The sequence below is a fragment of the Blennius ocellaris genome (genome assembly GCF_963422515.1).
Source record: "Blennius ocellaris genome assembly, chromosome: 5".
In the NCBI taxonomy this organism is placed as follows: domain Eukaryota; kingdom Metazoa; phylum Chordata; class Actinopteri; order Blenniiformes; family Blenniidae; genus Blennius; species Blennius ocellaris.
In genome coordinates, this window is record NC_137654.1 from 14225524 (window position 1) to 14368877 (window position 143354).

General features: G+C 41.5%; 9 protein-coding genes and 1 long non-coding RNA gene across 11 annotated transcripts; 7 read left to right on the top strand and 3 right to left on the bottom strand.

The window, feature by feature from the left end:
• Positions 1-200: 200 nt before the first annotated feature.
• Positions 201-24923, bottom strand: clcnk (chloride channel K; the record flags this gene model as incomplete). The annotated part of the gene is made up of 20 exons (XM_080496861.1): positions 201-239; positions 506-592; positions 955-1035; positions 1379-1449; positions 1749-1882; positions 2509-2725; positions 3714-3827; positions 3934-4003; positions 4551-4703; positions 5332-5416; positions 5950-6051; positions 6355-6439; positions 7538-7663; positions 18109-18184; positions 21209-21286; positions 21404-21543; positions 23102-23230; positions 23305-23436; positions 24568-24732; positions 24824-24923. 20 exons carry the CDS (start codon positions 24921-24923, stop codon positions 201-203), a joined length of 2184 nt encoding a protein of 727 aa, XP_080352987.1.
• Positions 24924-32149: 7226 nt separating this feature from the next.
• hspb7 (heat shock protein family, member 7 (cardiovascular)) lies at positions 32150-35712 on the top strand. Its single transcript, XM_080497025.1, has 3 exons — positions 32150-32683; positions 34654-34778; positions 35186-35712. The coding sequence occupies exons 1-3, from the start codon at positions 32512-32514 to the stop codon at positions 35363-35365; spliced, it is 477 nt and encodes a 158-aa protein (XP_080353151.1). The 5' UTR covers positions 32150-32511; the 3' UTR covers positions 35366-35712.
• Positions 35713-40776: 5064 nt separating this feature from the next.
• On the top strand, positions 40777-42426 carry LOC308130418. The gene is made up of 3 exons (XR_013936631.1): positions 40777-40894; positions 41774-41839; positions 42110-42426. It is a non-coding gene; the product is annotated as an uncharacterized lncRNA (long non-coding RNA).
• Positions 42427-43638: 1212 nt separating this feature from the next.
• On the top strand, positions 43639-51496 carry zbtb17 (zinc finger and BTB domain containing 17). Its single transcript, XM_080496862.1, has 15 exons — positions 43639-43770; positions 44651-44892; positions 44971-45150; positions 45401-45694; positions 45829-45918; positions 46316-46620; positions 46845-46987; positions 47075-47375; positions 47478-47565; positions 48080-48196; positions 48303-48423; positions 48692-48822; positions 48934-49197; positions 49366-49455; positions 50081-51496. Exons 2-15 carry the CDS (start codon positions 44688-44690, stop codon positions 50488-50490), a joined length of 2739 nt encoding a protein of 912 aa, XP_080352988.1. The 5' UTR covers positions 43639-43770; positions 44651-44687; the 3' UTR covers positions 50491-51496.
• A 402-nt stretch (positions 51497-51898) lies between these two features.
• ddost (dolichyl-diphosphooligosaccharide--protein glycosyltransferase subunit (non-catalytic)) lies at positions 51899-56576 on the top strand. The gene is made up of 11 exons (XM_080496253.1): positions 51899-52146; positions 52821-52931; positions 53054-53140; positions 53227-53330; positions 53431-53525; positions 53740-53833; positions 54012-54160; positions 55204-55351; positions 55443-55563; positions 55677-55783; positions 55943-56576. Exons 1-11 carry the CDS (start codon positions 51912-51914, stop codon positions 56090-56092), a joined length of 1401 nt encoding a protein of 466 aa, XP_080352379.1. The 5' UTR covers positions 51899-51911; the 3' UTR covers positions 56093-56576.
• Positions 56577-57962: 1386 nt separating this feature from the next.
• On the top strand, positions 57963-73258 carry plekhm2 (pleckstrin homology domain containing, family M (with RUN domain) member 2). Of its 2 annotated transcripts, none has more exons than XM_080497193.1 (20): positions 57963-58258; positions 59824-59930; positions 60187-60296; positions 60423-60522; positions 60655-60742; positions 60844-61018; positions 61473-61532; positions 63488-63785; positions 63882-64658; positions 64738-64807; positions 65563-65653; positions 65899-65963; positions 66238-66326; positions 66582-66714; positions 67447-67634; positions 67835-67900; positions 68001-68160; positions 68472-68651; positions 69461-69577; positions 69750-73258. In XM_080497193.1, exons 1-20 carry the CDS (start codon positions 58199-58201, stop codon positions 69885-69887), a joined length of 3072 nt encoding a protein of 1023 aa, XP_080353319.1. In that variant the 5' UTR covers positions 57963-58198; the 3' UTR covers positions 69888-73258. The 2 variants fall into 2 exon arrangements, with proteins under 2 accessions (XP_080353319.1, XP_080353320.1); XM_080497194.1 differs by having other exon boundaries at positions 65905-65963.
• A 2462-nt stretch (positions 73259-75720) lies between these two features.
• On the top strand, positions 75721-89546 carry ano11 (anoctamin 11; the record flags this gene model as incomplete). The annotated part of the gene is made up of 23 exons (XM_080497402.1): positions 75721-75852; positions 76145-76265; positions 76345-76538; positions 76660-76767; positions 77575-77711; positions 77817-77874; positions 77970-78080; positions 78178-78343; positions 79044-79134; positions 80756-80852; positions 80951-81094; positions 81362-81499; positions 82446-82544; positions 82670-82772; positions 83323-83434; positions 83520-83574; positions 83676-83773; positions 84607-84743; positions 84836-85041; positions 85134-85270; positions 85538-85628; positions 86216-86403; positions 89519-89546. 23 exons carry the CDS (start codon positions 75721-75723, stop codon positions 89544-89546), a joined length of 2751 nt encoding a protein of 916 aa, XP_080353528.1.
• A 16923-nt stretch (positions 89547-106469) lies between these two features.
• arhgef19 (Rho guanine nucleotide exchange factor (GEF) 19) lies at positions 106470-113173 on the top strand (the record flags this gene model as incomplete). The annotated part of the gene is made up of 15 exons (XM_080496026.1): positions 106470-107148; positions 107241-107732; positions 108894-109026; positions 109119-109204; positions 109304-109560; positions 110067-110227; positions 110319-110471; positions 110803-110932; positions 111156-111230; positions 111326-111415; positions 111519-111682; positions 112394-112552; positions 112635-112714; positions 112805-112909; positions 113025-113173. 15 exons carry the CDS (start codon positions 106470-106472, stop codon positions 113171-113173), a joined length of 2913 nt encoding a protein of 970 aa, XP_080352152.1.
• Positions 113174-116046: 2873 nt separating this feature from the next.
• LOC308130462 (putative pleckstrin homology domain-containing family N member 1) lies at positions 116047-123707 on the bottom strand (the record flags this gene model as incomplete). The annotated part of the gene is made up of 11 exons (XM_080496863.1): positions 123604-123707; positions 121388-121526; positions 120285-120431; positions 119889-119975; positions 118710-118797; positions 118492-118628; positions 118254-118400; positions 117607-117693; positions 117350-117425; positions 117174-117250; positions 116047-116178 (listed from the first exon to the last, which is right to left on the bottom strand). Exons 1-11 carry the CDS (start codon positions 123696-123698, stop codon positions 116047-116049), a joined length of 1212 nt encoding a protein of 403 aa, XP_080352989.1. The 5' UTR covers positions 123699-123707.
• A 1766-nt stretch (positions 123708-125473) lies between these two features.
• On the bottom strand, positions 125474-134115 carry ttll10 (tubulin tyrosine ligase-like family, member 10; the record flags this gene model as incomplete). Its single annotated transcript, XM_080496864.1, has 11 exons — positions 125474-125976; positions 126983-127076; positions 127153-127269; positions 127741-127881; positions 129294-129465; positions 129646-129823; positions 131301-131386; positions 132812-132932; positions 133175-133293; positions 133507-133651; positions 133893-134115. 11 exons carry the CDS (start codon positions 134113-134115, stop codon positions 125474-125476), a joined length of 1899 nt encoding a protein of 632 aa, XP_080352990.1.
• Positions 134116-143354: the final 9239 nt, after the last annotated feature.

Sequence of the window (143354 nt, forward strand, 5' to 3'; positions counted from 1 at the left end):
AAAGCAGAATAATAAGCTTTTCATAAATATTATTGGAGCCTACGGTTAATGACAGTTTGGCATTTTGCCAATAAAGCACTGTTAACAACAATAGAACAGAATAGAACTGTACACACAATATCGCAATACACACTGTTATACAAGCTGATTCCACAATTATTCCTTACAAAATAATCACATGATGTTTTTCTTCATGCTGTTCAAATTTCTATGGCCAAGTCCTCTAATATCCTCTTCATCTAGAGGAGATAATGGAGGGAGAGAGTGTGGGGAGGGAAGGAGAGAGAAAAGGACTGCTTTGAATCCGTAAGTAGCCATTTAGCCTCCTGGAGCCTGCATAATTTTAACAAATCCACACTGGAACATTTCTTGCTTGCAAAAAAAAAAAAAAAAATAGTAGATCAAGCGCCTTCAGTTCGGACCAACACCCACAGAGATGATACAATAGCAAAGCCATTTCCAATGAAATGTTTGTGTGTTGTCAATGCATTAATTCAAACATTACCTCTGGCCATGTGATGAGCCCAACTAGCCTTCCCCCGTCGACGACAAACAGCATCTGAGCTTCGGTCAGACTCAGGATAGTGTAGGCCTGGAAAAACACACAGCAAAAGCTATAGAGTCATCAGGAATAAAACACTTGATGAAATGCCAGACATTAATATTGTTCCTGAGGAAGCGATACTGTTCTGAATTAGGAGGCACCAAAACCTCATAACATTATTGTCACGAGGTTCAAACACTGTTGAGGTCACATAATTTCTGACCCGATCACATTTTCACATTGTTTAGTATATAATGTATGTTAATGAGCTTTATTTGTGTAGTTGGTAATATTTTATGAGAGCAGCCAGTTTAGCTGTACAAATCCTTGCATTTTGTGTCTCGTGAGGCTTAAAAGAAAATGAATGCCAGTATTTACCAGATGACCAACCACTGTCTTTAAAGTCCTACCTGCTGAACAGTGCTGTGAGGTGATAAGAGGACAGAGGCTGGATGAATGCAGCAGATTTGGTCCAGGTGCTTCTCTTCACTCTGCACAAAACAAGATTTTTCCTTTCATTTACCCACATGCATGTCATGCAGTAATGTTAAGCATTCATCATTTAATTTCTTCAAGTCTTTTTTTAATAAGTACCTTCCTTACCATCGAGTATTTATCTGATATGCTATTCTTTTTTTCAATTTTTTTTTATTTTGAGCACTCGCATATTGAGTTTTATGTCAGCCAGCAGACTTGTCTGGACATCCTGCTCCTATTTTCTCTTTTCTGCAGCTGTTTTACATTCAGTGAGGGTTGTGGGAAATTCATCCTGCTTTTTCATCTTCTGTCCTTTCAGCTCTGAAGGTACCTGTCTCTTTCCCTTCAGCCTCTTACCTCAGCACTCCAGTGACGCAGGAGCCTCAGCAGGTCTGTTCGCAGCACGAATCCCAGTAAAACCTGTGATTCTTCAACGGGAGAAAAAATAAGAGAAGAAATCAGTCTCATCTTGTGGAGGTGGTGCTACACTTACAAGTGCCTATGGTTTTCTGATGGCCGAGTCCTCTGCTACAATCAGAAGATCTCGTCTGTTTCTCACCTGCAGTCAGGTACTTTCACCTCAGCAAAGACTAAGGGTGTTATCTTTTTTTTTTTTTTTTTTTTAGTGTGTCTCCATCTTCCCATGATCTTCTTTTTTCATGATAAAATATGACCGAATTACTGATGACATCCAAGCACAAGTTGATGATCGACTTTGTTTGCATACCGTGTGAGTCCACAACAGGGATTTGTATTTCAGTGCTGCAGTTGACAGCCTGCTGAACCTCTGCTGGCCCATCTGCTTTCTGAAGCTGCACTGATTTCACTCCCAAAACATGTCCAACTGGTGTGGAGGGCAGCCTGCAGAACAGCCAATTATTGTGTCACATCCATAGACCGTGCTGAAATTATAAATTATGAAATGATACGGTGGCGTGAGGCCAAAGGGAGAATTTTTAATTTCACCACAATTCATCGCTAAAAGGCTGAGTTTAACGGTGATTAATTTACAAACGTGTTCCCAGGTTGAGGGGATTTGCAAAATGACAGGTCTGATTGGATTTGATGGCGCTACCACCTGCTGTGCCTGCCCATTGAAAAACAGAAAGCCCACAATGTAATCGTGTTCGCCTGAGGCTGTGTGAGCTCAGACAGAGGAGTTTAAAAATGAAAACAAATATGTCCTTGTCGAGGTGTCTACACTTGTACACTTTAATTTGGAAATTAGATTTCTTACTAAACCTGTCATGAATGTGTAATCTCTCGTCTTTGAAATGTTGAACCAGAAATTTTTTTTATTTCTTGTCACAGTTGTGTCAGACTCAATGAAAAACAGAACTTTTCAACATTAAAAAAAAAAAAAAACAAAGAATTTTTAATACTAATTGAATTATACTGTGTCTTGTCAACACTGATTTGATTAAGTCCTTTCAGGTTTAGAAAAATACTTGACAAATTTTTCTCTTGACAGTCATGTGTTTACTCACAGAGGACTCGCCTTCACGAGTGACGGCAGGTGTGGAAGCCTCTTGCTGATGGAGAGGGCGTCATAGAACGACGGGCGGTTTCCAGAGCGTGCCAGGCCGTTGGCCAGCAGGGTGGCGATGAGGATTGGCACCGCGTAGGTGAATTGTCCTGTCAGCTCGATGGCCAGGATCGCCGGGGATATTGTGTGTGTCACAGCACCTGAGAAGGCTGCGGCACCTGCAGAGTAAGATTTATAGTTCCATGGGGAAGTGGCTGGCTTTCTTGACTCACAGCAAGAATATATTCGGTTTGAGTTTGACTTGGGGATGTTGTCCCTGTGTATGTGTGGATTTAACATTTGTTCAGCTGTCATTGGGTCGGATCGACTCCAGCTCCCCTGTAACGTTAAGTTGATGAAAGCAGTACAGAAGATAAATAGTCGGATTCATGTAATGCCACTTCAGTGCATTTGGTGGTGACAATAGCTCACTGTATCTTCTGGTCTCGCATAAGAGGAGTTTTCCAGGCCTTCAGGCATATTTACTCTTCTATCTAAATGTGTTACTGAGTTTTAATGTAATAAAAACACTGGTCTTCAAATAGTACTGATTACTTGTTGAATGGTTGAGATTTGCTGGACTCTCTTTCAAGTAAATGGGTAAAATCAGCAAGTGAAACAGACAAACCATCACAACACAGGTGTGCCCTCCTTCAAAAGACTAAAGCCAAAAGGATGTTCAGAGGATAAAATGTAGACTAAAGTAAAATACGCAGCACAAATATTTCTCTAATAATACGTCATGATTGCGAATTCTTTCAATAGTTTCAACGATTTTAAGTAATTTTTAAAAATGTTTTTAGACAAAAAAATTGTTCCTTTGAATTTGTGAAATTGTAATTTACAGTATCACATTTTCATAAGTTTTCTGAAGATAACACTTTGACATAGTGTGGTTTAATCCACCATGCTTGGAGGCCTGACTGTTGCACATCAGTGGCACAAAAACCTAAATGTTTCCAATTGAAACTATCATCAGGTCTTCCACATAGAGTATCGCTCTTGTAGATTGCATGTGAATTCTGGATTTCTGATCTAATCTAAACCCTTCGCCAATTTTTTGTACTTGAGTATAAAAAAATAAATGCAACACCAATCTGGAAAATACATAAATGTAGAATAAATATTTAGCAAAACTGCAATAGTTCAATGCTACAGTTTTTCTACCTGCAAGAGCGTAGCCCCCAGGATTTATAGAAGTCCATTGCTGGCCTGAAGTCCCTCCAGCAAACTTTAACACATAAGCAGCTCCTTCTCCAAGCAATCGGCCCAGAGCTGCGCCTACAAAATAAAAGCCAAAGCTGCTCTAACAAAGACTCAGATTTGAACTTGGGCCATTTTGGTGTTGTGCAGAAGAAGCTTGTTGGAGTCATCTCCCCTCACTCACCCCAGACAAACACTGGCATGAAGTATCCGGCTGGCAGAGGCAGCGTGCAGGCGAGAACCAACATCCACATCTCAGGATCAACAACAGAGACACAGACGGTCAATTCTCCACGGCTCTGCTGGCACCGGAAGCTCAGCAGCCGAGTCTGTCAGTCTTAGTGTTTACAGTGCTTTCAATTATGCACAAATAAATATTGAACCATGGCCATTTACATTTTGCATTTACATGCGATAATGGCAAACAAGCTTGGTTTAAATAAAATACCGCCCTGCTGAGTTGTGTGTGTGTGTGTGTGTGTGTGTGTGTGTGTGTGTGTGTGTGTGTGTGTGTGTGTGTGTGTGTGTGTGTGTGTGTGTGTGTGTGTGTGTGACTCAATCAATATGAGAAAAACAGCCTCCAGTCACTGCTTGGACTTAAATCGGCTCATGATTGACATCAGAAGACATTTCAGCCTGAAAGGGAAGACTGCCTTTAGTTTGTTTACTCTATTGTTAAAATGTCAATTGTTGTGTGTCAATTATGGGTCGTTGTGACCTGACCCATGAGCCATCTTATGATTCCTGTCGCAGGCTGGCAGAAACAAAACATCTGCTGATCGACCTTTCCATTGTTTGTACCTTCATGAGCAGGAAGAAAGCCAGAGAAGACCAGACAGAAATCCCTGATGGGCTCCACTCTGACAAAGGGTCGATGGGCACAGAGGCATTGTGGGATTGAACGCACCACAATCTGCTGTTCAGTAGAGAATTGAGGAGTTGCTTCATGGTGTACTGAAAATGACAATAAGATTCACTTTCCAGAACAATTAATCACTGAAGTATTGGACGCTAATATGAAAATACCCGAGTCGAGATGACATTACACCTGAGCATGTTGACAAACAGCCACAGACGTAGGTTTAGTCTACAAAAGAACACGGTTAGTTTCAGGGAATGATTCAGATTGGTCTTAAACCTTTGGCTGGCCTGTTCTTTGCAGAAGGGAAATCCCATCTTGAACTGATTTATTTCTATTCCTGGTGGGTGGAAGTAAAATTGATATCATCGTCATGGTGATCAAAAGCCACTTCACAAGCAGAAATTAAATATAATTATATGTAATTTAAAAGCTAAGGAGAACATGCCCACTCCACACATTTAGCCCCAGGACAAGTTGTAAATTTTATTTGAATGCTTCACTTACAGTATTTTGATCTGAAACGAGATCTGTAGGCATCGGGTGGTTTAAGCCAGTATCTTGATTTTCATCTTGGTTATCATTACGATCACTGGAGGTCATGACGGGTGATCACTGCAGCTCATATACACAGTGTGTAGCGGTATTGAGAAATGTATTAAAAATGTATAAATCCCCCCCCAAAGAATCAAAAGCTGAGACTTCAAATGTTGTCATTCTCACCCTAGAAGCCATGTATTGGCCAGCCGAGTGTGGAAACGTCAGCGATGCAAAGAAAAACACCACTATTCCGGAGTACAGGCCTTTCCTGCAAGGGGGTTCATAAACACAGACATGTTGAGCTTATTGCAAGTAAAATTTGAAGGCTTTGTCTCAACTTATGAACATTTGTACATAAGTACAATAGAATGAAATTCAATCAAATGCATCAGTCCAGTTTGACTTTGGAAAAGTCATTCAAACCATAATCTAGAACACTTTTTCCTTTTTGGAAGTTTTTGCAAGAGCTTTAATTCAATATTTCAATATTTCTTGAAATGATGAGCCTAGATCTGATCAGTTTTCACCAGCATCATACAAAATTTGCATTGTCCTTATAGAGAACAATAAAATGTTAGATCATTTCAGTAGAAACTGTTTAACTTCTGGATCTGACTGCAGTTTGATTTCAGGGGTTTACAGAGTGCTTCAGCCTCCTATCAGAAAAAAAAAAACATGGCTGTGAACAGAAGATTAGACATCCCAGTATATATAAATATATTCAGAATCATGTTTTATAGGTAGAATGAAAAAGTCCCTGCAGATGACTCATCCCTGCCTGTCGTCGTAGGGAGCTCTCACTGTGTCGTCAGCATTTTGATGAACACCGGACATGTTTTGGTGAATCTGAGGACCCAGCGGTGACAGAGGAGGTAGCAGCAGCTCGCAGCCCCACACAGCAGCCTGGTTCCAGACAGTGACACAGTCCACAGAAAGAGACAAAAGGCTCATTTGAATCCAGGCTGCAGCAGACTATCGGAAGTCATTAGCCTGGGGGAAGTGATTGGAAGGAGCAAGGAGGAGGCCAGGAAATGATTGGTATGGAAAAAAATAAACAACAACCCTCGATGCTAATTAGTTCAGGAGGAAGACACAGCAAAGCTCACTTTGATAAAGGCCGACGCAAGATAACAAATGCCAAATGTCATTTATATTTGTAAAGCGGAGATAAATAGAGCACTATGCAGATCTTGTAAGTAAACTCACCCCAGTAAAGCAAACAGCAGAATTTCCAGTGGGTAGAAAGGGAGTGCAGCAGGGAAATTAGTTTTGAACAACGCCTGAAGAGTCTCTGTGGATGCAAAACAAATTGGAGTCACCGGTCCGGCTTCTCCCCCAGCCTTTCAAGATCTAATATTCTCATTATTGCATTCAGACATGATTGAAATGTACAGTCTGCCAGCTTAAATGCCGCCAATAATTCAGTCTTTGATTTGATCTTGGTGCTTTGAGCTGTAGCGGGTAATTATATTACTCAGTTAACATGAAAAACAAGATACGTTTTTAGGTGAATTGAAATATTTGCTCCAAAATGTGAGAGAATTTTTTAGGATGATCATGCCTTATTCGAGGACAAATAAGATTAAACATGATAACCCTTCTACAGGGTGTGATGCCTAATGAAAATATAATAGATAGTATAATTTATGTTGGTTTTCAAAGTTTGACATTTTAAAAACCTAATTTAATGGACTTGAAGCAAAGTATAATGAAAGCTTTGCTGCAACACTTACAGACTATATGTGAAAGCGTGTCTTTTAGTATTTATACAACTGACAAGTTTAAATAATAACAATATGATAATTTATAGAGCTATTTATATATTTAAAAAAAAGTTGTGTCACTCCTAAGATTATGTGTCTTTTAAACTGTTCATTGAATATAAACTTGAAGCTGATCTGGAGAAACAGTTAAAGGAGTTTAACAACTTTAGAATGGAGCAGACATGGAGCAGCAATATGGAAAATGCTGAGGCTTTTTATTTCGATATTTGATTACATTTTGTTGCGCCAATGTAAAGGTATGAACAAAATATAATTCTATACTGTTGGAAATGGGTACACAAGTATGAAATCCCTACAGCATGAAAGTTTCACATTCACTCACACAAACCCGTTTTCCAAAATAATAAGTTATCAATAAAGGCAATCGAAATGGAGTGGAAACTTGTCCATTCATGTCCTTTGGATCAGTGGCCTCGAGCCGAGGCTGTAAAATCTGAGTTCTTTGATGAGCTCAAACTTGTGATGGACACTCAAAAGAATCAGGAGCATTTTTTCTTTGTTGTTGTTTTTTTGGTTTGTTTATTTGTTTGTTTTTCAGGTGTCTTGACGTGAAAACTTTCTGTGTTGTCTGTGAGGAGGCGAGCGCTGATCAGGGCGCCTGTCACCTTCATCTCCACTCCAGGCTGAAAACAGGCGGAAGGCCACTGCGCCACAGGCCGCTGAGAAGAAACATGGGCAGTAATGTTTCAAGGCGAAGTGAGAACACATGACCTCCACACTGAACAGCACACCTATGAAGGAAGGGCGATAAAGAAATAAGAGGAAGGAAGTTAGAAACCATAGGAAATATTAACACTATTTGAAATATGCATTTTGTGCATGCCCCATTTTCCCTACAGCATGAGCATAAATGAATCTGATGTTTGTGGTGCTGCTGAATCCCGCATAAGGATGCAGAGGGGAAGAATTAGCTCAGGTGAGAAAATCCCATTATTAGTTGGCGAGGCCGATCAAAGCAGGAAGGGTGTGTAAACACGATGACAGATGAAAGTGTTGGGATTTATGGTTGGTAATTAGCATAAATAATTACTGTAAGTAATGGATTACTGAAAGTAATGGATTACTAAAAGTAATTTAGGAAAAATTGGAATTACTAATGAAGTAAACGGTTAGTTACTCATCAGCAACTCCTAGAGTAATTGAGTAATTACTCAAAAGTTAATAAATTATCAAAAATAATTTATTAATAAAAATTATTAATTTGCATAAATTGGTTATTTATCAAATAATAATTAAATCGGGGCACCACCAGCTAAGCTGGAAATAGCTAATACCAAATTTCAGTCTCGTTTGTCAAAAAGGGTTATTTAAGTAAAGTTAATATTTCTGTGTAAATATAACAATATTAAATAACAAGGAAGGTGTGAGCTTCGAGCACAGACTGTTACAAACCAGTGAATTGTCAACAATAAATACACAATGATAACCAAGAATCGATCAATTCAGTTAAAATGCGTTTATTAACAAAAAGTATTTATTCAAAAATAATTCATAAATTATTTATTAAAACAACACAATTAAGTAATAAACAATCAAACACGAAGATCTAATCTATTAAACAGCAAACACTATGTACAACGAAAGAGGGTGTGTGTGTGTGTGAGTGTGTGAGAGTGTGTATGAGTGAGTGTGTGTGAGTGAATGTGTGGAAGCCTGAGTGGGATGTAATGACCACGAACGTCCACCAGGTGGCGGCAGGCGTTGGAGGGTCAGTGTGTGTGGGTGTAATGACCTCGAACGGACACTAGATGGCGGCAGGCGTCTAGTTCGAGGCAGTAACCGGAACGACCACTAGGGGCGCGGCGGCGCACGGAGGGAGAATGCAATGACTCGACTTGTCCACCGAGTGGCGGTCTTTCAAGAGATTGCAATCACCAACGCGGCCACCAGAGGCGCTTAGTGCACTCTTTCTGGACAGCGTGACGTCACTGTGCTCGTGCACGGCTCGTGAGCCTGCTCGGAGCGCGCCTGGGGGCTCGTGGCTGAGAAATCCCAGGGACAGTGAACTACACACGGTCACAGAAGCGGGTGCAGCAGCGCGCGGCTGCTTTTACGCGATCGTTTATGAGGAGGAGAGGAAAAATGAAAAGGAGGGAGGGAGAAGGGCAGTGGACAGAATATGTTCAGCTCTGCACACTGTCTTGGACTCCACAGTCTGGGAATGGTCTGTGCAAGTTGAGAGAGCGAGCGAGCGAGCGAGAGAGAGAGAGAGAGGAGGTTCGCGTGGATGTAAATCCAACGCGCAGACACAGATTGGTTGAAACAGGGATCGGCGTCCCTGACTTCAACACAATAATAAACACACAGCAATATTACAGTCACGTTATTCTCATTGCCTGCCCAGACTCTAAGCCTTACTCAGTTTGATGAGGGTGAACGTGCTGCCGGCGGCCGGGGAAAGTGCGTTGATTTCCCGGCTGGAGATTGTTTTTCTCTCTGGCGTCCCAGGGAAAACAAGCTCAAATGGTCTGTGGACAGGAAAAGTCCACAGGACGATCCGAGGAGGATCAAGCGCTTATTTTGAGGAGGGGGGGAAGAAGCGGCTTCAGGTCTGCAGGCGGGAGGACGGTGCGCTGGCAGCTGCACACTCGGACTCCGGTGAAGAAGAAAAAAAAGGAAAAAGGGAAAAGTAGAAGTAGTTCCACGGTGGTTGTCGGCTCGTCTGGCCGGGTGTGGAACTCCGGCCCGGTCAGCGGGCACACGTGGCACTTCGTCTCCGTGCGAAACGGATGCGTCCGTCTTTACGCAGGTTTCAACATTGGAGAGGCAGAAATCACCCCGGCGGGGGTGTTTTATACCTCTTGTTGTGGTTTCGTGTTACCGGTCGGCTCTGGGTCATGTGGACCAATCCTGACGGAGGGCCCGCCCTGGACCTTCCAGCTGGTGAGGGGGAGCTCTCGTGCGCCCCCTGCCGTTGGCCTCTAGTATTGCACCTTGGAAGGGGGGGTCCAGGGGGTGATCACGTGACCAATGGCAGACTTTTTCAGTTGTAGGCATGTGGTCCTTTGTTCTCAAAACGTGGTCTCCCCTCCCCCTTCCATGAGGTTGAGCGGCCCCCAACATCCCCCCTTTGGTCCGAAGAGTGGGATGCGGATCTCAGGCTTTGGAGCAAACCTGGGCCGAAACGTCGATGAGTCTGTGAATGTCCCAATGTCCTGTGGAACACAAGGTCATTTTCTGTCCAACAGTTCATACAGGAGGTTATTGTCCGAGCAGGGCAAGGCTAGTCTGGGCAGGGTAAGGCTAGTCTGGGCAGACCTACTATTCCTGTTCTAACTATCTAAGCCTTCATACATTTCATTTCTTACAAGTGCATCACCAGTGAAAATGAAAGAGGTAGGAAAGGGCAGGAAAGTTGAAGAACAGGAGGGAAATGGGTTAGTAGGCAGCTCGAGGACAAGTTTACAAAAGCGGAGGTACCGGATACAAGGAGTAGAGTCTGATCTGTAAACTGTGGATGTGGTTGCACCAGTGAGCAAGTGTCCAAAAGCCACCAGCCGTCTGGGGCTTTTGGTGCACCTGCTCCGGTGAGGAGTGAGAGTGAAGTGTGGTGTGTGGAGGTGCACGTGTGTGTTCCCTTCCAAAACCCAACTTTCACTACAGAGGCTTAAAACTGTACACATTATTTCTGTTAAAAATGGCTAAGTTTTGAAGAAATCACAACTCTTGGCTCTGTGGTTTCACAGAGGTTAAAATAGCACTGCCGGGACTGTCAGATGTATCTGTGAAGGTGGTATAACCGTGGTGGTGTTAGTCTTGAGAAATTGCTCAACCCGGGTTAGTGGAGCTAAGTAAGGTGGTTCTACCTGTACTGAAGCTGCTAACGGAGGAGCTAATCTCCCTTCGATCTCGTGTGAGATTTCTGACTATACACAGGGGTTATTTCTCCTAAACAATACTTGACTGGTCTAAGGCATGCTAAGTGGTGTTAACAGAGCTGGATATGAGTTTACAGTGACTATATTTCCCTGAATGGTTCAACTCGAGCTTTGTAACTGCTCACGTTGTCTAAGGAGGCAGGGTTAGATTTCTGATGGTGGCAGGGGTTAGTACATGCATCTGATGGGAATTGAGCATGCTGGCACTAAACCCTACTGATTAAAATCTGTTATGCTCCTGGAATGGATGTTCTCCCCCCTCGCTAGGGGAGGAGTTGACCTTACTCCGAGGGAGTAAATTGATTGAGTGGCTCTGCAATGCAGGCCGTGACAACACTGACCTCTTCTGGCTGGTCCAGAAGGTGCAGTGTAAGGTCATTTCTCTACCAGTCATTCTTTGGAGGGAGTGGAACCTGTGGAGTGGTGTATGGTGGACCGATTGGTCACCAACACCCGTTGGAGGCTCACGTCTCCATCTGCACCACCGCTGTTGCCATACCGGAGTATGTGTGTGGTGCTGTGGTTGACTCGGTCAACCTGGGAGAATGACTAGGAGTGGTTTGGTGAATGGAGGTTGGCCTCCATTACCAAAATGTCGTACAGGGCAGCCATGACACTGGGTGTGGCATGTGTGCCTGTCTGAGTCGACCAAAGATGGGAAGCTCCAGTGGCTGAACGCTTGGTTCAGAAGGAGGGCAGCAGCTGGAATGGTTGTGTCAAGATGGAGGCTCCCAAGTTATGACACGTTAGTCAGGCTCTGAGGTTTTGGCTGGCATGAACTCTCCCTGCTGGGGTTCAGTCCCATCAGCGCCACCTATGAGCCCAATGAATTCAGCTTTGGTGCGGCCTCCCAAACTATGCTGAGAGCAAGTTTGGTTCACGCTACCAAAAGTTGATAAAGGACGTGTCGTGTCTCGGCTAAATGTTTCTCACAGGTGCAGTGACGCATGAGGAAGTCATCCACATAGATGAGGGTTGCCGTGAGCAGCAATGTTACTCATCATGGTGTGGAGAAGGATGGTAGACACCGATGGTGGGTCTAAGTAGCCGAAGTGGCACCGGTTCCAGGCGGACTGGTGGTTGCCAAAGGAAGAAACTAGCTGCTACTGGTTAGCGGGGACCACCTTCGTGGTCCAGCACCGCTTTACCGCGTATACAGCTAGAAAGAGTATGTACTGGTGTACACAAGATGGCGGTGCCTCGAGGTCAGTGGGGACGCACGCCGGAGGGAGGTCTGTGACCCCCCTTTCGTGCGAGACCCGCGCGAAGATCGTGTGATAATCGCGGAAGACCTCAATGAATGCATCTCCTCGTTTCTGCTGTGTAAAGCGCTAGCTTTAGCAGAGTGTGGCTCGGTCTTTGACTCGAAACCTGAATAAGGTTCTCCTGGTTCAGACGCGGTCTGTTTACCTGAAGTGTCTGTATTCTCTGGTTGAGTCATCGGAGCGTGCACAACCAGGTCACCTTCAGTGCTCGGTTTTGTTCCATGGAGAACCTGTTCAAGGTTAACATGGTGAGCGCTGGTGATGGTTTTGGTTGTGGGAATGAGGAGAGCGGTGTCATGCGTGTCGTCACTGGTGAGGGACGACAGCAGGTTGTCAGTGAGAGGCACCATCAGTTCAAGATTGTGAAATGAACTGTCAGTTGACATCTCTAACGGTGGAAATGCGGTCACTTTAATCTGACCGTGTGCCAGATTGTGGACCCGCGGGTTGGCTGAACGATTGTTCAGCTCCGGAAGAGATGGGTCACAGATCACCGGGTCGGGATCTGGACAGCGAGTCGAGGAGGCACATGAACCAGGGACCTTGGTTAAGGTCTGAAGTGACCATGCTGAAAGTGAGCGGTGGCTCGGAACTTTGAGCAGGCCGGCGTCGGTGGCCGATCTCTCGGACCAACCTTCAGTGACAAGAGTAAAGAGTGGTGTGCTTGAACTGGGTCTCGGCTCGTCACCTGCGGCAGATGCTGACTGTCAGGGAGCCTTGAAGTGGATTGGCTGGGGTCAAACTCTGGGAGAGACCCAAGTATTGGTAGGGGACCTCTAGACTGGATGGCATCGACTCTGCTGTTGAAAGCTTGGTGGCCTGGTTCAGGGCCAAGGGGAGTCGGGCTGGTGACTTGGGACCAAAGGCGCCATTGGTTGCAGTCCATCAGCACAGCCAGTCGGTTTAAGAGGTCCTGACCAATAAGCAGTTCCTCTGTGTTCAGGTCAGTGACATAGATGGGATGTTGTCACCGACATGTCCTGGAAAGTTATGTCGACCCAGACACGTTTAGTGATGGGAGACACGTCCTGAGTGAAGCTTCTGATGTTTATGCTACACTCTTCCACCTGAAGTGGCTTTCCTAGGGCACGCATGGTTCTAGCAACCTGCGTGAAGGTGGCTGAACACATGAGGGTGATTTCTGACCCAGAATCAAGCAGGGCGAGGGTGTCTACACCCCCTGCCATCACTGAAGTGTATACGCAGTTGGCATTGCCATTGCGTACAAGATCACCCAAGAATGTCAAAGGGGGCTCCTCTGTTGGTTCTGAGGGCCTCTTTGACCTCCTGGATCTCCTCCTCCTCCTCCTGACAAAGCAAACTTTGTGTGCGGAGGGGAGAGGCGACCGGCCTAGTCATGTGGTCAGGGGCCGGGAGTCCGGTTCCTCAGGGGAGCCGGGTCCCTTCTGACCAGGCGGGTCCAGGTCCCGCATCACCTCCTTGAGGCAGGATTTAACCCACTGTGGGACGTCTGCGTCCCAGTGGTTTTGGGTCTGACCTCGGCCTCGGTTGTGAGACTTACCTCTCCGCTGGGAGTGGTGAGGTCTCGGTCTGCCTGATCTCTTACCTCTGGGCCGTTGTCCACCTCGTGGTCGAGGTTGTGGACATCTAACGGGTCCCCCATCCACAGCAAGTGCGGGGGAGGGGACCTCGTGACCTACAGGTGCCAGGTTCGTGTTTCCAGTCGCCTGCGTTCTCAGGACGCCTGCGTCACCATCATGGTTTTCACCTGAACTGTGACGCAGCTCCCACACCATCTGCGCGTGTTTGCGGAGGTCTTTCATGGTGGGGTTTTTGGTCCTGCAGAAAAGAGCGACATCGAACCGCACACTGTTGTGGAGGTTGTTAATGAAGAGCGATTTTAAAGTCTGGTCTTCATCCAACCCCGGTGCACTGCGGCCTTGGAAGTAGGCGGCCCTAAGGCGCCTATAGTACTCTCTGGGAGGCTCCGCCTCCTTCTGAGTAATGGCAAGTGCACCAAGGGTTGAAGAGGCAGGATCATTGTACAGAGAATACTCTTCCCTAAGTGCATGACAGAGGGATGAGTAATGGTCTCTGACGGCAGGTGGGAGGGATTCCATGTAAACATGGACGCTCCTGGACGTCGTCTTCCAGAGAAGCTTCAGCTTCTCACGTGACGAAGGATGAGGCAGGTCGAGGAGGCAGCGTTCAACCTCCCGGAGGTAGTCCTCTATACTAACCTCCCGGTTGTTTGGGTTGAACTGCTCTATGTCCTCTGCAAGGGACTCAAGCTGGCGGGTCCGAAGACCACGTTCCCTTGGGGGACCGGAATGGTCCAAGTCATCTGAGCTGGACCCCCCTGGTTCTCTCCGGTGGAGAGAGTGAGGGTCATGATGACCAAGAGGGTCTCCAGTGAGTGGAGGACCAAAGCTGACAGCACGGTGAGGTGCTGCAGAATAACTCTTTTCATTCTCCTGAAAAGGAGTGAAAGAGCTGTGAGAGCGCATTGAGGTGCGGCTAATCACCGATGGATGTGTGTCGTAACACACCGGGACCCTGCGGTCCTTAAAGTGAAAAGCTGGGGGGACTGGGTGTCGGTTCAGTGGGATGCAGTCAACTCCCACAACACTGGGCAGGTGTCTTATGCCACGCCCCCCTGGCTGTGTGTCAAGCCCCCCCCTCGCCATGGCTGCGGGGAAGCTTGATGCAGTCTGTCCCCCTGACGGGACAGCTCCAAGTCTATGCTCACCTGTGGTGGGCGGTCCACCTGACTGGACCACCTCAGGATTGTAGAGACCTGGAGGAGGCTGTCCACCTGACTGGACAGCTTCAAGAATGCGCATAACTGGGGTAATTTGTCCATCTGACTGGACATTTTCCAGACTGCGGAGATGTGCTGCGTCTCTGCTGAGAGCTGCACCAGGTTTTACCCCAGTGTGGTTTGGCTCATTGTGCTGAGAGCCATAACCTGACTCATCGTCTGATGAATCATCAGATGATGTGTTTGTTTTGACTTCTTTCACAGAAGTTCGGGTTAGTAACCCAATAGGTTCCGTATAAGGAGCCTGATCGTCCCTGGCCTGGATCTCCTGTCGCAGGCGGGAGTTCTCCAGCTTCAGCTGGGCATGGTTAATCCTCAGCTGCGAACTGTAAAATTGCAGCTGGGAGAGCTGCTCTTGAGCTTCCAGAGCTTGCAGCTCGGCCTTGCGCTGGTAGAGCAGTGCAATGTGGCCTAACACATCCGGAATGGTGAGCTCTACCTGACCAACCGGGTTCCTCACAGAGCTTAACAGCTGCCTGATCTCTGCTTCACAGGTCTCTAAGCTGTAGCTGTTGAGGTTTCTTCTCTCCTGTGTGGAGAGGCATAGGAGCCCAGCGACCACAGTCTGCAGGGCTGGGTCATGTGGCTCCCGAGGAGTCTCTGCTCCGAGCACGCAGTGTCTCTGACTACTCATGGTAGGAGTCACGCGAAAGCTGTGTTTTGAAAAGTGCCAAAATGTTGTTAATGCACAGGTGATGGTTACACCTGTAGCCTACAACTCTAAAGGTTGCTAATTGCTCTAACTGTAACCTCTCTCAAGTTAACAGGGTGGAGTTAGCACCTTGGGTGAGCAATAGCGGGTAAGTGTACATCTATCTCTCTGCTAGAAATAAAAGAATGCATGAAAATGCAAGAAAAAGAAGGCTTTACCACTTCACAAACACAATTGACTTTGCTTAGCAGTGCTGTAACGTGTTCTTCGAAAACTAAGTTCTGAGAGAAACAAAGTTATCGGTTGTAAAACTAAACAGACAATTCTGGATAAATTATGCAGATATTGTGACAATACTGGTTTTAAAACATCCTCACACGGGGCACCATTATGTTGGGATTTATGGTTGGTAATTAGCATAAATAATTACTGTAAGTAATGGATTACTGAAAGTAATGGATTACTAAAAGTAATTTAGGAAAAATTGGAATTACTAATGAAGTAAACGGTTAGTTACTCATCAGCAACTCCTAGAGTAATTGAGTAATTACTCAAAAGTTAATAAATTATCAAAAATAATTTATTAATAAAAATTATTAATTTGCATAAATTGGTTATTTATCAAATAATAATTAAATCGGGGCACCACCAGCTAAGCTGGAAATAGCTAATACCAAATTTCAGTCTCGTTTGTCAAAAAGGGTTATTTAAGTAAAGTTAATATTTCTGTGTAAATATAACAATATTAAATAACAAGGAAGGTGTGAGCTTCGAGCACAGACTGTTACAAACCAGTGAATTGTCAACAATAAATACACAATGATAACCAAGAATCGATCAATTCAGTTAAAATGCGTTTATTAACAAAAAGTATTTATTCAAAAATAATTCATAAATTATTTATTAAAACAACACAATTAAGTAATAAACAATCAAACACGAAGATCTAATCTATTAAACAGCAAACACTATGTACAACGAAAGAGGGTGTGTGTGTGTGTGAGTGTGTGAGAGTGTGTATGAGTGAGTGTGTGTGAGTGAATGTGTGGAAGCCTGAGTGGGATGTAATGACCACGAACGTCCACCAGGTGGCGGCAGGCGTTGGAGGGTCAGTGTGTGTGGGTGTAATGACCTCGAACGGACACTAGATGGCGGCAGGCGTCTAGTTCGAGGCAGTAACCGGAACGACCACTAGGGGCGCGGCGGCGCACGGAGGGAGAATGCAATGACTCGACTTGTCCACCGAGTGGCGGTCTTTCAAGAGATTGCAATCACCAACGCGGCCACCAGAGGCGCTTAGTGCACTCTTTCTGGACAGCGTGACGTCACTGTGCTCGTGCACGGCTCGTGAGCCTGCTCGGAGCGCGCCTGGGGGCTCGTGGCTGAGAAATCCCAGGGACAGTGAACTACACACGGTCACAGAAGCGGGTGCAGCAGCGCGCGGCTGCTTTTACGCGATCGTTTATGAGGAGGAGAGGAAAAATGAAAAGGAGGGAGGGAGAAGGGCAGTGGACAGAATATGTTCAGCTCTGCACACTGTCTTGGACTCCACAGTCTGGGAATGGTCTGTGCAAGTTGAGAGAGCGAGCGAGCGAGCGAGAGAGAGAGAGAGAGGAGGTTCGCGTGGATGTAAATCCAACGCGCAGACACAGATTGGTTGAAACAGGGATCGGCGTCCCTGACTTCAACACAATAATAAACACACAGCAATATTACAGTCACGTTATTCTCATTGCCTGCCCAGACTCTAAGCCTTACTCAGTTTGATGAGGGTGAACGTGCTGCCGGCGGCCGGGGAAAGTGCGTTGATTTCCCGGCTGGAGATTGTTTTTCTCTCTGGCGTCCCAGGGAAAACAAGCTCAAATGGTCTGTGGACAGGAAAAGTCCACAGGACGATCCGAGGAGGATCAAGCGCTTATTTTGAGGAGGGGGGGAAGAAGCGGCTTCAGGTCTGCAGGCGGGAGGACGGTGCGCTGGCAGCTGCACACTCGGACTCCGGTGAAGAAGAAAAAAAAGGAAAAAGGGAAAAGTAGAAGTAGTTCCACGGTGGTTGTCGGCTCGTCTGGCCGGGTGTGGAACTCCGGCCCGGTCAGCGGGCACACGTGGCACTTCGTCTCCGTGCGAAACGGATGCGTCCGTCTTTACGCAGGTTTCAACATTGGAGAGGCAGAAATCACCCCGGCGGGGGTGTTTTATACCTCTTGTTGTGGTTTCGTGTTACCGGTCGGCTCTGGGTCATGTGGACCAATCCTGACGGAGGGCCCGCCCTGGACCTTCCAGCTGGTGAGGGGGAGCTCTCGTGCGCCCCCTGCCGTTGGCCTCTAGTATTGCACCTTGGAAGGGGGGGTCCAGGGGGTGATCACGTGACCAATGGCAGACTTTTTCAGTTGTAGGCATGTGGTCCTTTGTTCTCAAAACGTGGTCTCCCCTCCCCCTTCCATGAGGTTGAGCGGCCCCCAACAAAAGGGAAGAGCAACTTAGCTAAGCTTACAAAGAAGGGAATGAAAGATAGGAACCCATTTGCTAGTGCACAAAACAAGCCCAGATGCATTAAGATAATCAACCAGGCTGGATGCTGAGCCTCTCGTGGCTCTCTCACCGCTAATGGGGGCTCCAAAGCAGCTGGCGACCCCGACTGCAGCCGCCACAACCAACATCTCTCCAGCTGCTTTATCCTGAAAGGAACATAATCCATTTTCAGACCTGAGATCATACAAAAGGCAACAATGACACTACATTAGGTTTTTCATTTCTTCCATCCTTGAAACCCATTTTCATTTGTCCAGTTCACTTAAAGCAAGGCCTTGATGTTTTGAGTTTGTTTATTCTCTTAGTGTGCTCGCATGGATTTTTATCCACATTGCAGCCTTTCTTCTAACAATGCAAAAACATACATTAAATGATTAACTAAACTGGTGTGAAAGTGGGAGTGCTTGGCCCTCTCTGTGTGTTTGCCCCTGTGATGCACCGGTGACCTATCTGGGGTGTATCATACCCATTCAGCCTTGTCCAACCCTACAATTGGAGAAAAATATCCCTCTTCTGTATGGAAGAGGGATATTTATCAAACAAGATAATGCCTATTGCCATGTCCAAATCTGCGTCAGATACTACTACTACTAGTACTACTAGTAGTAGTAGACAGGGGCATTTCTAGACACCCTGGGGGCCCTAGGCAAGAAGGACTATGAGTTGTCCCAGCCCGAGAATAATGATGAATGAAGTCCAGGACAACAGAGCAGTAAAGAAATGCTTTATTAAATGTGTAATAACTGTTCATCTTCCAATGTGAAATCCTACAGCAAACACGTGGTGGAGTGCAACAGCTGCAGCTCTGATGAAGAGGAGTATATTCAACCACTTCTTGCCAGCCTCACCAGGTCCAACAGAAACCATTTGGCCAATGAAAGTTGTCTGTCTGACCTGAGCAATAAGGATCAGGCCCTGGCGCAAGATGTCTTTCAACAACCTTCAGAGTCTGTCAACAGGTATTTGTCAAAACTTTCTCTCTCTGATTTTGAGTCTTTTAAACAAACAGACCAATACAATAGCTGCTAAGTGTGTACAAAAGTTCAACACCATTGTGCTTTTGCAAACTGTTGAGTGTAATGATTGTTAACCTCCCAATGTGAAATGTTACAGCAAACCCATGGTGGAGTGCGACAGTTGCAGCTCTTATGAACATGAATATATTGAGCCACTACCTGCCAGCATCACCTGGTCCGGCTGCAAATATTGGTCCAAATATAGTCCGTCTGACCTGAACAAAAAGGACCAGGCCGCGGGACAAGATGTCTTACAACAACTTCCAGGCTCTGTCAACAGGTATTTGTCCAAATTTTATCGCTCTGAGTTTTAGTATTTTAAGAAAAAAGACTTACTAAACTGAAACTAACAAATTTCTTTCTTTCTATTTAGATTATTTGTTTTAATTATAATATAATTATGATTTATTTTTCAATTTCCGGTAGCTCAAAGTACCTATAGGTTTGAAAGTATCAGCATTTTGTGCTTGTCATTGCCCAAATGACTCGACACCGCTATTTACTGGTATGACAGAGAGTCCCTCACTCCTGCGCTGTCTTACCGTGAAGGACACATCCTCTCCTGAAGGAGTGGATGTCTGAGTGAGTAAATCTTGGTTACCACGGCTGAGGTGCTGTGAGTATATTTGATTAGTGTCGAACAATCCTTTTCCTTTATGGGTGCCAATGATTTGATATGATTCTCCTGCTTTTATTGGAGTCAACTTAATTTACCCATATTGTTTGATTTACTTTTCTTTTTCCACTTATTGGCTCTTTCTCATTTTGGAAAAAATAATATTTGGTTAAAAGAAGGTGTTACTGATTGAATTCGGGCCCCGCCCCAGCGTACTACTACACCGCCTCTATTTATTAGCTACCTGGAGCTGGAGTTACAAACCTGAAAATCATATCATTTCAAAATGTCCTTTATTTTGACTCTGCGCCTAGACATTACCGTAAAATTCACAATACGAGCGACCATAAAAATCTCGGAGCAGCTCGCTTTACCAAACAAAAACGACCGCAGTAGAAGCAGAAGAAGTAGAAGTAGTAGTAGTAGTGGTGGTGAGCCACCACTGACTACTACTTCAACTACTACTACTACTACTACTAACAATAATAATAATAATAATATTGATAAAAATAATAATTCCCACCACTGGTATTTGCGTGGTGGAATAATTAATAATAATTCACCATATTATCCAGACAAAAATCTCCCATCATCTTTGAACCCAACAGAATGATTCTTGATAATTTGTTTTGTTTTTATTTCTCAGCCCCACTGATAGAGGGAAGGCAAAAGTAAGAGTGTAACCAACCATGTTGCTTGTCCACAGAGAGACAGCAAATCACACACACAAACATGCACTTGCAGAGAGTGGAGTCATTATTTAACCTGACATCCATGTCTCTGGATTGTTGGAAAAAGCTGGAGAATTTCTATTAAAATCATGCAAATAAAGGAAAAACAGGCCATCTGTATACAGAAAATCTCAATTGAAGAAAAATAATTTCTTGTGGGTGGCAACAGTGCTGACCATGACCCCACCATGCCATAGCTGAACTTTGTCATGATGGCAATAATAACATGTTCACATGAACACAGACGTACTAACACTACATTTGTATTCAATTCACTTTTTTTTTTAAAGTTCACTTTCAGTTCTACATGAGACTCAAACAGAGACCTGCTGAATAGACGCATCAGTCTAGTTTATTCCTCTTTACTCTTTGTCAGCTTCTTCACGTTCATGTACTTTCATATTCTGGAAAACATCACAGATCCTACTTTCCCTACAGAGTAGGCACAATTTGACAAAAACTCGCTATCGTGCTGCAATTTTAAAATCTGATGTGTTCACACTCTGTTTAGTGTTTACCAACTCCATCATGATACAGTCTAATATTTATAAGATTCAAACTGATATAAATAAGCAAAGAAAAGAACGGCAAAATGTCAAAAAAGATATTGCATTGACTCATTACTGTTATCCAATGGACAATAGTGGTACTTTCAGTATTTAACAATGTTTACCTGCTAATGGAAAAATGTATTTTCCTTGTTCTTTGGCCCGTGAATGGAAACCCCAAATATTGACAACAAAGAGTGTTTTCTTCACATTTTCACAGATTGATTTAAAATATTTAGATCTGCGATTATGTACATACCTCTTCCGGAGGTTGTATAAGCGTGCAGAGTTGGCTCAGGTAGGCACCCGTCATTGTAGAGAGATGCACAAAGGGACCCTGATTTTGGAAGATACATTTACAAAAACAGAAAAAAAAATCCAAACAGTCGTGTAAACAAAGTGGAGAGCTGTGTATTTTTTTAATGCAACATTGGTATGCTGGGTGGTTTCTTACCACTTTGCCTAAGAAAACAGTGCTGCCAGCTGCCAGTGTGCAGATAAGCCCCACAAACTTGGTAAACATATTGGTGAGAGACAAGTAATGAGGCATTTCAATGCCGGCCAGCATGGCTCTCACCTCTGGTATCCCTGAGCCTGGGAGGATATAAAAAGACACTGTGAGATTCAGTTGAAAACTCAGGAGCGCTAAAGCCATCTAAAAAAAAGTTTGAAAGCATTTCTAAGTCATTATGGATTGATGATTACAGAACAATGAAGCAGCGGGTGCAGGAAAAACTCTGAACGTTTGCGACATTTCAATGACTGTCAGCACAATATAGACCCGCTGGAGGAGAAGCATGACTCAGTTTGTGATTTATGAAGGCTCTGGCATCTACACTCATTGTTTCTGGCTTGAGGGTGTTTCACTCACCAACTTAACTTTAATTTTTTTTTTTTTGTGGACCTGAAAAATTCTTTAGTTGTGAGAGACAACTAAAGAATGTCATCATGAGTCATCATGAGACGACAAAGCAGTGACATGCAGAGACAAATGGATGCTGTGAATGTCCTGTGACAGACCTGAAAGTGGAAACAGGAATGTGCTTTCCTGCACATATTACAACATTGTCATTCATCAACATCTGAGCAGCAGCAGAGATTCCTTTTTAATGGAAATATATTACGCTTTAAAGGATTTATGTGAGACATGATAACATCATGGCTGACTTTTTCACCATGCCCGCCAGCCAGAACCACTCACTGGATTTCACAGATAATATCACACTTGACTTTTACTCACTGTCATATATTTTACATCAAAAGGGATAGACTTATTTTTCAAAGAAAGAAGGAAAATATATGCTGTGTATTACTTCTATCTAAAGTGTGGCCTGACAAAGTCATGCTGGACATTCAACCGGTTCATCTTTGTTCAGATAGGAGCAAACAGCCGTATATCATCTATAATAAGGAGTTTCATGTGACTGCATGATGAAGGAAAGCTTATATAATGGGCTCACAATTTGTAATAAATTGTTTCTGATAAGTATTTAAAATCCGTTGGGTTTTTCTCTTTTCTTTGTAAAAAGGACAGAGGAATGGCTGTGTTGTATTTGGTGCTATATAAGTAAAGTTGAATTGAATTGAATTGAATTAAAATCTCAATATTTGATTCATTTCAAGTGATACAGACAAAATCCCTAGACATTTCTATCTTGTAATCGAAAAATATTTCTAAATTAAATTGGATAAAACTCATTGAAATAGGATAGCTAATCCAAAATGTGGGATAAAAAAAGAGCTCTTTAATCATGTCCTGGTGTCATATTTTTGTGGCCTTAACAAGGTATTATTGTTATTGAATGGTTGGGATCCCATAGTTAGATGTAAAACCACTACAACCACCAACATTTCATGGTCTTTACTGAGATTACTACAGATTGGCATGAATCGTAGCTTCTGGCCACTATAGATACAAAACTTTATCAGTGGCTATAACAAAAACTGACTGCTGCATTTCAGCTGTGCAGACTAACTTTAACTTAGTACTGACTGCCTTACTTCATTTTAATTTGTGGAACATTTTGTGCAAACTATACAAATGATTCAGTAACAGTGTCGTGATCCGAACTGACGTTTCCAGATTCATCTCAGTTTCTCAAACATTTTTGAAAAATCAGATCATTTCTTGCGTAACCGTCTTTGAACTGACCTGTGGAGAAGGGGCAGACGCTGTGGGAGAAAGATGAGGCAAACGCACACAGGCATGCTGGGTAAAGAGTCCAGCAGAGGAACTGCAGCAGAATGTTGCCCTCCAGCTTCATGTAAAGCCACTGGTGAGCTGCATGAGAGGGACGTTTTCATCATCATTTGTACCTGCAACCAGACTGTATTGTGTGCACGTGTCTGTCTAACCTCTCAGCAGCTTTGAAACGCCAAAGTCCATGAGGAAGCTGAGGACGGCAGTTAAAATGCCCAGGGCAGCATAACCATACCACTCCATGCTGCACACCGTTCCCAAACAAAACCTCAGTCTCAACAGACACTCTGAGAACAGAAGTTCAATTTGTGTCTCAGACATCATAATACAAGAAATGTGAGTTTCGGCATCAGTAGAATTATTGCAGAGAGATTTCCTTCTACAGAGTTTTATTCAAAGTTCTCTTATATTATCCCACTGTGACAATAGCCATGAAGATTTTTCAAGTCAGCCCATGTTTATTTGCAGAGCCCGGTATCAGATACAATCTCAAGGTCTCAATGGGGTTTACAGTGACAGGGCAGCTGCCTCGAGAAGGCCAGGCTCACTAATAAAACCTTTCACCTGCAGAAGCATAACACACTGCTCCTTTCTTGAGTATAGTCTTTGCATCTATTCCCATATTTGGTGGTCTCTGCTCCTGGGGAGCCATTAACCCTTTACCATGCTGTTCAAAGCAGAAAACAAACACACACAAAAACAACTTATTTGTTTAAAGAATTCAATTTATCAGGGAGTCTGGGTTCAGCTTGAGGAGTGTTTAAATAATTCAAGATTATTCTCAAGAGTTATGCTTGGTTTAAATATTTGAGTCTGGATTAGAAATCTGGGAAAGAAATGTTTTCAAGTAATTTTTCTTCAAGAAGATGATAAAGAGTTAAAAGCAAGTGCAAATTGCATGCAAGGGGGAGGTGTACTACATGTTTTCTGGGTTGTCAAATACCAGATGAAGATAACAGATATGAAAATTTGACTTGGGTGTTGCACCAACTTGTTGAATTCCTTCAGTGAATTAAGACCCTAATGTTTAAAATGCTTAATGTGACACTTAAATGACCTCATAAAGAAAAAAAACAAAAAAACAAAACACAATCAGGTTGTTCTCTCAGGGTGTAACTATTAATAAAATACATAATATGTTGTTCGTATTCAGTTCTAATAAATATAGTTATATTTTGTCATCTAGTAGAAAAATATTTGGATTAAATGTTCAAAGGCATGATCTACAGTCTTGCAATACTTGTTCTCAGTTTATTGATTGCGCTGATCTAGAAACTGCCCACATTCAGGTCAAACAACACTCCAGTTCTTGGATGGTGTCACACACATAATGAAGATTATCTCCCAAAAAGCTGCTCCCAGATGGATTGAGTGGGTCGGCATTGATCACTTCTAATGATTTTTCATGTCACTCCGACCTTTTACGAAGGCACGTGGCCGTCTGCAGGGCTTCCATGGATCCGAGAGGAGCGGACTCTTATTATGGGATGTCTCAGATGGACCTGCTGTCTCATGGCTGTTTTTCTCGACATATGTTCGGCCCCCTGGCAACTCATCTGATCTCCTCATTTTGTTCTGAAATGCTTAAGGTCAAGTGTTACGAATACACTTCTAATTGATTAAAGATAATATTTTGACAAATGCAACATGTGGCTGTACGAAAGTTGGACTTACCTCCAGGTCTGTTGGCCCAGGATGTGCAGAAGAACTGGTCCCTGGTTGGGACCAGGGTGACCTCTATTGAAGTATGAGCACGGGGCAATGAAGCAGTCATGGTTGAAGGGCTTGCTCTTGTTAACTCTTTGAAGGAAATGTGAAAAGTTTATTGAAATATTGTCAAGACTAGGAAACACAGAGATGAAGGTATGAGATGTGATATGTTATTAGCACAATATCTCAACTATTTGTTTGCAATTACAGTCGTAGGTCTTTATCTGCAGTTAATTTTCAATTTTTTCATTTCACATCATTCTCTTTAAAACTGCCACAACCTGCTCACTTTGTTAACCATTTCTTCAACAGGTTAGGGGTAATACCTTTTCCTGTTTGGAAGATCAAGTACTGGGAATGGTTCAAATGTTGCACATCTGTGTGAAAGAGGAAACCAGCAAATTTCCACCTGCATAACAATAATAGATCTTCATTGTTTCTGTTAATACCAGAGGCAGTTTAATGACCTTACTGACATTTTACCAAATTATAAGAGATGCATTACACATAATATCGCCTCTTAATTGTCATACTTGCCCTGTCTGTATTTATGAACATTTTTCAACCTATTCTCTTTCATATTAAAGCCATTGTTCATCCATTAAAATATATGTTGTGCTTGGCTTATTTTTTTAAATCCCTGTTGTTATATTTGGACTGTAACAACAACAAACCATCCCCCGCTCACCCTACAAAACACAGCATGGCCAAAATGACAATCCTCCCACCCTATTGTATAGTAATAATGATAATAATAATAATAAGACATTTGATTTTTGACACACAAGTGCTACATAAATAATTAAACAATTAAAAAGGTAGGCCGGGGAGAAAGTTTAAAAGTGACACATAAAACACAATTAAGAAAAGACTGTGATAAAATATTGACAATAAACTAGATGTCATGCATCATACTGAACACTCATCATTGTTATTTATACTCGGGTGTCACATTTACAAACCTCTCATTGCTAAAGCTTCCGTAAAACTTAATTCATTGGCCAACAACATTTCCAACATTTCCAACAGCAACTTTAATCCTGGGATCATTTTCAAAACCTGCATTTCCTTTGGTCAATTCTTATTTCAGTTTGCTGCTCTTAACAACTGAAATCAATGAAAACAATATTATCTGATCAGTACATCTGCTTCTGACTTGTAGCTTTTAAATCTTGTATGAGTTTGGTCTTGATCATTTTCATTGTTATGCGTACGCATTTCTTGTATTGTAGTTGCTGTTTTATGGTATTTAGCTTCTTGGTGCCGTCTCTTGGTCACATCGTCTACATGTGAAGTGGTTCTATACTATCCTCCATCCAGCCATTTTATTTCCTGTTTGGTCCACAGAGACTTCTGAGGTTGTTCCCACCCTGACTTTGTCAGTTAAATAAAGATTAAACAACTCAATACACATGCAGCATCAAAGGCTTGTAGTTTCACACCAACCTCACAGTATTAAAATCTTCTGGAGAGAGTGTTGACTGAAGCAGATCATCAGATATACATGAATCGTCTGGGTTTCTTTCTCAAAGGCGATAAAGTAAAATGTGTGTTTACACAGTTATTCGGCCACATTCATAATGAACACTGAACACTGTTATTGAAACACTGAGGAAACTATACTGAGTCCTCTTCAAACCTGGTCATGTAGCACAAATGGTCTCGACAAACAAAAAGTAATTACATTCTTGCAGAACGATTACACAAGCTTCAGAAACAAAACTTTTATCCTCATTATAAACTCTGCATTATGCTATGAGAGTGGTACTGGCTGTTATTAATATTTTACAGCTTGTGTGGACTCGGAGCGATTGCTATGACCTTCACAATGTCAGTGATTCGCTTCAAAAGACCCTTGTCTGAAATCCCCTGAGAGCCAGGACAAGCCATTTCACATGAAACAATCATCACGAGTCCTGGAAACATCTAACACCTCGGAGGAAATTAAGGTTTGGTTTCAGCAGCCGGCTGAAGGTCAAGGTAATCATTTCTCAGACGGTGACTAAACGCACACACACAGATTGAACAATCAGGGGCACACTCAGACAAACAAATGTTCAACTTCTCCTGAGGATATTACACTGTGTCGGATTGAGCTCCAGTGGAAAATACTCAGCTTTAACTCCAACCCTTAACCCTGAAACATGCCACCTAAAAGAATTATTGATTTTCCTTATGGAAATAATATTACTGTTGGGACCTGAGTTTTAATTCTCTTTAACTCAATTCCCTAATGTCAACTGTGCTTCTAGTTCTATGGACCCACATAGAGAGAAATACAGGACCACATGCTCTCGCACATCAATATGCACTTTGCGCTTTTTCACAGTATGAAACTTGTTTCCATGGGAATGGGACAATGAAGCAAATGCAAAGCCAGCCAGGAGATTATTTTACACAACTCTCATCAACAGCTTGAGAAGTTTCACCTTCTTGCAAGGAGTGAAATATTCACATCGAATTACATTAACAAAACTTTCAAAGACACGGCTTCTTACTCATACGATTGCAAATACATATTAAGAGGTTTATTTCGAATGGAAAAATCCTAAGATTTGGTACATATTTATAGCTTACGTTAGGAAGAAGTGAGTAATTCATGTGATGTATAAATGTTATATGTAGTAGAATAATTCCTACACAACCAAAAGGAAGGAAACAGGAGCTTCCATAATGAATGCACCATTTTTCTCATTACAGTGTTGTTTTGGTATTTAACCAGATTGCTCCCTCAGCCAAACCAAAAAGCTTTATTATGTGGCCTGTAAACAACACAACAGAAAATTTAACCAAATAAGTTAATATAAAATGTGAGATAGTGTCATTACAGGTCTAAAAAGAACAAGTTAGACAGGCTATCATCATTTTTTTCAAACTTAAATATAGACACAAATTACAGAATTGGTTCGTTGCAGTTCCTCTTGGCACATTTTATCTTTTTGTATAATTTGTGTTTTATGATATATATTACGACTACTACTACTGATATCTGCAGCAACCAATATTGCAAATGCTACCAACTAAGACAAACTGACCAAAGAGAAATGAGTAACCTAGTAACTCTTTAATCTTTGTTAGAGGATGGTGGATGCTCTAAAGAAAGCTCAATATAAAGCAACAATGGACTTAAAGAATAGTGACATGGATACGAGTGTGATTCTTTATAAATGCATTGGATCATCATACAAACAAAAGCCCAATAATGGTGAAAGTTACACTTCTTCGCTTTGTCCTGCTGCCATTACTGCTACAATCACTAGAGGTCACAATACAGTATGAACATGAATGTCACTTGAACAGCCTTTACAGTTAACTGCTGTTGTAGTTTTCTCTGTGATGAATGATGGACTGTATTACTGGATATTTAAGTAGGCAGCTGTGCTTTCTATCTTGTTTTTATTTGTGAATGTCAGCTGTTGTTTGTTTTTCAGCAGCCACATAAATGAAAAAAACAACTATGTAGATTCAAATTCATTACATCTTCTAATTTTTTTTCCTGCCCAACTCATTACACCATTACTGTAAACAGAAGCATGTATAGCATCAATTTTGCTAAGACTTCTTTATTATGGCATAACAAATGCATTTTTGTATTTTGTTCACGGCAACACAAGTACATGACCACAATCAGAAATATTGCGTATTTATTTCAACCCGATTTAATCCTTCATGTAAGTTTAATCAAGTCTGAAAGTTGTAAGTGGCTATTTAGATCAAACAGAAATACTGTATCTGTGCTACTTTTCATTGAGGCAACTGAATAAAGGTTAGTGGAGTCTGTGAGCTCTCAGTCTAGAGTTTTTCTACCTCTGTAGCTACTTTTGAACACAAAGTTAACAATCATCTGAAAATAAATCAGTATTTGTGAGACGACATTGCAGTTCAGTCACAGTCTATCATGGTGGGATTTGTCCCTCTGCATTATTATGTAACACTCAGCAGCTGTAGGCCAAACAACAAGAGGTGTATGCGTGGGTGTGTGCATATGCACACTTGTGTCTGTACACACACACACACACACACACACACACACACACACACACACACACACACACACACACATGCACATACACACACACACACACACACACACACACACACACACACACACACACACACACACACACACACACACACACGCACACACACACACACACACACACACACACACACACACACACACACACACACACACACACGGGGGTGACTCAATGTCACTGGTGGGACAACATGGACTCCTGATGGATCTGATTCGCTCCCTCCTTTGTTTTTTCTTCCCAGGTCATTTTGACATTCATGCTTGTCACTCTGGTCAGCTCTCAGAAATAATTACAGAATCTGACTCCATATTTGGTGTAAAACTTGATATGATTTGTGACCACATGAGCTGGAGATTTCATTTGTTTATTCCCACTGACTCCGACCTATAAACCCTGTAATAGCACTCACAGAGGTTTCCTCAATAGGATTATTCATGTGATTGAAGTTTCAAGGTGGTGTGATGTGTTGTGCTTTCTTTCACACCTAAATCCTATGATCATGAACCTCCTTGAATTATATACTCTGTTATGGCACAAGCGGTATCTTGCCTTTATTCTTTCATGTTATTTGAGCTTTTTGCCAAAAAAATATTCACACCTACTTTCTTTTTTCCCCCAAGCAAAAACATCGGCTGTGACTGCTGTCATGACAAATTATTGGCAGCAAACATTTTCATCAATCCAATACAAAATTATTAAAGCCAGGGAGTATAATTTCTACTGACCTCTCGTGGTCATTTTAATTAACACAGCAACAATGTAGAGAGGCGATGGAGCAGAACTTACGACTGGTGCCTCGATGATTCTTAGACAGTAAACTGGTGTTTGAACCACATGTGAAACACACACACACACACACACACACACACACACACACACACACACACACACACACACACACACACACACACACACACACACACACACACACACACACACACACACACACACACACACACACATATATAACTCGTGAGATTTACGAGTCAAAAGTTATTATTGTTTTCTCACATCGAGTTCTTTAGCTCAATTGGAAGCAAAACTTTAAAACTTCAAACTTTAGTTCATTCAGTTCTTCAGTTCAATTTAACACATTTTTACAGAGAGTGCTTATAAATCAGCAGTAAAAAAAAAAAATGGTTATGTGTAAAAGTTGCCGAGGCTGACGTTGACAACCTGACATTAAACTGAAACTGAATACAGATAATTAAAAAACTGGCTTTATTTGGAATGATGCCTTGGAAACTAAATACACACTTACCAAATACCACATGAAAAAAAAGTCCTGACGAGAAAAATAGCAACATGAGTAAGATCATAAATTTTGAATTCATAACTGTCTTTGAGTTGGCCGCACTGTGGTTTAGTGGTTATCCCTCATAATTCCCAGTGAGAATATCCCCGGTTTGAATCTGAGCCTTCATGTGTGTGTGTGTGTGTGTGTGTGTGTGTGTGTGTGTGTGTGTGTGTGTGTGTGTGTGTTCATCAGTGTAGGAGATTGTTTATTTGAAATGCGTTCTATTAATATAACCCCACCCCCCCCCAAAAAAAAAACCCATAAAGATGTAATCTGGAAAAATATAGCTAATGTTTAAAACACATTTAAGTGTTTCCCCTCTTTGTCTCATATTGCAAATCTTCATTTCTTTGTTTCAAATGATATAGACGCAGATCCATGTGGCTTCTCTCTTTCCATCTTTTTCTGTTTTTATACTCATCATTGCTTCGTGTCACACCTTCTCTTCTTTGTCCACTTCTCATCTTCTCACCATCCAGCCTTCACCAGGGGAGTCTCCATGCACACTCACATTTTCTATTTGGCGTTTGTGATTTGCCTGACAGAGCAGCCTGATTACCAATGATATAATTTAATAACTGCAAGAAGCCGGTGGGCTTTTGAGGATTGATGGGCTGCTAATGTTCCTCTCTCACATTGTGGTGAGTAAACAGCTGACAAGCCAGAGAAGACAAAGTATTTGATATTTTATACAAATGAGGCATGAGTCAGAGAAATAAGAAGACAATGTAGATGCTCGTGGCAAAGCAGTTACTACAGCAGGATGAAAAAGTGAGAACAACTTAATTTATTGACATTTAATCTGTCGTCTTTGTTTTGGTAGCGACCAGCTGCTTGGGTTTAGATGGAAGCGCCACAAAAGCTGCAAAACACTGTGAGCACTCTGAAAAAATGTTAGCGCTGTTACTGGGGAAGGGAGGAGGGTCTGTGCCTCCCTGGTAGGGAGGTGATGAGTTGCTGGGCTGATTTTAGACCTCCAGCAGGAGGCTTGGAGCTTCATACTGATAAGACTGGAAGCAAATAACAGTGTGGTGTGCAATAGTGGCTAACCTTTTAAACTTCAAAATCCAAGATGACCTTCTTCTGCTTCTGTTCTGCAGACTTCTTCACGTTTCAATTTTTAGGGTGATGTTAGATGTTTAGTACTCAGATAGTGACATGAACTAGTGATGTATTGTTGTGTGTTTGAGATTTGACACCCATAAATCACAGGGAACCCTCTGTTTATTGGAATGACAAAGCAATATGCAACGTCAGAGATGCTAAAAATGGATTTTGATGGATTAGCTTTCAGCAGCACTAACTACAGGAAAAAGGAGTTGCTGCTGTCTAATCATGATGGGCTGCAGTCTCCGTGTAGATATTAATAGCCACAAAGCAATGTCACAACTAAGTCCCCTGCCCCCTGCCGATGGCTTTGTTTTCAAACGCATTCTTTCCATCGTTGTTTTCTGCTTAACTTATCCTCTGAGATAAGAGGTAAGGGCTCCATTTTCACTTTTTTCCTCACTTGATCCAGCACAGCGGGGTCAAGAAAGCAGCATTCTCCAGCAGTTCGCTCATTGTTATGTAACTTATTCGAGTTAAATTGAGAAACAGATGACATGAAGTGAGACTTTATTTGAAACCAAGGGCCTGAAAAAGGAAAGAAATTCCATCGTGCTGTGAAAACTCATCATTTAATAGCAGAACCATGACAGATTCGATTTTAATGAGAAAATAAATACATCTTGGACTTTTAAGAAAGCAGAGGAAAAACACTGAATGGATGACGATGCAGAGGGGAAATTAAGGAGCGGTTAGGATAGGACAGCTATTTCAGGGCTGGTGTGTCAGGAATGACAACTGTTGTCCCTCTCAACACTTGCTCTTTCCCTTGCTCTCTCTATCAAATCCCACTCTCTCTCTCCCTCCCTCTCTTAACCTCGAGCCCTCAGATGCCCAGACCTTTTCCAACCACAGACCCCCTCTCTCCATCACTCTGTGACTAATGATAAATATAGAACATTATTACCCTTTCCCAATGAGCTGGAACACACGTGCCACCTCGGACTGTGCACGGGGTCAAACGGTATATAAAAGCTGAGGGTGAGCGACTGCTAGGAAAGGAAAAAAACGTGAATGAGCCACTCACAAACAAGAAACAAATACAGAAGGTGATCAAATAAAGGCGAGCGGTGAAGGAGCTGTGCTTCATATTTCTCATCTCCAAACCTCCAAACGAGAGGGACCACAAGAAGAATCAACTTTCTCCGCCTCCTTTTTTGCTTCCCTTGACTCTCCTCCTCTGCTTCACCCGACACTCACAGCCATCCATGAGTGTGACCAACTCCTCTGCCTATCGATCGGAGCGTAGTTTCCACCAGACTTCATCAACTTCGTCTACTTCCTCCACTGTGAACCCATACATGGAGAAGAGCCGGGGACTGTTTGCTGAGGACTTTGGCTCCTTCATGAGGCCCGGGACCGACGCTTTGGGGTTTTCCAGTAAGTTACAACAACATTTACACACTCTGAAATGTATTTTATAAACAAATCAGCACGGGGATACCAAAAAATGCAGGTTAACTTGACAATAATGACTGTAAAGTGCATCCTACAGGACTGACACAGGACGCAAAAGGGGTTTGTTGTGGGTGAAGTGTAGTCCTGTGCTCGTCTAAATTTATTTGTAATAGAAACAAAACTTTACATTGGGCCCATTTTCTTATAGAAAACTTTCCATTACAGGAATTTCTTAACCGTTTCTGTGTTCATGGGATGGTACACTTGTCGGTTCATCCTCTGGCTCAGTTATGTGTGCACTCTGTGTGAACTCCTCCGAATCAGTTCATTACTGATGCACACAGACGTGTGAATGAATGAGTGGCATTTGATCTTTAAATGGACTCACAGACCACGAGCTGTGTGAGTCATGGGCGACGCATAATTGCGTTGGGGCAACAGTCGGTGTCCAGTAGGAGCTGCTACCAGGACAGCGAGACACACACTGCACATACAGTCCGTGCACATAAGCCAGGGAATGCAGGATTGATTGCCAGCAGTGTGACTTCACACACAGAGTATCTGGGATGACGCCTGCGTGAGGAACGGACTGTTGGTTGCCCGGTGACGACTGTGCACACATACACACATAAACAGTTGGAGTGACGTCACACAATCAAGCGAAGCTGAACATTTGAAGTCGGTGCTAATATCTCTCAAACAGACACACAATTTCCAGCGTGATGGCGTGTGTGTGAGGTCAGAGTCAGAGGAAAGTCACCGCTTTACATATTTTACTTGGCATTGTTTGCCTTCACTGATTCTCTTGACACTCTTGTATACTACTCTTAAAAGAGTAGTATACAAATTTGATTATGTAATTAACTCCTAATGCACATGTTGACTTTGTAATGTGTCCTACTGAGCTCCTGTATTTGTTTCAAGTTAAAAGCCATGTTTTATAGTAAAAAATATTGTCCTTGACCTTGCAGCCTTAAACATCAGAATTCTGATAAACCTCATATACGTTTCCTGTGATAATCAGTAGGGTGAAATAGTAAAAGAGACAACGCTTACATATGTTATCATATCTCATGTTGAATTGTGATTTGTCTTCCTTCCAGTCACGTGTGAGGACACATGCATGTGTGTATGTGTGACACACACACATATACACATGCATGGGTGACACCTTTCTGTTCCTGCCACCTGCTGGGCCCCTGATTGTGTTAGACCACGCAGGCACAGGACTGATCAGCCGTCCCCTTAAATTGCTTCTTCAGCTGCTGGAAGCAATGATGCACCAACAGTGGTCCTTAAAACTTATGAGTAAAAGGATGAAAAGATTACTCTAAGAATTGGTAGTTTGCATTATAATACATCAAATGCTGGTTTGATTTTAGATATAACTTGTCAAACTGCATCTTACAATGAAGGTTTATATTGTTGTGGGCCATCAGCTTTGGTCCTGACTCCCTGAGTTGTATAATTGTTTTAAGTAGAGATCGTATCCCACTACTAACAAACAAACAATAGAACCCCCCATATTTTTCAATAATTTTAAAACCACAAGTACTTTTTATACGAATAGTGGAATTCCTACTATTTATTTTCAACATTGTAGGATATTATTGTCAAGAGGCTGTTTAGCTTCAGAGGCATTAAAAAATATTACTGTTGTTGTACTAGTTAGATGATAATAATTATGAATATTTGCTAAGACATTATAGCCTGCAACAGCTGCAGCTGATTAAACTCATGGTTTTGCACGAAACATTATTTAATATTAAATACTAAATATTAAATTTGGTCCCATTTTAAATGCACTTTTTCATTTTTTGAAAATTAGCAGTGTAAAACAAAATTCATTTATAACTAGTTGGCAGAGAAATGTGCAGATAAGTATTTATCTGTGCTCCCGGTTTCCTCCTGAGATATTTTTATATCACTTTGTTGTTTTGTGGCGGTTTCAGGTGGAGGCGGAAATATCAAGACTGTAGATGACTCGTACCAGTTCACAGTTGATGTACAAGACTTCTCCCCCGAGGACGTCATCGTCACCACATCCAACAACCAAATAGAAGTCCGGGCAGAAAAGGTGGGCGTTATGCTTCTTTTGGATTTGACTCAGTCACACCAGTCTTTACGACATTGCTAGTCTTTCCATGACTGGATCCTTTGGCCAAAGTTGGACACCCTCTACAAATTAAATCTATCCATGTACAGAAATATATACAAATGAGTGACATTAGTAACAGATCTACGGAAGAGGTCTCATAATGACTGTAAATACTTCTGTAGTGAGCCGGGTCTTCTTGTGGTTTACCACACTGTCGATCCAGCTCCTTCTGTTAGGCCAGACTGATGGTCAAACATGAAAAAGCACAATTTAAAGCAGCTCCCTTCTCTTTTTCATAAGTTAGGCATGTTTCTAAATAACTCCATGTTAATGTGACTTGGTAAATACATGTCTCCAACAAATCACTTGTTTTCTCTCTGTTGCAGTTGGCCCAGGACGGCTCAGTGATGAACACTTTCACCCACAAGTGCCAGCTGCCTGAGGATGTGGATCCCACCTCGGTGACATCATCACTGGGGCCTGACGGGACCCTAACGGTTCGGGCACGGAGACACCCGGCCAAACACGAGCTCGTACAGACCTTCCGCACCGAGATAAAGATCTGAAGAAAGATTTATTTTTTTTCATCAAAAGCCTCCTTCTCAAGTATTTCCTTTCCAAACTTCCATCGGTGTGCTTCAAGCACTCAGAGAGTCGTGCTCTATAAAACATATCGCGTTCACTTCTCACAGCTGACAAAGTGCCTGTTGCTGCTCTTTTATATTCTGAGTTCTTTCACTCCACACAGAACACATATGCAGCTGTAGTACACATAATGAGACATTGATCCATTTGGAGCATCATATGATAAATTCACCACTTTTGTTCTCTGACAATTTCGACATGCCGGTTTCTCCTTGATCATAGGTTATTGTATATTGTGTGAATAAAACAATCCTGTTTTAACAGTAAACATGTTTCTCTGTCAGTCATTCCCTATATTAATATACAGTTATTGTGTCTGATAAAAGGATGTCTGGGGATAAAAAGGACACTTTTTAAAATATATTGCTTAATAAGAATATTGATCTATACAGACATTAATAATCAACACAATTTCCTTTAATCCACTGTCTTATTTATCTAACTTTAGCTCTACCAGTACGATTTCTCAGCACTGTAAGCTGTAAAATCTAAAAATGAGCTGGACTGGGTCATGTTCATACTAACAATGATCAAATGTTTACTTCCAACTCATTTTAAGAATTTCAGTTACAGGGCAAAGACACACAGCTTACAACACATTTTTTGCTTTTTACAACAGATTTTTTGCCACTGGAGTTTCCTTTGTAAACTTTCAATCCAGTTGTTTTTTGGGATAATCTTTTAAAATGTGCTTTTCTCCTCAGGAAGTTGATTCACAGGAGCAGCACTTTTATTTTGGACATTTATAGACATTGGTCTACAATCCTATAATCTAGCTACCTTCAAATCAACTACAGAGTCAAATGGGGGCAAAACCTCTTTACAAAAAAAAGAAGAAAGAAAACAACTTGAATTTAAAAAAAAATCTGTATGTATATTATATTGCCTCATCATTCAATCATTTTCAACAGTCATCTGCATCATTGTCATCATTGTTGACATGCTGAATTAAATGCAGTTTCTTTTTCTGGTTTAAGAAGGAACGTCATGAACCAGATCACTCTCTAATTCAATAGAAATCAGAGTTTGCATTCAAACTGATTTCTTTATCCAGTCTTTGAAGCATTTTTGTAGAGTTCTGTCCCCTTACCATGGAGAGACACATTTCAAAAGAGCCATTCAAGCAAAACTAATTCAGATTTTATGTGGCTATAATTTGCTTCACTGCACCTGAGACATCGGGTTGCCTGGAGCCTCGAGGACTTGGGATTGGGAGTTTACAGGTTTGAATCCCACAACATACAGATCACAACTCTCTGTGGCTCCCTGAGCAAGACCCTTGACCCCAATCAGCCCTAATAGGGCTGCCCATTGCATACTTGAAAATGAACATTTTCAAGGGGGATTAATAAAGTATTATTAGTTATTAATGCAATGCATTGTACCACAAATTTCCTTCCGTTTAAGTCTGTCATTTTCCTCAGCAGGAGATTATAATTCATTTGTTTAGTGGGCCATTCTTAAAATCCAAATAAAACCACGTCACAGTACTCTAAGTTTTCAAAGGATAAATGAATCGCATGAAATGCATTGCTTGTGGTGGAGTTACTTCAGGGAATTACTTCAGTAACGTCAGATAATGCAGAGTTATAGCGCCATCGTCTGTTAATCATCTGCTTGAGCAGCAGTTCGAGGCGACACAGCAGAGGCGCGTCTGTCGTTAAGTTCCGCCTCTCCCTACCTATGATTGGCTCGTCGCAGCGTCTATTGGTTGAGGACAGCAAGGTAACGCCCTGGACTATTGTGATTGGTTCCTGCTCCTTCCTGCTCCTTCCTGCTCTTCCTCCTGTGGTGTTTACATGAAGCTAAAGTGTTTTTTCATTTTATACTTTTTCTAAACATGACGCCGTGCGTGCACTGCCTGAAGTCGGTAAAAGGAGACCGAGGAGTAGCTACAGAAGGATGCCCACTTTTGGAGGTTTGTATATGAATCAGTTTGACAAATAAATGTTTATCAGACTAATTTATGAAGCATGGCAAACTGGCGACTTGCTAACTTGGGGTCAAATATTATTCAAAAAAGTTCGTGATCAGCTTCTGGTTTCCTCATGAAATGTCATAGGTTTAATCACTGCTTTTGGGTCACCTTCTCGTACACGAGGTTGTTAAATATTTCTCTTTACAAACAGTTCCCGATGAAAAGCTGAGGCAGGGATGAGCTCACTGAAAACCAAACATTGCAGAAAGATACTAAATACCTCTGATCTTTTTAAAATGGGAATGTCTGTTTCTTGTTATGCAGCACTTTGGATTAATCATACTAAGCAGAACGAATTATTTAACGGTTATGCCAATTGTTCCCAATGTAAACTGCATGGCAGGTGGATTATTTTGCTTTCATTCATTTGGGGGGGAAAAAAGTAACACGTCAATCAATGTACACCAAATTATTATTTTAAATATATCAATTTCTAAAATATTGCTTTTTTTGCAGAAACTCCTCCCGGAGGGATATGCTCATCTGGTGTGCCTCTACCAGGAGACTGCCCAGACTCATTTCAGGGCTCACATGAAGCTGAGAATCACCTCAGAAGATGAGGCGCGTAAATGGCTGGAGGATTTCCAAACCTCTTCAGGAGTCACATGGAGGAAGTCGAGAACATATCCAAACACTGGACGATACAACTCCTACAGGGTAAGTTTCATGATGCAGACAGTACTCTTCAAAAAAATATAATTAGAGCTAATCTAACCACATTTGTAGAGACATAAGACGAAGGATGTTGAGGTGACGTTACTCGAAATGCTGAGAGATTACTTGGTTCAGAATATAATATAGATAACCTAACACACGTTTTTAAAAAGAAATGGGATTTTAACTAAATATGGTTCTTTCTTGTTTATTTTTCTTTGTTTTTGAAAAGTACTAAAATAGTCTCATTGATTGTCATTTCTTGTGTCTTACTCTGCTTCAGTTCTTGCGTCATTACAATTCATTAAAATGTGTCTGTGTATTAGGTAGACCTAAGATGTCAGCACAACACGTGTCCAAAAACTGTTGCTAAAAAGACCAAAAACACCTCATGTGGCGCCACCATGTTCTTGGTCCTGAAAAGGCACATGGAAAGTGAGGAGAGGAAATCAAGGTGAGTAAATTGCTACTTTATGGAATTAAACTTTATTGATCCCAGAAGGTTAATGGAGCACTACACCTCGAAGAATATCTGACATCTGCAAAAACTAAAACTAATTGCATTTAATGGTTCATTATGGGATTATGTTAAGTACTATTGCTAATATGCAAAATGCGTATGTAGACTTGGTGTCAAAGAAAGTTGAATAGGCTGAACATGTAAATAAGGTGTGGCACATTTATTCAACAGTTCTCAGTTTAGGGGAATCTCGGTCGTCTTTGTTAGTTTATCCAGATTTACCCAGTCTTTGATGGATTGAGTCCTATTCATTTGATTCAATACATACAGAACATATAAGCCAGTCATTGGTTGAACACTTTTTGTGTACGGCTGTGAAGGGAGCAGCTAAAAGACGAAGATCATCATATAGATGCATACATATCAAGGAGTGAGAAGAAGTTTGAAAATGTGTTTGATCCCATTCTCCTCACAACCATGACATCCTCTTGGTGTTCTGTCCAGCTTTGCTGCTTTTTTTTTTTAATTGTCTCGCCACACCAGATTACCAGTGCAGTTATTTATAAAACCTTTTATATCCTAACGTGTGAGCTGTTGTGATATTACTGTCATGTTTCTTTTAGGTCAAAGGATCCTCATATAAAGGATGGTTACTTACTGAACATAAACCTAAGACATGAGCATAACCACTGGCTGTCACGGGATGAAGCTGCACGTTACCGGGACGTCTCCAGTGACACCGTTGCCAAACTGAAGATGCTTTTTGAGAGTGGTCATTCCCCCTCCACTGCGCTGCATATGATCAAGTTTGATCTGCAGGAGCAGGAAGGAGAAAATTACGTCTACGCTGCTGCAGACCGCTCTGTTTGTCCTGACATCCAGTTTTGTTACAGGTTGGATTACAATCTTGCCACAAAAAAAAAAAATTAATAAATGCAGAATTTTGACCATTGACCAGTGATGATGTGTTTGATTTTCTCAGGCTTTACCAGAAGCTTTTTCAAAGACCTTACCGCCCGCCGTCAGGAGAAGAAATGCTGGTGGATCTCAGCGATAGGTTGAACCAACACAACGTGCTCCAAGGTGACACCAGTGCAAAAATGGAAAAGACTGAAGACGGCCATGTTGCCATTGCCATATGTACTGCTTTCATGAGAAGAGCTCACACAAAACTGAAAGAGAGTGGAGAATTGATCTTTGTGGGCTCATTTGGAAGCAGCGAGCGCCAGAACCAGTGCATGTTTCTCCTTCTCACCTACTCTCCTGCTGGACCGCTGCCCCTCGGGGTGTTTATTACGACCTCAAAGACCCAGTCGTCCGTAACATTTGGCCTTCGGCTCCTGCTCACCCTGCTTCCTAGCAATAGCTTCTATGGACGAGGGCAACCTCAGGCGGTGGTGACCGATGACTGCAGGGTCCTGCGGCAGTCGCTCCGGGCAGTTTTCCCCGACGCCAAGCTGCTCCTGTCGATGTTTCACCAACTGCAGGGCATGTGGAGGTGGCTGTGGAGCTCCCATAACGGTGTGCCCAAGGAAGACCGGGGTCATCTCCTGGATTCATTTAAGAGTCTCATCTATGTTACCTCAGTGTCATCACTGATGCCGAAGTTAAACGAATGTCTTGCTGATCCTCTTGCTGTCAAGTATCCCAGATTCCTCCATCACCTCTCAAAGGTGTGTTTTAAGCCGGATCCTCACAGATCAGTGTAAAGTGTGATAATCAGATATCTGCATGCTGTTGTTACTATGTCCACATGTGTTTCACCTTCTGTTGTGTGACTGCAGGCGTACGGGAGACATGGAGAATGGGCCATTTGTCTTCCCAGTGATCTTCCAGCAAGAGGATATGATCTCAACCGTTTTGTTGAAAGTGCCGTTCGATTGGCTAAAGAACTGCTGCTGTACCGGTTGAGGACATACAATGCCACTCAGTTGGTGGATTTTGTTACCACCAGAATGGAGGCTTCCTATGTCGATCGTCTCACTGACGTAGCAGTCGGTGAAACAGCTCAACTGTTCAGGTCAAAGCTTTGCCTTCATGGGAATGATGTGGACTGTGAAAAGATTGAACAGGTATGGAGCACTTTTATTTTTTTCTTTTAAATATATATATTTTCATTTCGAAATTAAATGTGCCTGCATGTTTTTTAACAGGTAGATGAGCACCACTATGTGGTTAGAAGCACGACATCCGAGTACGACGTCAACGTGACGGTCGGATGCTGCACATGTGCAGTCGGAGTCGCCGGTGCACTTTGCAAACATCAGAGCGCAGTTTTAAATAAGTTTGGTCATCCTGAGGTCGTCCCCAACATCATCACACCGCAGATGAGAAAGCTCTACTATGAGATTGCAACTGGTGAGTTGTTTAGCCTCTTTAATTCATTCTCTTTGTTGCTACTGAATGTCAGTAGTTTTTGTAATCGAGTAATTAATCCTATCATTTAAGATGTACAGTTGGAAGTTCATTTTAATTTTTACCATCGTGGGTACAAAGCAATCAGGTTAACGTCAACTCTCTATTAGAAACTCACTGAAATACTTGGAAATAGAAAATGTGTTCTGTGGAATGTTGTTTTAGGATAATTAAAGATCTAAAATAACATATTTTTCACAAACATTCGATATTTTGAGTAATGCTGTCCAACAATATGATTTACTTTAAAGGTGACCGACTAGATGCCTTAGATGTCTATTTGAAATGGACATTGTCAGGTTTTTTTTTTTGGTTTATTGCCAAATACATGAGTATGTGTTTAAGCATTTTCAATTTAAAGCATCAATTGTTTGAACTGATTTAAATCAAGAAACATTTTTCCAAATCACGAATGTTTTCATGCTTTTATGAGACCTATAAGCAGTCATACCTTATAAGTTTATAATTTTCAGAAATCCTTCACGTGCTACACATGTAACTGTTACTTACAACTATTTAGTTGTTTCATGTGTGACTATGTTTATTGTTGTAGAGTGTAAGTAGCTTGCTGTCTGCTCCATAAAGGGTTAAAACCATTTGTAGGTACCACAGCATACAAAAGAAATGTTTATTTTTATTCTGTAAAACATGCTTTATGAGAACTGATAAAGAAATGTAATGTTTACTCCACTGAGAAATGAGCTCACTTTGTATTCAGCAACTCTTAAATTAGATGTTTGAATCTTCTATAGTTTCTAAACTGTTTTTCTGTCATCTTTCAGTAGAATGATCCATGTGATGATTACCTTTTTTGGTGTATAGGTTTGGACAGTTCTCAGGAGGAGAGCATAAACAAGAGCCATTCAGCCTCTAAGTCCATTACAACCAGTAAGTGCATTCGCATGAGAAAATTTTATTCATTACAATAATATTAATGAAGTAAAGCAGCATCACTGTAATACTGTTTGATTGTGGAATCCGCATGTTCGATTTAGCATGAGATTTGATCCCAGATGACCTTCCTAAATGACCCAACAAACAATAGTTGGGTTCAAGTGATTTTCAGACAGCAACACACACACACACTTGGGCTTGCCGGTGTTACATTGCTGTCATCAAGGTTTGATACAGTTTTGTGTTTTTTTTTTCCCTATGAAGGGACATCTGGAGAGAACCTTGAGCAGAAGATCCAGCAGTTCTGCCAAAGCCTCACAGATAAACTCAGAGGTGACCCACAGACATTCACATCACCAATTTGCACCTTTTTGGAAACTTCCCAAAAACTGTCCGACAGCTCGCTCACCTCAGCTCTACGTTGCTTTGGTAAGGTGACGCAGGAGAACCCCAGAAATCCTCAGCCTTTACAAATGATTTCCTTACAACCAGCAGCTGCTGTTAAGAGAAAGGCAGAGCTCGAAAGATTCCAAAACATTCTCATTGTGCAACCTCTGAAGTGTCCGAGGAGGGAGCAGCCATCCTGAGGACATCGGCTGAGTGGAGACAAGTGCTTCTCATTCTACTGCAGTTCGTCAACGTATGTCGAGCAGTAGTACCATAAGTGACTGTCGTGCACCACAGCATCGGGTTTTTCACCATGACAGACTCGCAAATGCGAAATACCCCATTGCTGCCCTCCCATGGAGCTATTTTTGTACAAATCTAATGTCTAAAATTATTTTTTACAAACTTCAGAGTTGAGTTCTCTCTGTCTCTTAGCATAAAGACATTGTTGTGAGATCATGTGACTGTTTTTGAAAGAGTACCATTTACTAAGTTTTATGTACTGTCATTAAACTCTGTATCCCATTAGCACGCTGTCCTACTGCAGTAAATGTTTCAGTCAAATTTATGTATAATGCAAGATGTGGTTTTCAGTTTGTCACACCACTGAAAATGTGTCATTCACCACTCGGCTAAATTTAAATGATTATGAAACTTGCCCATTTTGCAAACCACAAAATCTGAATCACATGCAAGTGGAGGTAAAAATACAGCTCCTTGTAAATGTTACGTGAACAGCATGTGTATTAAAGCAGCTTACAGTAATCAGAGGGTTTGTGCTACTGATGATGGCAGACGTTCAGGGACAATACTCTGAAAAAAATGAAGGTGTGTCAGGGTATCCTGAGCCATTGTCACTTGATCTTGGCTCAATTAATCCACTTCTTCATCTCACCACTTTGAATTTTATAGAAGGCGGCTGGTCGGTTGGCATTTACTGAATCTGGTTTTATTGAAAGAGAAGAGGCAAATGCAATTATAATAGGTTTTATGAGATCGTTTTAATCTCATACACAAGTTAATTCTGACAAATGTTCTCATGCAAAAGCCTTATAGTGCTCACTGCTTGGCCAGGCAAGCTAATATTAATTTGTCTATATCATTACGAGTGACGTTTCTTCTGCTGCTAGAATAAGTTTGGTTTTAAATAGATTAAACACTTTCAGATGTTATGTCGGGGTTAAGCGACACAATTAGGTTTATTTCATTAAAATGACCAATCAAAATGTTCATCCCTGTTACTAAAAAGCATAAAACAACTATTTTAAAGTGGATCGATGTGTCGTCCAGTTAGCGAGCAGGATCGTGTGGCAGCCAATCAGAGACGGGCGAAGGCGGGACTTGTGACAATAGGCGTGTAGTAAAACAGCTCTGCCGGTCCTATCAATCGATCAGAGATATGAAGATGGCGACGGGTGGATGGAGCTAGTGGAGTAGGATCGATCACCGAAACACTCGATTGGGTTTGTTTTTCTTCACTCAACAACACTGCTCGATCCAGGGCCTTGAAACCGGAGCGAAGGAGCGGCAAACAGGGGGTAAATCTTTCGATTAGTTCGTACAAACAATCGTGCGTGGAAGCAACGAGGTGACGGTGAAAACAACAGCAGAGGAAGACGAGCCGCCATCTTGTGTCTACAGTGCTGCGTGTAGGCACGCTAAATTAATCCCTGATAGCTAAACTGCGAGGATGGAGGAATTGTAATCGATGCACGGTGAAGCCGAGCTGTCAGAAGTTAAAGATAATCTTTGTTTACTAGTCTTTTACTAGGAATGGCGTTATTCGGGCATGTTCTGCTTCCGTTGGCCAGTCCTGCGTTCGTAGCGTATTTCGGCCTACATTTAAAGAAACAAGCATGGCATAAAACTAAATGGACCTGCTGAGGACTCCTCCATTCACCTGAAATACAAACCCTCACTTCTTCTATGTACACAAATACACATATTGAGACAAACCTCAATACATATAACTCAGTGAACGCATTGTTGAATCCAATGAACAATAATTGTAGAAGAATTCATGGACCCTTGAGTTCATATTTATTCAAACGCTGGCTGTCATTGCAGTGCATTGGTAATGACTGGCTGTATTGTTATTTAGAATTGAGGTGTATTAAGATCTTAATTGAGATTGTCAGCCCACAACTAAAACTATTTAAGGGAAAGCAATTTTATTGATATTCAGACATATGGCAAGTGACAATGTTTTATAGGAATATACATTAAAACAAAGTGCTTTAAAGGGTTGTAAGTTGGATGGATGGTTGAGGTCATTTGATTTGATCTCTAGAAAGTATGTATTCAGTGCGAATTCGTGAATTGCATTGCCTGGGTGTTGAACAGTCCCAACTGTTCTATAATATTAGCTCTCAGTGAAATCGTTGGGATTTCTACATGTGTCCGATATTTTGTCCTCAGAGTGTGAGCCAACCGAGATTCTTGCATCATCGGAACTATGGAGTTCCCGTGGCACAGCGGGAAAGTTCTGGAGCAGCTTGACAGGCAACGCAAGCAGGGCCTGCTGTGTGACTGCACCTTTGTCGTAGATGGGGTGGACTTCAAGGCTCATAAAGCTGTGCTAGCAGCCTGCAGTGTTTACTTCCGCACCCTCTTCTTAGACCAGAAGGATGTGGTGCACCTCGACATCAGCAATGCTGCAGGTGAGCCACAGCCAGACTGTGGGTTCTAAACACAGGTGCATGTTTGCATGATATTAAGCTGCTGTCACATTCACACAGGTTTGGGTCAAGTCCTGGAGTTTATGTACACCGCCAAGCTGACCTTAGGCCCGCAGAATGTAGAGGACGTGCTGTCTGTTGCTCACTTTCTACAGATGCAAGAAATTGTAAATGCATGTTCTGCATACCAGTCCATGTCAAATACAGCTCCTTCCCTCATAACATTGGATTTTTCGACTGGTAAGTTTGATTCCTCTTTGCTTTGGGGGCTATTTCAGTGTAGAACTGTGGCTGAACAACACAGGTTGATTAGCTGTTGAAATTAATTGGCTTTATATTTTTGGATCGCTCTTTAAAGTTATTAGGTATTGTCCCTAGGTTAAAGTCTGCTTATATATCAAATCATTCACAACATAAAAGTTCCATTTGTAAACAGTCTGTAAACATTTGCAGCCTCATAATAACGTTTTATCTTTACCAAACCAAACAGGTGAAAAAACAGGTGAAATTGAACTCAAAGAGGATCTTGAAAGTCAGCTTTCTGAAGTGGCATCGCATGTAGAGAAGGATGGAGAAGCCCCGGAAAGTGGAGATGGATTAAATGAGGAGGTTCCTGCTGAACCAGAGCAGATCGTTTCCCAGCCTGCCCCCACCAGACTTCCCCCAGCCCGCAAACGACCCCCCAAAACCCTCACTGTTTCTGCTCAAAAGAAGATCCATGTTAAGAAGGAGGAGCAGACGCGGGGTTTTCAGGACGACCCCTCGGATGCTGACTACACACCCAGTAATTACATATTTCTGACATGCTATTTCTTTACCTTGTGTGTGGAACTTTTGAAAGGCAACATGCTGCAGCACTGAATGAAAGACATGTTTATTGAGCGATTGGGTTTAGAGATTGTTTCACTATATCTACAGAGTCACAGCTGAAATCTGCTGACAGCTCCTCCTACATGAGCTCTCGGGGAAGAAGAATCAGAAAACGTCCTCGGCGGAACTTCCCACCTGGTGAGCAGGTTCCTCTTATACTCTATATTAAGAGTAGAAACTGTTCTGTTTTGCTCGTAGCCTCTTTGCTTGCAAATTGACTTGTGGAGACACAAACTCAGGAATCATCTAATCACATGACCATTTCCATTTGTTAGATGCTTTCGCTGCAATAAGTACCAAAACAATAACAATCTATTCGTTCCAGTTGAAGCTTTTCTTAAGTTACATGTTTTAAATGTCTTCAGACTCAAAAAATAAAGTCTAAAAAAACTGAGCCTGATTGGAGTTTGTTTTTTTCAATCCATGCCAGATATCACTTCCTTAAACCTCTTTCTGAAACCTGTGGTCTCTTTGTACTTGTTCGTGATTTCAGTCTGGGGTGGTTATCAATTTCAACAACTTACTCCTCTCGCAGACAATGACTCAGAAGAAGAAGGCCCGTCAAAAAAGGATGCAGAAAAGAAGTTGTCGGAGCCGACAGAGGTGATTGAAGAGCTCGAGGATGACTCTGTGGAGACGGACGATGGCGAAGTGGATGACGATGAAGAAGACGTTGGAGTGGACAATGACGAGTTCAGCCAACAGGAGGAGGAGGATGAGGAGGAGGAGGAGGAGGCGGCTGACTCCAGCAGCGAGAGAGACGAGAGGCAATCTCAATCAGCGTCCATGAGCAACCGGTCTGAATCAAAACCTTACAGCTCCGTGACACACAAATGTGAGGTGAGAACTGTCAGGATGGAAAGGATGAACCACATTCAAGGATTTTTATTGTCATACCGCGGAACTGCAGGGCACTACCAGGGTTCAACAGTCTCACAGCTTCTGGAAAGCTTGACACTTTCATGAATATTTCGAAGATCCAGAGTTGAATGCACTTTCTCTTTACATTTGCATATGAATCTTTGCATTACATATTTCTTCTTTTTTTTTTTTTTACCTTGTAGGATTGTGGGAAGAAGTTCACTCACACAGGCAACTTCAAGAGGCACATGCGCATTCACACAGGAGAGAAACCGTTCAGTTGCCGGGACTGCAGCAAGGCTTTCTCCGACCCCGCAGCTTGTAAAGCACACGAGAAAACACACAGGTAAGTTACTTAGGTTTTATTCAGACTTTGAGATTCAGCCCACCCCAACCAACAGCTAAGCTCTCGTTTTGTTTTGTTTTTTCCCAGTCCCCTGAAGCCGTACTGCTGCTCCACGTGTGGGAAGAGCTACCGACAGATCAGCCTGCTGAACCTGCACCGGAAGCGCCACACGGGCGAGGCGCGCTACAGCTGCGAAGTGTGCGGCAAGCTGTTCACCACCTCAGGCAACCTGAAGCGCCACCAGCTGGTGCACAGCGGGGAGAAACCGTACCACTGCGACTTCTGCGAGAAGGCCTTCTCCGACCCCACCGCCAAGATGCGACACCTGGAGACGCATGACACGGAGAAGGGCAACAAGTGTCCGCACTGCGATAAACGCTTCAACCAGGTAACAACACGCGCGGAGGAATTTCACTTGTGTAGGCTCAAATTGAAGACAAATATTGAACTGGTGAACTTTGTTGTGTTTTGTTTAATTTTTTCTCACAAGATTGGAAATCTAAAGGCTCACTTAAAAATCCATATTACTGACGGGCCTCTTAAGTGCAAGGAGTGTGGCAAACAGTTTACCACTTCAGGTAAAAAGAAAACTCTTCTTCTTTCTTACACTCGTCTGTATTCTGGAGGAAATGTGCGTGTTTTTATGTTATTCCATTATAAAGAGACAGTAACAACTAAAATTGTTATAGAAAAATGCACAATTAATGCATTTTTATTTGCATCCTTAAAAACACACAGAGTGCTTTGGATGTTAAAAACTAGTAAAATGAACTGAAAATATAAAAATGATAACATTAACAGATTATCATGAGTGCAGTAGTAAAAAATGATGGATGTAAGGATGGAATAACACAAGAAACGAGATACAACATGATAAATGTGCAGGTGAAGTGAAATCTGGATATCTGCCTTTGGAATAAACAGCTGTGGGTGGGTCAAAAACTAGATCATACATTGAAATACCCCCCAAAGCAGATAAGATGAAGTACAATCTGACTTCATGTTTGACTGTTTAAGTTTTCCAATAGAAGTCGACATGGTTGCTTTATTGGCTTTCAATCTCATCTTTGTGCATTGTGGCCTTCACTTTAGGAAATCTAAAAAGACACCTGCGGGTACACAGTGGGGAGAAACCCTACGTCTGCGTGCACTGCCAGAGAGCTTTCAGTGACCCCGGAGCTCTGCAGCGGCATGAACGCATCCACACAGGTACTATCACGATATTCCGGGACTTGATAAAAGGATGTTAATATGAATGTTCACACGAGCGTCGTCCACTTCCCGCCTCAGTGACGCTGTAATGCACTTGTTACAGGAGAGAAGCCCTGCGTTTGTCTGATATGCGGCAAGGCTTTCACCCAGGCGAGCTCCCTCATCGCTCATGTCCGTCAGCACACAGGAGAGAAGCCCTACGTTTGCGACCGCTGTGGCAAAAGGTCAGCACAGACGTTGCTCACGTCAGGCTGATTTCACTGAACTCGAAGCTCGCCGATGACTTTAAGCATTCAGATCTTCAGGCTCACCAACTACAACTGTCTGCATGTGGAAATTTGATAAAAAAAAAAATGTTTACACAAAATACAAAATTAATACAGATTTTTGTTTTTCTTATGAGATTCGTTGTTAGGGTTTAGTTGCTTTAACAATGAAAATTCTTTTCTCGCATCTTTCTTGAATTTTCTGTCTCGTTATCCTTTTTTCCAGGTTTGTGCAGTCAAGCCAGTTGGCCAATCACATTCGCCATCATGACAATGTCCGCCCACACAAATGTCAGATGTGCAACAAAGCATTCGTCAACGTGGGAGACTTGTCGAAGCACATCATCATTCACACAGGTAAAGACAGAAATTGTCTTGAAGAAAACGAGCAGTAAAGTCTCTGTTAACGGGACATTTAAATCCCGCTTAACTGGTGTTCTGCTCCTTCCCTCCGTCTGGTCCCCGCAGGAGAGAAACCTTTCCTCTGTGACAAATGTGGCCGAGGTTTCAACCGTGTGGACAACCTGCGCTCCCACGTCAAGACCGTCCACCATGGCAAGGCGGGTATGAAGCGGCTGGTCGTCGCCGGGGGGAACTCGGACGAGGGGGTAGACGCATGCGCAGTGCCGTGTACTTCTGAGAGTGAGATCAACATCGTCACCGTCACCACAGAGGACATCGTCACCTTGACAACGGAGGCCCTGGCAGCCTCTGCTGTGGCTCAGCTGACAGGTCAGACAACCTTCAGTACCAATTTCAGTCTTTTGGGGTGGATTGGCAGGAAATAGTCAACATCGGGGGATCGGAGCACCAGCAATACTTCTGCATACTTTGAAGACTATGAAACTAATAAATATGAAGAGGATGGTGGTGTAATTGCTTTCTATTTTCTGTTACCAGTGGTTCCAGTGACTACTGCAGTGTCTGCAGATGACACCGAGGCTTTGAAAGCTGAAATCACCAAGGCAGTCGAGAAAGTGCAAGAAGCAGGTAACTTCGTAAATAATACAGACTCACACAGAGAGTCGGCTTTTAAAAATATTTTTTTTTCGAGTAAACATTTTTCAGAACTGGATGTAATGTATTGGCAAGGGCCGACTGTCAAAGTGAGAGTCCTTTGTCTGGTCTGCTGCTACGGTAACTTTAATTACTGTGAGGAAGATGGACGTTATTCTCCACTGCTGAAAAGAAGTAAAATGGATGGAAAATCACACTTTTGTATACTAAAACAACGAATGGACAAACGTGTTTAAAAGTCTTGTCATTTTCCTTCTGACATTAGTTTGCTGATTTAATCAATTTTACACATAGTATACACTCAGTCAGGAGCTTAATGTTATAAACAGAACTCCTCCAAATATTTGAACTGAATCTTCACAGAACTGATTGTCAGATAATGTCAGTGGGATTTTGTGTCAATTTTTTTTAGCTTTTTTTTTTTTTTTTAGTTTTTCATATCAGAACAGAGCATTATCCACCCATCCATCTTTAACACCAGCTTTAAACGTTGATTGACGGGGCCGAGAGAGACTCTTTTATACCCTTTAGTAAAATAAAATGGAAAATATACAAGTTTGAAAGACTTATTTTGTTTCTGTTTAATTTTTTTTCCTAGACCCCAACACCCAGATCTTGTACGCTTGTGACTCGTGTGGAGACAAATTTTTAGATGCCAGCTCCCTGGCCCAGCACGTACGCATTCACACGGCTCAGGCCCTGGTCATGTTTCAGGCGGACTCCGACTTCTACCAGTACACCGCAACCACTGCAGCAGAAGGAGATGCTGCCACAACATGGCAGCCAACGCCGGAGCAGGTCATCCAGGAAGGCGAGCTAATCTTCCGCACGCAGGAGGGAGCGGAGGAAACAGGAGAAGGAATCATAGAAGAGAGCCAAGTACAAGAGGAATCAGGAGTCATTGAAAAGGAGGAGGTGACAGTGGAGAATGGACAGGCGGAGCCAGAGCTCCAGACAGGAAAAGATCTAAAGAAGAAAAAAGAAGTGGAGATGGATTGTGAGGCATAGTAGAGCAAATTTGTGAAGAATGAATGAAAGATTGGTTGAAATTGCCATACACTACCAGTGAAACGTTTGGACATAACTTCTCATTCACTGTTTTTCCTTTATTTTCTTGACTATTTACATTCTCACTAAGGGCATCAAAACTATCTATGAACACATCGAATTATTTAGTAAACAAAGAAGCTTTGAGTAACATGTTTTATATTTTAAATTCTTCAAAATAGCCACCCTTTGCTTTGATTCATGCTTTGCACTCACTTGACATTTTTGATGGCTTCAGAGAGAATCTACTCTGTAATTAGCCAAGAAAATAAAGAAGAAACAATGAATGAATGAGAAGGTGTGTCCTAACATTTGACTGGAAGTGTACATAATATGTGTGATTTTGTCTCCATTTATAAATATGAATTTGTGCAGAATTCCAGCAAAAATGTCCACTGATTTTCAGTAAATTGCTGAACAAAGTATTTTACAACTTTGTATAGATTGTTTATTTTTAGACTGCAAGGTAGGACTGCACCTTATCTGTTGTATATAAAACATTTAACTCACAGGTCTGTCTTATCTAATGTAACTAAAGAAAACCCTGTTTGTTTTTATTTCCCTGATGAAATATGTACATTCTGCTTAGTCAAAATATTAACAATATTTTATTGTACTTGGTTGAAATATTTTCATGCAAAGCACATACAGAAATTATTTACGTGAAGTCATGCAGGTACTCAAGATTTAGGTAAAACACTGAACATTTTCTCCCTGTACAATATTTGTGTATGTCTTCTAAACAAGTCTTAATACCTCAGATAGAAGAATAAGACCAACAGATGATGTAGTGATGACAAGCTGGTTTCTATTAATACTAAAGCTGTTTTTCTTTTTTGGTTTTCTGATATGACAGTTTTCTTCCATCAGTTGTTTTCTGTCCATCATTCACTTCTACAGATGCTTTATTATATATCTGCAACCTTCGATTAACTGGGTGTCCACTCAATAAAGAGTCATCACAATCTGACAACCTTTGTTCTATATTATTTCAATAGAAGCACTTTGGAATTCATTAATTTGTAGAAGTTTCATTTATTGAATAGAGAATATATACAGTGGATACTTGGTCTTTGCCATGTCTTGGGTTAGGTGGTTTTTACTATAACTCTACTTCTCATAACTACGGAACCAGCACTTGGACAAATTATATTTGCGATGTATGTGTAGACACGATAGGGGGAAAAAACAGTTTGAATTGAATTATATATAAGACCTTTCCAATATGAACAAACTTTCTTTTTCCGGTCTTATAATAAAGCTCACATCCCATTGGTGGAGTGGCAGTTGAGGGTGACGCGTTCCTCTTTTTGATTGGCTGCTTTCCGGGGTCAAGGTTCAGCCTGCTGCTGCTAACGCTGACGTCGCTCTTCTGCAGGATAATGGCGGCGCTGACAGCAGACGTGCAGGCAAACCGGTCCGGTTCTGTATCAGTGTCCAAGAAACGGACCGGGAAGATGTCTTCCAACAGGTTGGGGCTTTTGGACAGCAGTGTCCTGGTGCTGCTCGCGTTATCCTCTCTGCTGCATTGCGCTGTGGCCGACGGGAAGACGCTCGTGCTGCTGGACAACCTGAACATCAGAGACACCCATTCAATCTTCTTCCGCAGTCTGGCAGGTTGGTGCAAATATCAGGCGTTTTGTTCTTTTTACGCACTAAGTGTCTTTTCATAAACCATTTGCAATAGCTATCAGTCGTTAAGATAGACTACTGATAGACTTAGAGGCCTTTAGATGTAGCGTTCAAGTTGAGCAGCTAGCATTAGCTTAGCTATAGCGTTCCCTCTTACAGTTGTATCTGTCATGACTGTATACTGTACATTTGTTTTGGATTTTTAATGTTAATTACTCAATTAAACTTCCCAATCAAAATTTTATTATGGTCACACCATCTAGGACTTTGTTGAAACCTATAAGAACTGTATGTGTTCAATTCAGAAAAAACCCCCAAGATATTTATGGTCAAACAGTGTGTCACACAATGAATGTTTGTGAAAAAAAATCAGAAATAAGTTATAATTGTATAATCCTTATGATTATATCTTCTCTCAAAATGCAACATTATTCTTAAACAGGCATTTTCTGCCCATGTCTCTTGACTTGATGTCAAATCAGAGGTAATGCATTTTAGATTATTTAAGACATCAATGCTTATAAACACTCAGCACTGCTCAGTCATAGTGATGGCCCAGTCCTTTATAGATGCATTGTAATTCCTTCTAAACTGTACTCTATATTAGCACGTTTAAATCATGCTAGTATAGATGATGACGACTCTTATTTCATTTACAGATCGCGGTTTCGACCTCTCATTCAAGACTGCTGATGATTCCTCACTGTCACTTATCAAATATGGCCAATTCCTGTATGACCATTTGATCCTTTTTTCGCCATCAGTTGAAGGTAAACGAGACATTCTTGGTTCAAATTGTATAGCATGCATATATATATAAATATATATGCGTGTGTTTAGAGAGAGAGACACACAAGTTTCAACATTGTAATTTTTTTCACATCATCTGCAGACTTTGGAGGAAACATAAATGTGGAGACCATTACATCCTTCATTGATGGTGGAGGCAACGTCCTGATTGCTGCCAGCTCAGACATTGGTCAGTTGATCTCTTACAGTGTTTTGTATGGTTAATGCATTCTGGCTTTCTCGTAACGTAATTTATTTTCTCATCTTGATACACAGGTGACCCACTGAGGGAGCTGGGCAGCGAGTGTGGTATTGAGTTTGATGAGGAGAAGACTGCCGTCATCGACCATCACAACTATGATGTGTCCGATCCCGGAGAGGTAAACAGTGGTATTCAGCTAAAAGGCACACGCGTTGTATTCAGTCTTACAAAATGTCATTCCATGCTGTCACTTACTACTGGTCTCTTTTTGTCGGTAGCACACCATGATTGTCGCTGACCCAGAGAACCTCCTGAAAGCTCCAACTATTGTCGGCAAACCTACTAATAAACCCGTTTTATTTAAGGGTGTTGGGTAAGCACCACCAACATGTTTCAAACAGCAATAGCCGCATTCTGCTACTCTTGCATACCACTGAATGACTTGTGAATATGAGCTCCACTATGCATGTGTGGTAGATTTGTTGAGCAAAGGTTGAGGTCTTCCATCATGTTGAAGAATAGATGCATCACTCATACAAGTAAATCTTAATGTCCCTATAAGCCACTGCCACCTTCTTCTCTTCTAGGATGGTTGCAGACCCAGACAACCCACTTGTACTTGACATCCTTACCGGCTCCTCGACTTCGTACTCCTTCTTTCCTGACCGGCCTATTTCTCAGGTAACATCACTGACTTCAAATCCGGAAATTGTGCTCGATAATACTTGTATTTCCATGTATTAACAAGATGATGATAGTAGAACTGTAGACCTCAATGGTTTTTCTGTTTCACTTTTCCAGTCCATTTCTTTATTGGATATTCACGGTAATGCAGTAATGTGCATTTACATTTTTCCAGTACCCGCATGCCGTGGGCAAGAACACCCTGCTGATTGCCGGCCTGCAGGCCAGAAACAACGCCAGAGTGGTTTTCAGCGGCTCTCTTGACTTCTTCAGTGATGCCTTCTTCAACTCTGCCGTGCAGAAGGCCACTCCAGGCTCACAGAGGTAAACCTAACCATTCAGCCCCTCCAGAGCGCCCCTGCACGAACAAGACACTTTTGTGGTCAGTGTGTTATATTTAAGAATGCACATTTTTGCAGTACTAAAATGGTTTGCATGCTCAACTCGGAGTGAGGTTTGGCAGCATTGTCTCCTCCCACTGTCCAAAAACATGAATTTTGGGTTAATTGGTGACTCTAAATTGCCTGTCGGTCTTTAATGGGTCTTTCTGAGGTTTCCTTGTCATGGACTGACCCGAAGGCCCATACGTGTTGTTGCACCTGTCAGGATGTCCCTTCCCTTCTCCCCTAGTGACTTGTCTCCATTGTCCTAATTTATGGAAGGTGGTGTTGAAGGAAGATATAGAAGACACTTCTATGCAAGTGGACACATCATATAGTTTTAGTAAATCAAGACTGGAGGACGTTTGCAGCCTTTCTCGGGGCCAAACTTGGTTGATTATGAAGGACAAAATAGTTGGGAATCAAAAAATACTCACTTGTATAATGCCTTTTGTGCAGTTTAAAAGAAGCGATAAATAACATTTAAAGTAAAAGTTAGTAACTTGAGTTTCAATGGTAAAAGCGGAAGGCATTTTAAAAGTAGAATAAAACAAATGAGATTATAAAACAGACAATAATCATTTAAAAACTGTTGACGCACCAAAAGCTTTTCCTGGATTTGATTGGCTAATAGTGTTTCGTGTGTCCTGAGAAGTTTGATATTCAGCTATGATGTCAGCGCACATGTAACGGCAGCGTCTTTCTTTTGACGTTACAAAGTAACAGAAGTCCAAACACCTCAAATTTTCACGATGTTGGATCCTCAATGTGTAAGATTACTGGAAATTCTCACCGTGGGTCATATTCACCTTCCACTGTGGTGTGTTTGAGAAATACTTCTATTGAAGGAGAAAGCTCTTCAATTCAAACACATTTCCAATTGCTTAGTGAATTTTTCCAAAGGGTTGGATTCTTTAAATCAACCACACAAAGGTTATATTAAAGGTGGTAGTTGAAGCCCTTCACTCCTGGTTGTGTTCTTCTCAGGCACGGGCAGACGGGGAACATGGAGCTGGCCGAGGCTCTGTCTCGCTGGGTTTTTAAAGAGGCTGGAGTCCTCCGAGTGGGCGCCGTTACCCACCATCCCGTGGGAGAGCGCATGCCCCCTGCAGCGTATACCATCACTGACCTTGTGGTGAGTTGAACCCTCGTCTCCCCGCCGATGTTTTTCTCCATTCAGCGGAAAGCAGCCGCGTTATCTGATGGGGTTTGTCTTCGCCGTGCAGGAGTACAGCATTGTAATCGAGATGCTGTCTGAGGGTCGCTGGGTCCCCTTCGATGGAGATGACATTCAGCTGGAGTTTGTGAGGATCGATCCCTTCGTCAGGACTTACCTCAAGAAGAATGGTACGTGGCCATCTTGATGATTATATATTTGGGGTTGATATTAGAAGCTTGATATAGAAAAGTAACTTGTATTTAAATAGCATTCAGTCTAAATGAAGAACTCTTTCTTCTAGGAGGAAAATACAGTGTCCAGTTCAAACTGCCTGATGTTTACGGAGTCTTCCAGTTCAAGGTGGACTACAATAGACTGGGATACACTCATCTCTACTCCTCAACTCAGGCAAGTGTTTCAAGCTTACCCCATGTAATAAACGCACTGTTGTGATTACTGTTCAATATTTCATGTATTGAGCTGTTTTACAGTGTAGTTGTTGTATATGTGAGTGGCTTTACCTGATGTGTGGCTGGTTAACTTATAAAGTCCCTCTCCCCACCACAGGTATCCGTTCGCCCCCTGCAGCACACTCAGTACGAGCGCTTTATCCCTTCAGCCTTCCCGTACTACGCAAGTGTCTTCTCCATGATGGGGGGCCTCTTCGTCTTCAGTGTAGTGTTTCTCCACATGAAAGAGAAGGAGAAGTCAGACTAGAAACACCAACGAAGGACAAACTACATGAAATTGAACTTGTGTTGAAATTGAATGTCTTTTGTATGTTCCGGGTTTTCATGCAGGGACTTTGAACTGTTTCTATTCTCATACTTGGGCGTTAAATTAATTGGGGGCAGGGTCTGTGAACCAAAATGTCTGCTGACTGCAAAACAATGCAATTTTGTTTTTTTTGGGACATTGAAATCACCCGAAGGCCCATACGTTTTCTTGCGTCAGCATTTGTATAAAGCCGCGTTACATTTGATACAGTTTTCCCTCAAGAAAAGTATTTGCCTTGCCTACTGGATGAAAATTTCAGTTAAATTACAACCCAACTCTTGATAATCGGACTAGGAAAAAGGTTAGAGTGGTAACTACATGCACTGAATATGCCAACTGCTCTTTTTTTTTTTTTAAATGACAAAAATCTTTGTTTCCTAAAAGTTGGATTCATTCTAACAATAAAATACTGACATTCCACTCAGTAGAAGCTTGCATCCTTGTTTGACTTGACAAAACTCCCACAAACTAAGAATGATGATATGGATTAAGCAATGTAATGCTGAAGTAATTAACATTCTAGCCAAATTTTAAGCTCATTCAACCTTTTTTCAACAATTGGGATAGTTTTAACAGGCAGTGTCCTCTGAAGCAGCCAGCATGGAATAGGTCAAGACACCAGAAGTGTGGCCAAGCTTGCCTTTTTTAACTTGATAGAGGCCCTTTGTAGTTAAAATTATTGTGCTTTTAAACAGCTAGTGACTAGAGCACTGATTAAGATGACATTTTTATGAGCACACTTGTTTGCAAGCGGATGCTTCATTAGTACTTTATAGAAAACCGATGTTTTGGGCTGGCTTACCTGAAAAATTAGCTTTAGTTCAGGGAAAGCTAAAGCTAATTTTAGTTAGATTTTCACCAACACATCAATCCACATTTGAAAGCATTTTAGGATTGGTCCTCAGAACAGACTTGCAAAATAAACCGTGTGCTTTTTTTCACTCTTATATTTTCAGTTATTAATAAATATGAGCATATTTAAACATTTACAAACCATTCAAAAAATACCTGTACACCTTTGCAAATTTTTTTAAAACATGCATGTTTGTGTGCATTTAAAAATGAATATAATGGAGAAAGTTGAACCTGCAGCCTTTCAGTCAAATGTTTTCATTCTAATGGGTAAATTAGAAGAGATGTGACAGTTATTAACTGGAGATTCACTGTTCATTATCTCAGTCACTCGATCTCGTAGAAATGGAGAACATGCCAGAACTGACTTCAACAAATGAACTATTATGGCCACTGTATGTTTACTAATGGTTAAAGCAGTTTTAGATATATATATATATATATATATATATATATATAGTATTCCATTCAGTGTCTGATCTGAATATTGGGTCAAGGTGAACAAAAAAAATCTGATTCATTCAAAAGCAATGAAAACAGTCTTGCAGACACGCCGAACTCAAAAGGTTAATTATGGTAGATCAAATCCAGTCAAATGATCGCGATGTGTTGTGTTTTTGTCCAGCCGTGAGCGCAAAAACATAGAATCGTGTGAGTTTTGAACGGAGATCCGTCCCGCTTCCTCTGGAGCCAGTCGATGACGTCACGCACTGACCACCGGGGTTCGGCCCCCCCAAAACAGTAGACCTGACCAACCGTTACATTCATCCGTCAATTAGGCTGTCACACCACAAGGTGAATAAAAGTTTTATCAACAAGCAGAGTACAGAAACGGGAAGTGTCACACGCGACACATCTGGTGAGTCATTTAAGTCAAAGTGTAAAACTTGTCCGCTCTCATTCGCGTCAAAAAGTCGAGGGGCTAACGCGTTACTTTGCTAACCGGGAGGACGGAAGCTGAAGTGTCGAGCTCGGCTTGAACCATGACGGCTCTTGAGTAGAAATAGCAACGCTGCCCCAACAGCAGTGAGTACCGCAGAATCGTTAGTTTTGTGCTCCGCTCTTTATTTCTTTGTACACCGAGCCGCAGGATAACGTTAGCTCGCTGATGCGGGCGGAGCTAGCTTTAGCAAAACAAGCACTGTGAGTCTGGAGTCAGCTGACAGCCCGCCGAGAGCCGCAGACACTCCGGGCATGGAGCAACTGAAAGTCAAGGATCGCATATTGGAAAACATCTCCATGTCTGTGAAGAAGGTAAGACCTGCCGGAGCGAGATGTTTTTTTTTTTTCACGTGACCGAGTCACTGTGGCTAAAGCAGGGTGGCTTTTGTCTGCTAAAGAGGGTAACTTTCAACGAAGGAGGACACCACATTACCATGCGACACTCCTGGAAGGGCTTTGTCCTTCCCAATTACTTACAAATGATTTATTAACACTCCCGTGTCGAGAGGCTTTTGTTGTGCTGTTACTTTCATTTGTCAGCTTCTTTGTTTTGATCACGGTAAACAATTATGGCACCAACCCTCTCTTTTCTCACTGCTGTATATTGTTGTAAACATACTTATAAACATTACTTGGATACAGATGATCGGCATTAGAGTTTGGTTCTTACTCTTGGTTTCAGTTTTATGGACTATATTGAAATTGGCTACCAATTCTATTGCAAAACTCGTTTTCACAAAACCTGATGGACAGCATTATTACTTCCACATCCCCATTCAAAACAACGAGGGTTCTAACTTTGCATGGGAAATCTTCACGTATTTAATTTTGCATTTAATCTAAGCAATTCCATACTGCACCCACATATTTATCCAGAGCCATTGCAGCTTAACTTCCCTAAACCCCGTTTCTCTAAATTCGTTTTTATTCCTTTAAATATATTGTTTTAAGTTCTCAGTGGTGTAATGGCTTAAGTGTGAAAGTGCATCTGAAGTGGTGCTTCAAGGTTTTAAACAAACATACAGTATTTACCCCCCCAAAAGCATTGCTCAGTCATGTGGTGATGCAGTCACAAGACTCAAAAGAGCTTTCTCAAAGCTTAACCAACTTCCACTTGGCAGATCACGTTTTAGGGTTTCAGACCTCTGTTATGTTGGGGGGGGGGGGTCATCAGAGCTTTTCTCTGGGACCACTCAGCAGATTTCTGCAGTCATTGTTAATGTTAATGTTTGTGTAAAAAAAAGACACATTGAACCTTCTATTTATATACTTAAACCTTTGGTTTGATATTGCAGCACTTTAGGTTTGAAATTAACTAATAGTTAGTTTCAAAAATAGAGCCGGCACAACACATGGACATTATAAGAACTGTTGGCCCTTGAGGACATTTAGTTCCCGTTTGAGGGAAATGGTTAAATATCCTGTTATTGCTGCATGCTCCAGGCCTTCAGTTAGGTCTTAAAGCTTAAAGCACATGCTTCAGTAGATTGAGGACAGATCATTGACTTGTTGATCTGTAGAATTCCACCACTTGTCCCTGTATTCCTTTCTTTCTTTGACTGTAGGTCATGTGGAAGGATCTTTGCCATGATGCACTGTGCAAAATTTCCCTTAATTATTTGTTTACAAATTTGTTATTATTGTTAACATCCCAAAACATCTGTCATCCATTAGTAATTTTATCCAAATTTTCTCACTTCTGTTTAAAATCCACTGCGTGATTGTAGAGAGCTGAAACAATGGAGTGGCCATAAATGACACCTTCTTACAATTAGGTGATTTTTCCAAGGCTTTACAGCCAAGAAATTCAGTGCATTGCATGTTTACGAGCAACTAAATAGCAACACAAAAAGACTGAAAACTGTGTCTCTGTACAGTTGCAGAGTTACTTTGCAGCTTGTGAAGATGAAACTCCGGCCATCCGCAATCATGACCGGGTCCTGCAGCGGCTCTGCGAGCACCTTGACCATGCTCTGCTCTATGGGTAAGTCATACCTTTAAAAAAAAAAAATGGAAAAGCGAATAATTGTGTTACTTGAATTTGCATCATGGAAACATCTGTATATCCAACCTGATCATACAAACTTGACACATAATGTCCCGGCCTGAACTCAAACCCAGAACCTGTGACACGAGAGTTCACAGAAACATGCTAGGACCAATAATAACATTGTCGTTCCGTGTCGGAGTCCATCAGCACACACTCCTCATGGCCGCGACTGTGTTGTGCTGCGTTGCAGGCTGCAGGACATCTCCTCAGGTTACTGGGTCCTGGTCCTTCACTTCACCAGGAAAGAGGCCGTGCGTCAGATCGACGAGCTCCAGCACATAGCAACCAACCTCGGCCGAAGTGAGACATCTCACTCACACAGTCACACAGACGTAGAGCACTTAGAGCACATAGAGTATACTGGTTGGTCGCATGCACACACAGAGCGAGTTATATGCAAAAAGGACTCTTCTTTGTTGTGTGCAGGCCGTGCGTGGTTATATCTAGCACTAAGCGAGAGCTCTTTAGAGAGCTATCTGCGCCTCTTCCAGGAGAATCAAGGATTGTTACAGAAGTATTATTTCAAGTAAGTCATCAAGAGATCATATGACTTTGAAATAAATGGGTTTTTTTTTATGACTTAATTTAGTATGTCTTTTGCACTGCTTGCATGTTTCTCTTGAAAATGTCAGTGTCAAAGTTTTTTCTTCACTGGTAGGAATGCACTGGTCTGCAGTCATGACCACCTTACCCTGTTCCTCACGCTGGTGTCTGGTCTAGAGTTCATTCGATTTGACCTGGAGCTGGTAGGCATATATTTTATTACATTACCAACATAACATTCAGCTCCCACATGTCCCGAATGCAGCACGTTCCTAATGTTTCTGTTGACATCTTGCCATTTCAGGATATGCCCTACCTGGACGTGGCCCCCTACATGCCAGAATACTACAAACCTCACAACCTGTTGGACTTTGAGGAAAGGCTGCCGAGCTCAGACAGCTTGTCGCTGCACTCCTTCACCTCCCTCACCTCCACCAACCTGGAGTGGGATGACAGTGCTATAGCTCCGTCCAGTGAAGGTAAGCCTTTTACTCCAACCCTCTTTGTCTCTTTCCTTGCTTCACTTCATCAGTGGGAATTTGTATAGAGACGCACTTAATTGGACAGTTGGTGTCCCCCCCCCCCCCCCCCCCTTTTAAAATCCTAAAATAATTTGTATCAGTCTTGTATTCTTGACTTTTCAAAGTTAATGATTTATTTTCATTGACATACACATTATTTTGAATCCCTCAGTTTGGACTGTTGACTTCAGGGCGACATCACCGCATCGGTCTTAGTCATGCTTACCTCATCGATTCTCACAAAATGCTGAGTCACTTCTCCCCATTTATTAGGTTTCCTGTCATCTATTATTTCCCTTATTGATTGAATTATTTCACATTCATGTTGTTTTACTGTTTCTCTGCCATTGACTCACTCTCCTCTCTCCATCCACCTCTGTCTAATGTTGAATGTTATCCCTCCTTTTTTTAGATTATGATTTTGGTGACATCTTCCCCGTGTTGCAGTCATTGCCAAGTGTAGACTGGGAAGGTGGGACATTGGTCAAGCCTCCCCTCCCTGCCCTATATTTCTTGTTGTTGCTGTTTCCTCTCTCCTATCTGGCATGGCTGTCGCGCAGTTTGTGCTAAATGCATGCTGGGTACTTTTTCCAGTACAGCTTGCTGTTTCAAAATGCTGAATGACGACACAAGGCCTGATCAGGGGGCTTTGGATCATTTTCAGGGAATGTTTTCTGCTTTAAGATCTGCGTTTGGATCTGAGGTTTTATGATTTGCAACGGTACATTCCAGTAAATCAATCTGATGTTCTTTGCTTCTGTTAGCAAAAACAATAAATAAGAGTCATTGTCCATCTGTCATAGATGAAGGCAGTAGCTTAGTGTAGGCCCTAGCATTTTTATTTGCACTAAAATTAAATTATAGATTTCATCAGGGGTTTTTTCAGGGCAAAAAAAAGATTCAAAACATTTATTTCATCAGTAACATTCATTTTACTGGTAAGTGTGTGTTTTCTGGGAGGTTGGCATTGGGTGTTCCCCTTGTTATCTTTCATGTGTGTGCATGTGTGTGTGTGTGTGTGTGTGTGTGTGTGTGTGTGTGTGTGTGTGTAACCCGTCTGGTCCTCATCCTCACTCTGCCTTATTGTTTGCCAAAGCAGAATGACTGCCTGAAACATTTGGTACTCACCTTATCCAGCCTGTCTCCAGCCAACTGTGTATGAGTCTGTCTGATGTATCCTTTTCCTTAATGTCTTCTCCTCTTCCTGTATGATGTGTGGCACTGGCCTAGGTTCAGCCGAGCTGTAGTATATGCTGGCAGCACAGCGCTCGCTTTATTTCACAACATAATACCGAGCAGTTTACAAAACATCTGTTTTGTCATAGTTAAAAACTCTTAAGTTGTTTATCCTGGATCCAAGCATTGTTTAAAACCACGATGGAGCTCATATACATTGTTTGCACTGGGCTCTGAGGCAGGGATTCTTCCCAGCATGCCCAGATGCCAGAAGTACATCAGAATGTAGAAATAGCTGAACAGTCTATCATTAAACACAACTTTGATAGCGCCATTTTTTTTGAAAGATTTCACTTGAATTCATGACTATGCATGAAAGGATAGTTTTGATTATTATATAATGGGTTTGTTTGAGGTACTTTTGGTTCTTCTGTGTATTAGCTGCAGTAGATAAGGGTGGACTTGTCCTTTGGAGGTTGGCAGCTTGACTTTGCCTTGGAGAGAGAAATTAAAAAAGCACACTTACCAATGTCAGTTTAAATGATCAAATCATAACTATTTGCTCTGTTCAAAGCCACAAGACTTAATGGTGATGTAATCAGGCAAATCTAAATGGTTACAGTTTTCGACAAAGCCTCAATTGGTTCCACTTTGTGATTGAATTATAAAGTAATCTAACTTATCTCACTCAGTTGAAATCCTACTATCCTGCAACAATCCCCCAATTGTTGTAGCCGTAAAATTGAGCAGAAAGTCAATTCTCTCACAATACATCTGTAAATAGAAAAGTACAGATTCCTGAAGGCATTTAATCCATGGATTCATTGTGTGTGAACCGTATCTTAAAGCTACAGTAGAAATGTTTGATCTCGGCCTCTGCCTCTGCCTCTGCCTCTGCCTGTGGACTTGCTTGATGTCTTACTCATTGAGTTTTGTGCTTTATTGACCCTTTTACAGAAGAACAAAGAACACCGCAGTCCCTAACATTAATTGTGCTACACTAATGAATGAATACGCAACATTTTTGTGCTGGTCTTTTGTTGATTTACTGTTGAAAATGACAGAATGTGTGGATTGAAAAATCTGTTGTCTCAGTACTCAAAATTATAGTTGACTGTTACTAGCTACTTTCAAACCAACAAAAGAGTGCAAAAATGTTCTGTATTTTTGTTTTTCTTCAACTGTTCTGAAATGAAAGCAGTGAATGCAGATTTTTCACTCTGTTTTTTTTCACGTGGCTTCCTGTGGTAGAGGGTGATCTTACTGACCAGGCCAGCTGCCCACGGTCCAGTGGCTCAGATCCCCAGACGGTCATCAGCGACACCGTCGTCCTTTCTGGCGCCGTGAAGTCAAAGGGAGCGACTCACCTCTCCCCACCCAGCCCCACGCTCAGACACAACCCCTTCAACGAGGACTCGGACACCAACACCTCGGCTGACGTCACGCCAGTTCACGTCGCCAGCCGCCAAAATACCATCACTCCCACCATGACGGCGACTGGAGATGAGGCTGAGGTCAACGGCAATGGCAATGAGCTGGAGGTCATTCGGTACAGGAGCGACTTCAGTTTGGAGCATGATCTGTGTGATGTGCCAAGTGTTACTGAATTGTATTTACACCTGTAACTAATCACCTGTTTCTTCAGGGTGGCCAGACGAAGGAAACCAGCCAAGAAGCGACGTGGCAAGGGATCCACAGACTCCAGCGGCAGCATCCATAACTCCATTTCCTCCGAGCACATGGAATTGGACTTTACGATCCTCACCACAGACGATGTCGATTCAGTTAACGGCGCTGACGCACAGTCGGATGATAAAAGCCAGTCGAGAAGTAGGGTTGGATCGCAGGTTTTGGAGGAAGATGGTGCCGATGCGGTTGAGGAGCTTCTACGGCTCCCAGAGATGGCAGACACCTCCATGGACAGAGTAGGTCAACCCCTCAGTGATGTCATGGACCGGCTCAATGGTTCTCTTGATCGGGATGAGACCTGGGAGCGCGCAGGAGAGGAAGAAGAGAAAAACTTGAATGGCTGCGGTCAGAACCCCGAGCCTCCGACTCGGCAGCCCTTTCGGGAGGATTTGGCAGGCGAGCCCCCCGACTCCGCTCCAGGAAAGGCAGCTGGCTCCCCTCTGTCCACGGGCTCCTCTCTTCCGGCAGACGTTTGCAGCTTTACCCCCAACAGTTCAGGCTCTGCTCCCACAGATTGTGGCCACTATGACTCTGCAGAGCCTCGCCAGCCAGAGACTCTTTCAGGTGGCTCTGAGGATAAAGAAGAAGCAAAAACACCCACAGGACAAGAGTCTGAAATAACGGAGGACGATGGAGACGAAACGCACAAAAGTACATTCACAGTTGATGAAGTGGAACAAAAACAAAACGAGACGCTTAGTCCTTCTGAAATCTCTCATCCTGCAGAGTTCCAGTAAGTTTAAAGACAAAAGATGTGTTTGTTGTGATGGTATTTAGTGAATGTTTAATGTTCTTCACCCTTCATTTTCCAGGGTGGACAACAATCATTTGCTTCTTCTAATGATTCATGTGTTCAGAGAGAATGAGGAGCAGCTCCACAAGGTCAGAAATTGTCAATACTTTTTAATGCATCTTTTGATTTGAAAAAAAAAACAAAACAAAAAAACAGGAAGGCAGGTTTGGCTAAAAGTCTGTGACGCTAAGTGGCAGGATTCAAATAACTGGATTGTGTTGGGAGAGGCTATCGTGTAGAAAAAAAGTTGTGTCAAGTCAATTATGCAGATCAAGATATGATGCTGCAACTCCAGAATAAAGGCGCTGAAAGATAGACATCATTATGTTAGGGAAAATTTTTTTAATTTAATGGCAATACTATAACATTTAACAATTAAAAGATTATGTACACACACATGTATATCTTGAAGATGCACAATATTTTAATTAACTGATTGGCTTATTTTCCAAGCAAAGGTACAAAGTAATTAATGGAAATACTTCATTTACACATGCTACAGAAAGGTGGATTACAGTTTTGTTGTTAAATTTGAACAGACAGTTTTGACATTGCACAAGTGGTTTAGAAACAGTTTCTCAGTGGAAATGTTGCAAGGCTTAGTTTGTCAATTACCTTCAACACCCTTTTCTCAAGCTCTAGAAATCTGTAGAAAACGACACTTAACATCCGACAAAATATGACATGAATAGAAATTCAGTTTAAATATTAAGTGGCATCATTTTACTGCTTTGTTAGATAATAGTGTATTTGTACCAAAACAACGCTGGGGTCTGCAGCTCGGACACATTATGATGCGAAACTAATAAAGATAAAAGGTGATTTAAATCATCTTTGTTTTCAGATGGTGAGAATGAGTACAGGCCATATGGAGGGGGACCTGCAACCACTTTATCTGCTGCTGACTGACTGTTACATCTACCTGCTGAGGAAGGGTAAGTGGCTGGAAAGGATTCTAACTGACTCGCAATAGATTTTCGCATCGATAAAAGTTTGTGTCTCAATTTTCTTAAGTCAAAGTGTGACCCTGTAAGGACAGGACAAGATATTCTCTGCCGACTGGAGCCATTTTGACTGTTGCCTCAGTAGCCATAAAAACACTAGCAGCCTCTAGAGAGGAGGAAATGCACCAACATATGCTCATTGTGTGTCTTTTTGTTGCTTTTGACCTCTTTGAAAGGTGCAGCCGAAAAGCCGTACACAGTAGAAGATGCCGTTTCTTATAATGAGCTGGACTATCTTTCAGTAAGTTTCATGCACTGCTGGTTTACTCTCGGTTTGCCTGCTCTCATTTTGAATAGATGTCTCTTCTCATACTTGGGGATAGAAATGGTGAGGTTTGCAGATGTGAAGACAGGTGTTTTATTTGGATGTGCATGTATTTATCATGTAAACTACTTTATAGCCTCTGCAGCTTCAGTGAAGTCTTCCAAATGGTGTTCAGACTGTGGACATGAGTGTGGCGTTACAGTGTGGACAGTGTTATAATGATAATAATAATAATGTTGCTTTCTGTTAGGTGGGCCTTGACCAGCAGACGGTGACGGTGGTCTGCACCAACAGACGACGAAAATTCTTGCTGGACACAGCGGATGCTTCACTGACTTTGTGAGTTTGTTAAAACCTCCATACAGGATCTGACACATTAAAGTTACATTGTCCACCTGCCATTGGATCCTGACGTCCACTGAGTCACAATTCAGTCCTGAGCTGAGTGATTAAATTGATTTGTCCCTTCAGTTTTAGTCTGGGAGAAAAGGCAGAGTGTGAACTTTATAGATGTGTAAAGGTCAGAGCACAATATAGATGCTTTTTTATGTTGCTTCTCTGACATGTGATTTTTTTTCCCTCTTTTATTTGAAGGTGGTTCCTCTCCGTTCTCAAGGCAGCCATGGTGAAAGGTTGTCGGGAACCTCCCTACCCTTCTGTTCTGACTGATGCCACCATGGAAAAATTGGCTCTCACCAAGTTTGTTTCTCTGGAGTCTCACTGTGAGGTAAAGTGATGTTAAATATTCTAGCTTCTGTTGCAAGTCTTTTTTCAAAGAAACATGCTGCTAATTAATCCTCATGTACTTGGAACATTCCATGATTTTCACGAGGGGTTGAAGGTTACTGTCGTCAGCTGTTCTTACTGTTTATTCCTTATATTCTAAACTCCACAACAGGATGAATGGAACATGTGAAATGATCCAAGAAAATATAATTTACCATATTGGTCTGAATGTAAGATTATCCTACTCATGTTGTTGTCATGGTATGATGTGGGGAACTGAATATTGGATCCAGAATATGAGAAGACGCCACCTTTTCAGACTTGCTTCCAGGAATGTGACCCATCTTTAAAGCTCGGGTCAACTTGATTTTGCATTTGAACGTTGTCCTTTGGCACCGTGCCACTCATGTAATCATGTCATCATTTTACTTACAGTTCACAGGGATTAAGGCCGGCCTCAAGCTTGTTACACCACGTTTTAATGCTATACTTGAAAGTCAAATTTAATGTTTGAAAGGAGGGGATACAGCACTTTGAAAGACACTCTTGCAGGACACTGTGAAATGATCAGTAGCACTCTAAAATATTCATGATTTTTAGCCTCTGCAGAAGGTTGACGTGGTGTCTCTGCGAATATATAATCAAAGCCTTACTTTGCAGGAGCTTAGCATACTTGATGTTTTTGTGTTGCTTTGGATAAGTTTGTCACTTTTTGCTCACTGTGATTCTCCAGGTGTCTGAAGTGTCGATTCAACTCTATTCCTTGGTTCACTGGGAGGATCCTATGGAGGTCCCTTCTTCTCCACAAGGTTATCCAAACTCTGGAATACTTTCCAGCACAAAAGAAGGGAATCTGCAGTACCGGGCAGGAACGACATACCTGGGCAAAGAGCTGTGGAAGAGCTGCTACCTCGTTCTCAGGTAAAGGAGAAGCAGATCCTTCGGACGTCTTTCTGGCCTTTAGCAAGATGTTTTTTTTAAATCGTTGCCCCAATTCTCAAAGCTTATTTTGTTGTAAATATGTGATTAATCTTGGATGTAAAACAAGGAATTGACTGCCTCTTATGTAATGTTTTCTGATGACTTACCAAACCATGCATGTTTGTTTTGTTCCCATGCAGTAATGGGATTCTGTACCTGTACTCAGAAAGAACAGACGTGACCCCTCTGCAGTCGGTCACCATGGGGTACGGCTCAGCTTTTCACTGTTCAGAACATGGCAGCCACACAAGTAAAGAAGGAAGGAACTGACGTAGGCTTACTTCTATATGTGTGCTGTCTCAACAGAGGGGAGCACTGCGGAGGGTGCCGCCGCTCCAACAGCACAGAGCGTCCACATGCATTCCAAGTCATCTTGACAGAGCGCCCCCCGCTAGTGCTTAGTGCAAACAATGAGCAGGACATGGCTGACTGGATGCAGCTGCTCTGCCAGTCTGTTTCCAAAGGGGTAATGAGGAAAACTTCACTTTGTGCATAATGTTTAGTTTGTGAATTTTCACAGTGTAAGGCAATTTACCTTTAAATGATGGATTTCTACTGATGTGGTTAGTGGCTAGTAACGTTTCCTCTTTTTTTTTTTTTTTTTACTGCATTATTGCATTTATTACTAGCATAAACAGTGAATTTGCCATAATTGATCAACTTTGCTAAGAATTAATTGTGCTCAGAATCTGTTTATCATTGTGATCGTCCCTCAACAGGTCCATTATTGGACACAGTACACAGCCTGTAGTTATTCCATGACTTCTTAACTTCCAGGTAATTCCTCAAGGAGTGGCCCCGACTCCTTGTATCCCATGTTGCCTGGTGGTGACGGACAAAAAGCTGCTAACGTGCCATCAGGACTGTCAGACGAGCTTCTTCCGTTCGCTGGGCAGCGCTGAAATCTGTGACATCACCGCCATCTGTCTGGAGGCTGACAAGGAGTACTGTGTTATTGTGAGTGATCTTCTGTGCAAATCCCTCTGTGATCGGTTCTGCTAATGGGTTTATCTTGGATCAAATGCATTTGAGGTTGCATATCCCCTCATTTATGTGCCTTAATGTGAGATGGAAGTATTAATAGCGATGGTGGGTGGAGAAGCCTTTCCCTATGCTGGAGACTCTTTTCAAATGATTTTCAGGACAGAGTATCTCATTGGGGGGGAAAAAGGGATCAAACATCCTCAAAGCACAGAAAATAATATGTGGGCCTTAAAACAAGACCGTTGAGGGTCATTTCCATCCAATTTAGCACAATAATTCTGACTTTGGTGTGAGAATCATTGATATATCAAAATATTCCTGTATTGCACAACGAGTTGAAACATTTCAAGACCTCAACAGAAGGGATCAATGAAGAGCAAGAATGACGCACACCTTAAAGCCTGCCATAAGGAGTATAATTGTTCTTGATTTCAGTCAAATTTTTTTTCTAATTGCAATATAAACTCTTTCACATATAATGCAAATGCAGTCGTTTGTGTTGGATGGGCGGGACTGTGTAGTTACAGTGTCGCTCTCCAGAAGATCCTTCCTGTGTTCTTCCAACTCTACAACGAAATTATTCTTTTATTGTCTAAATTACTACTCTGTATAAAGACTATGAAGAAGTCAAAGAAACTGAACCTTCTTCATCACTACCATTCAGCTTCAGTGTCATCTCGCACTCATGCTCTTGTATATCTTTGTTTTGGTAATTTTTAGATGTAATTTTAAGACTTTATCCTGTGATCTTTTCAAACTTTGTCATTCTGTTTAATCTGAAGGAGTTCGTAACAGATCGGGCTCAGTTTCTCCCTCCGTGGGTCCTCTACTTCAGCGGGTGTGAAGAGCGAGATCGGCTGCTGCAGGCGTTGGGCAGTGCGTGGAAAGACGTTTACCAGGTTTGAGATTTTAAATGCCGCGATTGTTTCAGAGAAAAATACTCTTAAAATTGCTATTGCTGCTTTGTTTACTGATTAGAACGTCAACATTTAAGATCTTTCCTCCCTCTCTCTATACTTTTGCTGCTATTGTTGTTGAGCCTTCATGTCTGCATTTTCTCACTGTGCACAGGTCGGCCTCCCGCATAAGGACTTATGTGATCCACTGGTGCAGAAGCGCTGCGGTGAAGCCCTCTCCCTGATGAAGAGCGCCTGGCAGAGAGCAGACAGTTTGGCTCGAGGCAGATCCCAGCGTGAACCCTGGTGCTGACAAGACACACAGAGCATGTACACACTTATGGATCGTAGTCACTGAGACACGAGTCTGATATCGTTCCAGCACCAAGTGTCAGAAAGTGTTGTGGACACTTGCAGATTGTGCTACTCCAAACTGTTTAGAGTTCAAAGGTTGAAACGCTGAGAAAAAAAAACCCAATCGGCTTCAATGTGGCTGGTAAAACACTTCTGATTCTGAAATATTTCTGAGAGGCTTCCTGCCACAGGGTCAATGCTTGTCCCACATTACTTTGTATTGATACAAGTTATTTTCCTGCGGTCGGGTTTGTCACCGTTCTTCTCGTAATGATTCTTCATAAATAGCAGCAGTTTGATTAATATTTACAGTTTTGTCCACACAAATACTGGCACTGCTCTCTGCTTGCACAAGTTGAATCACTCATAATTCACAAACGGTTGTAGTTTGTTACACTGAAGCCTAATTGTAGTCAAGGCATTGGGCAGTGTTTCATTGTATAGCATCGTTTCATAATCACTCACAAATGTGTATGTGTGTGTGTGCTTTTCAATTTTGGTCTGTCTCAATGCTCACACCTCTACACTGGCACTTAAATAACACGAACATGCCTGTGATGTCTGCCTTCGATCTCGTTTTGTCAGTTAAAATCATTATCATTAAGAACAAATTCTATCAGGAAATACATCCGACTTGCCTTTTTCCCCCACCTTGTTGAGACAGGTGGAGGTTTCCATGCTGACTTGCACATTGTGTGTGTTTTTTTTTTTTGTTTGTTTTGTTTGCCTTTTCTAATGGTACCAACTGTGGCTTTCTGTCAACGTGCACTGTTTGAGTTAGAACGCGGGAACGGTTGTTATTAACTTATTGAGTGGTGACACTGTGTTGATCGGTGTGTTCACATTAGTGTGGATAAGTTATTAAGAGTTCAGGAGTGTGTTAAGAATCTATTTCTGATGGGGAGTTGCAAGTTGTCTTGTCCGCACCCTTTTTATTAAAAACATTTTTTTTTACACCATAGGTTTTTTTAAATATTTCGGTCGCAATTCCAGATTAGAAAGAAAAAAAAAGACGAAAGCTTTGTGGGGTTTTTTGTAGCGAGCTTTAAACTAATGGCTTGTAATTTTATCCAGTATCCAAATCACTCTGAAAACTATATTCAGTAAATGTTGATGCATGTATAAACTGTCCCTATAAATACCCCTGATTGAAGGAATTGGCTTTTTGAGCTTGGCTAGACAAATTACCAGGTCAATGTCAAACAAATAAAATAGATGCTTTATAGAGGAATATTTACTAGACTGCATTAGACCCCAAACAATGATATGCACTTTTTGTTTGGGTCCAGTTTCCTTTTGAAAATGCTTGCAACAGATCCGTAAAACCCCCTCGGTTTGTCTTTTCCATGCAACATGTGTCTCCATCTCATCTACACTGAAGGAAAAAATGCTTTCAGGAGGCGTCCCTTGTAAAAATGCAACTGGCATGCAACATTGAGCGTTTTTTGTTAATGTTATAGTTAGAATAATTATTCTGCAGCCATTAGTTCTTAAATTTTATATAATTTCCGGTTTTCCCTTTTACTTATAGCACTAACTTCAGACCAAGTGAGGTCAGGCGAAGTAACTGACCGTATTGTTATTCTTCTTGGGTTATATAGGTAAAGTGAAAACAAAAATTGAAGCTTGCATCTTCGCTCAAAAGAAAAGGTCTTAATGTGTGTAAACAAGTGCTGCTCACGAAGGACAACAACTCAGAGTTTGGCATGCTCTAACACACACTTTTAAGTTCAGGGACGGATTCACACAAACTTTAAAGTTTTCTTGAAAACGACCATCAGAGAGCTTCACATTCACAGTTTTCTCAAAGTTGTCGCTCTCGTGGTTTCCAGTGTGAAGATGTCGTGCCTCCGCGGCTTTTTATCTCGCACCAACTGATTAGCGACCGACGGAGCTGTGACATTTACAGCCGTGCTTCTTTTAAACCCGTGATGCTTCTATGAACTAAAGAAGAAAAGAAACTACGAGATAGTAGATACTATTACGTAAAACCATGGTCAGTGGGAAAAGTCATTGCATGTGGCATTGAATACCTATTTACAAGAGCAAGTTCTGCCCCCAAGCATTTTACAGTTATTTATATCAGATAACATGATCAACATGCCAAGTTGTACATTATGGTGCAAAGGAACGACATTTCAAACCATGAGACGGTTGTATTGAATGCAGAGATATTGCAAGCCCTGAAACATATTGTGCAGTTTGCTGTATTTGCATTCACCAGATGACAAAGGAACTCGAAGGAAGTGCTTCAATGTGTGGAATCTGACAGCAGGCTCAAATGTCCAGCTTGTGTTTGTTTACGTCGTCATTTAATATCTTAGCCGTACTTATTTCAAACCATTAAGAGAATACAAGAAAGCGTTCGAAATCCCTTCAAAGCAAGCAAACTGAACTGTAGGAAAAAAGCTTTTTCACAAGATGTAAGTGTTTAATATACAGCAGTGTCAACATTAATCTACATGTGTATGTTTGTGACAAAGTTGGGCTTTTATTGTCATACTGTTGCTCTACTGTAGGCATCCTCAGTGCTTCAAGCCTTTTAAGTGCCGCCATCTTCAGCGTCTTCTGCTTCTCGTTTGACAGAACAATCTAATCTCAGGTGAAAAAGGTACTCTACAGCCAAACCTTACAGCTCACCGTGTGTGTGTTTTTTTTATAGCAGTTATTTTGTTTAATACAGTGGAGTTGTTTTTTTAACCCCATTTCCTTTTTTTTTTTTTTATTCCTCCCATGTCCAGTGCAGCATTTTCAAGTTATTTTTGCACAAATCAAGGAGGGTACAGAGTGATATCAACTGTTGGAGATGGTCTCACAAGGACAAAGACGTTTTTAATAATTCAGTGGATTCCAAAATAGGATTGTCTGTCTGTGTGTTAGAAGTGCGTCATCCCACTGAATGACTTGGAAGATGTTCCGAATTGAGCAAGTACCAATGCAATAGTTGGATTTACTTGAAATGTTGGTTGGATGTGCCGCGTCGGCGTTATGGCCTCTGAAGTGTATATACAGAGAAAGTCAAAGTTAGTCTTTTCGGGCAGAGCAGGAACATTGCTGGCCAATGATGGATGGCATCTTTTACCAGATGCTTTATAATGGTGATTTGGTTTATAAATATGTACTGCATGTAATATATGTATTATGTTTAGCGGTTTTATTGAAATGTAAATAAAGCACTAATAAAAAATTAAAAAAATAACCGTCTCAACACTCCCACTTGAAGGCTTGCATGTCCTGAGGGTTTTATACTGTTCATACCTGCAATGAATGTACAAATAATCTTTGTGAGTTGGACAGCATAATTGAATAAAGTGGAGGGTGGGAAAAAAATCTTTTCATGTGGTGATGCATTATGTGATTTATCTGTGTTCGTAATGACTGTATTTCTCTTTTTAGGCAAACCAGAGACACTGAGGAGAGTCATGTTAGAGCAGGGCCAGAAGAGTCACAATTAAGAGAGACGCTGTGTCGTAGGTCAGTGTGGAACACAAAAATAAACTTTTACTGCTTCATGTTGAGCTCCAGATCATGTGAAATAATGATTTGTCTGTAGGTGACTTTAGCTCACTTATACCCTTGAAATCGTCAGTACTTGCTCAGAGTATAGCTGTTTGTTTTTTTTTTACATTTTCTTAAACCTTTGTAGAACTATTGTGACAGAAATCTCTAACAGATGATGTTATAACTGCGGTTCATCTTCAGATACTCTCTGTCTCCTGTCTCTCCTTCACTGTACCCAAACCTCACTGGCCTTTATCTTCTCTTGCCAAGCAGCTCCATCCTCCTCCCGGGACTATTTATAAAGCACTTTTCGAAAACATTGTTCTTCACAACATGAAAAAGTACGAGACGAGAATCAGGAATAATACCGTAAAGGATAGCAAGGAAAAAGAAGGAACAGACCGAAATGCTCACAGCCTCCAGTGATCTTGCCAAAGTTTTATAGTTGCTAAGGCAACAACTCACCACTGATTGTGTTCAGATGTATATTTGTTTTAAGCATTAATAATGTCAGCACAGGGATATTTCTGCTGTTGCCATAGTTTCAACAAATCTAATAACTCCTCATCTGCTTAGTTTTAACTATATAAAATAATTAAAACGGCATCAAGTCAAAGAAGCAATCACTCAGAATCTCAACTAAAATATACTGCAAGCAGCTTTTTTTTTCTTCTAATATGCAATGTCAGAAAACACAATTAAGAACTTGACTCCTCAGTTTGATTTTATCTTTCGATTTATTGATTGCTTGCACAACACTAAAATAAATATTAACAAGCCCTTCTGGTCATTTGCTTTAGGGGCCTTAAACTGCAAGATTTTTATGATTTTTAGGAATTCATTATTTAAAATAATATGAAAAATCTTGAGACAAATATCTATTTTTGTTGATGTTGGGTGAAGACGAGCTTCCAAATGATTAATTATTCTCCAGCATCTATCTAATGTTGCTTTCACTCAATAGAGGAGTGAAACTGGTTGGATGCCTCTTTAATTTAGCAACATGAGGCAATGTAGTTCCGTCCTATCTTTACAAATCCCTTCATACTTGTCTGACATCATTCTCTGTACTGACTGCAGTGCTGTGGTCCGCTGGGAAAAAAGAAGTGTTGCAGAAAAGTAAATGTGACATCTCTGTTCCTGATGCATGAGGAGCTTGTCAGATTACAACCTCGGTCCTGGAGGACCGGTATCCTGCATGTTTTTAGTTCTCTCCCTGCTTCAGCTTACCTGAATCTAATGATGATGTCATCACCAAGGTTGTGAAAAAAGCCCAATAACGAGCCCTTCATTGCAATCAGGTGTGCTGCAACTGGTAGAGAGCTAAACCCTGCAGGACGCCGGCCCTCCAGGACCCAGTTTGGACCCCCCTGGATTACAGGATGCTTTAAGATGCCAACGTCGTTTTAAGGAGTTCGTCGTTTTAGTGTTGTGTCTGTGAGAAAATGTAGCTTCTGTAAAAGATCTATGGTATATATACTTCAAATACAATTGAATGAAATATGTGTTATAGGTTAGTGTTTGAGGGTCTGGGGTGAGATTTGTACTGTGAACAAAAATGGCTTAAATATGTCCATTTATTTATGTGTATAATTTGTTAGAGCTACAGAAACAAAAATTGGAGGTTTAAAACAAAATATCATGAGGTGATGGACCAAAGAACAGAGATGTTATATATTTATATAATCTAATTATACCACTGTAAATAAGTGTTTGCACAGTGTTTTAACATGAACAAAAGTCGGCAAAGAAAAATATCAATTTACACACACACAAACACACACACACACACACACACACACACACACACACACACACACACACACACACACACTTTTATTGCCAGCATAATTATAGCCAGCGAGGGCTTGGCTTCACTCTCATCCGGTGCCTTGTAGCTATTACATTATTTATGAAGTAAGAATGTGCGCTGTGCTTTCTCTCTGCTGAGATGCAGCAGTGCTCTGCTGTACAAGATGCTGCCCACATGCTACATCTATTACGGTATTCCGCTGCTATTGCAGTGGAGGAGAGCAGCGTGACGGATGCAGAGATAAAGAAGAGGAGGAGGACAAGCGCAACGCAGATTGCTGCAAATTCAGCCTTCAGCAGCTTCAGGCTCATTCTCACTCCACCAAAGGTATGTCAACCTTTTTCCATATTTGCCTTTTCCCCCCTCTAAAAGCAGGTGTTGTTATCTGTGCATCACTTCAGTGCTGAACACAGATTTCCTCCATGGTGCAGTTTTATGAATGCTCAGTTTACTACACCACAGGACCGTCCGAGCCGTCATGCTGAGGAAGGGCTCGGAGCTACAGAGGGGAGACAGAGAGGTCCTCCTGGATCTGGGTGATGGCGAACAAGCGCAAACAACAGACAGCTATGGGAGTCTGCAGAATGGGGTCTCCATCCCACCACGATATGTAAGCATTGTTTTACCTTCTCAACAGCTGCAGTGTGTTCTCCCTTCAAGGATACGGTTTTAGCTGGACATTCACACATCAGCACCAGTAACTTGTAACTTGGCAGTAAATCAAGAGTTTCATCCCTTAACCCTAATTCTTCCACAGCACAGCATCATGTGTGAAGGCAACATATGTCTTTCATGCATTTATAGGTTGTTTTTTTTATTATTTTGTTGAATTCTCTCTGACCATTGTCTGCAGAAAATATCACTGCTTTTTTGTAATGACTTCATTGTATCATTGATTTCAGCTTTCATCAGCAACTGCTAATGAAGATGGAGATGACCGCGTTTATTTTCATTTGAATACAAGATGTAACCAGCCAGTTCCCCAGCGGGGGAATTACTTCAGAGATGGGAAAACTAAAATTGGTAGGCAGCATCACGAGCACAATGATAGGGAAGAGAGTCAGTGTGTTATTTTCTTTTCATGGCTTCATTCTGGGTGCAGATTTTGTGCTCGTGTGGGAGATTCGTTCGAGGAGGAAGCGGCGAGGAAAGGCGAAGAGTGAGGTGACAGGTGACGACGGGGAAAATGTTCCCACCGAGGAGAACAGCCGGTCTGGACGAAAGAAGGCAAAACTGGCTCAGTGGAGGGAAAAGTTTGTTGAGAATCTTGAAAGTGTGGGACTACTCATGGAAAAGGTACTGCTATTAAGATTCAAGATCATTCGACTAACAATCCTAATTAAAAAAAAGAAAGTCTATTACGTATTCTACCTCTTACCTATGAATTAGTCTCTCCTCTGTGATTGTTGCCCTGCAGGAGGAAACAGCAAATGAGAAGAAAACCATTCATTTTCTTAAAATTCATGCTCCCTGGGATGTTTTGGTGTATTATGCAGAGGAACTTCGCCTTAGAGCTCCACTACAGGTCAGCACATCCACCTACTGTACATATTAGAGTATGAAACAGATTGAACACTGGGTGGTTTGCATCAGTATGTTGGCTTCTACTGTTTGGTTTGTCCATTTTCAGTCCAGACTGAATTATAAAAATGTGGTACACAGGTTATGTGTAATCTGATGAGACATGGATTTAGAGGGTGTTTATAGAGGGTCATGGAAATTCTTGGTATTTGAAAATGTTATAGTGAGAGTGGTAATATAGTGTAAATATAGGAATATGTATAAATAGTGTTTAATCTATAGGTATTAAAACATTTTTAATTGTTTTGAATCTGTCATCAAACAGGCCAAAACTGCATAATTTTTTCTTTATCATTTCTGGCTTTAAAAACTGTATGTTAATGATGCATCATTCTTATATGCACTATTAATCTTGATTTTGCATCTTAACGTCATATCAAAAGCAACTATCAGGCATTCCACTGGGAGGAGGAGAAAACAAGAAAAGCAAGACAATGTTCAGCATGGATGTAGAAATATCTATTCTGTGATTATCATCAATTAAAAAGTGTGAGGAAACTGCAAGGAATCAGAATGCTACCAAATCTTTAAGGGTTAAGCTATATGAGATTGCTGTTAACAAAATGTGGCTCTTGTAAGGGGCGTCAAGTATGTAGCCAGGAAATAGCTCATATGAAGCACATATAACACACACATACTGGACCTGACGCAAAAGAGAAAAGCAAAATTAAAAACGGACATCTTTGTTGGAAAACACTTAAGTCTTTTGAGGGATAACGAGATGCTGACTCGGCATGCGTGTGGCCTTCAGGCACAGCCACATCTGGACTTGAACACCTCTGCACGTGTACTGAGCAGACTATGCATACCGAACGTGATGAAGGAGTCGGTGCCCAACAGGCCACTGGATTATTACACATGTGCTTTTCGCAAGTCCAAGATGAGCAGGTGAGTCCCAGCTAACATGGGTCCACTACGGGATCAAATCAAGTTCAGTCCCACGAGGACACGTAGGTCAATTATTGTCCCTCTTTTTTGTTTCGTTTATTTTAGATTTCTTGGCTGTGAAAACCATGAAACTTACTTCAATAACACGCAAAGGCAACGTGTTGTGAGTAAGACACTGACACACTCTTATAGCATTGCGCTGGACATGCACGGCATTGTTTTTCTCTGGTTTACGTGAGAACGTGTCTCCGGGTCCAGGTGTATGAGATTCTCGCTGGGGCAGTGTACGGCAAAAGGAAGAGGGCGGAGGTTGGTGTGGAGAGACTGGTGAATGAAGGAGCATATTCAGCCGCCTTCCCCCTTCATGAGGTGAGGCTACTATCAGTGAGATATTATTAGTTTTGCAAACCAGATAACCGTGAATCCCCTTCTCTAACCAGCTGCATGTTTTTTTTCCTCGCCACAGGGCCCTTTTGAACTTCCCAAGTATGAGATCAGCCCTGACGAGCTGAACCAGAGGCAGGTTCTTTACTACTACTGGGCCCGCTGGTGGAAATGGTGCAAGTATCAACCACTGGACCATATCAGGGAATACTTTGGAGAGAAGATTGCATTCTACTTTGCCTGGCTGGGTAAATATGCATTTTCATTCAATCTCTTTTACATAGGTGTTACTGAAGCTTGTAATCATAGTTTTGTATGTCGAATCTGTTGATCAAAATAAATATATTTTTTAAACATCTTGCTGGAATTATTGCTTGTCAATCATAAAGTTTAAAATAGTAATTTATTTTCTTTTTGATAAAATTTAAACACTATATTGCTGTTAATTTAGTTTATATATACCCCAAAAACACGTTCAGTATGTTCCCATGTATTTGAACTCTCCATCACTTCAAAACCTTGCGCTGGTGTTAAATAGCATAATAGTCAAGGCTGAAACTGAAAAAAGAATCATCCACCACTTATTCATGCAGCACAGCATTTTGCTTTACAGCCAGATACACTTTTAATGCCACAACTGTCTGATAGCTTTCATAAGCAAAACTCCAGGTAGTACAAAGAAGATTGATTGTTTTTAAAAAAAACAAAAAAACAAAAACAGGTGTGGGTGTTTTACTTAAATTCATATAACTCAACAAAAAAAAAGATGAAGTTTGAAAACGTTAAACTAAGTCAGCAGAAAGTGAAGCTACGAGACGTGAAGTTGTTTTCCTCGTGATGAAATGCAGTACATTCCGGTAATAAGCATTAATTGTGCTGTGTAATTGCTTATCTTTTCCCCTGCATCAGCTGAGAGCTGCAGTCTGATGGAGATGTGTATCTCTGCAGGTTTCTACACGGCCTGGCTGCTGCCGGCAGCAGTGATGGGAACTCTCGTCTTTGTCTCTGGAGTCATGTCCATGGGTTCCAACACACCAGCGTGAGTTTGCACAATTCACACCAGGATGAAAACTTTACACAAAGCAACACACATTTCAATGTTCAGTGATATCTTGCAAACTTACATGGCTGAAGGCAGGTGAGGGAATCCTTCAGGCCACTGAGAGACGACGTTGAGGTTTGAGTCCAGAGGTGTTTTCTATTATTTTGTTTGTATGTAGGTCACATGTAATGATCAGCAGGTAAATCCTCACAGCCGAAAACAAGATTAAAATATACTTCAGAGAAAAATGTCAGAATTCTGGAATTAAAGCCAGAAGTCTGAGAAAAAAGAAAAAAGAACTCAATTTTTATTTTGTTTTTTTAACAGTGGCCCTAATTCTTTCCCATATGTTGATTATTGTTGTTGTTATTATTATTGTTGTTGTTGTTGTTGTTGTTGTTGTTAATAATAATAATAATAATAATATTAATAATAGTAAACTAATAAAGGGAAAAAATAATCCACATTTTAAAGTTTGGTTGCAAAAAGTTTCTCAAGCAGCATTTCAGGTTCTTTTAGGTTCTCAGTGTATCTGTATAGTCGAGTATCTATAGTATTTCTATGAGGGTTTTTTATTTTATTTTGTTTTTTTATTTTCCATAAGCCAGATTTAGTAGTAAACATGAAAACCTGTGCTTCTACCATATCCGGTATTTGGAACTATTGCTTGGTTCAGCTTTGTACATTAATGCACTAACATTATATTAGTATTGATTTCTCTCACTCATTTTCCCTTCAGAAAGAAAGTAAATACGCACATTATAACATTTTCCTTCGAGCCACTGCCTGGAAATTAAACTCCACTTAGACACTTTCTCGCAAATGATGCTGCACAAGTTTATTTTTAGATGCTGCACATATAAAGGCACATAAGAACAAGCTTCGTGAATGCAAGCCTTATTATGATGAAATATTAATGTACTATGCCATTGCCAGGTTAATTATACATAATTTGTCACCACCACAGTATCCACTATGAGTCGAGATTTACTTCTCTTTCAGAGTACACTAATGTAGCTTTTTTTTCTGAAGCTTTCTATCAGCTCCATTGGCAAGAAGACCACCCCTGTACGATGTAGCAAAGGAACAAGTTTAGAGACACTGGAAGACAAGTCAGTATTTCAGGATGAAGGCAAATAAATGTCTCAGATTCAAGTTCATTAGTTCACACTGCAGATTAGAAGCATTGATTAGCTGAGGATGGATGGAGAGTAGTCTGTGGCCATAAAAAGAAAAACCCTGCAGACCTCTCATGATAATGGACAGCTAGCGCTTCATAACATTCCCATTATTGAAATTAAGAAGATACACATCTCTCAGTGAGTCCAGGCTGCATTTTCCTGATGGATGCTACATGTAGTGACACTTTCGGGACCTCAGTGAATCAACCTATTCAAAGAAAGTGCAGGAGCCATTCCCTGACTACAAGCTGGGCTAGGAACCGGTTTCAACACTTAAGTTACCCATTCATCCCTTATTAGACTCCCAGGCTGAATTATCTGTATTATAATTACTTCAAGTAATCAATTCCCGAAGGTCTTTGAAGAGTAATTGCTTTATAACCTTTAATGAATGCTGTGTGATTGTGACTCATCGACGTCTCTGTGTCTGTTCATAGTAAAGAAATCTGTGACAGTGGTGGTAGTTACCTGATGTGTCCGCTCTGTAAAACATGTAAGGCCTGGAACATGTCTGATATCTGCACCATGGCGAAGGTAAAGGCCTCTCACCGGTAAATAACTCTTTTTATAGACTTACACTATGTAAGAAGACCTGGAGGTGATTTATGTAGTGTGTCCTGTTTGCTTTGCAGCTGGGCTACTTATTTGACCACCCGGGCACTGTGTTCTTCAGTGTGTTCATGTCCTTCTGGGCTGTGACATTTCTGGAGTACTGGAAGAGAAAGATGGCCACCCTGGCCCACCACTGGGACTGCATGGACTTCCATGAAGAAGAGGTTTCACAGCCCTCCTTTGCTTGCTGACTCTCGATGAGAGTTTGACCCGACGATCCAAATCTTATAACTCATTCTCATCATTCTCTCGGAGGCTACAGTACTATGCAGTTCTATTTACATATATCAGAGTAAACAGTACCATAAAGAAGAACCTTCCTAATTTCACAATGGGGAAACCATTTTGTTTGTCCATTCGTTTGGAAATCGTAAACTTCAGACACCTAAATGTCACCACAGTGCTGCTGATCACCATGTCATGTATTTCAGGAACGTCCTCGGCCAGAGTTTGCAGCCATGGCCCCGACTATGGAGCAAAATCCAGTGACAGGTGTCAAAGAGCCCTACTTTCCGGAAAAGACCAGGTTGTCTCGCATGTTCACTGGCTCTATGGTCATCATCATGATGGTAAGTCACTTGTTTTAGCACTACAGGTTTATTATATGAAGAGATTGGTGCATTACAGTTATTTAAGTTAAACAATGTCACTGGTCTCTCTGGTGTCAGTGATGCCATGTGGTTTGTTGAGGTTTTGTACCATCCTCTGACAACATCACTATCCTCTTCCTCAGTAAACAAGCTTATTTTCCTTTTCTAATCCCAGTTAATCACGTTTCAAGGCTCAGTTTCTTTTGAGCTTTGTTTACGTGATATTGATTAGAATGAAGGGTTGAGCTGACACCTGTGTGCTGCTGTGTTCTCTCCTGCAGGGGTAACTGAGCCCTCTTCTAATAATAAATCCAGGTCATTAGTCCTCCGGGATACATACGATCTATGACACACTGTATGGTCCAGCCAAGATTAAATTGTAAATAGATATCGTTTTTCGCACTGCTTTCTTCTGATGATGCAGCCTTGGCACCAATCACACACAGTGCGGTCTATTCAATAATGTATAGACTAATGAAATACACTGTTGTTTATGAACTGTACCAACACCACCAGTGTGTATTATAGTTCACAGGTCTCAGGTCTGTTATAGTTATCATTTTACTGGTCCGGTCCATTCAAGTTCAAATCGGTTTGCTTATAAAATCTGGATTAAAATGAGTTTCACATCCCCACCCAAAGGCTTGATAACAGAATACTTGGAGGGGTGTGTGTTGTTCATACTCCCAAGTGTCCTTTGTCAAGACAACTCACCCCTTATTTCTCCCAGTGGAGGTCAGGCCCCATGCATTGCAGCCAACATCATTGGTGAACAAGTATTTTGATGGATGAATGTGACAAACTGGTTGCGTTTTGGAAAAATGCTTAATAAGTGAAGTTCATTTACACAAAGGTGGTACTTTTTTTTTTCCGTCCTCGAAACAAACTCTACACATGCAGTGTTTTCTCACATCCTTTCTCTCAGATGTGTGTGGTGATGATCTTCCTGGTGACAGTGGTCATGTGTCGCGGTATCATCAGTGTGATGATGTTCCGCACTGGGAGCCCTGTGCTGCGTACCGAGGTGCATCAGATTTACACTCAACGTGTCATTATTTTATTCTGGTTCAAAACATTTGCATTGGATGTTTATATTCTTAGTCTGTTTCTGCGGGGCCAACATTGATGCACGCATGATGTTTCCTCCAGGCAGGGACCATCGCCAACATCTCCGGCAGTATTGTCAACCTGGGCCTCATCCTGCTGATGGGACGGGTCTACACTGCATTAGCTGAGCAGCTAACAAAGTGGGGTAGGGATCGATTTTGCTCTTAAACTCCTTATACTGCATATCAATTTCACTTTGTCAATTAATCACAGGTAAATAAACATGAGACTTCTTAAGGAGCAGATGTCGCGCTTCAATCTGATCCCATCATCATCCTCTACCACTTTGTCAGTGGATTACGGTGATGGTTGAAGTGGGCATACTACAAAGATATGTTCACAAGAACTGCATCGCACATTGTATGCAGTATATTGGTAACGGGTATCTAAATTACTTTGCAATCTACTTAAATTGAAATGAATTCGGTTTTGTCAAGCACTGTAAACAAGGTGTTATTTGCCATGAGAGAAGAAGAGGGAATCTTTTTTTTTCTTCTATTACCAGATTGATGGGGTCTGCATCAAGCTGTGCTTGTATAGAACCGACTTCCTCTGCTTTTTTTTTTTTTCTCACACGAAGTCGAACATTTCTTTGATGTGTTTCATTATTTGTAACTGTTAAAAGAGGAATTATTAAGCTTAAAGCTGAAACAAATCCAAAGGGTCGCGTTGGCATCTGATTTTCTTCGTTGCAGAGATGCACAGGACACAAACCCAGTATGAAAACGCCTTCATCTTCAAGGTGTTCATCTTCCAGTTTGTAAACTTCTACTCGTCTCCTTTCTATGTGGCTTTTTTAAAAGGAAGGTGAGTCCTGACTCAAACACAGAAATTAATAAAGGAATCACAGAGGCAGCGCTGTTTAACGTGTCCTTCCTCTCCGTGTTGTCAGGTTCGTGGGTTATCCCACAAACTATGGAACCTTGTTTGGGATGAGAAATGAAGATGTGAGTGGACCGAAAGTACCGCAGATCCTTTCTACTGGGTTTTTATTCCAGCATGCACAATTGATGCCCCTCGGAGTCACACCTCTTGTCTCCCGTTACAGTGTGGCCCCGGGGGCTGCCTCATTGAACTGGCTCAACAACTCTTCGTCATAATGGTGGGAAAGCAGCTTATCAACAACATCCAGGAGTTCATTTTACCGTACGTTGTCACACATAAGCCAGCGTGTCATTTTGAGGGATTAAGCTGATGTTTCCTTGTTTGATTTTAAATGGTTGAATGGTTTTATCATCCTATATAAGGGTTATGAGAATTTACAAACTCACCTTACTTCAAAACGAGTGCATTGCTTCATGCTATTTGTTGCAGTTTTTTTCTATCTGCCCCTGAATTACGAGGCCCTTGGTTTTTTTTTTTAAGGATTAAATAAATTACAATCATTCTAAAACATGCATTGAAGAAACAATTTCCAAACTATCAGATTTAAAAAAAACAAAAAAACAAAAAAACTAGTCATATGAGTGCAACACCCGCTGTGGAGTTTTATTGATTCACCTCTTTAGTTTATTATAGTTTAACACACTCTCATTACTCATTACTCTCACATTAACCTATAAAGAAAACCCACAAATGTCAAGTTCATTTTGGCAACAGAGCCTACGTGTTGAACATGTGATTAGGTGGAATATATCAAAGGAAAGTTTGTGATCATAAATCTCGATGATGTCATGCTGATTAGTTATGTGTTACAGCAGAGCTGGGATGACCTGTGATGCCAAATGCATAGAAGCTCAGTAAGCATCTGCAATGTCTTCTGAGCCTGAGCGATGCATTGATGGCAACAACTTAACAGTTTTTCTCTGCCTGTAAAACAAATGACCAGGATTTGTCAATGTCTTATGATGCCTGGGAAATAAGATTTCTGTGCAAACTGACAGCAGAAAGTAAAATGCTACGTGGAAAGAAAAGCTGACCTTCTGGATTTGAGACTGACTGAATTATTTCACAATGACCGTGCCTCACTGTCCTGACAGGAAGGTGAAGGCCTGGCAGCAGAAAAGGACTCTGGCCAAGGTGTTGGGGAATAAGAAGTCCCAGGAGCCCCGGCGCTGGGAGGAGGACTACCAGCTGGTGGAGTGTGAAGGCCTTTTTGAAGAGTACCTGGAGATGGGTCTGTGTCCACCTGAAGCACGTCATGTAATGCAGTGACGCCTACTGCTGCGCTGGACGACTCAACCAGAGCTGGCTCTCCTGTGCTTGCAGTGCTCCAGTTTGGGTTCATCACCATCTTTGTGGCGGCGTTCCCCCTCGCTCCGCTCTTCGCCCTTCTCAACAACTGGGTGGAGATCCGCCTAGACGCCCATAAGTTTGTGTGTGAGTACCGGCGGCCGGTGGCCGAGCGTGCCCAGAACATTGGAGTCTGGTTCAACATACTGGAGGCCTTGTCGCACCTGTCGGTCATCGCCAACGTGAGTCCTTCAACAAACACTGAATCAGGCTGCAAGGATGTGTGTGTGTGTGTGTGTGTTTTAAAAATACATTGTCTTTTGTTTGTCTTCAGGCTTTCCTTATCGCCTTCACATCAGAGTTTTTACCTCGCCTGCTCTACCAGTACAAGTTTGACAGTGATCTCAATGGATATGTCAACTTCACCTTAGCTCACGCCCCTCTTAACTACACAGAGTATTCACTGTGCAGGTATGCTATGTGCTAAAGTCTGTGTCAATATAACTGTAATGTGATGATCCACAAATGTTTAACTTGGTTTGTACACTTGAAGGTTTGGAAGTTTCAAGATTACATTTAGTTGTTTTTACATCACAGACTTGACCAACAGAGGGTGGTATTACCGATGTTAAAACATTCATGTTTCATTTCGATGCTTTTTATGTGCTGCTGCATAGTATATTTACCTACTTGTTCAAAGCAAACTGCAGTCACTGTGTAGATTTTTTTCTTTCTTAGGTACAAGGCATTCAGAGACAATGAAGGGAACCACACACTGTTCTTCTGGGAGCTCCTTGCTGTCAGGCTCAGTTTTATCATTGCATTTGAGGTACGAAGGGATCTGCTTTGTCTCTCAAGCTTTTTCAGTCAAAGTAATGCCCACACATGCTTTTTATTTTTATCTTTCACCCACATGTCTATCCTCTGCTGCACCGCTGTTACATATTTAAGCCAGTGGCTCTGTAGTCACGTTCTGATTTATTGCTAAAAGCTGCATTCTGGAGCAGTGGTTTTCAGTCCCATCTCACAGCTAGAATTGTTCTGGTTTGAATCCAGGTTTGGAGAGCTTTCTGGGTGGATTTAGCATGTTCTTATGTGAGTTTTTTTTTTTTATATATATATAACTTGTTCAAAAACATGCCTCAGAGGATTATTAAAAACTGTCTTAGTGTCAATATAATTATTGTTATTAATTGTATATATATTTTTTGCTCCGTTTCTATGTTTTTCCTGTGATGGACTACTGGCCTGTCGAGGGTTTTCCCTGCCTTCACACATCATTCAGCTGGGACTCTGTAGTTTGATGTTTCTCTGTAATATAGTCGAGAAAAGTTGGTACAAAGAGACGAATTTAAAAGAAAATATCCGTACATACTATGAATTTTCTTGTTTGTCTCCATGTCTGCCCTCCCACAGCACGTGGTCTTCTTTGTACTGCGAGCCATCGACTGGATTGTACCCGATGTCCCAGAGTCTTTGGAGCTGAAGATCAAGAGGGAACGCTATCTGGCCAAGCAAGCTCTAGCGGAAAACCAGGAGGCCCTGTTGGTGAGTCGAGGCCGAGGGCCCGCCCATACCACTCCAGGCGCCTCCAGCCCAGGTCAGTAAGAACATGGGACACACACACACACATGGAAAAAAACACATACAAACACACAATACAATGCTGCACACACTTATGACAGACCTGGATGTAAAATACACCTATCCTTCATATTGTAGATATCGTTCTGCTCCCTGCTTGATGACGACAGATGTTGATTCAGATGTGTTGGAGGGAAACACCTACTATACAAAATCTGAGAGTTATTAAGAGAACCAGTGCTCTAGTAATTGAATATATGAGGACGACTTGAGAGGATGTCATAGGATGTGTTAGCAGCAAATAACAAGCAAAAAAGTTTTTTTTTTTTTTTTTTTACCTTGAAGCCTGCCACGTTGCACTGTCATGTGTTTACATTAGCTAATTACAGACAAACCAAACAGTTTTTAAAAAGGAGTTGTTGTTTTTTTTAAGTCAGAATAATTGTTTTCCAAACCAAAAATTTGAGCTTCAATCCAATACTAGTGTAAAAACATACTATACTGCAAAAAAGAAAAACTACCTGCAAAAAGTAATTTCAGCTTGCCATATTATTGAGGGAAACATCCAGTTGTTTGGATGTTTTGAGGAATGAGGGGTTTTTTCTCTCCTGTTTCATGTGTGAAGAATCGGGCTTGAAAACCTAACATGAGATTTGTTGTGTTGTGTCAACATTTATTGTATTGTTATAAACATTTGAACATTCCCTCTGCACAGTACTGTATGTGTTCCCAACCTGACCACTAGATGCCACTAAACCTGTTCTTGGAAGGGGGAAAAAAAATGTTGCTTAGGTTTTTATACATGGATTTATGTCAGAGGATTATAAACAGAAACTGTTTGATAAGAACTACATGAGAGCAATATAATAGTGACAACCTGTATTGAGCACTAAATTCAATTGTGCTTGTGCTGCTAAAGGCATAAACAAGATTACGTTTTAAGAAGCTGGCAGGAGCGCGTATCTTTATTTATAGCTTTAAATAAAATATTAATGCGTTTCCACCATAACATCCTGATATCAGAGTCATATTGCAAATATCCTGCAGTGATGTTGTCACTTATTGTTCCACTCAGTTGATGCATATAAGTAGAACAATGTTCACAGGTCATGTTGTATTAAACCTGTCACTGTCTGCTGATTCCCATAAATAAATTCCACAATTTAACAGCCTTAGCTCTCCCGCCCAGCTCCACTCCTCCACAGGGAATTTGCTCAGCACCTGTGGTCCGACGAGCTGTCATGAACTCGCTGCGATGCACACAACATGATCATTAGGAGTAATCTGTGTAGGCTCAGTGCTCAGGGTGTTGGTGTTAGATGATTGCGATTACATCCACAGACGCTGTGAGCTGATGTCTGTTTGTCGAGTTTGCTGTTTTTCTTTTGTCCGACACTTCTGTTGATGCTCAGCTTGGTGGAGGTGATGTCACTGGACAGAAATCATTACAGTGTGAAACAGTAAGCTGCAGCATTCATGTGTCAGTCTTAATATTCACATTGCAGACTGTACATTCACACTTAAACAAGTGTGTGTGTGTGTGTGTGTGTGTGTGTGTGTGTGTGTGTGTGTGTGTGTGTGTGTGTGTGTGTGTGTGTGTGTGTGTGTGTGTGTGTGTGTGTGTGTCCCTGTGCTCTGACCTATGCTGTTGTCATGTGTCTCATGTAGTGAGTGTTTCTGGATGAGGGCAGGTGAGTACAGCACAAGTAAGTAACTTCTCAAGACAAATGTCATGAGTCCAGCAAACTAAAAGGTACTAAATGTGCTTATTGATGTATAGCTATACATTGTACAGAAGTCTACATTAACATCTTTTGTCATTCAAATAATGTTTGTTATTAATTGATATGTAATAACGTAATTCAGGGGTATCAAAGACATTTCAGTCCAGCGTCCACATACAACTCAAACTGGTTTAAAATGGGCCCGGTCAGTAAATTGCAGCATGTTCTACAATTCTATGTGGTGTTTTGTTTTGTTTTTTCAGTTTAGTGGATATCTGTGAACGTATTAAGAAAAATGTTACATTAGATTTTACAAAACATTACCAAGCCTTGAACATTTTAAAGAAAAGTAGGTGCACTTTCAACACTAAGCTATTTTTAACAATAACTCTTGTCAGAAACAGTCAACTGTCCTAAACCAATCTATTTTGCAGCACTCGGCATGCACGTTTTTTTTTTTTTAATAAATTCAGGGTACGCCTGTGATGCTTTTGCTACTTCAGTAAAAGAGGCAAGCTTTCATTGGAATAATTCCAGTCAATGTCTCTGTGACTCCGACACTGAAATGTGGACCGGAGTGAGCCCTCTGCCAGGCCAGTGTTTACACACAGGCCTTTTGTTTGGTACGGCTGAATTATTTCCTTTATTATTATTTCCAAAGATATACGCAGAAGGATTATTCATAGTCTGAGTTGTTATGAGTGACACTTCCTATCTCTTTTTCATAACTGGTTCTTGAATGTACCGATTCGGGTAGATATGAAGTGGAGTTCACGTAAACCATGTTTAGCAGATGTTGCTGTTTTATAAAAGGTATTATGGGCATATTTGGTTGTTTTTTTTTTTTTTTTTTAAAGCTGCCAACCTCTCAAGAAGAATTGTGGAATTATTCCATAATATTTGTACATTATTCACATATATAATATTCCATCATATGAGACATTAGCAACTGACAGCCTGATGGCCACACATAGCAGTCATCCCCAATTATTGTGGCCCAATCGCCAATTTACAAAAATCTATCTGTGATAATTTTATTGCAAGATTGCAACACGTACAGGTCAAAATTCAGATGTAGTCTGCTTTCATGTTGTGTTGTTGTTTGTCTTAGTTTTGATGATCACAACCTCAAAAATATTTACCTTTTCACTCTGAAAATGAATACAAATGAGTGTTTTGTTTTTGTTTTTTACAAAAAGTTCTGTTTTATTTCCTGATTCTCTTAGAAAATATAGCAACAAACTGTTAGTCAGCGGCATATTGCAGCTCAGATTTGATCCTTTTTTCTCCCTTCACACATCTTCCAATGGCCTCTCTGACAGGACTAACTCTCTCTTTCTCTCTTGTCTCTCTGTTTCTTCTCCATTCCTTCCCTGTCCAAACTCAACCGCTCTGCCTCCCCTGAAGGAAGCGACGCGTCCTTTGGAAACATGAGTTAGGACTCCTCCGAGGAAAAAGAGCAACAGGAGGGACTTCTGGAGGAATATAAGACACTCATTTACATCTGGGATAACAGGAGTGAACTTTTTTTTCCCTCTGGGTGGAGAAACGTCTTTGCACTCAAGTTGCTCTTTTTGCTTAACTCATGCATATGTGCCAGCAAAGAGCAAAGAAGCAGGTGTGATAACTCACCTCAATTTCCCCATCTTATTTTTAGAGAAGTTAAATCCCAGCAATTTCATGTTCTTTCATTCATTGCCTGGCTACTTACAAGTCACCAGTATGTCTTCTCTGTTGGAGAAAGGACGGGTTGTTAAAACTTATGAGTATAAACTATGCACAGAAAGTAAGGTAGATTATATTGACTAATGTGTTTTCTGGATACAAATCTTGTCCCTTTGGATCCTCCAAATTTATTTTCTGCCAATGTCAACTAGATTTGCTTTTGCTTTTGGCTCTTGTTTGATGCTATATGATGGTTTGTGTTGATTGAAGTCTGACCAAATGAGACATAGCCTATTATCAGTCTGACAATTTATTTAACAATCAGGAGCTTCAGTTATTTTCCAGTTCCTGGTGAAACTAGAAGCACAAAACAACAATCAGTAACACCACCAAAGAAAAACATTTTGGGAATCAGCATAAAACATTGGGTAAAACTCTAATGTGTGCAACCCAACACCAGATGTTCTTTTGCCAAAACCAGAATATCAGGGCTTGATTCAGAAAATGTGAATCATGATTGGCTCAGAGATTGCTATTTTTCGTGTTATCAGGCTGTTTCCACCTTCTGTCGGATCCGGGCAGAATTTGGCAAACATCCATCTGAGACCTGCAGTGGCTCGCATCACACCCAACCTCAGAGTTTGAGGTGAGGACTGAAATCCACAAATTAAACTGAAGTTATATATTTTTCATCTGCAAACTGGGGTCTAGATTTCCAATTGTGGGTTTTTTTTGTTTTTTTTCACAACACAACAGGGAGTTAGTGTGCAGAATGAAAATCTAGCCAAGCCCTGCCACAGAGAACATTAAGCCACAGATTCTAGAGGCTGCTGTTGTACTCATGACAAGAAAAGAGACCTTTGTCCAAACTTATTGGAGTGTTTCTTTAAAGTACGTTAACATTGTGTCACGTGCTTTATGGTGAGCAATGACTTGAGTTCAAGGTGCAACTTCCTTTTACCACATGATGATACTGTAACGTGACAAAGAACCGGCTGTCTTCTTTTGCTTTAACTTGTTAATTTTTAAAAAGTCGTGATTGTGAACTGACAGTGTTGCTATCTCACAGATTATCTGTTGTTTACACTCCTCAAATCAAAGCATGCCGTTCTCGTCTACTTGAATGCTCTGCTCAGTATTCACATGGAATATTACAGAGAGTAGCTCATGTACAATATGTAAACAGGAGTAAAATAGTATTTCAGTATGGGACATATTTTATGTGTGAGATGTTTTGCATTTTAGAAATTTTAGAGGGTTCTTTCAAGTAAAATAAAATCTAGTTTGATGAATGCAAATGCCTCCCGAGCGTGGGATTGTGCAGCTCTTCGGCCTCAGCTGAGAGATACTGTACATAGTGAGCTTTAACATTTAATCATTCATCTCCATCTACCTTCTCCACTTTCTTCCCCTCCTCTGTCAGGGAGTGTAATCGTCTCCAGACGGCAGACAGATGAAGACTGTGCTGATTTATTAGGAGTCAGAAACAGACAGGTGTTCCTTAATGATTTCTGTCTTCCTCTCCCTCCTCCTCCTCCTCCTCCTCCTCTCACAAACTGCACCAATGGCTATGGCCTTGGGCAACTCCTGACTTTTATTTTATCTCATCTCCTCTACTCCTCCTCTTCTAACTCACCCACTCTTCACCCTTTCCACGGCTCACTCCTCCCACTGTCTGTCTCTTATTTCATCCCTGTCATCCCTTTTTTTCCCCTAAATACACGTTCTTTGCCTCCCTCCCTTCGTCTCTCTTGGCCACATTCATCTTGGGATTGTTATGATTGCTGTGCGTTCCTCTGCCATGGCCTGCAGGAAGAGTGAGTTAGTACATGTCAGTGAGCACAGGTATGCGCTGTGGACACCGGCTGGCTCATTCACCGGCTGCTGGAGCGAGGAGGGAGAGGCTGACAGGCACGAGCTGCAGCTTCAAATCAACCACAAAGTAATAAGGTAGCAAACAAGACACTGCACCATGGCATCTATGGGAGTTCACTTGAAAGAGCAAAAATACCCCCAAAACACACACCAGCCTCATGTTTCATGTATTTGTGTGGGTGTGTCACGGCGGCGATCCATCAGACATCACAGATTGACGCTTTGAACACAGCCAGGTAATACATCAGTTTTGACATTTTGGATGCAAAAACCTTCGATCGAGTTTTCAATCAAAGATGCTGCAAAAAAAAATATATCATTGGAAGGAATGACTTCAAGAGGAACAGACAGGAGCACCTTATTGGAAATGAATAAATAGTTTTTGTGTCTATAAAAATACAATTAAAAGGACATGTGCACCACCACATATACCCTCATCATTTCAATTAATGAATGATGTTTGTAGTTAATATTATGAGCACTGATGAAGGTGTAAATATAACCACATCCATGCAATATATTCAGAATACACTTGTACATCTATGTTCTGAACATTTACCAGCAATTTATATCAATAGTCAACATTTAAGAGACTTGTCACCTACGTGATTGTACCACAGCAACCTTAGACACTGTGTAAGTCAATTAAAATCGTAGTGATCTAACTTCTATATATAAAGTGAAAATGTTATAATATTAATAAATCTCATACATATTAAAATAAATGATACATCTGTTCAATATTGTCAATGTGCATCATCTTCTATGCAGACTCGGTGTGACAGCCATCCCAGTTAACAATGGATTGAATGTAAAGTACAGCTTGAACGTTTCACCAGTCCATCACATAGCAAACACAGACACAACCAAATACACATTCACACCTACGGGCAATTTTAGAGTCGCATATTAGCACTAAATGGATGTTTTTGCACTGAGGGTGAAAAGCAGACGACCTGGAGAACATGCAAAGAAAAGACCTCCAATTCCAACTCCAACAGGCATTGTTGCTAGCAGGCAGGAGTCCAACCCACTGCAAGTGAAAGTTAAGGTATCTGTAGCTTAGATGATGATGCCAGGGTTTCAAGTCATCGTTCAGTAATCCATCACAGCGTTGCCATGGGTCCCTCCCTTCACTGAGACAAAACTGGGTACAATTTCAAACCTTTGCATGTTGAGTTTGTATGTTCTCACTGTGCCTGTATAGGTTTGCCGCAGGTTATTTAGAAACCTTCTTAGCTCAATTAATAACTTTCAAATTGGCTGTTCCCATGTGTGTCCATGAATTTCTTATTAGTTGCATCTAATGCTGTATATTTAATGCACATTTGTTACATTTTACAGTAGAGTATGATAGGTAGTTATTTCAAATTTTCTATCAAACGGACGTGTTTGTTGGATAATATCACCTTTATCTGTATGTACTGTTAGAAATAGGACACGTTGTCTGCTTTGCTATAGATGTACACAATACTTTAGCGTTTTTGGCCCACTTATATGTATGTCAATATTGATCACTAAAACTGGACTTAATTGGATGAAATGCCATTTTCCACTTCAGAATTCGATTCTTGTCTCGCTGTGTGACGCCAACATATTTCTGTTCCGTGAGAATAGTGACACAGAAGGAAAATCACAGTCAACTTTGAAGGTTTTACTGACCTATTTTCCCCTCAAACTAAATTAGGGACAATTAGACGTCCGCCACCGCTGAATTAACCGCAGTGTGGGGGTAACCCAGATCTCCCCAGTGCAACCACCCAGCTTCATTCTTTTCATGTGTGATTAGTGAATATGGGGGCTTCAGCAGCAAGCAGGGAGGCGATGAGAGAGTTCCAGCACGCCTTCGCAACTTCTTTCTGTCACCATCTTGCAGCCTGACATTTGGTGAAAGTGACATGCAGACGTGTTGCACGCTCACAGCTGGAGGCGTTTCAAGAGAAGCTGCACACACAGTGATGCAAATTCTCATTTCTGGAATTCTAGAAATGAAGTTGCACTCACAGTATGGGAGAGTTTTGGATTTACCAAGACAGGCAAACTGTGCATTGTTTCATGCAAGGCTTTGTAGTAAATTGGTGTTAATGCATAAGTTCATTGTTATAGTTGCAACATCATACAACATATACAACTGAGACACTAAATTACTGCCATCATATGAGGCATACTTTTTATAGCACACACTCACACAGACGAGCAACATTTGTCTTTCCAGTTCTGCTCTTTCTTTCCCTTTCTGTTTCAAAGCAGGTGCTGACTGAAGTTGAACACTAAATAACTATTAGAGTTAGAGGAAGGGCAAAAGAGAGGGAGGAGAATAGAAGAAAACAAGTGAGTACTTCCCCAACAGTAGCAGAGTGGGAGAGAGAGGGAGAGAGAGAGGGAGGGGAAAAGAAGCAGGGAGAGCAGAGGAGCTTAGAGAAGGGATCTGCATTGTAAGTAGCTCTGAGAGCAGCAAGTGGTGGCTCTTTTTTTCCTCAACCTGTTTTTGTTTGGGGTTTTTTCTGAGGAGAAAGAAAAGGAGAAGAAACCAGAAGAGGAGCTCTGTTTTTTTTTGTTTTTGTTTTTTTTTCAAACAACAAAAAACTATGTGCTGTGATTTAATGCAAAGAGGAAAAAGAGAATCAGAGTGAGGAGAAAAGGGGAGAGAAGCCGGGAGGAACACAAGGCAGCAATGGATAGCGCAGTGGCTGGGTCTGACCCCGGGATGGCCTGGATTCACACACTGCTGCTGGCCACCGTCCAGCACACACGCTAGGCTGCCAACGCCACAGAGGTACAGTAATAAACGCACAGCAACAATAAAAAGCGCACTGAGCTCTACATGCACACATTCCAGTTTCCTCACAACACCTGTTTATTGCTGGATTTTTCCTGGAAATGAAAGATGAGCTGGGTCTTCCTCAAACTGCAGGTTGTGTTTTGTGAGGTGCACTTGGAGAAAGGAGTATTGTGCAACTCATCAGGTGCATTGCTCTTATGTGACAGCACCTATGCTCTGAAGACAAAGGTAGATATTGTGTCTGTCTGAGATTCGGGATGAGTAGATAGATTGTCAGGAATGTGTTGGTCACGATGGTGCGTTGTCGTATACTAACAAGGCCCACCATTTAAACAGAGCCTTCAGACTTACACATGTACGTTAAAGTGTAAAAATGCTGAATTTGCGAGTTTCACCATTGTTTTCACTTTGCTGCAAGACGAAAGCTGCACAAAGCCGCTCACTCAACTCGATCAGATGCGTGACCTCTGCCAGTAAGATTCTTAGCTCCTCTGTTCATTTATTCTCTCACAAGGAGTAGATTTGTGCATCAGTAATGGTTGGAGCAGCTCCCCAGCCGGTGCAGAGAGAGGTGAGCCTCGAACGTGATGGTTACAGTGCAGCAATGAGTTGTTTCACAGCAGGGCAGGTAAGTGCATGTCTGGAATATGCTGGATGAGGGGTTGTTAAGAACTGTACTCGACTGAAACTTGGCGCCTCTGCTCACACACTTTCAACCTTCCTCTATTGGATATTTCAGAATTCAGACTCCTCCGGGTGGCTTCAGGCAATGAGAAAGCCACAGGGCTGTTAGGAACATACGTGGCCTGGGTGTGCTTCTACACGTGTGATTGCACTTACTGGTTAATACCTTCACGTTTTGATTTATTAACTCATTCAGTGCTTGCCACTAGGTTCTAACATCTCTCCCTCACAGCGATATTCACCAGCCAGCTTGTAGTTCATATCTTCATAAAAGCTGGGGGTTAATCATCACATTACCCTCATCCTAATTCATTCTCAGACGTCTTTTAAAGGCCACCCTTGAGAGGGTGAGCTGAGGTGATGGCTGGCTCCTGGTCTGCTGTCCTGATGACTAAGTGTATGGTCATATGAGCTGACTGCTGCTGCCTTGTGAGCATAAAGTGTCTGCAGGTAGATGTTTTGGCTAGAGCATAGACTGGTTTGGGAGTTTTCAGATTCCTATTTACTACGATATCCTGGCTTGAGCACGCCATCTGCACGTTAGGTAAACATGTACCAGCGCAAAAGTGTAAATCAGAACCTTGAACTGTTTTACTGCGCTTTATAACACCTTGGAGATCCGCTGTGTGATGGCAGACCTGATAACATTTTCTTTTCTTGCTGAAAAATCACGACTTACGGCGGGAAAAAGTCCGATGCTTGAGTTGTTTCAGTTGGGAATGAATTCCTTGACTGTAACCGTCGATCCAGTTTCACACTTTGCATCTATAAATTAGCCCAGTACTGGAGCCTTCCCTCTTTCCACTTCCTCTTTCCACCCCTCCCCAAACATATGTCTCGAAAGCACCTGCCCATCGCCTGCAACTCAGACTGTGTGTGTGTGTGTGTGTGTGTGTGTGTGTGTGTGTGTGTGTGTGTGTGTGTGTGTGTGTGTGTGTGTGTGTGTGTGTGTGTGTGTGTGTGTGTGTGTGTGTGTGTGTGTGTGTGTGTGTGTGTGTGTGTGTGTGTGCGCTCTCTCACACAATCAGCTTCTGCCCTGAACATAACTACTTTTGCTCTTTACCTTAAAACTCGTCTAAAGAAATTAGGCATAATTGGCTGAAAGCAACCCGTCATTTCGATGTGAATGACTCCCACATCCTGAAGAGACTCACTTTTTTTTTTTCTTCACTTTTGGCTTGTGGCCTGAATAGCAGGAGCTTTAATAGCCCATAATATCAGCCTTGGCTCCTGCACGTGTATAGTTGAGTTTCTTTGTTTGGCTTAGTGGTCAATTTCAGAGGAATGAGCGAGCCGAGTCATCCGGGGAATGTGGAAATGTGTGTCGGAGGGTCTCATCTAGGGGTAAGGCGCCTCCAAGGTTGCACATGAACATGTCTTCAAGCCTGGACTGTGAAAGAGACCACCTACCGAGTCTAAAGCTTTTGAGTGCAGTTAATAATAATATTGTAATACGGTGGATTTGATTTGTTAACCTAAAAGTTTATTTTCTGAGACAGTTAGACAGGTTCGGCCCCATTGGAAGCATACATCTTTCACTTTTTAGGCAATGGTGCACAACCTCTGTCAGAGAATATTTGGTCCTGAAGGTTAAAGCAGACAGAATTGAGAAATTTGAGCCCCGGGACAATATGTGCTGAGTCCTGACTGCACACCTGTCAGGTACTGTAGCCCTCAGGTTAATTCACATTGTGACTTCGACAATATTTGCCAGTGTGTGTGTGTGAGCATGTGTGTGTTTGTACCTTGACTTGGGAGGTCAGACTTCTTCATTGAACTGTTTGTTTTCTGTGCAGCTTTAGAAAAAAAAAAAAAAACTTAAACCAGGTGTTGCTCATGATCCACAGCAGCAAGGCGCTCTGTTCTTACTTGATTCCTCGAGGCCAACACTCTCTCAGTATGTTGAGTTGTGTTTTGAACTACCTCAAAGTTTCAGCTCTCCTTTTGAAGAAGAATCACGGCTTCGCCACCGGTTGGTCATCTGACGATCTGGTGTCTTCCACTTTTACCAGATCACGTTTCAAAACAAAGTATGGCTTGTCCATACTTGTCCAGATAATGAAAGTAAGAAGTGGGGTGGAGTAGGGATGGTGGAGAGCTGCTGGGGGAGTGAGAAAAATAAAATGGAGCAGAGAAAACAGTGAAGGAAGGGAGCGCAAGCAAACACGAGAGCAGATGAATGTAAGGGATGCATCAGCAATTTGATGCAAAGTAGGTCAGCCTCATGGGAGCTCAGTGGCAAAGGATCAGATTGGAATCAAAGTGCTCTGATTGACAGTTTGAGTACAACAAACTCTGTCTCATCCTTTCCAACAGATTTCAGCTACTGGGGAGCCTCTTGTACTGAAACATTTAAAGGATGTGTTGGTGGCATTGCAGAGTTTGTGAGTGTCAACAAAGCCACTCGTAGACCAAAGTCCACAATGCCGAATATGGGCGGAGTCAAGGCAAACACAGACTGCGACACACAATTTGGAGTCACTAATGAAACTCATATTTGCCTTTGTGGAATACACCCTCAAGTACATAGATAAAACCCACACATGGACAGGGAGAACATGCAAACTCCACATAGAAACCAGCATCATTCCACCTGTCCTCACTGTGAGGCAGGAGTGTTGACCACTACACCACGCGTAACATGAGGAATTCTAATATAGTTGATCTATGTTAAATGCATTTTCGGTCAAAATAATAAATACATGTTCAAAATATTCAGTTCAAGCCAAAATGTTATTTTAGTTCATTAGGGAGATTTGGATTATAGCCTTAAATTTATTGGAGCCAGGTTTTTTTTTTTTTTGCAACAATTCATTTAAAAAACTTTTCAAATGCATAAAGTCGAAACATGCCCACCATATTTAACAAAGATGAATTCCTGATCTTGAGGTTTTATCTTTTTCTATGTTCAAGTAACCCGCCAAAACATTTTCAATCTGCCCTCGTTTCTTAATCTCATTCTGCACACTGATCACCGTTGTCTGTCAGAACGTACCGATTATGAGATTTTGTGGATTTACTACTCGTTAGATCCTTGGCCCTCCATCGGTCTTGATCGCTTTTGCGACTTACGATGAAGCACCATAATTAGATCCAGTTATTTCCATAAGTTCTCTCAAAAGCTCCTTTGTGTCTTTTACTATCCGAGCTGTGTGTCTCCAGCGCAGCAGCCCTTCTGATTGTACACTGACGTTTGAGGCGTTCGGGGAAAAGGGGGGGGGGGGGGTCAAAGGTCGACAAGTCTTGGTGTTTACGCGTGAGATGGCCGCCATTTTTTCAGGCTTTCAAATGAGACATTGCTGTTTGTCTGTTTCTGTCAGCAGGGAATCACTCCGGGTCAGACCAGGTCAGGAGAAGCCTCGCTACGTCTTGTCGCTTTCAATCCGATAGTTTCTCTCGCTCACAAACTCACATTAAGGTGTACCATCAGCGGGTCATAGCTTTGTGCGACTGTAAGCCGTGTTGTCAGCACGCGCCTCCATAGAGTCCCCGAAGGTCGTGGGTGAGTTGCCTGAGGCTTCAGAGGAGGATTAGAAAGACCCACACTGTGTGTAAACATTTGGGTAACCCCCACCTAAACCACCCCCCCCCTCTCTGTAGCCTCTGGGGTGCTCACCTGTCTCACTGGGTGGAGGCTGGTGGAGCGAATACCAAGAAACTCCCTGACCTAAATTCACTCAGTCATTCTCACTCTACTGAGGTGTCTGATCATGTGAAGAAGAAAAAAAACCCAAAACACATTAGTTCATCATCTCCACACCTGGTAGGAGAGGTTTGTTTTGATTGAGAGATTAAAAGGAAACTCGTTAAAATAGTGGGAAGACACTGCCTGGCGTTGCATGCAGGCGTTTGCAGTGGTGCATAAAATAAAATATCGAGTCATGTGGGCTGGGGGGGTGGAGGGTGAGGGGGGATTCCACGTGAAATATCCAAAAGACATCTGGACATATTTGAAGCCAAGTTCACGAAGTCTGATCAGTATCTCGACGCTAATAGAAACGGTCCCAGAGACGAGTTTCACAGGACACAGAGAGTCTGCCGGAGCGGTTTTCCCAGAAGTGACACTGAGTGATGTCATGTCTTGTCTCAGCAGACAATGCTGGGCTCTTTATTCCACCGCCGGGCAATTAGTGGTCTGATGTGACCGAGTTAAACTGCGAGCTCACACACACACATGAGCTGGTCACACCACACCGTTAGGACACTCCAGTCTGTCTGACCAAACATACAGACTGGAGCTGCACTCATGGAGAGACGGAGCGTGTTTCAAAAAGACACGGCTCCTTTTTCCAAGAAGGCCCTTCAGTGTGGTTTGATAATGTGGTAGGATTCTCTTAGCATGTAGAATGTCTTCAGTGACATGTTGTGGACCTTTAACTACGAGCAGTAACCACTGCAAAGCAAAGTGCACAATGACAAGTTGCTGGATAGAACTGTAATTAAGGTTACGATTCTGTGCCAACTTTTCAGTGTCAGTATTTTTCATCTCCATTCTGGTCTCCTTGAAAACAAATGAAAAAATATATCCTTCAATAAAACATAGGTTTTTGTATTTTACTGATTGATTTAACATTTTTCTCAGCTATAAAGTAGTGTCAACTATTTGATTTGATTGATTTTATTGTTGTTGTAATAACTCAATTCCTTCCTTCTATAGTACAGAGCACTTTAATCATTCAGACGGCTACAAAAATCCTTCATCAGTCCCAAGGAGCAAATTGTGATTAATCACTTATAACTACCAAGTTATACAGTACTTTCTAATCATATTTTGCAAAAAATACTCTCGTTACAATGTTGTTTGTATTAAATGGTCTTCAAGTGTGGTTAGAAAACTTTATTCCTCATAACAAGCTGAACCAATAATATGTTTAATTTTGGAAATTGGCTCATAGGCCAGAAACAATAAGCAGAGGGGCTGCATGTTGCCCCCAGTGTACCAGTGTCACTATAGTATCGGCAAAACATTGAGGCGTCACATTTGTGTTTATTCACATCAAGTTTTTTACTGCTGTGATGCAGAATTTGATGATTTTTAATTTATGCCCTGTTGCTGATAAGGAGTAGAGTCACGATAAATCTGCAATTCAGCAAGAAAAGGATCCTGAGAAGAAAACAGGAAAAGAAAATGAATTATTTGAGGAAAACATCCAAATAAATGACGGTGGTTGTAAAGTGGCCAATCTTCATTCATGAAGAAAATGAACTGAACTGATTTGTGAGATGCTTTTGACCTGGACAATCAAGAATATGTGTGAACAAATACATGACCAGTTCTTTGTGTTGTTGATGTAGAAAATCGCATGAGGTTAAGTTAATCTAGAAGGTCGAAAACTGTCCATCCGAAAGGTTTTTCTCATCTTTTCTGTGCTTTGTGTTTGAGCTTTTAGCCACATGGCTGCAGTGCATTTGATGGCTGCTGTTGTTATAATTTGTCTTAGCACTGGTTCCATTACCACCTCTCATGCACATTTATTGTCATTCCTTCAATGATATGTTTATTTATTCCTTTTTTCACATGTATTTCAAGTTTAAGACAATGTGGTATAATTGCACTTTCTTCATGTATGCTCAAAGATTAGATTTTTTTGACACTTCAGAATGAGAGGAGGTTTTTTGTCTGTAAAGCTGAACTGTGTAATATCAAGCCACATTCACTGTGTAGAAGAAAGCTGAGATAGTTAATAGTGAATGACTGACCTATTCACGGGAAATATTTGTACAGATCTCATCATTGAGGACAAATTAGAGTTTGGTGTAAAATCGATGAAATGAGACATCTGAAAAGTGATGTAAGACTTTCTTTTAAAAGCTTGGCGTATCATTTTTTTTTTAGAATATAAGTAAAATATAAGTTAAAATAAGTACCACAAAGTGCAATTAATACACCTAGTCACTTTCCATTCCTGAATATATATACCCTCAGGTTTCCATTCTTTAAGTAGAAGTATGGGTACATATCTTAAATAAAGAAACGTTGGTTAAAGTAAAATAAAAAAGTTGAATTCCTTAATTTAATTTAATGTTTGAAAAATTACATGTTCTGAATGTAGAAATGAAATAAAGCTATCTTTGGGTTATTGTATTTTTATTGCAATACAATATTTCATTTGTATAATACATTTGTTATCCATCCATCAATCTACCGTTTCATCATTGACTCTGTACAAAGGCAGAACTCGCCCTGGACATGTTGTAGACACACTCAGGTTCTTACCCTCGGGCAGTTTAAAATCATTAGTTAACTTCAAGTGTGTGTTTTTGGACTGTGGGTGGCGTGTCTCAAGAACACAAAAAGAAAATGCACACTTCCCATTAAAAAGCCCGAACCTGGAGAGGAACTGTGGAGATTTTTGCTCTGAGCTGAGAGAGCGAACCACTCCAACTCTGTGTAACGTCTGAGGGATCAATATGTTGAGTTCCAGCATCACTACTACGTCAAATGTTGTAGAAGAGCAGGTTCAAGATGTTGACAGGAGCCAAACCGTCAAGTTTCTATTAGAGCATGAGCAGCTTGATTTTCTTTTTTTTATTCTTAGTTCTGGTGAGAATAGGGATTTCTTGAGTAGCTTCAGTGTGTTTGAAGTTAAAAATCAAAGAACTTTGTCAACTTCTCACACAAATGTTTTCTCTCAATGCTACCGTGGGGACTGGCGCTCAATCACAGTACTGTTACTGTCGCACTCTCAAACACGATAAAGGGAAGCACAATTGAAACGTATGTCTTCACCTTTGTAAACCGTACGCAGCCTCAGCTATGAATCTGTCTGTTCTAACAACTTCATGTCCCCGCTGGCAAACAATCAAACGAACTTTAATTATGAGATTACACAACATTTGGCTCTGTCAAGTAACTTAATCAGCAATGGATTTATGCACATATTTATGTGATACACGCCATTAAAGGATTATTCTGAGGCCTTCAAAATAGAAAATATCACTATTAAAAATGCTCCTCATATGGCTGCCTGCATTAAAGGCATGCCACGGTGCCATTCATTACCTTCTGTACGCAGACATGCCGTCTTAGAGCAGCCTAGTGAAATTACAGGGGGGGAGACTGGCAACAAAGTCCATAACAGTCACAAATAACACCCTGCTATGACAAGGGAAATTACACGTCTCTGGAATTGAAATCTTAATAGCGTGATATAATCGTATCTGTATGAGGAATGCGCAGCAAGGGTAGTCGGACGCTTTCATGTTGTGATAAATGTGGTAGTTGAGGCTTACCGTGAGTTTTTGGGATCTTTGAGTTTTCTGTGTCAAATGAGACGATAACAAAGCAAACAGGGTGTTGATTTATGATGTCTTAACTGTCGAGTGAGGATTATGTGAATATTCATTCATCGGGACAGTAACATGATCATGGAACTGAGATGTAGCAGGAATGCAAGGCTCATTCTGCCTGTGGATTTAAGACGCGTCCAAATCCACTTTCGATAATTTAGGATAATCTGGGTGCAAAGTGGGGCCCCGAGGTTCAGAGGGGTTACACTGAGTCTCTTAATTAATCATAGCTGTGTTTTGGGTGTAACGTGAAATAAATCAGAGGTTCATCTCTAATTTGAAAACAAAGTGCTCTTGGACAGATTGGAGCTATAATAGTGGATCTGTATTGTAAGCTGTGTGTGTGTGTGTGTGTGTGTGTGTGTGTGTGTGTGTGTGTGTGTGTGTGTGTGTGTGTGTGTGTGTGTGTGTGTGTGTGTGTGTGTGTGTGTGTGTGTGTGTGTGTGTGTGTGTGCTGTACACGCTGTGCAAACCTGGAACTACGACAAAGTACAGTCCCACTTTACATACATGTGGTGCGTTGGCGAGTGGGAGTTTCCCTGCATGCTCTCATCAAAATGACTAATTACCACAGTTTAAATATGTTATGGGCATTGCAGACATTGCTGTTAAAGTCTGTTTGTGTACTGTTCAGGATTCTGCAAGTTATAACCCCGTAAGTGTGACTGTTACTGTCGAAAGTAACGTTCTCAGTAAGTGTTGATTGTCTGGGTGTGATGATAATGGGCATGACTTCTGGGGTTGTGTGGTGTATGATACAGGTTTCTCTATTAAACTGAGTGCCATGACCGTGTAAGTGTAAATATCATGCATCTATGTGTATGTTGCTGTTATTAATCCTACATTTCTCCGACTTCCAAAACTGTGACATTTGACCTCATTTAAAAATATTTGCTGGCTACTGATGTTCAGCTGTGCATCCTTCCACCTCCTCCACATTGTCCAGGTTGTGTTAATTTAGTACGACTATACAAATCACCTTTTCACCATTCCTGGCCATCAGCTCATAATGCACACTTGTTGTGTGTGAATGCACACCTATGCTCAGAATAAAAGAAAAAGTGTGGGGCACAGACAGTCAAGTAGGACATAGCACAAGTTTTTCTTAGTTTATTGCACCGTTGTTGTCTCCCCTCCAGATAGCCACCAATTGTGCTAACCACCTGTGCTTTTAACAGCACCCATACCTATGAGTGCTTTGAAGGTTTTGCAAAGGAAATTGGCAAATGTGTTGTTTTGAAAGTAATAAAGGCATCTATGTTTCATTTACCACCGTCTATAGACAGGGGTAAGTCAAGTTTAGTTAATGCTGCACATACAGCAGATTTTCTGTGTAATCAGCCAGTAATCACATGCAGACACCATTAAGCTTGTGTCATTGTTCAGAATGGGTCTGGATGTGTTTATATGGCTCAGTGGCTGCACTATATGAGTGGATCAGTATAAGCAGTTCCCACACCCTCTCAGGTGTCCTGTGCTCAGGGCAGCCAGCCCCAGGAACACACATAAAGGCTTCCTTTGTCTCCTTCGGGGAACAGGTAACCATTTGTGAATGCACTGCCGTGTATGTGTGTGCGCGCGTGCACATGCGTGTGCATTCAAACGTGTGTGTAAGTGAGCAACAGAGAGAGATACGATTGACCGGCCTGCCTACCTGTGTAGCATGAGCAGGTGTCTCTTTTCAGCAGTCTCATATTCACAGCACACTGCACATGTGTGCTGCATAGAGGAGGTAAACTATGATTCTCCACGCAAACAAACAGCATTCCGGACAAAGGGGTACATTCAGGAGAAGCATTCATTTAGACTTTTGTCCTCCGAAAGGCTGCAATCTGGGTGTAAATTACAGCTGTGCAGTCTTATGTGTGGCCCTTAACTGTAATGTAAACTATATGTATGCAAGATAGATTTACAGCATATCAATATGATAATTTAACTCAAAATTAAAACAAAAAATGCATGGATTTTTGGAGGGTACAATTAGTGGCTGCAAGGAGCTTGCAGTGTTTGTGTTGAGATAAAAGTTAACAGTTAACATCCAACCTTCTCTGTTGCCCGAAATTACACACTGTACAGTAATTATGTATTGAGAGAGAGTAGGGGTTTGCAGTGAAAAAATAGCAAACCGCAGCATACCAAAAACACACTAGATCACCAACAAAAATCACTTCTAAGTACAGTGCTGGTAGATAATGGGTATTATTCTACAGAGCAGACCTTCTTTGCTATTCCCTCGATTTCTCTCTTGATTAATCATAATCTAATGTGATAAACAATTGAAGAAAAAAATATAACTGTTTGATTTGTTTGTTAATCATACTCTATAGGAAACAACGTTGTGTATGTCGCACTGAAAGTCTGCCCTGCACCTTTTACCAGGTGTTTAAGCCAGAAGTGGAGGATTACCTGTTCAGGAAGCAGGAGAGTAAGCAGAGCTCTGCTCTCCTGTTGTTTTAGCACCCTGTCACAAGAGCACACTTTACGGTTTCACTGCTCGATTTTAACACACACACACACACACACACACGCACGCACGCACGCACGCACGCACGCACGCACGCACACACACACACACACACACACACTGTAAATGTTCAATCACAAGATGTGCCTGCTGGCAGATCCACGAAGGCTTAAAACCAGAGTGACAAATGAGTGTAGATCTCAGGTGAAAGGAAAGAGCGTCGTGGACGGGCTTCCTTCCTCTTCCCTCTGTCTGTTCCTCTGTTGTGGTATTCTGTGTGTGCGTGTGCGTGCATGCGCATGTGCGTGCGTTAACTACAGGGCATGAGTGCTGTGTGTCGAGAGGTCTTTAATTACAGCAGGAAGACACAGCTCAGGAGGCAAACTCACCGAGGCCAGTTTGTATGTATATATGTGCATGTGTGTGAAGCGCGTCAGCGACTGTTGAACATCCTGCACGCATCAATAGTTTAAAGGCCCGTCTCTCTACGTCCAGGAGAATCTCTCTGATGTGTGTCTGTGGTCAGTTCTGTGGTGCCAGTCTTCATAAGCCTCCAAAACGAAAAGAAAGCCACTTAAGAAGGTCATTCCGTCAGCAAATTATCATACACAGACTGTTTGAACGGTCTATTAATCTTACATAACACTAACTGCTGTTCATTAAAAGTGATTAACTGGAACACTTGATCGGGTCTGAGGAATCTCTCGTGACTTGAAGCCAAACTCAGGAGTGCCCAGACAACCGTATTAAATAGCAAAATAAGCTCTTTTTTTCCCCAATTATTCTTTTGTTGTTGTTATTAGCTCAGTCTCATAACAGATGGTTGTATTATATCTACAGAATAATAACTTACACGTCCATTCAGCATTTTGCTCCGTGAGCCAGAATCGACCCGATGACCGCTGAACACTGAGCTTGTTATGAAGATGACAACAGACATGTTGTGATGCTTTGCTCTGTGGTCAGAATTTAGAATTCTGACCTGGACTCCAGACTAACTGCATTGTGACTCTCATAAATACATCCACTAGAGGTTGTGTAAAAATATGGTCTTGCTTCAGTGACTGCTGTCGTTCCTGCCATATTCCATAAATGGGAGTGACGAAAAAAACAGAAACTGAACAGATGTTTGAATTTAAATGCAGTCAATAGAATATGTATAGAAAACGTTTTTGAAACCTAGTCATTGCTATCGCTGATTTACAAGTCAGAATATTGATCATTAACTGTTTTTTTTCTGTGTTAAACCCCAAACATAGATGGTTTATTATTGAAGTTATCATTTTAAGTGTCTTATTTCTTAATTCTTTTTTTTAAGTCCGGTACTATTATACTAACATGTTTTCATTAGTGTGTAATCACCTGATATCTCCGAGCTGTCACCTTGAAAATGCACCTCCACTATCATGTAGGCAAGAACAGCATCTGATTTGATTCAGTTTTGTTTATAGCAATAACCCTACTATTAAAACATGTCTTCATGCACAAGAATTGCAACACAATAAGAGAAAACTCTTTTGACTCTTTATACCGCGTAAAGTTTCCTGAACCTTTTTTTTTCTCTCTTCTCTCCTCTTGCAGCTCCCATGTGCCCACTCAGCCATGCTCCCTGGGTATGGACTCTCACCTTTTCCTGATTTCCAGCCCCACCTTCACGCATTTCGCTGCCGAGGAGACAGTCCCAGCATGTGGATCCAGGGCTCAGGAGAGTCCCCGGGTCTGAGCGAGGTCCAGGAGGACCGGGCTCTCCTCCACCCGTGCCACCACAAGCACGTTGCTGTGTGCCAGCAGGAAACTTTAGCATTCATTGAGCTACAACCACCAGTGACTCCCAAACTAAACGGTTTTGGCTCTCCGAGGCCGACTGGTGTCCCAGACGCACAATGCACAACACACTCTCTGCCTCTGAACGGCATCAGGTGCAGGCTAAATGAACTGAACGACTTGCAGAGCAGCTGCAACAGGACGGACGGCGAACATGAAACACATTTGAACTCCCCTGCGCACAGTGCTGGTGACTGTGAGCTCGAATTCCAAAATGGCATCAGGACGTCTTTCCAGGAGCAGGCGCAAAGACCGCGCACGGTCACAACTGTATGCCGTCCTCTCCATGCAGCTCTTAGCCTCCCTCTGTCTCTGCCTCTGTCCTCTCTGTACACAAACAGAGACTCCTGGGAGTCTCAGTTACCTTCCTCGCCTGAATGTCCCGGGTTTCAGGGCCCAGACTCCTGCCAGCCTCAGAGGAGAACGTCACAAGGTTCACTGAAAGAAAAGTCCATCCGTAAGTATACAGCTGTTCTTTCTGTCGATTAGGTTGGGTTTGAGGAAAGTTGGAAACCTTTACAAGGCATCTTCTTAATCTGTTATCCCCAGGAAGAAAGATGCAGGTTTATTCCCCAGACAGCCCGAGTGATGAATCACTCAGCAGCCCCATCCTGGACGCAGACTACATCTTCCCTGGACCTTTTGCATCCTTCTTGGAGGAAGACCTCAGTGGATTATCTTCTTTAGAGGCCATTTCAAGTAGTTCATCCATAGAGGATGCTTCCCATCTCCCAAATCTCAGCCAGGACGACCTCTTTGACTTACCTACAGAACCTCTGCATATCATAGAGGACTCAATACCAGGAGTAGGGGTGGAAGGTGGGAGCATGGACTCGTCAATCGCCTCTGGAGGGGTCTTCTGGCCTCGCGCTCGTCAGGGAGACCAAGAACGACGGCGTTTCTCGGCCTCGGAGCTGATATCCAGACTGCAGCTGTCTCAGAGGAAGAGCTCGTTCACACTGAAGCTGGGGAAGTCGCTGTCTGCTCGTGTCGCCTCCAGAGACAGACAGAGCTCCAGCAGCATCATCCCCAACGCCGACTGTGAGTAGGCAGGAGAAGATAAACAACTCTGGGTCGTCGTCCACATCAGTGGGACACATTTAAAGAAAATTAACCAGCATGAAATGTTTATTCCTCATGCTTGCTTTTGTAATGATCCTCTATCAGAACTGATTTGGGAACAACTTAATAGATGATGAACTTAATTTCTGCACTCTCCTAACCATTCATGAAAAACCTGATGTCCTGCATTGAAGCACAAGCATTTGTTAAGTTTCTTGATAACATGCTTAAGTTTCATTTCTCTCCCACCTGTGGAACTGAATCAGTTGAAACATACTCCCTTGAATATTTGTTCATTAATCTAATTGGACAGTATTTGTTGCACTTAGTGAGACCATTTTCTGAAAATTATGTCGTTTCTGCAGTTGCTTCAGGGTAAACAGAAGTCCACTAAATTACTTTTTTTCTAAGCACATTACGATGTTTGTGCGCCACCGTCGAAAGTGAGGAGACTGCAGGAATATCTGCAGTTAACAATCATACTGTACTGTAATGCTATATCTTCCCATCTGGTGTGTTTTGAGCCACTATAGCATCCGGTCTGTCCTCATTCTACCATGAGAAAAAGATTTTCAATATGTGACAACTGAGGACAGATTGGACGCTCCAGCTACTCGCTGCCACTATTCAACAGCTCATTAACTAAATATTATTTACTGATGTACATGTAGAACAGTATAGGAATATGGGCTTAAATGTAGGACTTTTTTTTATCCTGCTATGACAAATGGACTTAGTACACTGAAAACAGAATAACCCAACAGTTTATATTCCTGATGAATAAAAGGGGTAAGAAAATGTAAGAAATAACTACATTTTAAGGTTTTTTCTTAAATTTATGTATCACTTTAAATTATCTGGTATTAAAGCCACAGATTTCTTCATAAGATCTTCTTTTCCTGTTCATTCAGAAAGACAGCCAGCCTATCGTGAAATTACTGTTCCTAGTAGCGAATGCGAAATGTCTTCCAGTGAAGCCCCACAATTTGAAAAAAAAAAAAAAAAAACCCAACCTTTACAGTCATCAAGGAGCCTCTTGCAGAAGCGTTGTTCAAACTGAGAGCATCAGATCACCCATCTGTAGTCCACACACACTCGCACAACTCTGACCTGGCTCATCATCTGCTTTTTACTCTTCAGGTAAGTCCAACCCCAGGCACCGCAGCTCCGGAGGCTCTGGAGACAGCGGTCCTCACAGTCCTGTAGCACCAGCTCCTCCACCGCCCAGCAGTGACAATGGGATGCCTTTGCATCGGTGGAGTACTAAACTTGGGTGAATAGTCGCTGATAGAAGAAAAATCTTTAAGAACTGTGAGGATTTAAGTCGTCTTTTGATGTCATTTAATTTTTTTTCTCTTCTCTCAGGATGCGAAAGAAATCCCTGGAGGAAGACTTGTCCACACCTCCGTCTGTCCCTGCATCAAATCGGCTGTCACGATTTTTGCCCAGTTGTGAGTTTGAATTACATATTTGTTCATAAATCTTTCCGACTTCTACCGAGAACAATATTCCTTCTTCTTTGTATGATTGTCAGTATTTCTGTGTTGCAGCCATTTTGTACCAGGAATACAGCGACGTGGCCATCAACAGAGAGATCCAGAGGCAGCAAGGGAAAGAGCCAGGCACCGAGGAGGAGGGGCTCAGGGACGAGGGGTCTGACGGGACTCCGTCTCCATCCAATCTCTCTCCATCCAGCTCCTTTCGCTCCTCACGGGGCTCTGCTTTCGCACTGTGGCAGGATATACCTGACGTCCGAACCAGCGGCCAGCTGGACAACTTTAGCAACGAGGAGAGAAAACTCCAGGAAGTGAGTAAGATCCTTACCTGCCTTTTGATTTGAATTTTTACTGTCGGTTTGGAAACAAGAAGGAGAAGAGGGGAGTACTTCACTGTAGACTATACAACTTCTTCACACCTTTATCATACCAGTATTTTTTAGGCTTGGTTCTCCAATGTTTATATTCATTCCAAATGATAAACTTTTTTTTTTTTTTAAAGGGTCAAGATGCACATTATGTATATTTAGTTTTTTAGTGTATTTAATTTCAGGTATGCACCTAATCCTTTTGGATACACTGATCTATCAGATGGCAATTTTTTTGTGTATTTAACTTTAGAAATGTCTTTAATGTTATTTGTCTGTTCAAAATGTTTGTTCAGATAGGAAATAGGCCTATTACTATTTGCCATTTTGTAAGAGCAGCTTAGAATTTCAATTTCCTTTCCAGGTCAATATAGTATCGATCAATGTGTCTCCGACCAACCCGTTGTTTTGTTCACAAAGTCAAAATGCTGCTTTCTTTTGGAGCTCAGGCGAAGTTTGAGCTGGTGACCTCCGAGGCGTCGTACATCCGCAGCCTGACTATTGTGGTGGACCACTTCATGCTGTCTCAGGAGCTGGCGGAGTGTCTTGGCGCTCAGCACAAACAGTGGCTCTTCTCCAAGCTGCCTGAAGTCAAAGACGTCAGTGAGAGGTGATGCTCCTTGTTTACCTCCCCCGGCTCTGTGTTTTCACACCTCAGCTGTCATCTCCCTCTACAAGTGCATTTTGTCTTCACTCCGCAGGTTTCTTCAGGATCTGGAGCACCGGTTGGAGGAAGACATTCTCCGATTTGATGTGTGCGACATCGTCCTGGATCACTGCCCAGCTCTGAGGAGGGTTTATTTACCTTATGTGACCAACCAGGCGTACCAGGAGCAGACATACCAGCGTCTGCTGTGAGTAATTGTTTTCACTGCTTTGACAATATCCCACCTGGAGCAAATCTGCAAATATATGTGTTCAGAGCATCATTCTCTGCACATTCGTGGCCGTATTACATCAAATTTCTTGTGCTCAGTGTCCATAATTGCCTGTGAGCCTCCTGAGGTGTTATTTTACACCTGCATGACTTAACATGCAGATGGTTCACCTCAAGTTAGCTCAACATTTTTCTGTGGGGGTAAAAAAAAAAAAAGAAAGAAGAAAAACAGCCTGTTGGAATTTTCATTTGCTTTCACTGAAAGTCATTAAAATGTTTCTCTAAATGCCCTGGCCTCGTCTTCTCAGGCACGAAAACCCTCGCTTCCCCGGGATACTGGCCCGCTTGGAGGAGGACCCCATCTGCCAAAGACTTCCTCTGACCTCTTTTCTAATCCTCCCGTTCCAGAGGATCACACGGCTTAAAATGCTGGTGGAGGTACACGATCAAACATTCCCTGCAGAAGACATGTTCACACTCGAAACTCGATTATACTCGTTCATGCTTCATTATGCTTAAGTTGAAACGGAGTAAAATTGGGACTTCCTGGACAGCGCTTGTCCCTTTCTTTATTGTTTTTATTCTTCTTTTTTTTAACAAACGCGATTTGACAGAAGTGTTTTCTCTTCAGTGTGTTTTCAAAATGGCCTTTGTTTTACAGAATATCCTAAAAAGAACAGCGCCAGGCTCCCGAGATGAGGACACTGCCACAAAAGCTTTCAACGAACTAAAAAAGGTGGTTATTATCGCGCCTCATAGCCAGTTGGACGAGAACCAGCATTGCCACCGGTGAGACACAACAGCAATAATCATACTGGTTTGGTTCCTCAGATCATCAAAGAATGTAACTCCAGTGTGCAGTCGATGAAGAGGATGGAGGAACTCATCCACCTCAACAAGAAAATTCACTTTGAGGGCAAGGTGAAAATTGCGTTTGCAAGGCTTTTTCACATTTTTGTCATTTTCAGTCCAGGTTTTATTGTTTGTGTATTATTTTCACACCCTGTGCTTCCTTTGTTTGTAGATCTTTCCTCTGATCTCTCAGTCCCGCTGGCTGGTGAAACATGGCGAGCTCCTCGAGGTGGACACTCAGATGATAAGTATTTCAGGATCAAAGCTCAAGCTGCCCACCAAGCCAGTGTACCTCCACTTATTCAATGACTGTCTGCTGCTGTCCAGGAGGAAAGAGTGAGTGTTCTTGATCTGATGATGAAAAACCTTGATCCAACAAATGCTATTACAAAACAAAGTGCATCATAATTGTCTATGCTTGTGTTAGAAAAGGATTTCTAAACAGCAAAAACACAAATATGTCATGTTAGAGATATGATTAGTATTTACTCAATTCATAGGTAGGAAGGGGACAAGTCAGCACATCAAATGCTAAAATTGTTATCTGGCATCTGCATACATTGTTTTGACCCAGTTGATCTTAGCGTCACTGTAAATGTATAAAGGTTATGCTTTTGCTGTTGGCTGTGTTGATCTGCTGCCTCTCTGCAGAGATGTTTCCTTGTCAAAAATTCACAATCTTGACAAGCGTGTTTGTCTAGTTATTAATTATATTTTATCAATTATATTTGTGTGGTTCCTTTTTTCCGATATCTTGCCAGCAAGAACTACACAGATTCAATATTTGTTTGAAATAAGTTAAAAAAAAAAAAAAAAAAAGCTTGAGAAAGTGAGAATTATCTATCTTATTTAAAATTGGCAAAGCTTATTTAACAAGAGTAAATATGAAAACTACATGTGGCTTTAACGTGGATTAAAGGACATTGTGTTGAAATCATGGCATGCCGATGATGTGCATTAGGTGGCAGTGTTGAATCATTTACTTTCGGTTAAATATGAATTTGCTACTAATTTGGAGAGTGACGAGATGTGTTTTTTTCTTGACAGTACATGGAAGTTCATGGTGTTTGTACATGCCAAAATAGGAGAGTTGAAAGTGAAGGATCTCAGTCAGAAGCTTCAGGGTATCTCGGGCTTCATCTTCCACCTGCAGCTGTGTGAAGGTCACCAGCTCAAACATCAGATCCTGCTCAAATCCAACACCGAGTGAGTAACATCACGTGTTTTCGCTTCATGTCGGAGCCGCGTGCTTCGGGTGTAACGTGTCGTCCTCGTTGTTTCTGCGAAGGAGTGGGAAGCAGAGATGGATCACCGCCATGTTTCCATCCAATCCACTGGAAGACATCGAGCAGGCCAGTGAAAATGACGGTCAGTGGAGATTCACAGGTGCACTTTAAATGAGTCTGAGGCCTCCTCACCCTCTCATCCATCTTTCTTCTCCCCGTCTTTTGCTCTTAGATATAGCCCAGGTCCAGTGCATCAAAAGCTATCAGGCCCAGGAGCACGACGAGTTAACCCTGGAGAAGGCCGACATTCTTCATGCTAAGACCATCACGAGCGACGGTAAGAATCTGTGGAAGCTCCACTTTCAGATAAAGTGCATTCCAGCTTCAGCTTAAAAGTAGCTGGCATCCATAAAACGTGCTGGACGTGAAAGGGATGTTGTTTTCCCCTCCAGGCTGGGTGGAAGGCATCAGGCTGTCAGACGGGGAGCGGGGCTGGTTCCCCAAAACCTACGTGGAGGAAATCACAAGTCGCAGTGCACGCCTCCGCAACCTCCGAGAAAACATCCGCATCAAATGTGTCACACAGAAACTGAAAGGATAGGAACTGATCAATTATCCTCCGACAAAAGCTGCATTTGTGTTTTTTTTTGTTTTTTTTAAGCTTCTGGATCATTATTAAGCTTTTAAATGGATGTGGGGACTTTGTATAGCATGCAGGTGCTTAAACAGGCCAGCATTTGTTTACTTTTGTATGTTGTTTTTTTTTGCACGGTTACTACACTGTGAGAAAGCTTGTCTCCTTCTCAATGTCCAGTTCAAAAAGGCTTTTATACAATAAGAGTCTCTTAACAAAAGTTCACTTGAGGATATTTTAACAGTTTGGCCACACTGGACTTTCTCAACTTTGGTAGGATGAATGACTTCATGCATGAATCCAACTGTGGAGTTGAGACATGCACCTTCCTCACCACAGGTTGTAAATGTAAACATTTGACCAACAACTTTAATATTTAGGAGAACAGTAGAGTCAGAGCAGCTTTTAGTCTGTCACCTCCAGTTTTCTTCTAGCATTTGTCATGAATTAAAAAAGACTTGTGCTGAGATCTGGGAGAGGGGGGGGGGGGGGGATTCCATGAATGAATTATGCTCAGTGCAATTTTGCTGCTGAGATTATGTTGCTTAGCATCATGTATTGCATTTCTTATGCAGAGGTGTGAGTTTGATAAATCATTGTTTCATCTTCTTGAAACAAGCTCTCACCGTCACAGTAACACATTCTGGAGACTAATACAACAGTGAAGCGCTCGTGCTAACTAAATTCAAACAAAAGAAAGTGAGTTTCTTCTTACTTTCATGCTGCTGCTCATTCAGAGGAAACACACAGTACAGTCGTCTTGGTGGGATTCAGTAGCACAAAGGTGAAGTAGCGTGACCTCCCAGTGGACAAACTACAAACAGCAGTTACATGTATTGAAACATTTCGAGTTAATTCTGACTTGGTAATTTTCACGTATGTTGTGTTATCCAGCAGGCTGGATTGAACCGGGCCGCATGTTTGGCACCCTGTAGAATAATAAGCTAGAGTTTCTGAACGTTCCCAAAGGTGTCTGTAGCAACCAGTAATTTAATAATGGCCCAGTAACGTTGGCCTCTCTGAATGTAAGAAAGCCAATAACATAGTAACTTTTCAACAAAGTAATGAAATATTAAAAACTATAACTATGTCATCCATTTGCCCTATTTTTGATTTACAAACTGCGCAAAATCTGCCAAAACGGCACAAATATCTTATTACATTATTGGCTTTATTACATTTAAAATGGATATAATTGTTACATTACTGTTCAGTATTGGTTCATTGGTTGTTACAGATGGTGACGTATTAAAATAATAATGATAATAATAACATACATCTGCATTAACCGGCATTACTTTACAACAACGTTTGTTCTCTTAGTGCCAGCCAGTTGTTTTGATTCACCAAATTACAGCTCAAATGACAATCAGCTCCCGGACTCAGCAGCTGAGGGCAATCTATCAAATGCATACTTCATTTTTATTATATTTTTCATAAATCAGGTATTTTTAAAGCTGCTTGTTTGGGTATAGTTTGGGTATTACATGTTAAGCTGCCATTTAACCAAATCAGCATGTGCTGCCGGAATAATAGCAGGCGGTCATAGTTCAGACCTTTGGCACTCGTTTTTGTTCAACATGTATTATTAAAATCTATAAACTTCCAATGACTCGCAGCGGTTGCTGGTGAGAATGATTTTCAACATGTCATTTAGAGTCAGTCCTGCTGATTCTTCACCTGTAAATACTGACTTGTGCTTTAAATGTATATTTTTCAGCTCAAAATAGTTCCCAATAATGTCTCTGTTTACTCCCGAGAAGAAAAAAAAACTGCTGTGCACAGCTGGCTGGGAAACGTGTGAGTCTTTTAAAAAGAAAAGAAATTAAAATTACGTGCCTGTCTGGTTTTTGAAGATTTACGCCCTCAGTGTGAAGACGCAGTGCTTGAGGGGGAAATGCAGGGGGCAGGGGGAACTTGAAGAGTAAGTGAAGATGAAGGTAAAAACATGCTGCGGGCTTTAATCCCTGCATGAGATTTATTAACCGGAACTTAAAAAATCTATAAAATGACTCAAACAATTTACGATCAAATTTCTCCGGGAGGTGTTTACATTAAAAACCTGTGGTATCAGTGTGCACGTGTTTTGTTTTGTTTTTGTTTTTGTTTTTTTTAACCTTTTGTTTCCTTTGGAATCCAGTTAAATAAGATAGATGTTTTGTACTCTCCTAATAATAGTCTAAGCTCTAACTTGTTTAGTTCTGCCTCATCCACCTTGTTCCACTTAAGTGTAAAAATGTCCCAGAAGCCCAGTGTGACTGGGATCGTCAAACCACTCTAATCAATGTCCCAACATAAACTCCTCCAGTGGCACATGAGATGTTTATAACCTGTTTCCTGTAGCTACGTTTGTTAGATGTAATTTAAATGGTTGCTGCTGCAGCGACGTGTATTTATACTCCTCTAGCTGGTTGTTCTCTAAGGAGATTCTGACATAAATGTTCTTCACTGTAGATGGTTTCATGTATAAAGAGTAGAGTGTGGGTCATTCACTGTTTTGACTGTAATTTATATGCACAAACATCAGACGAATACTTGTGATAATCCTTCAATTCCTAATGACTGTAACACACTGGATGTTTACTGGACACGACTGTACAAGTTTAACCACTGAAATAAACACACATACTTACCTTGTGTTGTAAGAAATGAATGAGTCTTTAGAGTTTTGTTACTTTATTGTAAAAAAAAAAAGAAAAAAAAGTGATGTCTACATACAAATATGTACAGTTTCTTTATCTAGCATCTACATCCAACACTTGTTTTTAAGAGCATGATGTGTCCACACTTTAAGTATCTGTACACATTATCTACACGTCTCTCTCCTTTTTGTTGCCGAGTCAGCTGCGTCCGTTGATGTGACATTTGTCGGCTGTTATTATCGGTTCCTGGGACTCTTTCCTGCCCCTGTGCAGCTTTGGCATGATGGGAGGAGGAGCGTGACTCACAGGAACGTGACTGCTTCGGTCCAGCTGAGGATCAGAGAGAAAATCCCGTCTCATTAAAGCTGCTTCGCAGTTAAAGCAACGCTGGCAAGTATTTAAAGGTGACGGTTATTGATGCTGGAGCTGCAGGAAGAGACATGTAGGAGATGTAGTCACATCAAGACTTTTAAAGGTTTACAATCCAGTCAAAGCAAACATTTTAAATTGAATTTGTACCGTCAGTATCAGAATTCAGCATTAACGCCAACAATAAATGCACCATTAAACTGTGCCGTGATCGCTCTGCTTTTGAGCTTTTTTCCAATTTGGCAAGAGGAAGCAAAAACAGACTTGCCTCCTTTATTTCAGCATTAAACACTGTTTCTGTTTCCTGGGTCAATAAGTCACGCTGTTCTTGTGAATGATATGTGGTGTTATTTTACTTTAGAATCAGTACAGATCCATACTGACTGACAAAAGAGATATGCTGCTACAAATGCTATTTAGATACAAGTCGACCACAATTATTCAAACCGTCTCCTCTTGTTTGCATTTTCTGATCAGTTTGCCACATTTCCTCTGTTTTAGTATTTGAACACATGGAGTGTTGCCTGTTACAGACTTCCATCAGCCTGAAGTGACACCTGGATTACGGCACAACGAGAAGAAGTATCAAGAAGACAGCTGAGATGAACTGCCATGCAGACAGCAATAAGGTAAGCCATAAGGTACATTACAGCTTTGTAGATTTAGAGTTTATGGGAATTTAGTGGTGGAGTTACAGCAGTAGCTCCTAATGTGTGGGGCTAAAGTAAACCAATGTTCAGGTTTAGCTATTTCTTTTTCACAGAGGAGCAATTTTAGGACACAGCTTGAAAGTTCAGAATGTTGAAAAGATTTCAATGCAGACATTGCAAGACATGATGCACTTTTTCATAATTTCACAGTTGTGATTTTTTTTCTTCTTAACACTTGATCTGATTGCATTGATAAAACATTTGCGAGTTGTATAAAAAAATGTCACGAAGATGAAACAGTCTAACCTGTTGTAACTGGAAAATCCAGTTCTGATAATCCTCTGGAGAGGTGCAGGAGATCTGCAGCGGCTCCATCAGCTCACCTGACAAAATAGCAGTGAAATGACGGCATGAATCACTTTTTGTAGTGGAAGGTCGTCGTCCTACATGTGTGTTTGCAGTACAGGAAACATGCACAATACCTGTGAGTTCAAACTCCATCCGTCCAGGTAGAGCCGAGCGCTCCATGGCTTTGATGCTGTGTCGGGCCAACCTGCCCTGTTACAACACACATTGAGGAAATTCTTTTAGATCTGATACGTGATTCAAATGACAGATTTGAGTTAGAGAAGCTGTACAGTCAGTCATGTGTCTAAAGAACAAACACTGTGTGGAACACTGAGTGAGGACATCGTGGCTGTGCAGGTATTATTGTAGGTTTAGGGTCATTTTATTCTACCTCATATCTTATATTCAGCCGCCTGTTGTCGACAGAGAGCAGCAGCACATCTTGAGGGAAGAGAACCATCAGTCGTTCTTGGAGACCCTGAAAGAACAAAGCCGGCCATGTCGCTGTCGTATTACGCCAAACATAAAACACTGAAGCGATGCTCTCTATCACGCTCAGATTGACACTTCACAATGATCACACACAATATAAAAGAGTCTTTGTAAAGGATTTTCCAAAGACTGTGATTGATGTTTCATACAGGGATGTTTTGTTTTTGGTCTCAGATTTTGTTGTAGTAACAATGTGGTTTGACAGGGCGACAATCCAAATCAGTAAGAAGACTTTATGTTTCCTCTTTTATGCGCAATCGAAAGTGTCATTTTAAAAGTGGTTATATGGGTGGAGTATAAATATTCACTTTACTAAAGCAGTATCACTGTTAATTTTTAAAAAAATCATGTATTGTTTGTATTTAATTATCAATATTTTGCAAACTCGATCAAATGTCTTCCATTTAAAATGCATTTTTACGGTTACTGATACTTTGAGAAGGTTACTTTTACTTGCAATCGAGAACAATATGAGCAATTTAATAGCAGTTTTACATGACTCCTGAAATAAATCCGGTTGTTCAGACACCTGTGTGTGTTTGCTACCTGTCTCTGTGTGTTGATGATGTGAACAATGGAGATGTATCCCGGCTGGCCCATGTGGTGTATGGGCGTTCCCTCCCACTGCCATATTGGTGCCTGCAACAGGTATTTCTTCAGCTCTTCTCTTTTCCAGTGCTCATCACATGGTAACTGCAGGCCAAAGATGTGACCGGTGTGTTAGCCAACGGCAGTTTCACAACATCGCCCTCCAATGTACAGATGTTCGACTGTTAGAGATTACTAGATAGGAGAGAGCGCAGTGCGAGGGACTCATGGGCTGTGCCATAGACTTGTATCTCCTGTCTTCTATGTGTTTCGTCCACCTCTGTAACTCTGCAGAAGTGGGGCAGATGAAGAGCTTGGAGTCCACCACTGGACCTGAGAGAAAGAGGGGGACAAGCAGAGGTCAGCGCTTTACTCTGTGACCAAGCTGAGCTCGGTAGTTTTCCACTGACTCACTGCTGATCTCAAACATGTGCGGTGGCAGCGAGGCGCCAGGATCCGTGGAGACGGCCTGGAAAGCAAGTCCAGAAAGGGGAAGGATGCCCTGCGAGGTAAGACCAGACAGACTTAAAGAAAGACAACACGTCTGCTGCTTTTCAACTCAGATTATGAGCAGAAACAATGAAAACCTCTTATATAGATAGACAGAGCACATCCAAAACATGCATCAGGAGAGTTTGGCCTCCAGCATTGTTGAAGATTTTCTCCTACCATTACGCCACCACAACAACTCTGTTCCAATCATTTTACTTGTTCAGTTCCCCGGTCATTAGTCACTGACTTGTGTTTCTGTCACTTACAGTCTTGATCATGAGAAACAGTCAAACACTTGTGACCTGACTGTCAAGTCAGTGATTCGTCAACAAGCCCATACTGTCCTGTCACGTACTTAAACATTCAAGAGGTTTATTGGATTCTGTTGAGAGCAAACATATAGATTCAAATCTTCCCATGAAGAGGCAGAACAAAGACTATATTCACCTTCTAACATTGTGAATTCCCGGGTTGGGAAGTCTCTGCCCTTTATTAACTATAAACTCCTGGAGGTGGAGGTACTGACTTGTCTTGGTTTGGTTGTGATATGTAAAGTGGTGAATTAAAAAATACATGTCACAATCCGTTACATCAGTTAATAGCAACGGTAACTACAGTTGTGAAATATATAGTAGATGGATATTTTGTGTTTTATTCAGTCGAAGTGGGACAGAAATGCTTGTTTTGACTGAAAAGGTAGTGGAACTCACTGCAGACCATCAGTTATTGCAAACATCGAGAAGTGAAATGGATAAAAGATATTAAGCTTACGTGCATTGTTTTTATTCATCCATTGGCGTGTTTGAGTGATGACAATGATATTTGGATTTTTTTCTGCATGCCTTGTTCTTCCCAGAAGTGAGACTTCCCCAACTGATTACTTTCATGAATTGAAACCACTCCAGTGTGTAGTATTTAACCCAAAAGCAGAAATCATCGTTTTCTCCTTTGTTTCGGACACATTTCACACGGTGCCTCTGCTACACTGAAGTGATTTATCAGACAAGCACCTGCTACTAAAACGTTTGAGATGTTGCCAGCAGTGGAAAGTCTGAAATGTCCAAATCTGTTTCATAATTTATTTTTATTTATAAGTCATACCTCATAAACAAAGTCTTTTCGCGGGTGGTCCACAGATAGAATCAGCAGGTGGAACGAAAACAACACAAGGAAATGTTCAGTGGTCTCCTGTGTAAACAAACAAAATAAAAACATTAAAAAATGACAGCTTAGGTGGGAAAAGAGCCAATCAGATAGTACACTATTAGAATTATTGATAGCCTACCGTTTTTATAGTAAAACTACCAGTTCTGAAATATATAAAAATATTTCTTCTTTAATTTTTTTAATTTGACACCCTCAAGCTTTCCTTTTAGATAGAGCAAAAATATGCTATCAGTGTAATATATCCCCAGTTAATTGGGGTATTTTTTTCAGGCCTGTGGTTTTCCTTAGAAACTTCCTGCTGCCTCCTTAATGAGGCTGGTGTCAAGTTACCTGCGTGTGGTTGTCGTACAGACACACAGGTGAGGAGTGGAATATCTCTCCATACATGTGGGCAGGTTGGCCCTCCCAGCCTCTGATTGGCTGCTGGGAGTAAATCCTGTGGTGTAGCTCATCTCTGCTCCTTCCCCACAGCACCTTCTGGAGGCCGAAGGAAAAAGAACAAGTACATATGTGCTGCTCACAACGTTTTTGGGATGAATGGATGCATGGATGGATGGATAGATGGCTTGACTTTATTGATCCTGCATGTATAAATGCTGTATTCGTGCAATTAACATAAAAACATATGCAACACAACATTATCTTTAGCAGTAAAACAGTTACTGTAATATACCCATCAGGAAAATAATATATCATTTTACCTGTAAAGGTCATTTTCATTGTTTTCTTGTTTCTTTAAAATAGTTATAAATTAATAGGAATTAACATCTTTTTTTTTCTTTTTCGCAAACATTATCTAGAACTATGTAATGCAGTGATTAGAGTGGGTCAACAGGATTCTGAAACGTTGGTCAGTGGAACTTTAAACCAGAATACCCAGAGAAAACCCATATGTGCACAGAAAGAACATGGAACTTCCACACAGAAAGCCTCCCAAGCATAGAATTGAACCTTGATTTATTTGTGAGACGAGACTCCACCATCATACTCTATCCTTAGGGTGAAACGGCTGAGCACATCTAATCCATGACAGCTAATTTAAACAAATCTCTGCAAGCAAATCATGCAGCATTTTTTCTCGTTGAATTTGATTGATGATGTCACTGAAGTGGAAACCGTGTCGAGAAGAAAAGCTCAGGGTGGTGCGCTGGTAATTCCTCCTTGTTTTATTTCCTGTAAAGTTTGAATCACAGTCAACCTGCGGAGCTGAATATCCCACATTTATCATGGAAATTCCTACAAGTGTGCGTCTGACTTCAACAACACAAATAACAGTGGAAACGGTGTGTGATCATGTGACGTGCAGCTCAACTCATCTGAGCCCTGAAACGTGTTCAAGTGTTCGACTCGACTGAACCATAGGGCTCGAGTCTCCATTGTTTATGACACTCTCTCTTACGGAAGCACACGTACACACACTCTCAGACACACACCTCTTGCTCTGGGTGTCGTGTTGAAGGCCTGCGTGGCGGCGGGGGCGGCGGCGGTGGTCGTGGTCGTGGTGGAAGCTGCTGCTCATCTTGGCTGTTCCTCACTGACAGCTGAAGTCTGGTTTCTCCCAGGTTCCAAACCCTGAAAACACACACACACACACACACACACACACACACACACACACACACACACACACACACACACACACACACACACACACACACACACACACACGCAACCAATCTTTTGAAAACTGTGTCAGACTTTTCATCATTTGATCTTTTGTTAAAAAAAAAAAAAGATATGTTTTTTAGAAGCAGGTCACATCATAAATATTGTTGACAGTTCCTGCCCCCCTGCCATTCAGCAGCAGCCACAGCCAGACATAATCAGATTACAATACTCAGAGTGGACACAGACCCACCTGCTCACTATTTACCACCATGTTTGTTGAATAAAGATAAAAAGTGCGTGAGCTGTTGCTCCAGCAGGAAGGTCCTCAACTGACTCATACTCTGCACGTTGCGCTACTGAATGCTAAGAATGCTAAGACCTGTTAAACACACTGAAAATTAACTGATTAATCTGACTGGGGTGCATTTCAAATACAGCGAGAAGAAAATGCCACAATGTGAAGTGTTTCATAAAATATCCTCGTGTGATCCATCTATCCACCTCATACACTCACTTTATCCTGAGCCCAGTCACAGTCGGGGTTAAATCTATTACACATGGGTATGTTTTTAGGTTTCTGACTCAGTTCCTGTTTGTGCCTATTTGTCAGTTGTGCAATTCCTAAATCTGTGTCAAGTTTTTTTTTTCTTCTTTTTTTTCATTATGGCAGATCTGGTGCCCATCTATGAGTTTGATGGACGTTAATTCACGATTCATTGGAAGACTTGAAGTATAAGGCTTTGGAAAAAAAATAAAATAAAAAGCTTTGATACTTTGATACAAGTTGCATAAATTCCACTGAATGCAAATTGACTTTGCTGTTATGCACAACATCCATCCATCCGTGCATCACTCATCATAACCGGAAACCGACGAAAACCCATACATGCAGGGAAACGATGGAAACTGTGCAGAGAAAGGCCTCCAACCAAACTCAAAAATATTGATTCTATTAGGTGAGTGCTCTATCATCTACAGCTCCATGCAGTCGGAAGATAGTCACGTGAATCTTATGCCTTTTGAACACAACTGCAGTTGTCCAGCACAGCATACATGGGACTGTGCATCTCATGTGTCCTGAACTCCAAACAGGAGGGACCTCCGACTGTAATTAATAACGATTAAAAGGCCACACATAAGGAGCAGGAGCGCTTGTTGTAATTAGCCCCTCCTAATCCCTCAGCCGTCAAACGCGTGGGGATTTGTCCCGCCCTAACTCTGAATTAAACCGCTCCGTGTTTCAGCCGTTTTACTACAGTAATCTGCTAATCACATCAGTGCAGCATCACCGAGCAAACAGGAGACAATTTGTTCTTCTCTCTCCTTGTGATGATGGATAGAGAGCAAATAGACACAAACTGCTATTCTGGCGATATTTCAGTTTTTAATTAGCTAGTGTTTTGTCTTCAATCAAGAATCAGCTTCTTTTCTTTTTTTTTAATCTGTCAGAAGAACACATCCGGTTCCCACAAACATCCATCGTGTGGGCACATATTGCACGTATGCTTGCTGCTGTTCAGGTGCACAACGTGACACATAGAAAGCCACAAAAAACCTGCAGAGAGAAACTGCAAAAGGCCTGTCAGTGCTTCCCCCTCCAGAAGTGGGTAGGCCACATATACAACTGACCTAAAACGTTCATTATGTACTAAACTGTGACTGAGACTTACTCATCCGGCTTTTAATACACAGTAACATGGTGACATTTTATCTTATTTTATTTTGATTCAATTTGATTTTACTCTTGTTGATCTCGTGTATGTTTTTACTCGTGTTCTGTTTTTAATTCTTTTAATTCTCATTTTACTGTTTTTACTGTGAAGCACTTTGGTCACCTTGAGTGTTTGTAAAGGGCTTCATAAATAAATGTTGATTGATTGAATCGGATGGGGGTATAGCTGATATCTTTGCAGAACTTCTCACATATATTGAATTCCTTTGCTCAAGGATCAAAGTGTTCAATGTGTATAAATGCCAGAAGAAACTCTCCCAAGTGAAGTGGTCTCGGCTTCAAAACAACAAAGAGGAGTTTGTGTCTTACCCTAAATTGTCTCCAGAGAGTTCCAGCAGCTCGATCTCATCAGGTCCCACCTCGTCCACTCCAGTATGCCTTTGGGTCACACTGCAGCATCCCATGATGGACCAGACGTCTGTCCTCCTCCGCTCTGTCTCAGCTTCTTGTCCACACACTGAGCACCATCTGCCGAGGCAATCGCCCAAACAGTTTGTGTGTGCCACATTAGAACCACCGAGGCAACATAAAGATGGAGAGGGGGGGGTTGGGTTTAAAAGAGGATATTGTGTGCTGGAGAAGAACAAGAGGCGGGGTGCTGCTAAGCTCTAGTTCCCCCTTTTTGCCAACATGTAGATTGCATTTCCAAAAAGTCCTCAGAATGAAAGGTGCGACGAGCTTTTGAAGACGGACTGAAGACAAAAAGGGGCAAGTTTGTAGTTTTTTTTGTTGAAGTTGTACAGCAGGAGCTGTTCTTTCCTTCCTGTCTGCTGTCTGTCTGCAGGAGACCGAGCAGCTTCCCCACTTTGGTTTGTTCTTCACTCTGAAGTCACAGCCTGCTGATGTGTCAGCATGACAAATACAAACTGGTTGTGTTGTCACCGACCAGATGAGGGTAATATTACGCCTCTTCATGTTGATAAAACAAGCTCCCTGATGCCCTCGGCCTCCTCGCCGGGAAGCATGCGCGTGAAGCAAGCGTCCTGTTGGGAAAGATGGAGCCGTGCCCGAGTGTGGATAGTCAAGTGAGATAATTATGAGTTACGACACAGAGAGCCGAAGCGGTGAGGAGAGTGTGCAGTCAAAACAAGCTGCAACAACTGTGTTGGTGTGTCGGCAGTGAGCTCCCTGGTTAGGATTATAGGAGGGAGTCCACAGTGTCTCAATGTCTCTCCCACTGTGAAGTGACATGCTGTTGTTGTTTCACACGATAGAAGGGGGAGTTTGCACGAGACACTTGTGATGTGAAAACTATGATCGAGTCATTTCATTGTAACAAAAGAAAAAGAAAAAGGAAAGAAAGGCCTGTTTCTAGTTCAAAACCATAAATAAAAATGAATTAGCAGGATGTGATGGATCATCAGTATTTGTTAGATGTGAGATATTGGCCAATGCGAACACACTAACCAGTCATTCTTACAATACTTATTAACAACATAAGTTGGTGCATTGATTCACTTTTGCATTACACTATACTCATGTTTATTTTTTTTTCTTTTGCTTGTGTTTATAGTCCTATGCTCTTAATTAAACAAGGCAAAGCCTGTTTTTGCAATTGAAATGAATGTTTCCTGACAATTCTCCAAATGTATGCAAAATGAAATGAAACCAGGTAAAACTGTTGCACATGAAGACAATATTTATTGTCAGTTTATGGGGTTTTTTTCCTCACACGTCCCTGAATTTCTCTGAACTACGGGAAAGTATTAGGGTCACCAAAAAAATATTTGGAGCTAAAAAAGATCAAATCCTCATGCACGTCCTCATGCAAGTCGAAACTCAACGTCAAGATTTTTTCTTGAGCTGACGACTGTTCTGAAGCATCATTTCACCACTTCATTAAACTGTCTACAGTGCATTTTGCAGACACAGTCACATGCGCTGGCATGTGGATAAAAAAAATAAATCTCGACTTTGAATTTCGACTTTTTTCTGGAGAGCAATGAGGGATTCTTTTTTTTTTTTGGACCTCCCAAACATTTTATCTTCAACGGCCCTAATGCTCTTCCGTACTGAACAGCACCAGGTGTTTAGAGATTTTTTTTTAGATGGCAGCTGTTTGCGTGTGGTATTTGAGGCTTCCTCTTCTCTCTTGTTCACTGCACCTTTTGTGTCCTATTAAAGTTCGTCTTCAGGAAATGACGTCCCAGGAGACGAGCTCTGCTCTGCTCTGCTCTGCTCAGGGCTGCTGTGGCAGAGACATGAGGATCGTTGTCTCCTGCTGAGTCCTGGGCAGCTTTGAATTGTCCGCAGCCTTTAAAGAAGGGTGCAGCGTATATTTGTTCAGCTTGAGTTCCACCCGGGGCCTGCTGGTCTTACTTCTGACGGTGTCTTTGCTGCCGACATGGGGATTTTCTCCCGCTGCTATTTGATAAGACGGTGAGGTGACGGTGGAAGGCTGACTTCGACATCCTTCATCACTTTCAAACACAGCCATAGAATTATCAGGCAATGTCCGTTCACTCTTTCCCTCTGTTGCAGATCTAGATCTTCTGAGTTCAGTCTTTCGTGTCCTTTGGGTAGGTTTCTGGTGGAAGTCGACGTTTTCATTGTCCTTTTTGCAGGCCAGCAAAGAATTAGGTGTTAAAACTCCATTATAGAGCAGCTCAAACTCTCTCTGACTGGCCAAAGGAAGGATTTTCTGACTGAGGCGACACTTGTTGAAGATTTCCAAGCTTAAATCTACAAAAGGGAACAAAACAGAAGATAAAAATAGCTTTTTGGCAGTTTCACACATCAGCCTGCTAGCAAGAAACCCTTTGACTCAACACTTGACATGACACTTTTACATGTGGGAACTGATATTATATCATTAAATCAGTCAAGAGTGAATTAGAATAACTTACACCTGAGTTGAACTTGCTTCTGGCATATTACTGGTGGAAAACCATTAGAAAGTGAAATTTGCATAATATGACCCCTGACATGTAAGATTGTTTAACTGTTTCCTCTTAAGTCCTGCTGCTGGACAAGAGAGAATGATAGTGGCCAAACATCAGGCCAAAACATTATGTAGACTGAGACAAATACAAAAGTATGCACTTTTCTCTCCATGCATGAAATACCTACTTTCTGTCGGTCCCTCAAATTGGTGAAATTCCTCCTGAAATTGCTCATTTGTAGCAAATCATGTGTCATGCTTGTGTCCCTTTTATAAAGTTACTATTTGTACTTTGAACTGTTTGAAACTAACACTTCACAGAGCAAATGGGTGGATATGAGACATACTGTACTCACAGACAAGAGAAACACTGTAATTCAGTTTTGTAACAACCATTTTAAAATAAAAAAACATTTGGACTGAAAAAAAAAAGCTTCTGGGAACAAAACATTGCGAAATTTTGCAATAAAGTTCACGGCTCTGGATTATTCCTCCTAACCCTGTAGAATTTTGACATCAAGCTTGTTTTTTTTCCGTCTCTTTAAAATGTGTTTATGTTCTCACATCTGTTGGGTCTCTGCTGCAACGTATTGTATCGTGTGTATATGTGTGATCAAAACTTGCTTCTGCTTCTGACTGCCTCAATCTACTGAAACAATAAGAGGCAAACGCAAGTACTCATCTCAGAAAGAGGCAAAACAGAATAAATACAGAGAGACAAGTGCGTCACACGGCCTTGCAGAACTGCCTCGTCCTGCACTCCTGACTGCAGTAATGTGATATTGATGGCGTGAGCTGTGAACTCACCCAGTGTCTCTACAACAGTGCGGGGCACCACCTCCTTCAGCACCTCGCAGTTGGTATGAAGTGCCGGGTTACAGTTCATCTCCAGAAGCCACACCTGCATGGGATTCAGTGAACAGCGTCACCTTCAGCACTCGCCTCCCTTCAGACAGTCGAGTCGGTGTCCAACCCACCTTGAAGTCCTCATCCACCATGAAATCGCAGCCAATCAGGTCAAACAATCCCAGGCGGCAGATTAACTTAGACTTGACTGCAAAGAAACACTGGATCATGATCTGCTGCATGCGCCTCTAAAACAGGGGAATAGAACTGTTTTTAAAAAAACCAAAAATACTATTTACATTATCATCATATGAGTCATGGTATCCATCTTCAATTCAGCACACAGAAACTCATATTATTAATGATATATTATTTAGTTTCATGACATATAATGGTCTGATAGAATCTTCAAGGGTCACATTCAAAACACAGCCTGGAAAATCTGGAAAATTATGTTTTCAATGTTATATATTGCAACAAAAGTAACCTGGCAACCTGAAATAAATAAATAAAGGGTTTTAGATTTCATTGTGACTGATTTTACTCCGTTTGCCATCGTGGAGAAAAACAACAGGTGTACTTTCCCCTTCATGTGATGAGGTGATGCGTCCTCAGACAGGAATGAGCTCATCCGACCACGACCACAATCTCAATCAGCCCACAGCCATCATTATAGTGGTAATTGGTCCCTGAGAGCCGGGACGCTCTGCAGCACTCACTGTGAACGCGCCCAGCACCCAGTCCCTGGGCAGACCCCTGGCAACCTCAAACTTGTCGTTGACGTAGGCGTTGAAGCTCTCCATGGACCACACAGTGTCCTCCTTCAGCAGGCTGTACAGAGGGTTCTTCTTCTGCATGTACTGCGGACGGACAGCAGGGGGATCAGAGATACATGTGGAGGCAGGAAATCAGCCACAACTCAAGCTGCAAAGGATGAGGAGGAGATCTATTATCCAACATTTGGAAACATTATTATTTGCAACAAGCTGGAATGGAAATGTTAAGTTTTTTTTGGTATTTTGTTATTACTGTTCTTTTTTTTCTAATCAAACTGCCTTGTCACTTGTGGTCACCTCGACAAAATAAATGATTTTGTTTGGTTGGGAAAAGGAACATGACTCAAGAACTATGAACCAAGTTAATCCGTGATCTGTGTAACTAAAGATCAAGCTGGTGTATAATAAATATTATCAAAACAAATACGAAACAAAAATAGCCAATAAAAATGTGCTGTTTAGTTTATTATGTTGCAAAGACCTGCAGCTCCACTGCTGCTGCAATACATTAAGGCAAGATAAAGTGATAATGATCCTTCCTAAAAAATTCTTTATAATTAGAAATATAGGAAATATTTCAGTTGAATAATGGTCAAATTTAGATTATTTTTCCTTGTGACAAGTATTTACACTTGTTTACCTTTATAGTTACAAAATGAGAACAAAAAGCAAACCCAGTTCTTCTTTTTCTAAATTATGTAACAAAACAAAACCAGACATGTAATATTTCCACTTCTGCTGACATAACTGAACTATGGTGGGGAATGCTGATTCTGAAAAATAGTCTCACCCACAAATCTAACAAAGTACCTCATTACAATTACTAGTTACTTTTTTTTAAAGTACTGAAGGTACTGACTACTTACATAGATAAAGTATAACTAATTTAATTCTCTCGAGGTAAGAGTCTTTCTCTTATGTGCGTGTGTTTCCACTAGAATAGAATAGAATAGAATAGAATAGAATAGAATAGAATAGAACAGAATAGAAAAGCAGCAACAAAACAGTAGAAATAAACTCCCAACATACAAAGAGCGGCTTCTTTAAAAGCTTCTTTAAAGTTTATCTTTGGATAAATTCAGATGATTGAGGTGCTTCTCTAACATGGCCGGTGTGATATTAACTGTTAAATGGTTGATGTACAACCAAAGTGAGTAAATGAGATCAAGGAAAGTTCAATAATTCTAATTTCATTTTAATCTATTATCAGTAATTAGTTGCTAGTTATGTCCAGAAATAGTGACATTACATAAAGGCATCAGTCTGAACCTTATTAAAAGCCAATGTAACATAAATGAGGTTGTTTTAATTGCTTTATCAGACCTGACTAGTCACTCAGACACTAGATGCCTCAAGTAACACCAGAAAAAGTGGTCAAATTAGATAATTTTGTTGAAAAAAGAAGAGGTAAATGGTCCTGAAAACGTCTTCAATATAACAACAAAATCAAAAGCAGCTCGTCGAGCCTCTGACATGTTGGCCAATCAAAGTGTTACCTGATTGGTCAGATGGGAGGACAGGTTGTTGGAGCTGGGGTCATAGGGGTCGCAGGTCAGACGCACGTATCCGTGACGAAAGAAGACCATGTACGGTGTGGTGCAGGCGATCAGGAGGTACGAGCGCACGTCAAACTTCTTCCCTTTGAGCAGCAGCGGCCTCTGGATGTAACTGAAACGCACCGTGTGGGTTGTTTGGGAAACACGTTTGCCTGAGCTTTTTTTTAATGTAAGTCACATATCAAGCAGCTTGAAAACATTTCAGAAATCATCAGGAAGAAGTCGACTGGCTCGTACTTCTCCTCCCAACACACTGAAATGAAAGGATGAGAATATCTTTGTGTCCACTCACTGCTGGGCGATGAGAGCCTGGGCCCGGCGGTGGTGCGCTCCTCCCCGGCCGCCCTGCTGCTCCTCCATGTCCTGCAGCTTCAGTCTGAAGGCGGCAACGTCGTCCTGGCTCTTCAGGAGGAAGATCCCGCGGCCCTGGTTCAGACCCGTGGGCTTACAGATCCACATACAGCTCAAAGCTGGCAAAAGTAACACAGTTGGATCAGATAATATCAGCTATGGTGTCAATGTAAAGACTTTTATAAAGTCATATTAGTGCGGCTTCCAGCTGCTGGTGTCCTTTTCTGCTTTCTGAAGGCTCACGTTTAGCCTTTTGTGAATTTGTTCCGAAAATCTATTTTCTGTGTATTTTCTGACTCTTCACATCTGTAGTAAATGTGTACAAGTTTAAATATTCTGCAGCTTAACGTGATCAAATTGACAGTTTTAAACACTTAAAACCAACTTTTGAAAACTACATGATATAACATACCGGAGGTTATTATGATAGTCAAACAAAACAAAGTCAGATTTCTGACAATGCAGTCTCCATTTATTTTAAATTCAAAAGGTAAACTCAAATTAGAATTTTTTTTGACCGTGACAAACCTCCTATACAGCCAGATTTTTTCTTCCTTTAGTACGTAAGCATTTCATACGTTCTTATAACACAGTTTGAAGGCCTTAATGTAAATGTTCCTTTGTTCATTTTTAAATATGAATTAGCAGCAAAGGTAAATGGAGCTTTTTCAGGCTTCTGTTAGTTTTGAATCAATATGTTTTCTCAACAACTATAAATATCTAAACTGTGCTTTTATTAAAACTAAATGACTGTACTTCAATTATACATGTTTTATTTTTAATTAAAACAAGATATTTTTGCTGTTGACTCATTTAAAAATGCTCCAAAACAGTTTTATTTGCTTTAAAAAAAAAAAATTAAAAATCACTTAAAATTTCGACCAAACCCGAACTCTCTTCAGTTTGTAGGCCTGAAATAAAAACACCCTTAAGGATTTGGATGCACCGTCCAGCTCACACCGGGTTTTGATCGATATTTCTGTTCCACACTGTAAGATTTTCCCCGACTTTTTTCTCTTGTCTCGTCTTCCACAACTTTGTCCATCAGCGAGAGATGTGAAGCAGCTGTCTGTGTCTTACTTCTGTTTACCTAGCGATAACCATGTTTGCTTTAAAAAAAAAAAAAAAAAACTACAATTCAAATCATAACGTGTGTATTTCTCCATGATCACAGAGGCCTGTTAGCAGCTGCATGTGCAGCGTTTGTTTTTCATTTCTCTGTCGCTCTGTCTTGTGTTTGGTCCTGCAGACTGTCTCTCCTTGTGTTTGTGTCTCAGCCCTGCCCTGCTGACTCGTCTCCACGGCAACAGCATGTCCCCCGGTGATTTTATCAGGGCCTTATGGGAGGTGAAGTGCATTATTTTTCCGTCGTCCTCGACCTCTTGAATAAACACTCGCCAAGGCAACTGTTGTCTCAACGCCACCAAGCCCAAACTATTCTGTTTCTTTTCTTCCCTCAACGCTTGACCGCTTGAGTTTGATTCATGAGGCCCGCAAACTGAAACCCAGTCAGATCTGTATTGTCTTAAATGGTGCATGGAGATATCAGTGTGTCAAAGGGTCGCAGCTGGTGAAATGTGTGTTTGGGAATTTTACCTTCCTGCTGTGAAAAGAAAGTCTCCCTCTCTTCTCTCACGTCCATGCGAAACGTTGTCGGGATGAACTCGTCCATTTTTATCCTCCTGTAAAGTACCAGTATGTGTGAAATCACATTTTGAAGCAGATCTAAGAGAGTGCTCACCCACAAAAATACCATATGTTTTATTAATATGAATTTTTTTGGAACCATTTGGCTCAAGTGAATTCTGTGTCATTTAATGTAACTTTTACAAGAAATAAAAATCCAGGAGATGAGAAAAAGCATACAAATAATCCAGAGACTATTTAGGGTATGTTTTAATTATTAGAATAGAACAGAATAGAATAGAATAGAATAGAATAGAATAGAATAGAATAGAATATCCTTATTAATCCCAGAGAGAAATTATTGCAACCGGGAATGATAAAGTAGTTAATTATTATTTATCATGAATGAGACAACGTTATTTGTATGACTTCTAAAATGGTTCATTGATTCCAGAGAATGCTCACTGTTACTGAGCACTAAAACCTTTATTCCCTCTTTATCTTTAATTTCTTATCTATAAGTAATTATTGTGAGGTCTGTTTAATGGGTCTGCACTCGAGTGAAACGTGAATTTCTACTACTTTCTGCAATTAGTCTTTCTTCAAATGTTTCATCAATCAATTTGTTTCTAGTTTGGAATAAAGCAGTCAAGCATTTCAGTGATAAAGTTTAAATCCGATTAGGTTTCGATGGTAAAACACAGAGCTTTAAAGTGTGTCCTCAAGAATAGAATTGATGTCAAACTGTAGAAAATACACTTCTGAAGGGGCCCTATGTGACATTGAAATCATGCCTCTGTTTGTACATTGGGGGCGATGTTGAGTCACATTCATATCAGTCTGCTCTTCACCTGGCTTTCAGAGTTCAGCTCTTCTTTTTGGTTTGGAGTTGTCGAGGTGTAGATTGTAGACATCATATTGTCACTGGGATCTGCAGACAGTCTTGGCTTAATTGTTCCTCCTGCAGCCGATTTAGTGACTTAATACACTTTGTAGTGGTGGAAACTGGTATTGCACTAAATGTGCTGGAGCAAGTTGGAGGATTTCCTGACACCATCAGGGTTCTTTTGACTCACTCAGCTGATTATTTTAGACGAGAATTATTCATATTCAAACAATATTTTAGATTTAAACAACATGGTCAGTCTGGAAAGAAGAAGAAGAAGAAGAAGAAGAAGAAGAAGAAGAAGAAGAAGAAGAAGAAGAAGAAGAAGAAGAAGAAGAAGAAGAAGTAATAATGTATAATAATGTATTATTATATTATTGTTTATATATGAAATGTCACTATTGTTGAACATTTTAACTTTTGAATAACCGGAAAATTAATTGAATTTCGGGGTGTGATGAAGGCGTTTGTCCATGGCCAGTATCATGCAGCGTCAGGAGACACATGTACATCTGTTTGTCATAAAACCAAATTCAAGCCTGTGTGTTTAAAAGGCAAATAAAGACAAATAAAGAAAAAAAAAAGAGCCGTTCACCTGAGTCCCTGCCCACAGCTGACCTTGGCGGTGACTCTCTCGTTCTCTCGCAGGCTGCTGAGGAGGCCGATCTTAGTGGTGAGAACCCGGTTGTTGGGAATCTGGTACAACAACTGTTCACCTGGAAACAAAATGGCAACATTTTACATTTTGCCTCGGGAACAATAAACCAGGACACTTAGAATTCACATTTAATAGCATTGAGTTGTATTTAGTAGTATTTTTAATTGCGTTGTTTCCTCGGAGGATATGTTGGTGCAGGACAAGCGATAACCTATTATCATTGCACACACTAATTTCCAGTTGTGATTGTAAATGTAGTCAAACCCAGCATTCAGATGGTGTCCTATGAACACTCACTACCTTCTCTGAAGTGCCTGTAGTTGGCCGGCGATTTAGTCTCACACCACTTGAGTTTGAAATCCTCCCTCTGCTTGTTGTAAATCCTCTTCCAGCCTCTGCTCTCACAGTATTGACTCACACTAAATGAAAAAAAAGTCCCAGAAGAAATCAGCTGCACTTACATCTTCATCACATAACCAATCAGAGGAGTCAGGGATTGCATTTAAGAGCGTGTTTGAATTATCAGTGAACTTAAACTGTTTCGTCTAATTTAGCTTTTCGGTCTACTGTTTATTTCAAATAACTAACATCGTCATGACAATTCAGCATTTTCATTACATATTCAGACTCACATTTCAGCTCCATTAGTTCCCTCGAAGAAGTAGAAAGTCCCCGGCCCCCGAGGCTCTGCTGCTTGCCTCTCCCTGACTTGGTGAGGGCAGGTGACTTTGCCCCTGGGTTTTGACCTCCGATGGTGCCGCTTCACTCGGCATGCAGCTGATTTTTATTTTTATTTTTAACACATACACAACACAAAGAAAGTGCACGCTGTCAACACATTTCATAAGGTGTGATGTGTGTTTGTGCAACTGTGGTTTGTCCAGTTTTTAATCACACATGTCACTTTTAAATAGAGATTGTACAGATTTCTAAGTTTAGTTGAAGTAATGGACCATTAAATGCACACAATCTCACATTACACTAAAATCCTCCTCCTCCTCCTCCTCCTCACACACACCTGACTTTTCAAGCCGGCTCTCCTGGTTGCCAGTCTTCTTTCTTTCCCCGGTGCTCAGTGTCTCCTCCTCCAGTCCACCTCCTGATGGCACCTCCTCATTGCCACTGCAGTCCGGCGATGGAGGACACTCTGTTCCAGGCCCCTCCTGCTTCAAGCCCCCTGCAGGCTCAAAAACCTCCTCTCTCTCCTTTATTTCTTTCTCCTGTAAATGTAATGATGACATGACCTTGTTGCAGAATCAGAAGAAGAGAAGGGTGCAGTCATACTTTTTTTTTTTTTTTTGGACTTCTGACAGAGGATTGAAACTGTGAGTGAGCATGTATGGCTCAGGTTAGCATTAAAGCAAAAACTGGATCCTTTCAGGAGTGTGTAGACGACAAGAAGAGGTCAGGGTTGGGGTTAGTGTGAGGGTTAACCCTAACTCATGAATGCTAATTGCACAGACCACAGAGGGGGTGAATTGCATTGCTTGTCTGTGATGAGTGCGTTGTGATGTTTCTGAAATATTGCATATTTGAAATGTTGCCAGTCGAGCAGCAGAAAGTTTCACAAACCTTGTTTCAACTCAATTCAGAATACACAATATCACAATTCACAATATTTGCATTGTCCGAGGAACAAAGAAGAATGAACAAATGATCAACCATGGTAAGAAGAATAAGGTGGTTGTTTGAATGTTTTTTGTCTGTAGTTTTGTTGAAGGTTTACCTTCGCCGGCATTACCCTGTATAATACTTTTGACTTAAAGCATTCAATAATAACTAAAACAAAGAGTGAAGAAATAATAGCCCATGTATTATTTCACTGAGGTTCCTCCAGAAGCGAGCACGCGAACACCCTGGCTCTGGCTGACCCATCGCAGAATCCCATTTTCTACCACAAGGTGGTGTAGTGAGTTACTCTAATATTGTGTTTCTCCTGTTAAAAAGAGCATGGTTAGATTTATTTGACTGAAGCATCAAAACTACAAATGACTTTAAACTTCTTTTCTTTTCTTTTTTTTTTTTAATTTAGCACAGTGACAGCCAGTGAAACACTTTACCTGCAAATCCAGCATTATGCACACAGACAAGCAGACTCCAGGGAAAAACCCTCCTCAGCCTATTCTTCTTCCTCCATGTGCTCTCAGCCTTGTAGTTCATCTGCAGGGCCAAGACAAACAGTGAACCCACAGGCCACTTGACAGGGGGGGTAACGTCATATGCTCTGGCTGCTGTACGGCCTCTCACAACTAAAGTCACAAAAACCCACCGCGCAATTGTAAACAATCACCAGTTGCTCGGGTAACGAGACCATAGCAACAGTTGCCACATGTAGATCGAATCCGCTGACAACGGCGGCTCAAGACAGACTAACAACTCAAGATTATGTATTCCGCCCCCCCACCCACCCCCCCACCTCCCCTCTGCAAGTTCAGCTTCATTCAATATTGATTGCCTTTAAGCCTCCCTGGTGTGAACCGCACGGTAACATGAGAGCAGAGTGTCAATCAAAATGGATTTGCCAGTTTTTCAAGGTATCATCGCCTGCCCATAAAGGTAAAGTAATATCTCCACGTATGTAGGGCGCATGCATTATGCAACAGGTCATTTAAAACGTTTTGTTGTCAATCATCATTGGAAATTAAAAGATACAAGACAATTTACTTAAGAACTAGTACATTTCAGCGATTTCACCTGTTTAGACAAATCAAATACTTAGTGTTCTTGCAGGATGTTTAAAAATGGTCTTGTTTTTCAATTAAACTCAGTGTAAAGCAGATTGTGTGGTTAATTCCAACACCTCACAGTGAGAATGTACCCGGTTCATTTCTGGCTCTTTTTTGTGGATTTTTTTTCTTTTTTGCTGGTTCGTTACCAAAATTCGGGGCAATGTTCAACACGTTTTGCTATGCTTTTTGTGTCCATGCTGTGAGGATAGTCATCTTTGAGTCTTCTTTAACCTCAGCATCTCCATGGCAACAGATGCTGATCTCCCTTGACTTCATTACATCTCCATTCGGTTCCCCTTCCATCCACTTTGTATGTGAAATTTCTTGCAGTTTTTTGTGATTTATCCTTAAATGGTTCGCTGAATAATCAACAAACGTCATAGCAACCTGTGTCCAGAACATTACGAACATTTTGATGTGCTTTTTGTGTCCGTGTTCCCAACGGTGCAGGACTAGTTACACTTCAAAGAAATTGCAGAAAAATAATAAAATTAAATGGACACATAGGATAGTAAGTTTTGTACTTTGCCTCTCGAAGAGGCAGGTGCAACCATGAGACCATCATCAACTCATTGCTGTACCTTTAGAAATGCAGACGTTACTGAATGAAGCTTGATATATGTTAAGCCTAATACATCCAGACACTTTTTTTAGTCAGCATCTGAGTATTTTTGACACATCCAGCTGAATCATTCTCAATTTTCTCAGACATACTCATTAATCATATTGTCTCGTGCCAAATCCAGAGGCAGGTATGCAGTTGAGCAACATAGCATTTGTCTGCTGGCATGGCAAATCCACTAATCACCTTCTGTCTCGGTGATTTGACTCAGGAGGAAACACCCAGGCCCAGCTACAGTTGGCAATTACGTGTAATCTCCCCTCTTCCTCCAAACAGCCTGATAATTGACAGGAGAGGGTGCCTCTCAGACCCAGCACCTCCGTAACCATGTAATTAAATGTGCAGCAGGGCAACCGTGTGCAACGGCAACCTGGTTTAAGCACAGATTCAATGCCAGGACTCAAACAAAGACTGAGCTATAATCAAAAGGCCACAATGGTTTTCGATCAGGTCCATTTCCAACAGCCTCGCCTGATAGGGAGACATGCATGCTGTCACATTGTTTTCTGAGAAGCTTGTAGCTTTAGGTTTGAGTCGCTTCGTTTGCTTTCGCATTTAATGAGTAATTCAATTCACAGGAAGGAAGAAAATGTCACTGGGCTGCCTGATCACTTCAGTCACTTTTACACACACGGCTGTAAAGGGGGGAGAAGTGATAAGAAGGAGCTGCTGGGAAACCGATGCGAGTTCAGCCCAAGCACCCCGCTTATTAGAGGCAGGCCTCCACTATTCCTGCTCAACAGGGCTTTGTGTGGAGCCGGTGTCAGCCACACCTTGATAAAGAGCCGCCATCTGATAGACACACTGTGCAAAGTGCTGCGTAGGTGGACAAAGAGAACAGGCTTGTTTTACAGCCCCATCGACCTCACAGCTCACCATCTGCCGAGAAACTCTGTGTATTTGTCTGTATTCTACATACAAGTACACGCTTGTTGCTGAGCATTCCGTTTTCCATCCATGATAACCATCACCTGCTATTTTGATTTGGCCTCTATCTCTTTGAGACTTTTAACATTTCCTTCCTTTCTTTGTCGCCAATCTTGAAGATGGAGCAAAACTTTCTGGAGGTGGTGCCCTTCACGTGATCACCCATGCTCGCCGTCACACGAACAACCCAGTTCCTCCACTATTTACACTAAACAAAGGAAACTCTCTCGATACCATTGCATTACTTCACAGGCGGGGGGAAGGAAGCTCTTCCCTCGATATGGAGATAAAACACATGAAAATGAATATATGATTGTATGGAAAGTAGGTGTGTGTGTGTGTGTTCGTATGCAGGTGTGTTCATGTGTGTGTGTGTGTGTACGTGTGTCAGGACCGTGACACTGTTCCCCGTTGTGTGTCTCTTTGGAGACGCGCCCATTCCCATGTCATCTCAACTGCCTCCTACCAGGAAGCGCGCAGCAATTACAGGGATGCAGCCTGCAGCAATGGTGTCCCTACACAACCCATTATTTGGAGGGATTCGCCTTGTCAAGGTGTTATAGTGGGAGAAATGGAGTTAAGTTACGATGTAAAGAAAGGCTCGTCTCAATAGGGTCCCTCTCTCTCTCCGGCTATTCATGATTTCCTTACAGAGTTACAGCGATATGCGCCGCACCGTGTTCCCAGGGTTCACTTCCACTCATTTCCACTGATGACAAATACCAGAAGGGAAGACATGAAATTTCTCCCCCAGATTGATAGAAACATATCCGAAACAAATGAAGTGTAAAGATATGCAGTGCCAACATTATCTTTGTGGAAGGTCATATTAGTTTGGTGTTCGATCATTACCTCTCCTATCAAAACAGGCCCAAAGCTTGTTTTTATGAACATGATGCACCAAGTGGCTAACTCCCAGATTAACGTCATTTCTAATCATGGTTACACCCTCCAGAGCTATGAAAAGACGTGACAGCATGAAAAGTTGATCTTGAAGAGGAAAATGACTCATTGAGGACATCAAAGATGATGGAGACTTACCAAAGTGGATTAACTTTAGCTTTACTAAAGTAAAAAAATGTTTTTATGAAGTTATTCTATTCTGTATAGCAGTTATTGGCACACAATCATAAAAAAATTTATCTAATGAGAAAATAAAGTAAAAACTTTAAGTGTTTTTAAGTGTTTTTATTTGTATGAGTTACTCAGTTTGTTCCAATACAATTGTAAGATGCCAGCAGTTATGAAGAGACACAATAATCCTACAGACACTTTTGACGTACGTTTTCTTGTGTGTTTTCTTGTGTACCTCAGTGCTACAAACTACAGTAAACTCGCAGTTCCCTTAACTTCTCGTAGCTTTTAATTTAAATGCCCTCTTTGTATTGTGTAAAATAAGGAAAGTCACACAACTCAGACACATATTTTCATGCTTATTCCAAAAAATGCTTTTAATCCATTTACAGGTATAGAAGTTTTCATCACTATGTCGTATAAAACAAAGTAAATCTATTAAGTTATATTATGAAAAGGTCTTTTTTTGGCCACAACATTTCAATAGAAACTATGTCCATTAAGAGGTTTAGGGTTAGAAAATCAGAAAATTCAAAATTCCCATCAAATGAAATAATCATCTAAACAGGCCACTTAATAGACATTCTCATACATTGCCAGTTGTTACTAACTAGCGTTTTTTCTTTATTAGCTTTAAGAAATATTACAGAGCATACACAGCAAAAAGATGAAATGCAGTTTGAATTATGTTGAGATTTTAAAAAAGCAACTTTTATTTAACTTTAATTATAAATAGAAAAAAACTGAAAGAAGAGGTGTCTTTACTGGTGATATTATTTGCATGTTAGAAACACTGAGACACTGAATGGAAAATGTGACTTTTTGTTATCTTGGCTGAAGTCTAATAAGATTTCCACTCTTTCTCGAGAAACCTTGGCCGGAAACAGCAGTTGGTTAATAAATAATTAGGACAATTTGCCAATTTTATGATCTATAAAATCTAACAGAACATCCTCTGCCAAAACATGTAATCATCTCCACTCCTTGCACGAGACAGTTGCAGCTCCTCACTGCAGCTCGACGTCAGCACACATGCAGGTATGTTCCAGCCGTTGGGCCTCCGTTGTGCTCCTGTTCCACCCCAGTGGCAAACCCAGTGCGCCTCCTCATCCGCAGCCAGCAGCAATGCAGGAATCTGGTCTGACTGCACCAAGCATGCACGGACCAGCGCAGGAATCCTCCACAGGCTCTCTGCCAGTCAGGAATGTGATTCAAGGCTTGACGTCACCCACAGAGAAAGTCACAGATCACACAAGGCTTGTGGGAATTTGTGTCAAAATCGCTGACTTTTTACCATCGGTGCAGTTAAAACCAGTAACTAAATGAGACCAACAGGTGGCTGAAGGAGTCGGTTTTGGGAAAGACACAAAAGATTCATAGAGAAAACATCAAAAATGATTTTTGCAGTGCCATCACTGTGCGATTTCATTACACTGGGACAACGTTGAGCTGCACTGCACCTCACAAAAGCAGTTGTTTGTTCATTTTAGTCACATTACATCAACTGCAAAATTGTTTAAGAGAAAATGTTTTTTCATTTTATTAAATCTCATTGAATATTTTATTTGGGACCAATTAATAGTCTATATTTCGTCCAGATATTTATAAGCCACAGGAAGGGCTGACTGTAAACATGTCAAGATACAGTAGATCCTCAAAAATGGGCCAGAAACAAGGCAAAATGAACACGTATTAATAATATTAATATTGACTCAGATTTATTTGTGAAATTCACTTCCAGACCAGATGACACTACTTCAAACCATTGAGTCCTTCCAACAGGGACTCAAAAATATTTCTGTTTTGTAGCTTTGATAGTGATGATTGACTTTCCTTGTTTTATTGTTGTCGTTTTTCATTTGTACTCATTGACACATTGTAACACTTTGAGATTTTAAATGTAAGAAGCACAATAAATACATTTTTTAATTATTATTGTTATTATTATTATTGTTATAGTAGCATTTGGTCATCTAAGCATATCAAAACCCTGAACTGTGCCTTCAGACAAACGTAGTAAATTTGTGCACCTACATCAGCTTTTAGATAATATAATGACTGAATGGTTAACTTGGTTAACCAAAGTGTAGACATTGTTACAATAATAAAGGAAGTTTAAGTTATGAGTGAAACTTATATGTCTATGCATCTTTTTGACATTTTTTTTTTGTTTAATATACATAATAAAAAGAGAAAGCTATTTTTTCCCTGGACCTCCTCAGGGTGACTTGGCAAAACGATGCGTCCCTCCTGCTTTGTTGTTAGAAAGGTGCCACTGTGTGTCTTTTGATCGCCGTTGTGTGAGCGGCCGTGAATGCTGGCCAGAGATTAATGATTAAGTGGGCTCGGTTGTCAGGATGTGATTCTGTATTTGTATAAGCTGTGGCAGGAAATCAGTTTTAATCACCTGTGGGCACCACGGCACAGTTTATGCTTGGGAAAGACTAATTAACAAGAAGCACTGCTGTTGGGATACATTTCACCTGAAACGATCAGGCAGTTCCTTTTGCCTTACAAGATTTTCCCCATGAGGTTCTGTTCATAAAGAATGTAATGCTTCTTGAAGTGGTGAACTCTCTGCCCCTGTATCAGATCAATGAGGCCTGGGGCCTGTTGAGTTAAATGTTGTTTTTTTGTTTTTTTCTGTTTGTGTTCCTACTGATAAAAATCAGAGCAGCGTTTAACCAGTCGAAGGAACCCCCGAGCCAACAGGCCTGATTAAACACCACGTCCATACTGCGAGAGAGAGAGAGACAGAGAGAGAAAGGCTGAGAATAAACCTCCTATAAGTCTGTAAACGCTACCTGTGACTGCACAGACCCAGCGTATGGATTTCTGTAGGTACTCTACTGTAAGTCTGCCCGACCTGGCAGTGAAAAACACGCCTTGTGCTGCCTGGGTTATCAAGCTGGCCTACTGTGTACCGCCATAGAGTGAGACACAATGAGGGCTTAGCTGATGGGTGGGTGGGTGGAGGGGGACCTCATGGGTAAATTGAGGCATTTAAAAAGGAGCTCTGTTCAGAAGTAACCTGATCCACACCTGACGGGGGCTCGACATTCCGGTGTGGCCGAGGGAAGAGTTCACCATTACCCAAAAAAACGGCCACAAAGGAGTTGGGGAGGGATCTGAACACATATATGATTTCAAAAGTTCCAAATGAATGAAACAAACAAGAGGAATGTTCTCAGTTTGAGCATATTTTATTTAACATCTTCTTTAATATTACACAGCAGCATATCACAGTAAATACAGGCAATGTCATGCACAGAGTATATCACAGATAAAGTTGCAAAAACTGCCCAGATTGTTCTTGTGTGTCTGGAAAAAAGCCAAGTTCCCAGAAAGAATTTAGTTACTGCAGAAAGAGGAAGAAGGCAGATCTTTCTTTAGACATATACATATATTTTTTAATGTAATACTGTCTCACATTAACAGTCCTGCAGAGAAAATAATTCACATCCGAAAAGCCACCAATCTGGACCCGGACTGCAGCTCAATGGGGAAACTCTGGCTCAAGTCACATGGAAGGAAACACAAGAAATCCATCCATCTTCCAGTGAAAGGATCATAGTTCCATAGTCATCATCATTTAGCCCCATCTGCCGCTGTCGTAAATATGCTGATGTGCTTCCCTGCACTGCTCCTCTGTCAATACACCGCATGTCAGACACACGAGAGCAAGAGAAGGGGAAGGTAAGAGAGCAGAAGGTAATGCCATTTAATGGACGGCATTACCAGACAGTATTAGACAACAGTAATTACATCTAACCATGTCTGGTAAGACGCCTATCAACAGGCTGGAAGGATGACCCTCTGAGTATTCACCTGTACAGAGAGAGGAAGATGAGAGCTGAAGGAAAACAGAGCAGAGACAGGTTGGAAGCAGACACTTCCTCTTTTTTGTTTTGATCACAGATACTGTACAGATTTTATGAGGTGCAGGAAAAGAGAAGAAGCCACATGTAAAAAAAGACCAAAGAGAAAAACAAAAAAGCACAGTGAGCCATTCCTATTCTGGCCGGTCTACCTCCTAACACTAAAACAAGATATGTGACGACAACACAAAGAACAGGGCACGTTGAATGGAAGAAAAGAGCCATTTCATGGTTTTGTGGCCTGGATAATGGAGCTGGGTGGGCAAATAAAGGTGTGGGTCAATATTGGTGGGTGTAATTCTGCCTCCTTGAACAAACACAAGATTTCAGCTCCATTATTTGCTTTTATTTGTGACGTCTGTTTGAAGTCTTCACCCATTAAATTCATATATATCAGCCAGACTGATTACTGTGAGTAATTACCTATTTAACCATCAGGGTTTAAAGTTAACAGCAGAAGGTGGCAGAACAAGTCCAGCTCACTATATAAAGTCAGTTTTACAAGATGAACTGTATTCGACGTCTATGTTTAAAAACGGAAAAAAAGAAAAAAGGTGGTAAGCTGGGTGAGGGCCAGTGCGTCTGCAGTTCATCTTTCAGCCATAAAAGCACTCTCAGGTGAGCTCATGTGTCACTTACAGGATGTGCCACGCAGGTAAGACTAGGTGGACCAATCACTGCCATACAACACAAAGGCCAAGGCTGTTTAGGGGAGGGAACAAGGAAATGAGGCCCTGCAGGACCGGTGGAACCATCAACTGACTGCCATTCTTTAACTTGGGCGGGGTTGAGTTGCCATAAACATTTTTAAAAAATGACAAGGACGTTGAGTAAAGAAGCAGAGGAACAATAAAGGCCGACCTTTGGGGTTGCAACGGCATAATCCATCTCTCACGACGGATTACAACAAAAGGCTGGGACGGAAATGTTCTGGCACTTTCACACAAACACAGTGTTTGTCTTCATTTTCTTGGGTAAACTAAAGTGGAGCCTGGAGCATCTTTAATGTCAACAAAACAAACAAAAAAAGAACCTGCAAAATGTTCCTGGAATCAACTTCAGATCAAAATGTCACACGATTTGAAAATTAGAGAGCCACATTTGAGTTGTTTCTGTTCCATAGGGGCAACCGTTGCACTGAAGACCACAGAGCCGCCCAGGAAACATCGTTACCAGACAGTGTTAGAACAACAGTTGTAGAATCCAGCACTGTCAGGTAAGATGGATCCTGAGAGCCACTTCTTTCGCTG

Coding starts and splice junctions, on each gene's coding strand:
- hspb7 (XM_080497025.1), top strand. CDS start 32,512: ATGAGTGTGACCAACTCCTCTGCCTATCGATCGGAGCGTAGTTTCCAC. Junction 32,684..34,653: donor CGACGCTTTGGGGTTTTCCA/GTAAGTTACAAC, acceptor TGGCGGTTTCAG/GTGGAGGCGGAAATATCAAG. Junction 34,779..35,185: donor TAGAAGTCCGGGCAGAAAAG/GTGGGCGTTATG, acceptor TCTCTGTTGCAG/TTGGCCCAGGACGGCTCAGT.
- zbtb17 (XM_080496862.1), top strand. CDS start 44,688: ATGGAGTTCCCGTGGCACAGCGGGAAAGTTCTGGAGCAGCTTGACAGG. Junction 45,919..46,315: donor TCGGCGGAACTTCCCACCTG/GTGAGCAGGTTC, acceptor CTCCTCTCGCAG/ACAATGACTCAGAAGAAGAA. Junction 49,198..49,365: donor TGCTGTGGCTCAGCTGACAG/GTCAGACAACCT, acceptor TTCTGTTACCAG/TGGTTCCAGTGACTACTGCA.
- ddost (XM_080496253.1), top strand. CDS start 51,912: ATGGCGGCGCTGACAGCAGACGTGCAGGCAAACCGGTCCGGTTCTGTA. Junction 52,147..52,820: donor CTTCTTCCGCAGTCTGGCAG/GTTGGTGCAAAT, acceptor TTTCATTTACAG/ATCGCGGTTTCGACCTCTCA. Junction 53,331..53,430: donor ATGTGTCCGATCCCGGAGAG/GTAAACAGTGGT, acceptor TTTTGTCGGTAG/CACACCATGATTGTCGCTGA.
- plekhm2 (XM_080497193.1), top strand. CDS start 58,199: ATGGAGCAACTGAAAGTCAAGGATCGCATATTGGAAAACATCTCCATG. Junction 60,297..60,422: donor AGCAACCAACCTCGGCCGAA/GTGAGACATCTC, acceptor TGTTGTGTGCAG/GCCGTGCGTGGTTATATCTA. Junction 61,533..63,487: donor GCCAAGTGTAGACTGGGAAG/GTGGGACATTGG, acceptor TTCCTGTGGTAG/AGGGTGATCTTACTGACCAG.